At 31.9% G+C, this 111,195-nt stretch overlaps 2 protein-coding genes across 7 annotated transcripts; one reads left to right on the top strand and one right to left on the bottom strand.

Annotated features, from left to right (window-relative positions):
- Positions 1-20,624: 20,624 nt before the first annotated feature.
- LOC139523874 (uncharacterized) lies at positions 20,625-108,858 on the bottom strand. Of its 6 annotated transcripts, none has more exons than XM_071318240.1 (53): positions 108,746-108,858; positions 105,742-105,814; positions 103,711-103,857; positions 102,891-102,985; positions 102,334-102,384; positions 99,254-99,370; positions 98,122-98,177; positions 97,632-97,793; positions 91,884-93,033; positions 91,141-91,203; positions 90,955-91,020; positions 89,276-89,341; positions 88,857-88,920; positions 88,117-88,230; positions 87,166-87,354; positions 86,823-86,954; positions 86,033-86,134; positions 85,571-85,615; positions 84,470-84,661; positions 83,669-83,797; positions 83,051-83,168; positions 76,934-77,079; positions 76,253-76,393; positions 74,772-74,833; positions 74,098-74,179; positions 73,520-73,679; positions 71,171-71,225; positions 70,284-70,341; positions 69,513-69,602; positions 68,200-68,262; positions 67,457-67,518; positions 65,336-65,465; positions 64,658-64,728; positions 63,640-63,759; positions 62,622-62,741; positions 60,466-60,641; positions 59,709-59,794; positions 58,912-59,058; positions 58,073-58,165; positions 57,203-57,267; positions 56,705-56,833; positions 55,719-55,779; positions 55,294-55,361; positions 54,741-54,816; positions 54,146-54,198; positions 49,381-49,500; positions 48,150-48,225; positions 29,425-29,525; positions 23,884-24,021; positions 22,875-22,988; positions 21,871-22,030; positions 21,384-21,477; positions 20,625-20,903 (listed from the first exon to the last, which is right to left on the bottom strand). In XM_071318240.1, exons 2-53 carry the CDS (start codon positions 105,763-105,765, stop codon positions 20,749-20,751), a joined length of 6,354 nt encoding a protein of 2,117 aa, XP_071174341.1. In that variant the 5' UTR covers positions 105,766-105,814; positions 108,746-108,858; the 3' UTR covers positions 20,625-20,748. The 6 variants fall into 6 exon arrangements, with proteins under 6 accessions (XP_071174341.1, XP_071174342.1, XP_071174340.1 ...); XM_071318241.1 differs by having other exon boundaries at positions 105,742-105,809; positions 108,742-108,858; XM_071318239.1 differs by having other exon boundaries at positions 108,742-108,858.
- LOC139522446 (uncharacterized) lies at positions 43,546-44,615 on the top strand. Its single transcript, XM_071315952.1, has 2 exons — positions 43,546-43,793; positions 44,119-44,615. The coding sequence occupies exons 1-2, from the start codon at positions 43,718-43,720 to the stop codon at positions 44,427-44,429; spliced, it is 387 nt and encodes a 128-aa protein (XP_071172053.1). The 5' UTR covers positions 43,546-43,717; the 3' UTR covers positions 44,430-44,615.
- Positions 108,859-111,195: the final 2,337 nt, after the last annotated feature.

A 111,195-nucleotide genomic window follows, 5' to 3' on the forward strand; every position in this document is an offset into this window, starting at 1 on the left:
CATGAACAAAAATGAAAAGATAAAATTGAGAATACATGAGAATGCATATGTCAGGCAAAAAGACAACAACCCGACGAAAATGCAGATAACATCCGAAGGCCACCAATGGGGTTTCAACGCAGCGAGAAAATCCCGCACTCGGAGGTGGTCATCAGCTGGCCCCTAAATAAAATTGTGTACTAGTTCAGTGAAAATGGACGGTCACACATAACTCTAAAAGTAAACATATACAAGTACTAAAATAAAACTAGATACCCTAAGGACCATTTAGTTAAAGTTTGAAGGTATTTGGCCCTTTATAGTTTCAGAGGAGAAGATTTTTTAATAGTTAACCACGACAGACGACGGACGACGACGGACGCAAAGTAAAGGCATAATCTTAGATGGGGCCCTTCGGGCCCCGTTGAGCTTAAAATACACAGACTGACAAAATCAAGCTCATGACTTGAGACAGGCGCAAAAATACGGAGTTGTCAAACCAAGAATTTATTTAAAAGGTGCAACCTATAACAAGCGAATAAGGAATGAATAAGAAACAGGGCAAAGTCGAGCGCTGAAGCGGGTGCATACGCGCTTATAGGGTTATTTCACCTATAAGAACCCATATAGCTAGCACCAGAGACCAGAAAAATCAGAATGATTCTTTTTAAAGGTGCAACATATAACACACGTATTTTAAGCAAACAAGGAAATAATAAGTAACAGAGTATCAGTCGAGCGCTGAAACGATTACGGGATCCCGCTTACATGTTTAACCCCGCCACATTCTGTATGTATGTGTCTGTCCCAAGCCAGGAGCCTGTAATTCAGTAGTTGTCGTTTTTTGATGTGTTACATATTTGTTTTTCTTTCATTTTTGTACATAAATTAGACAGTTAAGCCTCGGTCACACCTTACCGGATGGCACTAACGGACGCCTAACGGATGAAAATAAAAGTTGTCCGTTGACAAAATTGTTATCCGTTGGGAGTCCGTTGATGTACTGACCGAATAAAACGGACGCTTAACGAATGCATAACGGACATGCAACGGATATGCAACGTACGAGAAACGGAAACGTACCGGACAGAACGGATGTCGAACGTACACCCAACGGACGAGTGCCGCATAAAACGGACACCTAACGGAAGCGTATCGGATAAAGCAGATGAACAAGATATACGGAAAAATTAAAGACGACAATACTAATACATGTAAATCGCATAAATATTCAAAATGTTTCTGTGTAACTGGTTTTGGTTTGTTCTTCAAAATGCCGCCAGAGGGCAGTGTCTGGCCTGAATAAGAGCTGCTTGATTGTGAAGACGTGCCTTTACTCTAAGATCGATTATGAATAATAAGAATTCACGAACCTTAAGAAATCTGACATACCAATAATTGGCATTTCTGACGCGAAATTTTCAATTGGCATTTATCCGTTTCAGATCCGTTCACCATCCGTTTTATCCGTTATACGTCCGGTAGGAGTCCGTTTCTCATTCGTTTTACATCCGTTTTATCCGTTTAACGCCCGGTAGAAGTCCGTTGGTGAATTTATCTCCCAGACCTCCAACGGACGTATAACGGACACGTAACGGATACAAAACAATAACGAAACGGACAAGTACCGTACAAAACGGACGGCTAACGGACGTTCACCGGACATTTTATCCGTTGGACGTCCGTTCAAAGTTTTGAACATGCTCAAAATTTTCCACCGGACAGAACGGACGTCGAAGGATAAAACGTACGCTTAACGGACATGCAACGGATATGGACGGACGTCTAACGGATAAGCCTCGGTCACACCTTACCGGATAGCTCGAACGGACGCCTAACGGATAAAAATAAAGTTATCCGTTGACAAAATTTTTATTCGTTGGGAGTCCGTTGGTGTACTAACGGACATGTAACGAATGCCGAACGGACACACAACGAACATTGAACGTACGTGAAACGGATACGTACCGGACAGAACGGACGTCGAACGTACATCCAACGGACGAGTACCGGATAAAACGGACACCTAACGGAAGCGTAACGGACAAAACGGATGAACAAAATATTCTGAAGATTAAAGGCAATAAACCATCTAGAAATTAAAGGCAATAAACCATGAGAAATTTCAAGTGGCATTTGTCCGTTTTACATCCGGTAGGCATCCGTTTTATCCGTTATCCTTCCGTTAATGTCCGTTTCACATCCGTTTTATCCGTTGGGCGTCCGTTAGGCGTCCGGTAGACGTCCGTTGGTGAATTGGTCTACCGGATCTCCAACGGATGCATAACGTACACGTAACGGATACAAAACGGACGAGCACCGTACAAAACGGACGTCTAACGGACGCATAACGGACGTTCAACGGACATTTTATCCGTTGGACGTCCGTTCAAAGTTTTGAACATGCTCAAAATTTTCCACCGGACAGAACGGACGTCAACGGATAAAACGGACGCTTAACGGACGCCTAACGGATATGGACGGACGTCTAACGGATAAGAACGGACGTCTAACGGACATGAACGGATTGAAAAAAAGTTATCCGTTAGGCGTCCGTTCGAGCTATCCGGTAAGGTGTGACCGAGGCTATAAGAACGGACGTCTAACGGACATGAACGGATTGAAAAAAAGTTATCCGTTAGGCGTTCGTTCGAGCTATCCGGTAAGGTGTGACCGAGGCTTTAGTTTTTCTCGTTTAAACTTTTTTACATATGTCATTTCGGGGGCTTTTATAGATGACTATGCGGTATGGCTTTGCTCATTGTTCAAGACCGTACAGTGACCTATAGTTGTTAATTTCTGTGTCATTTGGGCTCTTGGGGAGAGTTGTCTCATTGGCAATTATACCACATCTTCTTTTTTATACATATGCGCTAATAGGGTTATTTCACCTCCAAGAACCTATTGCTACATGTCACACAAGTGACAAGAAAAAAAGTAACCGTTTTTTAAAAGGTGCAACGTTTAACACATGTTACAAGCAAATAAGTAACAGGGAATCAGTCAAGCGCTGAAACGGGTACTTTCGCGCTTAAAGTAATTTCACCTATTATATACAAACAAGAAATTTTACCAGTGATATTAAGAAAGTAAAGCACGTAAATTGTAGACATATAAGGAGTAACAAATAAGAACTAATGAATAGGTAATGAATAAGGAATAAGTAACGAATAGGTAACAAATAAGGAATAAAGAATAAGTGACGAATAGGTATCGAATAAAGAATAAGTTACGAATAAGGAATAAGGAATAGTAACCAACTTGACGACCCTCATTTTGAGTACTATTTTACTTCAAATTCAGCATTTAACATTACATACGTAATTTTTCGAGAGCAATATTAAAAACGTCTAGTGTTTCTTTGTTTGGATTGTAATGGAGCTGATTTGAATTAATATTTTTTTTAGTTTTTTGTCGAGCCTGCGACTTTTGTCGCAGAAAGCTCGACATAGGGATAGTGATCCGGCGGCGGCGGTGGCGGCGGCGGTGTTAGCTCACTTTTTAAAAGCTTTATATTTTAGAAGGTGGGAGACCTGGATGCTTCATACTTTGTATATGGATGCCTCATGTTACGAAGTTTCCGTCAGTCACATGTCCAATGTCCTTGACCTCATTTTCATGGTTCAGTGACTACTTGAAAAAAAGATAAGATTTTTTGTAATGTTAAATTCTCTCTTATTATAAGTAATAGGATAACTATATTTGGTATGTGCGTACCTTGCAAGGTCCTCTTGCCCGTCAGACAGTTTTCACTTGACCTCGACCTCATTTCATGGATCAGTGAACAAGGTTAAGTTTTGGTGGTCAAGTCCATATCTGAGATACTATAAGCAATAGGTCTAGTATATTCGGTGTATGGAAGCACTGTAAGGTGTACATGTCCAACTGGCAGGTGTCATCTGACCTTGACCTCATTTTCATTGTTCAGTGGTTATAGTTAAGTTTTTGTGTTTTGGTCTGTTTTTCTTATACTGTATGCAATAGGTCTTCTATATTTTGTGTATGGGATGGTTGTAAGGTGTACAGGTCTACCTGGCAGGTGTCATATGACCTTGACCTCATTTTCATGGTTCAGTGGTCAAAGTTAAGTTTTTGAGTTTTGGCCTTTTTTTCTAATACTATATGCAATAGGTCAACTATATTTGGTGTATGGAAATATTTCATGATCTACATGTCAGTCGCGCAGGTTTTATTTGACCTTGACCTCATTTTTTACGGTTCATTGCTCAGTGTTAAACTTTTGTGTTTTGGTCTGTTTTTCTTAAACTATAAGCAATAAGTCAATTTTATTTGTTGTATGGAAGAATTGTTAGCTGTACATGCCTACCTGGCATTGTTCATCTGACCTTGACCTCATTTTCATGGTTCAAAGGTCAATGTTTAGTTTTTTTGGTTTATGTTAAGTTTATGTGACAGTTGTCATAAAGCTATCAACATAATATCAATGATTAGTAAAGAAGGCGAGACATTTCAGTGTGTGCACTCTTGTTTTTTATATCAATTATACATAAATTACGTTACTTGAAATCTAATATCCTATTGCATACGCCGGCATATAGAGAGAAAATACACACAATAATCTGGGTCCAAAGCAACTTTGCCGTCAAAAAAAGGAAAATTAACAACAAAGAACAAAAAATCGTCTCTTTTTTGAATAGTAAGAGTTTTTCGTGTGAAACTGGAATATAATAATTCAAGTCTAGCAAAATACAATCATTTCTGTATATTAAAGATTTATTTTCAGCAAGTTCCTATGCGTAAATTTCCGCAGAAAATGCGATTTTTTTTTTTAGTTTAAGCAAAAATATCATCAAGATAACGGTAAGTGTTTTTTAAATTTACTCCAGACGGATCTTTTCTGAGATTGACAATTAACACTCTTATCACAGTTTCAGAAAAAGGCTTTTGTATGAGTTACAGAAAAATAAATCTGCAATCGTGAATTTAACATAACATCAAAATGAAACATGACCGATTAATTACCGAACCACACTGTGATATGATTGGTCTTCCAGGTGAAATAACATTCAAGTTCATTTGATCCAGCCTGTGGTCACTGTTGTATTTGTTTTAACTTCTGCGTTTCGAGACGGGAGCTTTTTGGAGGAATATAAACTCTACCTTTATTTAAAAGCTGGAAATGATCAATTTGACAAAGATAATTGATTGTGTCATTAGTAAGTAATATTCCAAGATCATGGCCGACACTCGGCTAACCGAGAGATTGGTCGGTTAATCTATATTGAGTATGCGGCTATATCGGCGGTTGGTCTGTTAATCGGGTTGGCTAAAGTCTGTTAATCAGGTGTTATCGAGAAAATCATTGAAAGTTCAGCATGTTTCATTGTATAACTTTCTAAATATACTTTCATCATAAAAAGTATTCATGTCTAACAAAACAGTTCAATGTACTGAATTTAGTGGTGTAATTATTATTTTTCTAGCTTCGATGTACGATCTATAAAATGAAAAGGCAGGTTACTCATCACTAAATTTATACACATTTTACACATATAAAATGTACACAAAATGACACATTGGTTAAATTTACTTGCATTCAATATTTTTAACATCGAAAAAAGAAAAAGCATTATGTTTGTTAACCATATTGATATCATTGTGTGAAAAATCTACACGAAAATCTGTATTTTGGTGACATAAATCAATCTTTATTTATAAAACCTGGTCTGTTAATGGGTCGGATGTATAAAACCCGGTCTGTTAATTGGTCTGTTAAGAGTTATGAATGGCAATAAAAGTATAATGTTATTGCTATATTGGGTGTTATCTGATCAAATGAGTAGGCTCAAGACGAGCGGCTAAAATATACGAAAACAACACATGAGCAATGAAACATAACATATAGGGAAACAACACATGAAATTGAAAATTGATAAAAATGGTTTCAAAAAGTGTAATATTAAAGTTATATTAATTTCATCCAAGAATGATCGCATATATCATGTTGATTCTGTTTAGTTGTCATGAATGACTTAAATTTGTCATCTACATTGGTAACCAGTATATAAATCAGAGATAGTAACTAAACACCAGTAAGTAAAATATATTGGGATGACAAAATATGAAAAATAAAGAAAGAATAATGAGTAAGATAAATAAGATGTAGAAAAAAATGACATAACAATTTAAAGAATACAGAAATAAACAATACCCCCAATCCGGACCCTCATGGTATACACAAGAATCTGGATGGAAACGCGGAATAAAGAATAATATATAAGGACAGAAAAGAGTGATACATTGCTAAAACCGAGAGAAAAATAATACTTGTTTAAGAATACAAACATGAAAAACCGATGGCTGTTGAAACAGTAACGGATTGCGATGTACTTATATTGGTGACAAATTCTAGAAGTTTATATGCGGACAACTATGGTGGCAGGTTAATGCCATTTTGCGTTTTAGCGCTTTAGCGTTTTCGCCTTACATATTCTATATAACGAAAATGCGAAAACGCGAAACCGATTTCTCGTTTTCGACTTCGCGTTTTCGCGATTTCGCGTTTTCGCCCTATAGAATATGAAAGGGGAAATCGCGAAAACGCGAAATGGACTTCACCGGCCAACATAGACAACTGTATTTCTCCTCTGCACTTATGTAGAAAGGAACTAAACCGAATAAAATGAATTGAAACTTAAAATAACCAAATGTAGCTGCATTCGCCCCTTTCCGTTTACTTCTTTAGAGTGATTTGTAAACAACATATGATTAAGTAATAGAAGAAAAGAACCAATTGGATGATGCTGACGAATAAGGGTTTAACGTTCAGTGACAAATATCATGCTCATATGTGAACGAGAACACGTTATATGTACCCTGTGTTGTATTAGAAAGACACTTTCAGTCGGAATTGAGAACGTGCTTCTTCGAACAGACACAAAAATTAAGGCTAATTGAAAACGTCAATAAAAAATTCATGCATATTCCAGAGGCCAATCCATATCACGCTATATTGAAGTGACACACCCTTCAATAAAATGCAAAGAAAGTCAAAATAAAAATGCTCTTTCTAGGATACTGGGCACCGTATTGTCATTTTTGTTTACTCAGGAACATCTCATTCTTAAATTTTTCAAGCGGAAAATATAAAGGTAGCAAAATTATTGTCGTGGCTAAATAACTCTTAACTGACACAATTTCAATTGTCCAACCCATTAACAGACTTTATTCCCATAATTTTCACTAAAACGTGGTATTATTCACGTTATTTTACAATTATGAAATATTTACTAATGTCAATTTATTTTTTAGAACCACAGTACTATTTTTTGTCCTTTAAATGATATCTAAATTTGTTTGTTTCGCCTTTTATTAAAAAAATTGCTATGCGTATAAGCATAAATACTACATACTTGCGCGACGCCTTTTAGTTTTACTGAAAACTGCACAGACTAAGAAATGTTTTTACAAGTGCAAAATGTTCTATGATAGATATCATTTTGTCAGACACTTTTCTTTTTTTAATTTGGTTCTTATAACATGCCAAAAATCTGTATATTTAATAGAGTTTGACATTAAATTAAGCGTTTTACTCTTAACAGACGTATAACCAACCCGATTAACAGACCAATCGCCCATATAGCCGCATACTCAATATAGATTAACCGACCAATCTCTCGGTTAGCCGAGTGTCGGCCGTGAAGATAGGATTGCCTTGAAGTTACACCATGACCTTCCCTTTCTGTATTTTGATTCTAATGCAGATGATTTAAGTCCAAAGTGTTCAGTTTCAATAAGAAAACCCTGAGTATATTAGATATTGTTTTTATTTCATGATTTTTTTTTCGAATATAAAAACTGACAAATTCATGTTGACATTGCACAAAATAAAATGATAAATTATAAAAATATCTTGCAATTTAACTTAATCCTTAATGTACAAATAGTCCCCGAACATCCTATTTCCATTACTGATTTCCCCGGTTATAAGTACTGATGCTCCCAAATTTTGAAGCAGAATGCAGTATAGCCTTAAAAAATAAAGATATACCAGGAATATTTGCAGTACATATAATATATATATATAATAGTACGAATGAGGGTTTGGTGAAGAGGGGAAGAGAAAGAAGATGTTGGGTCAATTAAGAATTCAATATATACGAGTGTCCCATTTCAGTGTCAAATGTTACAACCGAATGTTTATATGACTTAGCAATTGGAATGTTCTGGCTTTATAAAATAAAGTTTAGATCTGGAAAGTAAAATTAGTAACTATACTTTGTTTTCCGTCTTATCTAAATTGTAAAATAAATTGCCATTCCCTTAACCATTCGTCCGACTTATTATTTCGTGGTCAATACCTGATTCGATTGGCAGTGTATTAAGACCGAGATGCTGGTCCAAACATCATCAGAAAAAATATCTACTAATAAAACGAGTTAATCAAATATATCATTAGTTTATATGAAATATTCTAGTCTTAGTTTTTACTGATTCTTGAAGGACTTCAGCGGGAAAATGACTAAATACAGATTGTTTATTATCCAACGTTATCAAATAACTTAGAAAAGTCAGACAAAAAACAAAAAATAGAAGTAGATAATTTTTTTTAGACTGAGTAATTATAATTAAACTGCTTAAAAAAACACCAGGTATATACATTTCAATGAGTTGATGAACAGTTTGCCATTTTAGGCGGAATTTTGACAATATTTATAACACGTTTGTTTCTCGTTATTAAATACAGTTAAACTTTCATATTAAAACACTCTCTCCATTGCTCTATACCATCACGACTTGTTACATATATCGGACATAAATCGGAACGTGGATGCTATATCCACCTTTTTTTTAAGATTTCAATAACCATTGCAATAAAACAATTATAGAGAAGATACATTCTTCAAGTGATTTATTAAAAAACTATTGAATTAAAGCATTGATAGAGTTTTTGAATATCATCAACAACGTAATTCAATAATATAGAAAACGTATAATAGATACTGTTTCATGTCTGTGGGCGAAATATGGTAGACGACACTTTTTCCTTTTCTTTTTTAAAAATAAGACAAAATAAATATATGTGCATGTTAGAAGATTACGTTTCTCGTCTTCATTACACATGGTAATTCATCAATCGAATTATCATTTATACAGATTTGTACCTTTATATTGTAGGAGTGGAGTATATACAAGTACCTCTATTTAAATTTAAAACATCGTCATAATTATTTAAAATTGGCCCATGAAATCCAATATATTTTGTCGTATTAAAAGTGTAAAATAAAATAAATAAAACAAAAATTGTTGCATACAATAAAGTGTAATGTGCTACATAGAATTGCTACGTGTTCAACACTAAAATTTTGTGTGTTCGTTTGCCGATTAACAATTCTATAACTTGGGTGGGAGTGATTGGCCAAAACTAGATATATGGGAGGCGTAAACAATCCACACTATTGTTTTAACAGGTTGAGCGATACAATTTGTCAATCAATCACTTACTCATTTAAAATAATAAGTTATTATGTGAATACACTATAAATTAGAATTGATTATGTTATAAAAATAGCGGTTAACCGATAAAAATAGCGATTAACCGATAAAACAGCGGTTAACCGATAAAATTAGCGTTTAATCGACATAAAAGTAGCGGTTAACCGATAAAATTAGCGGTTAACCGACATAATAGTAGCGGTTAACCGATAAAAATAGCGATTAACCGATAATAGTACCGGTTAATCGATAAAAATACCTTTTGAACCAAATGGTACACCATATGTATAGGTATATTATAGTCATTTCCCTGCTGAAAGAACTGTTATTATTTTGAATTGCTATAAAAATGTCCAAACTAGACTGAACAATTTGTTCAGTTTTCTTACCAGTTGAACAATTTGGTTTAATAATGGAAGTATTATATTGACAGGAACTTTAACAAGCGGACTTCAAACCTTTATAGTGCGATGCCGCAAAATCGTTAAGTATCTGTAAATTAACTCGACATGTCTTATGGATGAATGGGTTCCGATCAAATTTTTGGAACCTCATGAATGATCGTAATTACGGAACATACCGAAATAACCGGATATGCACTTAATTGTCAAGGAAAGAATTTACCGACCATGTGAATGACAAATATGTCAGTTTTTACGGGTTTTGCTGCTTAAAAACAAATAAAAAGAAAGGAAACGAAATCCCCAAAAACTGAAGAGTAAAAATACTTACAAGCCATAAACATTTCAGTTTAAGTTGCAATCAATTTTAAAATAGTAAGATTTTTATTCATGAAAGAGCCGTTGTCTAGACACGCGAAACTGTTTTATACATGTTAGGCTTGAAAATCATAAAATTTGCATGTACTTTGCATGTAAACTGAAAGGTTTGTTAAAGAGCTTTGATCCGGAAAAAAATATCAAATATTTTGATTTATTGTTTACTGAAAGTACAATCTTTATGGTAAATATTTCATGCAATTTATCAAGAAACAGAAACATAAATTACTTAGCAAACGGTGTAAGATGTTTCAGAACTGTTAAGCTTTTAAACACATAAATAAATTCTAAATTGGTTTCCATGATAAAAAAAAATAAACTGCTTAGGGCCCATCATGGTGATCATTCTTTAAATGCATCCAGAAATATTAAAAGCCATCTGTAAAAATAAATCTGTCAGATGTCAGATCGAGTAATCTCGGACTAGGTTATGTTTAAGGTTGTTTACAACTTTGGAATTATCATAAAAGGTGTAACAATTCATCTGCATGTCTCGTAACCTGATATTGCTATGTAGAGGTCATCACATGTGTGTAATTATTAACCTCTTTTAGTCTTTAAAACATATTTGATAAATAAGTTAACAACATTTTACGATAGAGAAAACCATTAATATTTGTGTAACACTCGATAAAAGTTTACAATCTTTAACTTAAAATTTGAGATAACTGGCACCATCTGGCTCACTACAAGCGCATCACATTATTTTCTGCAAACACTCTGCTTCAGAATCATGTAATTTTCATAATCGGATATTTCCCGATTTCCAAGTTCCAATGATTAAAACATACTCAACAAAACTAAAAATAAGCTTGCCCTCTTTCCGAATGCAGTTAATTTTCTGATGTCATTCTGTTAAATATGGACCGATTTTTTCGATCTTTTCAGCGTTGTTCTTCATTTATTGAACGGAAACAGGTGTTGTTATTCATGTGGCGATTCACAAATAACCACGGGAGTTTCCGTTTTTATTTACATTGGCAGGTAGAAAAGACAATCGATATCAAATCTCGTGATAAGACCAGCTTCAGGTAAGAGAACAGGCGAAGGCGGCATCACAGATACCCCACAAAGGAGTTATCACGTACTTGACAAACTGAGTCGGAACCTTTTATTTTCTTAAAGAAATCAGTGGGATGGGAATGTGCTAATTTTTCGTTGGACTTCCTGTCAATATAATACTTCCATGGTTTAATAAAACAAATTGCAATTTGGTCAAAATTTTGAATGAGTTGCAATTGCTGGATAGCAACACTTACAGTCAAGTCAACTGTAATATATAATCTATTTCTGTGTAATTTTGTCTCTTGCAGAGAATTGTTTCATTGCTTTCATACCCCATTTTCTTATTTTCATATTAACAGCTATTTTTAACTGATGTTACATTCCATCTAATGATAGTTGGCTGTTTTGATTTTAAAAAAAGACAAAAAACATTCTTCTTTATTTTTATTTTATTCATAAAATAGTTTGAAATGAATAATAATTACACATCATCTGAGATTTAAATAAAATTAAACATTACCAATTTTTCAGCACCAGATGCTCATTTTGACAATAAATGTCTCTTCGATGATGGGCAATATAGGAAAGGTGTACTGACATAAGTAGTCTCTAAACACATTAGCTCCATGGAGCTTTCGTTAGTAGAAGCCATATTAACTATGTGTATCAGTGAGAAAAATGTAAAAGCATAAAAATATAGTATATACCAATACACATAATTAACAGCGCCTGGTGATGTTTGATAGCCTGACCGGTTTCGGTCCATAAAGGACCTTCATCAGAGGCAGAATGGTGGATTAATGTTTGCACCCTATTTATATAGATATGGTAACCGGCGGTTGAGTTAACCAGCGGTTGAGTTAACCGGCGGTTGCGTTAACCGGCGGTTGAGTTGACCGGCGGTTGAGTTAACCGGTGGTTGAGTTAACCAGTGGTTGAGTTAACCGGTGGTTGAGTTAACCGGTGGTTGAGTTAACCGGTGGTTGAGTTAACCGGCGGTTGAGTTAACCGGCGGTTGGGTTAACCGGCGGTTGAGTTAACCGGTGTAAAATCCCAGTGGGATTCCATGGTTACAATTATCTATATTTAGCTAATGTTATTGTTACAGTAAACTTTTTGACATGTTACGGTAAACATTTTTACACTATATGGTAAACATGTGACCTGATGATATAACCATATTTGGGCTTTAGCATTGGATAAAGGGTGTTTTAATAATTTAAGAAGTACATAGTAATCATTTAGTCTTGATCTTTGGCTTATGATCCACCTAAATATCAAGTCTTGGAATAGTATTTCATGGTAGTTATGTGATCTTAATATTTGGCTTATGATACACCTAAATATCAAGTCTTGAAATAGTACTTCCTAGTAGTCATGCAGTCTTGACCTCAGGCTTATGATACACCTGTATATCAAGTCTTGAAATAGTAATTCATGGTAGTCATGCAGTCTTGATCTTTGGCTTATGATACACCTAAATATCAAGTCTAATAATAGTATTTCATGGTAGTCATGCAGTCTTGACGTTTTAGCTTGTGATACACCAAAACATCAAGTCAAAACTATTACCCCCCCCCCCTAACCAAACAAAATTTGGTTTAGGGGGGGGGGGGGTTCTTATTGAGAATGCTTCATTTAAGCCTTTAGTACGCCTTATCGGCTATCAAACATCACCAGGCGCTGTTAATTATGTGTATTGGTATATACTATATTTTTATGCTTTTACATTTTTCTCACTGATACACATAGTTAATATGGCTTCTACTAACGAAAGCTCCATGGAGCTAATGTGTTTAGAGACTACTTATGTCAGTACACCTTTCCTATATTGCCTATTGATTTTTCACTGGCATAGGAGCTCTAAGCGTAAGCCTAGCGATTACCTGAAATTGATGTATATATGTAATACCTACATTACAAACTTAAGGTGTTGCAAACTTTTTAACACTGAGGATTAATATTCATCTACCTTTGATCTTGAAAGGAGTACTAAAGGCTTAAATGAAGCATTCTCAATAAGAACCCCCCCCCCCCCTAAACCAAATTTTGTTTGGTTAGGGGGGGGGGGGGGGTAATAGTTTTGACTTGATGTTTTGGTGTATCACAAGCTAAAACGTCAAGACTGCATGACTACCATGAAATACTATTATTAGACTTGATATTTAGGTGTATCATAAGCCAAAGATCAAGACTGCATGACTACCATGAATTACTATTTCAAGACTTGATATACAGGTGTATCATAAGCCTGAGGTCAAGACTGCATGACTACTAGGAAGTACTATTTCAAGACTTGATATTTAGGTGTATCATAAGCCAAATATTAAGATCACATAACTACCATGAAATACTATTCCAAGACTTGATATTTAGGTGGATCATAAGCCAAAGATCAAGACTAAATGATTACTATGTACTTCTTAAATTATTAAAACACCCTTTATCCAATGCTAAAGCCCAAATATGGTTATATCATCAGGTCACATGTTTACCATATAGTGTAAAAATGTTTACCGTAACATGTCAAAAAGTTTACTGTAACAATAACATTAGCTAAATATAGATAATTGTAACCATGGAATCCCACTGGGATTTTACACCGGTTAACTCAACCGCCGGTTAACTCAACCGCCGGTTAACCCAACCGCCGCCTAACTCAACCGCCGGTTAACTCAACCGCCGGTTAACTCAACCACCGGTTAACTCAACCACCGGTTAACTCAACCGCCGGTCAACTCAACCGCCGGTTAACGCAACCGCCGGTTGACTCAACCGCCGGTTAACTCAACCGCCGGTTAACTCAACCGCCGGTTAACCCAACCGCTGGTTAACTCAACCGCCGGTTACCATATCTATATAAATAGGGTGCAAACATTAATCCACCATTCTGCCTCTGATGAAGGTCCTTTATGGACCGAAACCGGTCAGGCTATCAAACATCACCAGGCGCTGTTAATTATGTGTATTGGTATATACTATATTTTTATGCTTTTACATTTGTCTCTTCGATGATGGTCGAGCCAAAAATATTGAAAATACAAAACTTATTAAAAGAATCAGACTGAGAGCTTATAAAACAAAAAGGAATAAAGATATGTGAGTCTGCATATGGACTTATCTATCATTCAAGAAATTCTGTCTGTCAAATTAACCCTTTTGTTTATTCAAAAAAACAAACTATTAAAGATGCGAGTTAATCCTTTGATGCATAACAATAAATATATTTAGAAAATGTTTGTAAACTATAGAATTGCAATACATTTTTCTGTACACTTTCTATAGTTTTTCTGGGCTGTTGATAACCAGAGATTGTTGATAACAAGTCATAATAAAACTCTTGATTCTGTATTTGAGTTTTGGGAAAGGTTTTTTCTTAACATTCATTCAAGAAATACAAAGATCCTTTCTCCTGAAGGATTTTTAACAAACCAAAAACAAAAGAAGATAAAACTAAATAATCATATTTCTACAAAATAATTGTTTTCACACAATAAAAAAAACTTAAGCTCTCAGTTATGACTTTCCACACAAAAACTAAAAATCAAAATTAATGAAACATAAATTCTGGCAAATATATATAAAATATGACAATTGGCACTGTATGATTTCCTAACAGATTACAAATGGTACAAGTAACCCTGAGATAAAAACTGGTTGATTGACTGATTGCTGCCTTATCATCCAGCTACAAATATTATATGCACATTTAGGATATCAAAAATATTTCAAAATATACTTTGGACAATATCTTTTGATCCTATAAAAACTTCTCAAGTTTGAAAAACTGCCAGTAAGGCTTGACAATGTAATTAATATCTTCAATCACAGATTTTGATGGCGCTGACAATGCGAAAAATATAGGAATGCTATAAAATTGAGAAAAGAAATGAGGATTATGTCAAAGATACAACCTGAAATAAGAGTAAGAAAACATCCACAAGCCACCAATAGGTCTTTAACACAGTAAGAAAAGCCCTAACCCTAAGGCGTGCTTCAGCTGGCCCCTTAAGAAAAATGTGTACTAGTTCAGTGATAGTGAAGGCCGTATTCAACTCCAAAACATATAAATGAACTAAAATCAAAAATCATACAAGACTTACAAAGGCCAGAGGCTCCTGACTTGGAGAGGCGCAAAAATACTGCAGGTTCTCAAACAAAATTATCCCAGCTAGACATAAAATTATAATACCTGGGACCTACATGGCTGCATGTAATTTATCGAGATGACTTGTACATCAGAGCATTTCTAATGAGTATTTCAAGACCAATAATATAAATCATTAACTTTCATAGAAGCCAAGAAAACTCGGTCCAAAGTTTCCATTGAACATTGAGTGTTGTATCAAATTTTAAACCATCGGCTGCAAGGAAGAGGGCTACACAGCAGATGTGAAAAATTGTCTTACTCTCTACCACTCAACATTATCATTATCAGACCAAATATCAAAACATTTCATTTTACAAAAAAAGCCAAAAAAACTTGGACGGAATTGAGCAGTTACTGACCAACTTCTGTGACTCATGAAAAGAATAAAATAAAATATAAATAATTATTATTTAAAAGATTTTACTTTTTTCAAAGAACTTGTAATCTTGATTTTGTGCACTGCTATCACATCAAATGTTTATATAGGCAGAATAAAATTGAGAATGGAAATGGGGAATGTGCCAAAGAGACAACAACCCGATCATAGAAAAAAACAACAGCAGAAGGTCACCAACAGGTCTTCAATGTAGCGAGAAATTCCCACACACGGAGGCGTCCTTCAACTGGCCCCTAAACAAATATATACTAGTTCAGTGATAATGAACGCCATACTAATTTCCAAATTGTACACAAGAAACTAAAATTAAAATAATACAAAACTAACAAAGGCCAGAGGCTCCTGACTTGGGACAGGCGCAAAAATGCGGCGGGGTTAAACATGTTTGTGAGATCTCAACCCTCCCCCTATACCTCTAGCAAATGTAGAAAAGTAAACGCATAACAATACGCACATTAAAATTCAGAAAAATTAAAACAGAAGTTCTGTTTTAATTTTTCAAGTGACTGAAAATCAAAAGTGCTAGTCTTTGCTGCATTTGTTGTAAAAAAAAATTCAAACCTCTATTGACAAGCTGCTTATTTAAACAGAGAATTTTTTACTCCAGTAAGATATACAGTCAGCCGAAAAAATTTGTGTAATATGTGTTATAATGTTGCTATCGGAAAAAATTTGTTTTGAAAAACTTTGAAAACAAATTGAACCATAATGTCAGAGGTGGATATAGATGGTGGGGCTCACCACTTAGTGTTACAAATGGGTGAATATTCTTAATGCGCTTCTAATTGAGGCACTGAAGAGATGTGTGTAAACAAAAAATCTCTGTGTAGTGATATTGGACATGTTTCTGTTTTAAAAAAGTGACTGAACTTATCCATTTCTTTTAATTTGGAAAGTAGAGAACCGTAGAATAAATGTGTAAAAACTATGGAACTATTAGATGTATTCAAAGTATCAAATTTTAAAAGAACTTATTGGCTGAAAAAAGAAATTGACAGGAGGAGCCACATCACAAAAGGATTTAAGGGGTATGCTCATTTATGGAAAAAAGGAATATTAAAAAATAAACCACAGGACTCCAAAAATTAAACCACATATGTGAAAATGTCTTATAACTTTGAAAAAAATTACATGTATGCATATTCATGTTAGATGACTGACTTATGGCACTGACAATGAGTTTATCATTTGTTCATTATTACTATTTAAGAATGTGTCAAACATTTTACAGGTCAATTTGAAAAGGAGATATGTCTTGTCTCAAGAATAACTACTGTCAATATGTACAGAAAGTAGTTTTCTCAGGGACACCTTAAAATCACTCTATAAACATTAAATAAGAGGTGCTTAACTACAAATGGTATGAAATAATTTAATCAATTCTAAACACATTACAAAGTAACAGGATGGTAATTTTATTGATTAACTGATATGTAGTAGAAACATATATACTGATGTGTTGGATGATACATACTAGATCAAATAATCATTAAAAAAATACAAAACTTTATATATTTACATAATGATGAGTATTCTTTTGTTTTGAACACAAGCTGTTAGATCTTAAATGGTACATTCATTTACAAGTTAATGTGTACTTTTTGATACATTCAATCATTCACTTTTACATTTTTAATAGTAATTCTATAATCATTCCCTTTTACATTTCGAATAGTAATTATACAATCACTTTTTGATACATTGAGATAACAATGATAAAATGTCAATGAACTGTACCTGATAAATCATAAAAAGATTGTCAAACTATATAAATCAAGAAGAAGTATAGTAATTGCAGAATATAATTGAAATGTTTTGTATAATGTATAAGACTTTTAATACTGACATTGACATTTCAAAAAAATAAAAGACATCTATTCTAATTCATATGTCTTTCACATGAGAAATGCATCGACTTTTATTTGAATAATTAAGAAGTATGTGAAGCATGTGAATTTAATAAAAAATCAAAGTTTGTTTCACATTTGTATTACATCTCTTTTTATATTGCATAGAATGTCAGACTAATGCCCATGAAATCTGTGTTGCCAAATATTACTTGCAGCACTGTATTCTATATTCTAGCACTATGACCTTTAATCTTTCTACATTCTAATCATTCTTTCAAAAAAAGTGAAGTCTAACACCAATTGTTAATGTATTTTGGTTTCAAAATATTTGCTCTCAGGTTTACCTGATAAAAGTTAATCCAGATACATTGTGAATAGGCAATAAACATATAAATTATAATTTTAATTTTACTTGTTAAAACACCTGGTTTAATTAAATGACAAAATAAAAAGTTTGGCTTTTTCCTGTGTGTTAGACCCAGTTCACACTGGCATTTTTTTTATCGATCTAAATACAACCAGTTAGCCTTCACATAATATTTAATCCTAAGGATCTCTATCGGTTTAATCTGAACCATTGCATTCACACTACAAGTACTGAAGTACTGAACATCAGATGACCACAAGTTCCAGTGGATCACAAGTACTTGCCTCAGAAAAAAATCATATCTCTAACGTAACGGTACCCAAATTGCACCTATTTAGCAAAAGAAGCAGCGGAAATCTTACAAGATTTCCTAGAGACTAAACAATTTGTAATTTTATGATTTAATACTATGCATGTCTTTAAACATAGGTAAATATATTTAGATTTACACAAAACAGTCACAGTATTTATCTACAGATAAAGTGTTTACTGAAAAGGTAAAATGTACGAGAACGACGCCATGTGACGTCATCAAAACGTCATCTTTTTAAAATTGGCAAATACAATATGTTACAAGCATCCATTTTTTTTAAAATGAAAAGGAAGCATGGACTAATATCCAATTGTTCAAAATATTTGAAGAAATTAAACAAAAGCTCTGTTATTCAACTTTTGACGATACGAATTTAAGCATGGGTGTAATTTGGGTACTCCTCATTACGGAATCATGGATAGTTTGGAGGTCGATTCAAACCCAATTTTCTACGACTCAATAGGGATTAAAAATCAAATTGGTGTACCTATATAATAAAGAAGGATACGGCTACAAAATCAACACAGAATGAAAATTATCAGAAAAAATCGTAGGTGAAAAAACTGTCAAAAATAGGTGCAATTTGGGTACAGTCCTGTTATACCTGAAAGTTGTTATGATACATAAATATATTTTTTTCTGAGACAACTTCCTGTGTGAATGATGAATAAATGGCAGGGAATTCAACCTCACCGTAATAACTATTATATTGTAGTGATATATCATTTGTTATTAGTATACTCTGGTTTGTTGTTATATATCATATTAATTTGTATAGCAAGTTATATATATATATAGCAGATCATCTAAATACCTCTACATATAAATTTTCATCCTTTTGCAATTATCCATAAATTTTTATAAGGGGGGCCCACTGATGCCTTAAGAGGGAGCTCTTTCCAGTCATGATTCAGTGATTCCCTATATAATCAACCAAATTTTCCCCACAAAAAGGGGGTCTAGGCCCCCCTAGATCCACCTAGGATTTGCTTGTCATTCTATTCTCGTGATACTCTTTTGTTATAATCGGTTTTTCTTTTTGAAAGGATTTGAGTACCCATTCATATTTTTCCTTTTTTTGTTGCAAAACGTTCTTAGGATATTCTTCTGCATGTGTTAACACAAATTTTGGTGTTCAATGATTTGCTATTGATATATATATTCCTCATGACAAAACATTTTCATATCATTTATCTAACAATTTTCTTTAAAATGATTTTCTTGAATATTTATTGATGAAATTAATATATAACAAGCTATAAGGAATATTATTTTGCACTTGATAATATCCGTATAATTATACAAAATACGTTAGGTTTTCAAAAATGCAAGTCACATTGGTAGAAATGACTACAGCAATAAAACACCAGAATGACTCAAGATAATCTGTTGTAAAAATGCAATTGATCCGACCTAATTATCACTGTGTATTAGTTGTATAAGTATAAATATTTAATCAAATTAATGTTTTGATACACACACTTGCAAAAAAATAAATAATGGCTGAAGTAATTGATTCACTTAGGTTACAGTTTCAAATGTTGATACTGCTGTTCTTATAGTTTTTGTTTATTTTTAGCACTTTCATGTTGTTCATCTATTTTGTAATAAATTATATGTTTGATTTTTCTGCCATATTTGTGCACAAATTATTTTCGATTCAATCATACTAGTTCACATATCAGTTAAATTGGTTCACTTAAGATTGATTCAAAATAAACTACTTCTTTTGGTGTTTAAGTTTAGACTAATTCACAAGATTGATTCAAAGTGTTCACATTGGGCTTAAATCGATCTAAAGTGAACCAATCTTGTATAAATTGATCTAAATGTCCAAGGGTGAACAGGGTCTCTTACTATACTGGAGTTAAACAAAATAAAAATTGTTTCAAAACTATTAATCAACTAGGAAAATAATACACTTCAAATTTCTAGAAAGCCCAAACTAAAGTAAAAAAAACCCAAAAAAAAACCAAAAAAAACAGGGAAAAACAAGAATGTGTCCATAGTACACGGATGCCCCACTCCCACTATCATTTTCTATGTTCAGTGGACCGTGAAATTGGGGTCAAAACTTTAATTTGGAATTAAAATTAGAAAGATCATATCATGGGGAACATGTGTATTAAGTTTCAAGTTGATTGGACTTCAGCTTCATCAAAAACTACCTCGACCAAAAACTTTAACTGGACAGACAAATGGAGGCACAGACCAGAACACATAATGCCCCTCTACTATCGTAGATGGGGCATAAAAATCAAGGATGATCTCCTCCCATTTACTCATTCAAAACCAGAAACACAAACAATAATGCAACCTCGCAAAAAAGTTAAGGATCACTTCCTCAGATAAGAGGTAGACAGATTGTGGTAAAAAAATTGTAGCAGCACATAAGTTTTTCCATCTTGATATATCATGGAGGTAGTAGGAACGATACTGCATAACTCTATCCTCAGTTAAATATATCATATGGACTATATTCTGCTGAAGTTTTATATTTTACTTCCTCGTCTGATACTGATGAGGAATCTTCACTACTGACATCATTTACATTTTTTTCTATAGCTGATGGTTTCTTCAAGTTGCTTGGAAGCTGTTTATTCTTACCTATAAAAGAAATACATATAGTCAAACCTCTATTAACCAGTCAAACGTGGAGAATACCAAAAGTGAGTAAACCTTTGGTCCAACTGGTCACAAAAAGAACTACTGTACATTTAAATAAAGTGCACAGACATTCATTAAATTCAACAGTTTATTTCAATGATTAATATTCAGTTAAATTGTGAATTTTGAAAATGTTCAAGCATATACATTTTTGTTTGCTTGTATGAAATATACTGAGAAATCACATTTTTTTTTTTTTTTCAAGTTTAACCATGTTATCAGTATTGCTTCAATAAAACTGACAATTTCACAACAGTATGAAATCAAAGCAAATCACCAGAAAGTTGGTATGGTCAACAGTATTTCCTTAAACTGCATTATTGGTGGCTGAAAACTATAATAATGGATGACATTAGCACATTATGATGAAATTGGATTTCAATAGTAATTTTGATGCTCACTCGGAATTGCGTTACTTACTTTTAGTTAACATAAATGGTCTTTCATCATCACAAACTTCAGAATCTGATGAACTGTCAACAAATCTTTCAAAATCTACACTTAAATTGGAAGGCTGAAAAATACATTATAAAGTGCAATCAAATGTTTATGAACCAATACCATTTTTTCTAAAATAAATGAAGTAAAAATCCAAAAGTATTATTAACTGTATTATTAACTGTTCCAACAGAACGTTAATGACCCACAGACTGCCTGTTGTAATACAATAAATAACAAGGATTGGTTTATCAATAAAAAAAAAAATGCCTACTTATTCTTTAGTCCAACCAATTTATAACATCAAAATCAAAATGTTCTCATCTTTGATAAGGATGTAATGTTTGCAGCAGAATTGCCAGGAACCAAAAATGAACAAAAATAATTACCTTATGTCTTGAAATACAATCTGTAAATTTAAAAGACAGTGTAAAACACCTTAAATTGCTTGTTACATAATAAAACCAACCTTCTGTTTTTGCCTCAAAAGTCTTGGCCATTGTCCTTTCTCAACTTTCCTTAGAGAAATTCCAACTTCGCTACCTCTGATTTCATATTTACACTTTGACGGATTAACTGCATCATAAAGCTCATAAAAAAAGGAATATAGTTTTCCATCAACTTTTGTCCTAAAAATAAATATTTAACAAATAATGTTGTCATTAATACATCTGTATAAGGATTATTCAAGAAAATTTCCACACATGTCCATTTCAAAAGATATGCATCCCTTGAAACTTAATAAAAATAACAAACTTCAACATGCAAACTATGCCGAAAATCTTATGTTAATGCAATACATTTTCATGTATTTTTAAGTTGCTGAACTTTCTATTGCTATCCAAAAACTTTTATTTAAAAATAAAAATATTTCATTCATTTAAAAAAATACTATGACATTATTACAAGTCTCAAAAATAAAAAAAAGTGCTTTTCTACATTCCTTCTCCCATAATCCTATATATATGTTAGTCAGGAGCCTGTAAATCAGTGGTTGTCGTTCATTGATGTATATTTGTTTTTCTATCATTATTTTGTACATAAATACAGCGATTACTTTTCTTGTTTGAATTGTTTTATATTTTATATTTGTCATTTAGGGCCTTTCATAGCGGACTTTGCAGGATGGGTTTAACTCCTTGTTGAAAGTTGTACAGGGACTTAGATTCTATAGTTTTCAATTTCAAGGTCATTTGGTCTCTTGTGGAGAATTGCAATCATACCACATTTTCTTATTTTTTTAGTATATCACTTCGGGAAGTATGAATACAATATCTACATGATATCTAAACTGATTATTGTATATAACAAATGGTGTATTCCTTATATTTTAATAAGATTTTCTTTTCACCCAAACATTGTAGCATTCAATGATTTTCATTCTCTTAACACAATAATTGATCAATCAAGACTGAGGGTAACTCAAGTATTTTAAGGAATTAAATGGTCTGTGCAAACCCATTTTATACTGACTTGAATTCCAGGGTCCTTGGTTGGAAATCAATATGACATGTGACCACAGCTTTAATCTTCACACTAACAACTACTATAAAGGTATTCTGTACCCAATGCACTGGAGGCTGTGCCCTGTAAGTAACAAATCAAAAGGTTGTACAGCATACAAAACAATATACTGGAAGATTTTCATTACAGAACTGAATGCTTCTTTTTTTGTAAATTCATTGTGGTATAAAAGCGTTGACTAATAATGTGTGCATGGTCAATGCTTTTACAACCCTATAAAATTACTATAAGAAGCATTCAATACTTATAATTACATTATTTCGTTACGATTGAAAAAAATCTATTTTTATCATATATTTCTTTAAATAACCTGTGCACTTTTCTGTGATAGCACGTGTCATCATGGATGTTAAACTTCCTTAAGTTATGAAGGTGAATTTTAGAATGACACACAAGCGTTCTTATCGAATCAATTAACACATTCTTCTTGAAACATACAAGTAATGTAATTATTTGTCAATAGATGAATAATAAGGCATTCACTTTAAAATTTCATGGATGTTATTTCCTGTAACTTTCAATATCTGGAATTACCTTCAATATTGATTATAGAAGTGTCTAAAAAAAATTCATTGAGACTGAAACCAAAATTACAGAGTGGTAAGTAATTCTACAGCTCAAAAGGCTCTGTTTGTGTTTAAATAATATGTCATGGTCTAAATCTTCCTCAGTCTTTACAAAATGTTTTACCTATTCATTTTTGCAAAGAACTACTTTAGCTTTTGAATGATCAGAGCAAAAACTGAATATATAGATAGTATTTTATAATAGCTACCAACTATACAATTGTATTACAGTAGATAAGTAATGCTATAAGGTAATGTCTCGAAAGTTACAGAAATAAAAACTAAAATATTGTTAATATTCTATTCCAAGTCATGAATATTTCAATTTATAATGACAAAAATTTATTTAAAAGAAAAGAAGCAAAATCATAGTGAGAATATTATATACTCACCCCTGTTTGGGACTTTCAATATGCCCTGTTGGTCTGTTTGTTATAGAAGTTGATTGAGGTATTTTCACTACTAAAGCATGGTATAAAGTCTGGCAATGTTTTCTTGTGTCCTCTGAAATGTGGACTGAATTCAAGATCCTTTATAAAGAACACAAAAAAATTATTCCAAATAAAGCATGTTAGAATATAACAATGGTTTATTTAAAAAAATGTTCTACTGACTTAGTATTGATTCTGTCTGATTAAGGCAACATTTTGTTATGATTAAATACAGGTAACTGAAGGCCAAAATCATTTACAGGTACTAAGATATGCTCATCCCTTGAATTTTTACTAGATAATAATCTTGTTCACTTTGGAGATTCCTTATATCGTCAGTTTATCAGAATTCCAATGGGGACTAACTGTGCACCACTTATTGTGGACCTGTTTTTGTATTGCTATGAGTTACAATTTATGACAAAAATCAGCAAAGACCCATCGAAACATCTGATTTACAAAGGAGTAGGTTCAGTAAGACCCCTTTTTGGCCCCAAAATATAGCAGTTTTACAAAATTGTTAAAATGTAAACCTTTAGTTATTTATTGGACAGTAGAATGCTTCTGCTACATAAATATGGGCTGTTTTTGACAATACAATGCACATATATCCGGTACTAGCACCATTAAGTCATGCTAAATTACTGAAATCCTCATAATTCTAGCATTTTAGTTAAATTTTAGACGGTTTTCGTGTAAAATGAAAGTGGCCGCATTCGTGTTCATCCTTAATATTGAAATGTAAGTTGTATTTTATGATAATACATAACATATATAAGGCCAGGATTTTTTAATTTGTTGGTTTACGGATCCGCCGACCCGATTTTTCCGATTTCCAGAATAAAAATAAAATTGATTTTTCATGCTTTTTTATTCCCGCCGACCCTAACAAATGCATTATCCCTGAAAAATAATAAAAAATAAAAAAAAAATTTATGAAATGAAATGCATTAATCACTAACAAAATTGATAACACTTTCTGTTGTGAAAAAATAAAACTTCCAGTTTACGTTTCTAAAAATAGACAAATCAATTATAACTGACCTTGAAATGTCGTTTGCGCAAATAATATTGCGGAACGAAACTTGTGTTTAAAACCGATTACACAATAAGTTCGTTTCCCTTATTTGTCATCAGTCCGTAAGATGCATCATCTCATAGAATTAGACTTGTCCAAATGTGGACAGGGTAAAGGCATCAAGTTGAAGTACTGAATATTAACAAATTATTTGGAATTTTCTTGTTTCATAGATAATAAAATCAAAGTGATGGATATCACTCATGGAAAGATTAGAACAGCAGTTTGAATTATTTCATATTAAGGTATGGTAGGGAAAAATGAACATTAATAAAGCACTATTGCTGAAAGTTGCATTTACAGCAGGTCTCTTTAGAAGGAAACTTGCTTTTCCAGTATGAGGATAAAATGAGCTCAAATTAAATAATATGAGTCTCTAAATTTGCACAATTTTATTTAAACTGCAGTTTATATCTAATCGAAATTATGTTGCCGGTTCTGAACATGTTTCAAAAAAACAAAAAAATGCAAAAATTCTTCTAGCAAATGTTACCAAATATCCTTGTAAGACATAAATTTAGACCAACAGCTAAAAGCTTTAAAGTGCCAACAAAAATAATCTAAAAATGTTGTTTTGGGGCATTTTGTAAGTTGAAACAGAGGTTATATGGCATTGAAAATTAAAAGTTTTAGAGTGCCTTTTGATCAAATTTTAATGTATTTTTCAACACAGGGCATTTTCAATTTTATTTTTCAACGTAAACTAATTAAAAAACTAATGCTATTGAAATGTGGATTATTTCTTGATTGCAAAATATATATTTACTTCTAATAAAAATTCAAATGACTAAAATAGACATAATGATTGATGGGAAATAAACTAATAAACAATGTTTTTTTTTATAATTAAAAGTTTATAAATTTTAAAACTGTTTCAAGCCAATTCCTGATAAAAAAGTGAACTAATCTAAATTGTTGATTAATTACAGATGATTATTGGAAATTTATCAAGTACATTATAGGCCATACTTGAATACCTTTTATATATTCATATTTATATTCATATTTCATTTTTTTAAGATCTTGCTAATCCATTAATCATTTATCTTTCAGATATAATTTACAGAATTACTTTATGTAATGTAGATCAAAAGTAATTGGCAATAAATAAATCTATCATCCTTATAAATATCAAACAAATAATACACACATTTGTGTAATCAATTATGAATTCAAATACTTGTGTATTAAGAATTAGATGCATATTGGAGTGGTCTACAATTATGTAAGACTGATGTAGATAGGTAATGTGGTCAATTTGATTGGCAGTTTAGGAGGTGGGGCATTGTAATTAAAAGTCCACCTTGTCTCTGATTGTTTAGTGATAATGACAGTTGTCAATCATACTAGTTGAATCAATACCCACTTACCTAATCAAAATGTTTTTAAAAAAGCCTGCACATCAACACACATAATGACATACATTCTTGAATGAACTGCTCCAATAATATACCCAGTTTTTTCAGTTTATTTGTGTATTATGTGCACATACATGAGAACTATAGGGAACTATATTTTATTGTGAATGCATTTATTAACAGTAGCTAACCTGTCCTGTTGTTAGGGAGGGTGGTGCCTAAGTAAAGATTTAGAACAAGTTCTAATCTTTCCAAAAATTATCGTCCATTTGGATAAAAAACGGGAACGCGAGACAACAGATTAACCCGATAATCTCGTTTTCCAGTGGACGAGTCTATTAGGTTTTTAACACGTGTGTTGAAACTTATTTTCGTACGACGTTTTTACATTTTTTTCTTTATCAGTTTTCGTGCTTGAAGATCATTATTCACCAAGTTTTCTGGAATTGATAAAGAGCTACGCGAATTTATTTTTCTTGTTTCTGAAATGACGATTTAATTTCGTCTTTGTCCGTGCACCCCCCTTTTTTTACTGTAAATTATTAGACAATGTCATGCGATGTTTATAACAGTTGAGCAATAATATTTCATCGAACTAAAATTTAAGAAATGATGATAAAATAGCATAACAAACATATTGTTAGAAAGGTGAAATATATATTGATTTTGCATATTTTTCTGTCTTCAAAGATGATTTTTTTTCTTTTTTTTTTCCCGACCGACCGACCCGACTTTTTCATGGGGAAAATCCGTAAACCATCAAATTAAAAAACCGTGGCCTAAAGGTTTAGGATGAACACGGATGCGTCCACTTTCATTTTTACCAAAAACCATCTGAAAAGTGACATTTTTCGGCATATTAGGTAGATTTTTCATATTTGAGCTTGAATCCGATCGTTTTTAATGACTAAATCTGTTAAAATCTTTCACATTAACTAATTAATTCAAATAAAATAGAAACTTAAGTGTTTAAAAAGTGGTCAAAATCTTTCGTCAGATGAACCTGAAATTTGAGGCAAAAATCGGTCCTTACCACTCCTTTAATAATACTTTTAGATATTTTGATGATATTTTGGCTCTCAATAATGACGACTTCAGTATGTATACTCAAGAAATTTATCCTGTTGAACTTACTTTAAATAAAGATAATACTAACAATCACCACTGCCCTTTCCTTGTTCTTGATATATATATCACTAATGGAAAGCTTAATACTAAAATTTAATTATTTATGATAAAAGAGATGATTTTTCATTTCCTATCGTTAATTATCCATTTTTAGATGTTGACATTCCCTTGTCACCATCTTGTTTATATATCTCAACTTGTACGATTCGCTCATGTATGTAACAATTTTTTAGATTTTAACGAGAGAAATTTATGCATTACTGAAAAATTATTACACAAGGGTTTTCGATATCACAAACTAGTCAAAACATTTACTAAATTTTATCATCGGTATAAGGACATCATTCGTAAATATAGCTCAACATGCAGACTTCATAATATGTTCAGGTATTTCACATCCAATTTTTTATGGAAATATTCTTTATAAAGCACAAAAATGTCAGTATTCACCTCAAAAACAAACAAAACCTTTAAATAGACTTATTAAGAAGGGATATAATTTCGATACTGTTGTCAGGTCATTAAAGATTGCATATTTTGGTGTTAATATTGATTCACTTATAGGGTCTTTGCATCGGAACATACACATATTTATTCAAAACCAGTTGTTGGCATGACACATGTTATGTTCTTCTCATATATGTTATGATGGTAGGATACTAAACCCCTAACGGGAAGGATTGTGCCTGATATTCATATGATGAAATCATAATCTTTCAATCAGTTTAATTGAAGTCTGGAGCTGGCTTGTCAGTTTACTGCTAGTAGTCTGTTGTTATTTATGTATTTATGTATTATTGTCATTTTGTTTATTTTCTTTGGTTACATCTTCGGACATCAGACTCTGACTTCTCTTGAACTGAATTTTAAATGTGAGTATTGTTATGCGTTTACTTTTCTACATTGGCTAGAGGTATAGGGGAGGATTGAGATCTCATAAACATATTTAACCCTGCTACAATTTTGCGCCTGTCCCAAGTCAGGAGCCTTTGGCCTTTGTAAGTCTTGTATTATTTTAATTTTAGTTTCTTGTGTACAATTTGGAAATTAGTATGGCGTTCATTATCACTAAACTAGTATATATTTGTGTAGGGGCCAGCTGAAGGACGCCCCCGGGTGTGGGAATTTCTCGCTACATTGAAGACCTGTTGGTGACCTTCTGCTGTTGTTTTTTCTATGGTCGGGTTGTTGTCTCTTTGACACACTCCCCATTTTCATTCTCAATTTTTATGCCCCACCTACGATAGTAGAGGGGCATTATGTTTTCTGGTCTGTGCCTTCGTTCGTCTGTCCGTCCGTCTGTGCCTCCGTTCTTCCATCCGCTTCAGGTTAAAGTTTTTGGTCAAGGTAGTTTTTGAAGAAGTTGAAACTAAGTACACTTGTTCCCCATGATATGATCTTTCTAATTTTAATGCCAAAGTTTTGACCTCAATTTCATGGTCCACTGAACATAGAAAATGATAGTGCGAAGTTCAAGTTAAAGTTTTTGGTCAAGGTAGTTTTTGATGAAGTTAAAGTTACATCAAGTTGAAACTTAGTACACATGTTTCCTATGATATGATCTTTCTAATTTTAATTCCAAATAAAAGTTTTGACCCCAATTTCACGGTCAACTGAACATAGAAAATGATAGTGCGAGTGCACTATGGACACATTCTTGTTATCATCTGTTCATATCCATGGATTTCACTAGAATATCATTTAATAAAAATTAAAGAAACAGAATAGCCACTAGAAAGGATATGAAGATTAAAAAGTTTGAAATTTTGCCTGACTGTGCCAATATCTACTAGAGATAGCTGAAAAAGAGAAAAAATCACCTAAGCTGTAGTGTAATCTTGCATATAAAAGTTTCTCTGATCCTTTTACAATTTCTTTTTTTCAAGCAAAATGGCACTTGTTTTCTTCTTTCAAACATAAAATGGCAAATGAATATACCTGGTTAATATGACTGCAACACCGTATTCCAATAAAACTGTTTTGTTTTTCCTGTTGTCATGGCAATAGTTGTCACAAAGCTTTACACCATAGAGTATACACTAAAAATAGAAATTGATATCACAACAATACACATAGAAATGCTAAGGAGATGAGGGTTTGAGACTTAATCAATCTCCAAAGTATCTTTATAACATCAATTTAGCTCTACACCAATTGCATAATAAAGCATAGTTGAATGTGCATTTATATTATATGTAAATTTTTGTTATTATTTTTTTTTAACACAATATGCATGTATTTATTACAAATCTTATAGTTTAATTGTAAAAGAAAAATACAAAAGTTCCAATCTTTCCAGAAAATACTGAATTTTCATTGTACAGGTATTATTTCTTAATTTTGCACCATTTATATATGAATCAGACAATTCTTTTTTTTTAATTCAGTACTTTGCAGAGGTGTATGCTATTTGTGTCTGGGAATTGTCAATCCTTTTTTTAGATGCAGAAAGTCATTATGATATGTAGAGCGTAATTTTATCAATTTGCCAAAATAATGTAATGATACGTCTACAATTTTATGTTTTCTCCTATTTTGCTTCATTGTTAGTGAACAGGATAGTTTTCTGTATTATATCATGATATGCTTGAGTTACAGTATATTGGGCTTGCAATGGGAAAATAACAGGAGTTAGTATTCCTGACCTTAATCTTATTTACATAAGGTTGAGTAAAAAGTAATTGAAATAACATCATTCAGGGATCAAATATGTTCCATAAAGGTTTAAAGGGGGGAATTAAATGAAAATTTTAAAATAAAATAAGTTATATATTTGGATACTTTTTCTTTCTTAAAAAGCATGTCACTTGTGTATAGATAATAATATTTTTTTTTACCAGAGTAGATTATTTTTGTTTTATTTTTAATGTTAATGTTTTGCATTTTAAGGGGAGGATCAGCTCTGAAATAGTGCATTTCCTAAAGGAAATCTACATAGCGTTTTGCTATTTTGTATTTTAGCTGAAAAAAAACATACATTTTCAAATAGCTATCTTCTCATATTTTATTTTACAATTCTATCATTAAGTTTAGCTTCTTACAAAATGTGTCATTTTGTCACAACCTGTAGCTTGAGAAAAAAGCAGTGATCTATCATTTTTATTCTATTTTTGAACATATATCAATATATACATGTACTAAGTTATACAAAGTATGAACAAATACTATCATTTTTAATTTATACTCCCATAACTCTAGCTTAATGGAATTTCGAAATAAAATACTAATTCAGATTTAATTGCATCATAATCTGAAAAGCAATAGCTTAACCATTAACATTATCTTCTAACAAGATGGAGCAAGAGTGTAATAAATCCCAGAAACAAACAAATATATTTTAGTTATTTTATGTTTTCTGACCCTTTACTCACAATGTAAACATTCTCATGTCAACTGGACATACTGAATGAAAGAAATAAGACATCAAAATTGTCAAATGTCACATTTTTGTTATAATTTGCTAGAAGGCTATTTTGGAAAATTGTTAAAAAAAAAAAAAAAAAAAAAAAAAAAATTGAATAGAATTAATAATTGAATTAAATTCAATAAAACATTTAGCCATTTTGTGGAAAAAATATATCTGTAACTATACCTAATAATATTCTTTAATCAATCAAACATAATCAAATAATTACGAATTTTTGTTGTTGTATTAAATTAATACAATTATCAAATATATTAGTTAACATCAATACTTATTACAACAAAGTCTCATACCTGTCAACTGACCCGGATTCTGCGGGTGTGACCCGAGATTTTCACAATTCTGAGGGATCACCCGGATCATCCGCCGGGTCATTGAAATAACCCGGAAATTCCGAAAATGACCCGATTTCACCCGTATTTCTTAGCCTTCAGATTGATTTTCATAAGTAATATTCCTTTGAAATACCGGCAAATTCGTAATTCTTTCATGAACATGCAGTTCATCTAGCTATGTAAACTGTCAAATTAAGTGACCCATTAAGTGCATGGCTTCACTTGACAGCTTTGGTGTCAAACACACTGTTGCCAATTACCTTAGCTTTAGGTCGTAAATAAATTGCCCTGTTGTTTTACAAAGATATTTCAACTAAGAGTTACTTCCCCTTATTTGTCACCATTCAAAATTATTCCTTATATTTACGTTTTATGGGTGAAAAAGATTAAATCATAATAATATAAAATTCAAATACATATTGAAAAATAACTTTTCATTATTTTTATACCTTTATACAATTTAAAAAAAAAAGTTGAAAATTATTGTTTACATTTATACTTCCTTCAACTGTATTACTATATTTTATCATAGTCTAATTTCCTTGTCAATGAGGAGATGAATGTTCATCCATGTAATACCTCTACATGGTATGTTTAAAGGCTAGTAGTCTCATTTTAAAATTACATTTGAAAAATAAATTTTAGATGATGACAAAAAGTCAAGGACATAAGATTGTGATATACAAGTTTATAAAAATCTTTAAAAGTGTAATGAAATAATAATAAATAAGATTTAAAATGACTTAACCAAGTGAACATGCATTGATGTTTTGGTATCTTTGATATACATTATAAGAAAATGTACCATAAATACTGAAATTCAGCTCGAAAAAGTTCGTACGCGTTATGACCTGAGATTTGATTCTTCAATGCAGGTCATGACCTGCATTTTCATCGTCACAGGTTGACAGGTATGAAGTCTAAAAAATTCAATTTAAGTTAAATAAAACATACAATATCAGAGATTAAACATTATAAATAAAAAAACAAATACTGAGAGATTAAATACAAAATATAGAACAAAATGATATCATTCCAAACTATTAAAAATGACCTATACAATTGTATGGACTTAATCATGTTTGATTGTTATCAGGACAACTTCCTGTTGACAAAGGTGTGGATTATGCAACAACTGCTTTGATCTATTGATAAATATTTATGAGAATTAAGTTAATAAATTTGTTTAAAAAAATGATCATAAGTTATTTAAGTTTTGCAGAAACATTCATATCTTTAATTCCTCATAAATGAGATTCAATGAACATACAATTAATAAATATAAGCAAACGTTACAACATAATTACACACAAATTATAAGTATAAGAGCAAAGTATAAGGTAAATACACAAAAGATGATATATAAATAATCTATAAAAGCAATGTTTAAAGTATAACTGCAGTGACACATCATGTATTGACACATCGTGTATTGACACATCTAATAACACTGTCTAAGAGATCGACTATATTCTGCTACACACTGAATAACATGTGCATGACACAGCTTGAGAAATTGAACCGATTCATCTATGCTTGAAAAAATTGTCAGTGGTTTTCGACAGAGTAACATTTGAAACAGGATTTCGTCGTCATACATGTTTAATTCACAGTAAAGCTGCACTGGAAAATTGTCACTTAAAATGTCCCACCAGACTTCTCGCTGTGCATTAGTACTTGGACAATTGCAACAAGCGTGTACATAAACATCTTTAAAATTCCTTGAACATGTATCACATATATTACTTGTTGTATTTGGTATTTCAGTTAGTAATTTAGTGATTAAAAAAGAATTTTTAATCTCATTAAAAGAATTTGAGTGTTTCCAAAATTCTGTAATTGTCACTGACGTATGAATATTCCTGAAACGTGTGAAGCTGTCATCTGAAATAACACGGTTTAACCAATTGTTTAACTGTATACTATCGACTGCGCTATAAACAATAGACTTCCAAATTTGTTTTGTTGGAAATGTTCCATCTTCAATATAGTCAAGAAGGTAACTCATAAGTCCATACTGTTTTAAAATGTCAACGATATCTGGAATAAATCCGTAGTGTTTCCTTTGAGAGTCTATAAAGAAAGTAAACAATCTGGTGAGAAATATTCTCTTAGAAAGAGAGGAAATGTCTAAAGTACACAGTTTTTGTAGGAAAATAAGTTTTCTTTTGTCTATATATCCTGTTATTGGATGAATACCAAGAATACTTTCGCACATATCAGATCGAGTCGACGTTTTCAAGTTGAGAATATGTTTCACTATAAAATGTTGAAACCGGTTTAAAGTAGCTTTATCATAAGATTTCATGTTATTCCACATCTCACACCCGTATAAAACACTGGGTAGTATCACAGTTTTATATAGTTTGAGTAACACACACGGGTTTGTTGCATTTGTCTTTATGCCATTCAACGCAAAGTATGCGTTTCTGCCTTTTCTGCAGGAACTTTCAGTTCTTTGATTTGATTTAAATCGATAGTTTAATTCTATACCTAAGTGTAGATAGTTATTAGCTATCGGAATACGTTCATTACCAATAAACCATGGAAAATTGACATTGATCTCTCTCGTATTCACAGAAAATTGAATGATACATGACTTATTTGCATTGAAGCGAAAACGCCATTTCTTTGAATATTGGTTACACACATTAAGCATACGTTGTAAGGATGCTGGAGATGTGTCAATACATGATATGTCATCTGCAAGAGCAGGTGCACAACAATTGATATTGAAAATACCTGTATTTGGATTAAATTTTTCCAGATCACATATTAAATCATTTATAAATACTAAATACAATAAACCTGAGAGCACACCTCCTTGTCGTACACCTTCTAATACAGGAAAAAAACTTGATTGACATTGATTGACAATAACTGCACTTTTCGTATTATAATGACAGTCATTAATTAATAACCATAGTTTACCATTTACACCAAGTTTAAACAGTTTGTACATTAAACCTATCCTCCATACCGTATCAAAAGCTTTCCTGCTATCAAGGAATGCTACAAAAATTTTACTAAATAATTCAATATTATGAAATATAGTTTCATGTAAATTAAAGGATGCAGTAAGACATCCGAGATATTTCTGAAAGCCTTGCTGCTGAGGGTTCGGAAAGACACTTCCATCAAAGACATATAACAACAATCTTGATTTAATAACATGCTCAAACACTTTGAGAACACATGGAAGTAACGTGATTGGTCGGTAACTGTCCGGCGAGGTCTTCGGTTTATTGTTGCCTTTAAATAATGGAACAAGGAGACCTAGTTTCCATCCATTAGGGATACGACCTTTACTCACAACTAGATTGAATAACGATGTTAAGCATCGGACTAAAGTATGTCCACCATACAACAGATGTTCATGTTGAATTTTGTCATGGCCACTAGCTTTTCTACGCTTCAAGAGTTTAATTATACCATCGACTTCACTTTCTTTGATAATACCACCTGGTAAATACGCGTTTTGTTCATAACAAGATTTTAATATTTTATTGTAATCAAGTTCAATCTGTTGTCTCGTGTCATTATCATACAATTCATCACTGTCCGGCTGGTAGAGTTTCGAAAAGTAGTCCATAAATGCATTAGCGATGCTCTCGGGAGTGTTGCATATATTATCATCTTGGATTATTTCAGGATAAATTTTGGACGAGACAGTTTTATTACGTTTAATAAGTTTCCAAAAAAGACGGATATCGCATTCAGCTGCCTTATTAATGTCATCGTTAGTTTGTTGTATATATTGTTCATACGCAGCCTGTTGTATATTTCGGAATTCATGTTTTGCTCTTTTGTATAACTTATATGAATCATAATGCATACCTCTAGGGCGACCATCAATAACCCAGGCTTTTCGTAATGTTCGTTCCTTCTCGTGGGCAATCTTAACACCAGATGTCCAATACGGTTTAGTAAAAGGATTAAAACTGCACTTGGGGACTGTTTTATCCGCTGCAGCATGTAAAATAGTCACCATATCATTGTATAAAGTATCAATATCTGCATTATCCGAGTCCATTTTCTTTATCAGAATTTGTAACGGTTCGTGTAAAAATTGTTTATACAGTTCGATTTGATCGTCCGTTATTTTATGCCATGCTGGTAGCTTACTAAATGAATTCAATATTTTATGCGGATTATGTTGCAACACTATTTCGGCTAAAATTGGTAAATGATCGGATGTACTACTAACCGAACCCTCGCTAAGTATTTCATAAGACTTAAGCTGCCTATATATACTATCATTCATAAGAATATAATCAATCATTGATGTCTTATTAATAAATGTATAATCTGGCCCTTTATGTTTAATTTTTCCACCTGAAAATAGCAATTGATATCTTTTAACAAATTTTATTAGCTCCGCAGATTTGTACTTGTTTGAACATAATTTATCTTTCTCAAGACAACTGGCATTTAAATCCCCTGCGATTATAACATTGCCATAATTACTATAATGAGTATATAATGCATCTAATATATTAAGTTCAGTTCTATAGTTATCTACAGATTCATCAGATGGTAAATATGCACCAAAAATAAATAATGACCCTTTAGATGGGGTTTTGATCTCAAGACCAACAATTCTTTCTGAGTTCGTATCATGAATTTCATTAATAGAAAATTGAAGTGTGCTCTTATACAGGATGGCAATACCACCTTTGCCATGATATGCGTTATAAAAATTAGGCAAGGAATCAGCTTTACATACACAATTATATCCTTGTTCAATACTTGACAAATAATTTAAGGATCTGGTTTTAAGTTTATGTTCAGAGATAATACAAACATCACAATCAGTACTTCTTAATAAATTACTCAAACATACAGTAGAAGACATAATACCTCTTACATTCCATGCTAAAAGTTTTAGACTAGACATTATAAGAAACAAGGTAACCAAGGTAACAAGGGAAAATAATATTTGACACTGCATTTTGATTGTTTATTATGAGTCTGGTTCATGATGAGCATCATCCGTAAAGCGTTGATTCCATTCACGGTTGCTTAACCATTTTCTACAATACACGCCTTTCGGCCAAAAGTTTTCTGTTTCAACAATTTCCGCACAGTTTTCTGCGATGTTAAGCTTCGCAGATATCCGACGATCATTGTTCCTTGTGCTAAACAAACGTAAGTATGTCACATGTACATTTTTAGTTTCTAAGTAACTTAAAATTCCAGCTCGCGTAGATTTTGAGTCAATTCCTGACAAGTAATACCTAGCCGTTCTATTCTTTGTAACACCCGTAAAAAAGTTTTCATTTGTCGTTTCAACATGGCTAGTGACTCCTTCAAGTCGAACAGGAATTTTATAAGTAATGTTTTCCGTATTTGGTTTTGATATGTCTCTGTTTCCTTCGTTTTGCGTTTCGTGCATCTTGTACGGTAAACCTGTAACATTATCACTATTGTCAGTACCGTTAGAATATCTTTTTTCTATGTTTTGTTTACAAGTTACGGGTGATCGACTTTCTGGTATTTCTGTAGGTGATAACTGACCACTTCTCGTACTAGAGTGTATCTGTATACCGGTAGTATGCGGACTATCTGGGGTTCCCGGTGGGGTTACTTTAGAGGCATAAGATTGTTTTGAATTCCATTTCAACTCGCTAATATTCTTTTGTAGACTTACGCTTAATTTACTATGTCTCTCAAGTTCGGAGTCAAACCGTTTTACATTAGCTGTATACGAATTAAAGTCAAATTCACCAATAGCTTTGGATTGTTGGTTTATTAGCTTGTGGTTTGCGTCATACTGTGTAAATTTACGTTCACAATTGATTAGGTGTTGGTTTAATCGTTCATTCGTGCTCGAAAGTTCTGTTTTTAATTTGTCGTTTTCAGTTTTAATGTTTTTGATAATTCTTTTATTTTCGGTTTCGTTTTTCTCTAATAGAACTACTCTTTCAAGGAGAGTTTGTACAGTTACCCTCATTTCGATGATATTACAATCATGGGTCACAGTTTTACTTTGGTCACTAATTGAATAATGGTCAACTTTTCTGAAAACATCATCAATGCTCGAATCATCACCGTTAAGGAACATATATATTAGGTAGCAGTCTTTTGCATATTTTTGTGTAGAGGAACTTCTATTTGTGCTTTTTCGGGTAAAAAGTTTTCCAGTCGGACACCCCTGGATGGATTTCGCTCTGCTCGCTAAGATAGTACGATACCAAGTTATCGTATTCTCAGAATCATGGGTCAACTGAATGAGTTTTAATACATATGAATCTCTTGGAAGATCAGAGAGTTCTTGGTCTAACAAGGATATAAATTCTTGATTCGGCACAAAATCGGCTATTTGAGAGTTCTGCGTGTCTGAGTACTCGTCAATGGCGTCATTGTTGTTTACATATGAACGACTGGGGGTGTTTATCTCGGTCAAAATTTGGACAATTTGGCTGTTTTGGGGTAAATACTCCCTGAAAGTATCATCGTGAACTTCTTGTAAACCATCGGGCTCATTTTCAATGTTTGTAGTTCCATTTAAATCAGATATTTCACTGTTGAAATCACTAGACGATACAACACGACCATAGACGTCGGCAGCCATCTTTTCGATACTGTACAAAAAAACCTCTAAAGATATCGAAAATTTTGTATTTGCGCCAGACACACATTTTGCCCTCATTAGACTTAATTATCAGTGACGCTCGAATCAAAAAAGTGAAAAGACCAAATAAAGTTTGAAGTTGAGAGCATTGAGGACCAAAAATTCCTTTAAGTTTTGCCAAATACAGCTAAGGTATTCTATTCCTGAGTTAGAAAAGCCTTAACATTTAAAAAATTCTAAGTTTTGCAAACAGTTAATTTATAATTATGACCATATCAATGATACTCCAATGCATTCTGTATACTTAGAGAAACAATAGACTCTTCTGGGTGTTTAGAAAATTAAAACTGAAGAAGCTTAGTTGACTTGCAAGATAAAAGTTCCTTTAAAAATATCAGCAGGTCCTCCCTTCAAACTCCAATCATGTTTTTTTCACTTCAGAGATGGCTCAGATCTGTTGTTAACAAAAAATATTTGATCACATAGATTTATTACAATGTGTACTTGTGTTAAGGTATATATGTTAGCGGCAATAAGTGAAATTAGGCATCAAGCTTAAATCCTAGGCAATAAGCTAACGCCTAGGCAGTAAGTCTATTGCCTAAATGATGTTAGGCATTAGTCTTAAATCCTAGGATTTAAGCTTAAATCCTGAAAAATGTGAGCAGGCATTAAGCTTAATGCCTAAAATGTAAATGCGAGTAAATAAAAGACATTTATTCATTTAAATTAAAATATTTTTGTTACATAATAATATTATGATAACTGTGGCCTGTTTATCGACACTGTCCTAAGATATTCTTAGGACAGAAAATATGATATAGTTAGGATCGACTTACAAAAATTTCTTAGCATTCTGCACATCGAAATCTATCTGAGGATTTCATTTGCTGGGATGTCCTAAGTATTGGCGTAAAAGAAAATAGCAAATGAAACCAGATGCTCCGCAGGGCGAAGCTTTATACGACCGCAGAGGTTGAACCCTGAACGGTTAGGGCAAGTATGGACACAACATTCAAGCTGGATTCAGCTCTAAATTTGGATTGTGATTAAATAGTTGACACAGCATAGGTTTCTGACACAGAATGAATGTGTTCTAATGAACTTAAAATTTTTGTTTCTCTAAGAGCAATTCACTATGCTGTTGAATATTAATCCTCTCAAAAAAATGTTTGAAGAAATTTTCTTTTTTATTTATGAAATTTCAAATGAGAAAAATTGAACCCAATTTTTTTAATCACATCCCCCTTTCCCTTATTCCAAAACTAATCTCAATTAAAATTTCTAATGGAGTTTGCAACAATAACTACTCATTTAAATACATCATAAAATATTAAGATGTAAAAAAACTGCTTGTTATCACTGAATGGTAAAGATTATTTTAATTTATCAGTTGGTAGTAAAAAGTGAATATACATTGTATATTGTATATAACAAAGATTTAAGTTGATTCTGGACAAAGAAAGATAACTCCAATTAAAAAAAAATCTTGCTATTGCACAATATTTTGCAAATAGATATTTCTTGCTTACTATTCTGGACAAAGAAAGATAACTCTAATTAAAAAAAAATTTGATATTTCACAATATTGTGCAATTAGATATTTCTTGCCATTGCGCAATACTGTGCAATTGAAAAGACTTGCTATTACACAATACTTAATATAATAATTTTAGATCCTGATTTGGACCAACTTGAAAACTGGGCCCATAATAAAAAATCTAAGTACATTTTTGGATTCAGCATATCAAAGAACTTCAAGATTTCAATTTTTGTTAAAATCAGACTAAGTTTAATTTTGGACCCTTTGGACTTTAGTGTAGACCAATTTGAAAACAGGACCAAAAATGAAGAATCTACATACACAGTTAGATTTGGAATATCAAAGAACCCCATTTATTCAATTTTGATGAAATCAAACAAAAGTTTAATTTTGGACCCTTTGGGCCCCTTATTATGTTGGGACCAAAACTCCCAAAATCAAACCCAACCTTTCTTTTATGGTCATAAACCTTGTGTTTAAATTTCATAGATTTCTATTTACTTATACTAACGTTATGGTGCGAAAACCAAGAAAAATGCTTATTTGGGTCCCTTTTTGGCCCCTAATTCCTAAACTGTTGGGACCTAAACTCCCAAAATCAATACCAACCTTCCTTTTGTAGTCATTAACATTGTGTTTAAATTTCATTGATTTCTATTTACTTAAACTAATGTTATTGTGCGAAAACCAAGAATAATGCTTATATGGGCCCTTTTTTGGCCCCTAATTCCTAAACTGTTGAGACCAAAACTCCCAAAATCAATCCCAACCGTTCTTTTGTGGTCATAAACCTTGTGTCAAAATTTCATAGATTTCTATTAACTTAAACTAAAGTTATAGTGCGAAAACCAAGAAAATGCTTATTTGGGCCCTTTTTGGCCCCTAATTCCTAAAATGTTGGGACCAAAACTCCCAAAATCAATACCAACCTTCCTTTTGTGGTCATAAACCTTGTGTTAAAATTTCATAGATTTCCATTCACTTTTACTAAAGTTAGAGTGCGAAAACTAAAAGTATTCGGACGCCGGACGACGACGACGACGACGACGACGACGACGACGACGACGACGACGACGACGACGACGACGACGCAGACGCCAACGTGATAGCAATATACGACGAAAATTTTTTCAAAATTTGCGGTCGTATAAAAAATGAAATATTGTATCAAATTCGACCAAAAACATTAATTCACACACCAATTAATTATTAGAAAATAATTACTAGTTTTAAATGAAAGGTTATAAATTTTTTTTATATTATAATTGTAGATCTAAACTCTTTGAAACAAAATATAAGTAAAAAATATAACTACGTTTTATATTAGAATTGAACAAAATAATTGTAAATAGTAAATATTAAATATATAATCGGTAAAATCATGTTGTGCTTTGAGGGACCTGAATTCGAAGCGTCACGGTTTCATACTTAAAAGTTCATAGGAAAATCTCGTGCATCTTCATATAAATACTGAATACTTCAACTATTTTATTTTATTACTGCAAATAACATACGTTTGAGAATGAAAAGAAGAAAAAAAATCAAATTTCACCGATTTTAACAATGCAAAAGTACAGGACCCAGTGTCATCCTAAATATAAAAAGAAGATGTGGCATGATTACCAATATGACAAATTTCCACAAGAGACCAGAAATAAATTAACAAATAAAATATGTTATTTATATTAAAATGCATCAAATAATAATTTAGAAATATAAAAACTGGATAGAAATTTGTGTTAAAAAATCATTTTGTTATCACAAATTGTCGAACTATTAACAAAGACAATTTACTTATCCAATTAAAAAAAAATAGAAAATGGTGTGATAAAAAAAAATCCAATCTTAATTTGGTCTACTTTTGACAAGTTCAAACCAGCTCGACTAATGAAGTGTACAAATTTTCAAATAAATATAATTATAATTATTCTATAGAATCTCCCCCCTTTTTCAATTGGATAAAATTACTTTTTTTTAAGTCTTTTTGATACTTATTTATACCACACAAACACGAAAAAAGTATGAGTTTATTCTGTTTTTTAAAATTACTAAATAAACTTACTAATTTTGAAGATCTGTCAAATGAATGTATATTTATAAATGTAGAATTAGAAATATAAAAAAAAAAACGACTCTTTATCAAGAATAAATCACCCAATATGCATAAATTCCAGAGTTTACTTATTGCCTAAAAATTTCAGGCAATTACTTAATGCCTAGGCGTTAGCTTATTGCCTAGGATTTAAGCTTAATGCCTAATTTTACTTATTGCCGCTAACATATATATCACTAATTACTTCACTTAAGTTATATCTATATTAATAGATATAAGAAGATGAGGTATGAGTGCCAATGAGACAACTCTCCATCCAAGTCACAATTTATAAAAGTTAACCATTATAGGTCAAAGTATGGTCTTCAACACAGAGCCTTGGCTCACACAGAACAGCAAGCTATAAAGGGCTCCAAAAAATTACTAGTGTAAACAAACAGGAAAACCAACGGTCTAATCTATATATAAATAATGATTAAAAAAGTTTGTTTGTTAAAATTGATGTAATGGGTAGATGGCTATAAAGTCTGCATATCTCTTTCATTGAAATGTGGACCACTGCATGTATACCTTACTAGCAACACACTTAACAGGCAAATGAAGCTGGAATTGTTACACAATTTGAAAAAGACAAAAGAAAGACTAGAAATCTTTTTTTTTATTAGTTCTATATTCAAATTATAAGAGCAATTAACAAAAAAAAATTCTGAGAGCTATTTTGTGTTGTTTTAGCATACTGAGAAATCATTTGATTAGACAAACAAATTTTCACTATCTAGACAAATCTTCTTAGAAAACTTACCAAACTGTTAAAAATCATAATTACTAAAATGATTTGCCTTTGGATAATTAAAAACGGAATAAGAATAAAAAAAAGTTTTATCTTGTGTTGGATTATTTTGAATTTAAACTAGACAAACTCCAACCTGAAGTAACTGTATTATAACAAAGTGTATAATTTTATAGCGGACTATGTGGTATGGGCTTTGCTCATCATTGTTTAAAATATAAAAAGTTTTGCATGGAAGCACATGGGTCTATGGCTCACTTTCTTAGTTTTTTCCAGAAATGCTATGCAACTCTTATGCAAGTACTTACTCCAAAAAGTTACAAAGTTCAACTTTCCCCCAAAAGAGCAAATATTAATAAAAATTAAAAAAACAAACTGACCCCAAGCACATCTTCATATAAACCCTTAATGGGACAGACTTTCAGTTATCAATAAGAGAAAAGAACTATCACTTTGGTTATCATTTATGATCATGTGCAACAAAATGTCTGTCATAATATATTCCTATCTATATCAGTGACACCTATTATGAATAGACAAATCTCTCTGTTGGTGGTATTGCAAAACATGAGCTATGAGCAATGCCAGATCTATAAAGGTGTAATAATAATAAGGTGTGTTTGGTGCCATCCTATCAGTTTCCATGTGTCATAACATGACAGTAGATTGTGATTGCAGAAAATTATAGTATTAAAGGAAAAAAATATTGAACAATTATCATTTTTAACTTTCCTAAGTTTTCAGTCCAAGTTCTTTGAACCCATTCATACATGTCCATGTTAACATAAAATATAAAAGAATTTTATTTTGGGTTTTAAAAATTCTATTCCAAAATATAATGGAATTATTTTAGTTAAAAAAAGTTCTAAATATACCACAACTCAAATTTGTTATTCTGTACCCATCAATCAAATTTCAAAAACTATTTCTAATCTAATAAAGTTCTGGACTTTATTCCTTATTTTCAATTTGCCATCTTTTACCATTAACTATGATTGAAAATCCAAAAGTGAAAGATAATAATAAGTGTCATCATTATGTCACTAACTTACATGTGTATGTTAGATATTATCTTGTCTTTTTTTTACAGAATAAAAGTAAATAAAACTAAAGAACTGTTTTTTAAATTAACATCATTTAACTTTTTGATCTTATCTTCAGTATTTCCTGTGTGAAAAGAAATGATCAACTAATGTTTTTCTTTTGATCTGTAGAAATAATTGTATTACAAACAGTTAATCATCTACGCCAGATTTAATCCTTTTTACACCTTTCCTGGTGTGCCCTTTAGGGACAAATGGTCATTGTCTAGTACAAAGGGCTCACAGTGGGGGATTAACAAGAAGGGGGTGGCAGTTTGAATGACAAGCTGTCATAACAGACATGTGTAAAATGACTTGAGTATCAATGCATGTGTGAAGTCTGCTGAGTATAAATTAAAAATCAGGTCTGAGATGGAATCATAAAAGAATAAGATCCCAGATAGACAACAAGTGCTTCTTAGTAAGGAATATGGCTGACCATAATGTACAACTTAAACAACTTTTGAGAATTCAGGAAAAGATTACTACACACCAGAAATTAATAGGTAAATTAATACTTTTAATCAAATTTAATTTCAAAACCAAATCATTAAAGACAATTTGCAAAAATTAAGGACGGATATATAGTTTGTGTTATAGTCCAAATCCATTTTACTTAATAATATTTCATTAAAAAAAGGTCATTTGTTGATTTTCTCAAGCAAATTTAAACACAATAGTCTATTTGGTTTTATTTAAAATTAATGAAAAGCAGAGATGTTGGTGAAAATTCTGCTGAAAATTTTAATGTTATCAAAGTATACAATTTTTAATGGTGAATGAATACATGCTTCAATAATATCTTTACCATTGATAATCTTTATTTTTCAGAAAGCCAAATAAGACAAAGTGACCAAAGACTATTTAGAAGTACAATAGATGAGAATATATCAGTTCAAGTGCAACAACTTACCAGGAAATCTGTTCTGGAGGGAATTGCTAAGATGTTAGTCAAAGTCAAAGAAGCAACAGACAAACAGATAGAATCTCTGGCTCATTGTGATAGAGATACAGACTTCACGCTTGACTCATCGTTGGACAGTACAAACAGTCAATTATATGGGCCATCAATCTTGAATTTGAAAAGTGATAAGTTTGCAGGACCAATTACAGAACTTTTTACACTTCAAAGAAATGTATGACGCAAGCTTAGCCTAAGTTTTAAGACAGTGCTGAAGATTTACTTTGTGCTTTTCATGCTTAGGAGTTATTGAACAATACTGACAGTGCTAACAAATTTAATGGTGCTTTATAAAAACCTTATGTGTCAAATACAGTTTATGTGTCATACAATGCTAAATTGAAGATAAATTCATGAAACTTATAAACTTGTGTTTGTTTTTACTGCTCAAGATCAGATAATTTTAGTTGCCTTGTCAGTCTATATCTAAATGGTAAATGGTTGAATTTAATTTTAAACAACTGGCTTTCTCTAACATGACAAACAGAATTTAAACTGGAAGAAAGTGAAGTAAGTCTGGGAAAATTTGATTTTACATGAAGTTGGTGACTAATTCTTTTTCAGGTTTAAATTTTTGTGGATTCAGGAATAATTATGTTTTTGTGAATACTTCCTACTGTGGACTTTACAAATTAGTCTAAACAATAATGGCTTTAGTATTTGTACAAATAAAACAAATGATCTTTACAATTTATACTATATTAAGGACATAGTCAATACAGAAACAAGGACAGATAAAATCATCCAAATTCAACTCACTGTTTTCACAACATTGCTAGTTATACTTTTGAATTTTAGTCTTAAATATTATGATCTTTTTATTAGTCCTTATTGGTTTTGAATTATCAGTAACCCAAAGAACTCTCAGATCTGACACTTATATATAGTGTTCTTTTAGTTGTTAGGGATGAGGGATTGATAAATACCCTGCCACATCAGGTCTGTGTTTTTGTTTCATGTTTTTCTGCTTTGAATCAATCTGATGAGTTAAGCCTTTTTCAACTGATTTTTATAGTTATTCTTATTGTGCTGTGAACCAGTGTTCCATGTCAGGTGAGGGGTTGCAATCACAATCATGTTTTACCCTGCCACATTCTTTATGTGCTTGTCCCAAGTCAGGAGCCTGTAGTTCAATGGTTGTTGTTGGTTAATGTTTGTCATATTTGTTTTTTGTCAATTGTTTTGTTAAAAATTAGGCATTGAATTGTTTTACATTTTTCACATCAGGCTTTTTATAGCAGACTATATTGTATGGGTTTTTCTCATTGTCAAAGGCTGTATTGTTGCATATAATGTTTATTTATTTGAACTTTTGTGGATAGTTGTCTCATTGACAATCATACCATCTTATTTTGGTAAATACCAAATTGAATTGAATTGAACAATAGTGCATAAATTTACTTTGTGTACAAAAAATAAGAAAAAAAGCTACGATAGACCTTTTCTGTATGGTTTGCCGTTATAAACAGAACTGACCACATGAAATAAAGCTGTTTATTTAATAAGACATTCAAAAAGTCTGAATGGTACAAGACTTTGTAAATTAAGAATTTGATGCTGAAAGTTGAATTAGGTTTTGACCAAAATTTTGCAGAAACATATATTCCAAGCTTTTCATAGACATTCTCTGTTTGACTTGAATATTTTGATATAGGGATGTAAACTAAATGTGAACAATGTTTGACCATGACCTTGCAGACAGGAATTTCAACTTTATTTGCAAGTCACACTTTCTGGAGTTTGGCAACACATAGTACCAATTTCATTTCAATACTTCAAGGCATTAAAAAAGTTCTAACTATAAACAACCAGCACTGACATACATATTAGGACATAGAGCTAAAGTGATTATGAAATTACCCTAATCTTTGTTCCTAAGTGTGTAAAATAGGAAAAACCTCCTACTTTACATGTATTTTTGTACAAATCATCTCTGAAAAACGAGAATGATCTGAAATATAACCCTTCAGTCACAATGATACTGAGAGCATTCAAAACATAAACTTAACTTCAAATGTGCGAGATGTTAGTTAATGATGAGAGTTTATAAGTATGAAATAAAAGAGAAGTTGGGTGAAAAAAGCACAACAATCTTACAGCATGCACTAACTTAAATAAACATAAGGATGTCCTCTGTATGACAAGTATGTGTTTACATGTAATAAGTGGTGTCCTAGTCGTTCTACATTTTTTAACATACAAGTTGTCTTAGTGAAATGGCTAGAATGATTCCACAAAGTCCTAGTCAAGTATTTTGACAAAGTTAAAACAACATCTATACTTAGACATGTTGTTTCCAGCAGCACCTTTTACAGTGTACAAGTTGGTGATAAGGTATGTTTATGGGAACCTTTAGAGGTAAATCAAGTATGGTTGGCAGTGGTCTCGCTAGCCCAAAATAGAAGGGCGCCGCGCCCTGGGTGCCCTCGGCCGCGCCCTGGGTGCCTTCATCAGCGCCCTTCTGCCCTGACGTCTTTTTCCAAAATTATCTTGTGCCGTTTTGGTAAAATTTTGTTTCATCGATTTCTGATCTCCAAGTTAATTACATATATGACACCTGTGTGATTGCTCCCAGGTTAATCATGTCATTACAATCAATTACAATGATAAAGACTTCAAAGGTGTTAATAACTAGGTAATTTAATTAGGACAATGTATCTTTTTGTCATACTTTTGATGAATGTGTCAGCGAGTGTGTTTAGCTTGGGTCGGCATTTTCGATCTCCAAGTCACAATGGAAGAGCGTATATAAATGAAGACTTTCATGACTTTAGAATTGAATTTAAGTCATCAAAATAAAACTATGCCTTTACAGAAATGCCTTCCATCTCAACTTGTTAGCGACAAGCACAGTTTTTAATTAACCCAAACGTGGTGGAAATTGATTTTGGAGTTACTTCCCCTGTTTTAGCTTATTACAAATTTATGCTCTAAAAATATTATCTAGTATCAAAAAAAGGAATAAATTACCAATTGAATATATAATAACATAATAATGTTACCTTAAAGAAATTAACTGTCTTTGAACATATTAAAAAATATATATTGCAATTTCTACTTGATAATTATACTTTTAGCAATCCATGTTCTAAACATTGTTAAATTAGTAATGCTCTCAGTTTCACATCATATCAAGTATTTTAGCTAACATTCCTTATATAGATAAAAAAAAAAAGACACATATTCTTTGATAATGGGTTAGATAAACTGTAAAAACATAATACATTGATGAAAATGTACTATATCATTCATAACTACACAAATAATGAAATAAAGACTATAGTTGAAAAGCATCTTTATTTAAAAAAAACAACATATATATACATACAGTAAAAAAAAAGAGATTCGTTAACTCGTGATACACACAGAAACGTAGACAAAAAAATGAGCAGTGCCTTTTCTTATCATAAAAAGTGCCCTGCCCTCCACTGGCACCCTGCCCCTTTTGATTTCTAGCTAGAGCACTGGTTGGTATGTAGTTGTATAAGAATTTGCATATCTCGTTTTCATGGAGATTATTTAGTTACCCACCTTTTAAGTCATGGTCTATTGACATTGAAACCTTTTGCTTGGTTTACATATATAAGTTTTGCCAGGTCAGTTTAAAGGGAACCATTAGTGGTAGGTCAATGATATATAATATGCAGATGTATTAACATGGGCATATCTTATTTCCATGTAGATCATGTGGGACTTGATTCTGACTTTTTTTGTGAATTTGGATTTTTTTAAATTCAACTAAGATTTTTAAATTATAGACAAAAAGATATGAAACAGATAGTCTACTTTTAAAATAATCAGATGAAGAAAAAGCCTTTTATTAGCCAAGGAGCGTGTGGAAATATTTGCTTGAATTTAATCTGCTTTTGGTAAGAATCGTAGGCTAAGATGTTTGGCTTACCTTTTCAGACTGACTCTTGTCCAACACAGATACAACAGCTCTTATCAGTTTATCCTTCCTCAGCTGATCAGCACTCCTGAAATAGTTTGTGATTTCTATTAGAATAAATGAGGGTAATTTTCAGTGTAAATTATGCATGTCAATTTATTGTCAAAAGATGTACCATTCAACTTCCATTTTACAAAGAGTTATCCAATTCAAAAATCCTTATAGCTAAAGCTAAACTGCCACATTTAAGGTGGCTCAAAGGTATAAATATACCACCCACCACATTTTAAGTACTTTAAAAGAAAACATTCATATTTTAAACAGAGTTGTTATTGATGAAAAAATGTTGAATCATTTGCTTTCGTCTTTATACATTAAGTTTTTCATTGCTTTTTTTTTTTTTTAAAGTTTGACCACGAGATGTGAAGTTCTGGTTATAAAAGATGAAAACTTGGTGAAATTTATTATTACCATAAGGTCAAATTATTATATTGTGTATCACATATATTGATAATGAAGCATATTTTATGTGTGGCTTCAATTTACCTATTTCTATTTTATTACACTCCAAATGAAACAGAATTTTCTCCCCTTTCAAACAAAGTTTTTTATGTTTGTAAAAAAGAGTGAAATGTATTGATCAACTCTTTCATGACCTATATTTTCTATTGGGTACTAAGCTGTACTCTAGCTTGTTCCATAATATTTAGAGCAAAATCTTAACATAAGGAGATTTTTTTTGGTGGTTACAATATTTTAACACCTATTTTTTCATTAAAATAATTCAAAATATCAACAAATAGAAATTTATTGACAGGTTCAAATACCCTCTAGCCACATTAAGTAAAAAGTAAAATCACAAAAATACTGAACTTAGAGGAAGATCAATTGGGAAAGTCCATAATCACATGGCAAAATCAAATAACAAAACGCATCAAATAAAACGCATAAATTTACATCAAATTTACCAACATTCCACCACCCCATTTAACAAATTAGAATTGACCACACAAGTTTGATGTAAAATGATTGCCTTATGCTCAAATTTACCTTGTGGAATAAAAATCACATAAACCTATAATGTAGATCAGAAATAAGAGCCAGACTTTAAAAACAAGTCAAATTTTTGAAAAATATGACTGTTTAGGAAATGTTGGTAGATAGGATTGAAGTTCCAACTTAAACCAATGAATAAGCTCCCTTTCCATTCAATAATGTATATAGTTATCTAAAATATGCTAACCTTTCCATCAGTTTAACCAGGTATTTTAAGGCAGCTTCTTCTACACTGGTCTCACCTATTTTTTCTAGGTGTTTCTGTGCTACTGTACAAACACCAAAATTCTGAGCCCATTCACATATTCTGCAAAATCATATAAATAAAACATTTTGATCAAATCAACTATTAACTGTTAATAGCAAAAGAAGATCACTAGAAGATGTATTAAATGTATCAGTATTTACTGGAACTGATTGAACACTAAACCAACCAACAAATTACTTAATGAAGTGAGTTCTGACTATGTTATTGCTCCCACAACATGTCTGCACACATTTTTTGTCCATCTTTTTCTAGGCAATACTAACAATCCTTTTTTCCCACTTGCCTATCCCTTCATGCTGTTCACAGAAGTTTGGAAAGTATTATGCATCTGGTGTAGTAAAAATAGCACTGTTTATGTTAATGATGGCACTGGTTCGATACCTCTGCTGATAGATTGTTAGTCCATGTGGGTGGTACCAGGGCTTCCAAAAAACATTTGAGCCAGCCAGACATTTTATATCTGATCCCGATTTTAATCCCTTAAGACTAAGTCACAAAAGGCAATTATGGTAATCAGATGGCCATTCCAATGATAATGACATTAGATTAAAAAACGATTTTAAACTTTACTTTGTTTTGGATGTTTGGATGTAAACTGTTAAATTGGCAGTGCATCATTCAAAGTGTGCACATCAGCATGCTCATATCTGCCATAGACTCTTTATTTGTGCAAAATGACATGTCAAAAACTTCTTTTTCATTTTTAAAATCACATTTTTCTAAAACCGGATGTTGACTTGACAATGGAAAACATGGACCATAAAAGGATATGTAAAATCCGTGTACTATGAAGCTCTTTCCATGTTATTTCTTTAACAAAATGCTTGAAATGAACGTTAAGATACAGGTATCAATGATAATTTTAGCATTTTGAAGAAATAAAGGATGCATAATTAAATTTCCCACCTTTGCACACATGCGCACACGTGTTCTAGTTCATTTGATGTAGTTCTGACGATTTTTCATTTAAACTTTTTAAATTTTTTTATCAAATCATGTAGATAAACTAATTTTTATAATTTTAATCTTTTGGACTAAATCAATGAGCTACAAACTTCTGAAATGTAAGAAAATAATTGTGAATAGACCGATCAATTTATACGATGTCCGGTACTGAACATATAGTTTACCTGTCACCTGAACAGGTAGATATCACCTGTCCAACAACTAATTAGCCTTGATTAAAATTAGAAAGTAATGAAGTAGGGGTTGTTTTGATAGTAATTATCATCATCTCACTTTTATGACCGGAAATGTGTAGATGTTAAAGGCAAAAGGTTGGGTCAAAAAGATCGTTAATTATGTTAAAATGACCGAAAAAGCCTTGAAAACTAAAATGTATATGACCGTTTCATGCTTTGCCCAGTCGGACTTTTACTGGACATTTATCAAATGTCCGGAATGTATGACCGTTTTGGAAGCCCTGGGTGGTACCACAATAGCCTAATCTTTGATACTATTATGAAATTTGGAAATCATTTCGATTTAAAATTCGAATATCATTTTAAATTAAAGAATATATGACCCTTATAAAAAGGTCTGATTTGTCCCAATATAAATATTCTTCAGGTACTTTTTGGTTTGATCAGTGCTACCACATTTGTTCAACTTATAGTTTTTCAAATATTTCAGCCTCGAGTATAACTGAATAATATCTGTTGTTCAAATGTCCATCTTGATGCAGTAAAATTAATGTTGTTATTAGGAAAATTTGCCTCCAATTTCTTTAAGAAAGAAAATAATGAATCAATCATAATAACACAATCAAAGTGCTGGATAGCACCTGTGGAAAGTTTGCAACTGTAGATTGTAATATTTCAAATAGATAGTGTGTAGATTGCATGGTTACCTTTTTTTCCTACTTAAAAAAGAAAAAACTTTATCAAGAAATAATTGTAACAGGATGCTGCTACGAAGTCTCCCAAACAAAGCTCTCAAAATTAGTCATTCCCACGGGTCGCCTGACATTAAGCAAAGTCCAATACCAATTGGTCCGGTCTAGTAAAGTGATATTCATGATTTGGGGGTGGGGATCTAGACAGTTTACAAGTTCTCAAACAGGCAGGAGGTAGGGTAAGAGTGGCCCTAGGGGACTAGCATTTTATTTTATCTGATTTGTTTTATTATTCCGTACAAGAATATAATTATGTTGTTTCAGTGTGGGGATTTCAACAGTTTTCAAGTTTTCGAAAAGGGGGTGGATCTTGACTGTTTACAAGTTCTCAAAACAGGATGGGGTGGGGTTACACCGAGGGACTTAATTATATTTCACTTTATTCGTTTTATTGTCCAAAACAAGAATATTTATGATTAGGGTTGGGGATCTCAACCGTTTACAAGTTCTCAAACATGAGGGGTTGGGGATGACTCAGAGGTACTCCCACTATATTTCATTGGTTTTGTTTTGTTGCCCCATAAAATAGAATATATATGGTTTAGGGGTGATCATCTCGACCGTATAAGTTTTCCAAAAAAAGTTGGTTGGGTCACCCCTGTGGACTTCTTCTATATTTCATTTTGATTTATTTTATTTCTCATACAAAAATATATATGGTTTGTGGGTGTGGATCTCAGCCGTTTACAAGTTCTCAAACAACAAGGGGATGGGAGTGACCCCTAGAGACTCGCCTTCTTTTGAATTTGATTTGTTTTATTGTCCAGTACAAGAATATATATGGTTAAGGGGAGGGGATCTTGACCATTTCCAAGTTGTCAAACAACAGGGGGTGGGGCTGACCCAAAGGGACTCCCACTTTATTTCATTGAATTTGTTTTGTTGCCCTATACAAAAATAGATATGGTTTAGGGGTGGGGATCTCGACCATTTACAAGTTCTCAGACATAAGGGGGTGGGGCTGACCCAAAGGAACTCCCACTTTATTTCATTTGATTTGTTTTATTGCCCTATACAAAAATATATATGGTTTAGGGGTGGGGATCTCAACCGTTTACAAGTTCTCAGACATGAGGGGGTGAGGCTGACCCAAAGGGACTCCCACTTTATTTCATTGAATTTGTTTTGTTGCCCTATACAAAAATAGATATGGTTTAGGGGTGGGGATATCGACCGTTTACAAGTTCTCAGACATAAGGGGGTGGGGCTGACCCAAAGGGACTCCCACTTTATTTCATTGAATTTGTTTTGTTGCCCTATACAAAAATATATATGGTTTAGGGGTGGGGATCTCGACCGTTTACAAGTTCTCAGACATGAGGGGGTGGGGCTGACCCAAAGGGACACCAACTTTATTTCATTTGATTTGTTTTGTTGCCCTATACAAAAATATATATGGTTTAGGGGTGGGGATCTCGACCGTTTACAAGTTCTCAGACATGAGAGGGTGGGGCTGACCCAAAAGGACTCCCACTTTATTTCATTGAATTTGTTTTGTTGCCCTATACAAAAATATATATGGTTTAGGGGTGGGGATCTAGACAGTTTCTAAGTTCCCAGACATGAGGGGTTGGGGCTGACCCAAAGGGACACCCACTTTATTTCATTTGATTTGTTTTGTTGCCACATACAAAAATACATATGGTTTATGGGTGGGGTGACTGACCCCTCTGGAGTTCCTCTATATTTCATTTGATTTATTTCATTGTCCCATACAATAATATATATGGTATATTGGTTGAAGTCTCAACTGTTAATAAGTTCTCAAAAAACCAGGGGGTGAGAGTGACCCCAGGGGACTCGCCTTTTATTTCATCTGATTTGTTTTATTGTAACATATAAAGAACATATAATGTTTAGGAGTGGGGATCTGACTGTTTTTAAGTATTCAAACATGAGGGGTTAGGTGGGGTGACACCATGGACTCAACCTAAATTTAATTAATTTGATTTGTTTTATGGTCCTGTGATCATTACTGAAAACCATGTGTGTCTGTCACTTACTGTTTTCTTCAAGTTTATAATTTATTATTGTTATTGAAAATTAAAAAAAAAAGGTTCTTTAGTAAATTCCTCCCTCCTGTTGGCCCCTCAAAATACAACTAAATAGATAGCAATTAGTATAATTACGATTTTTGTTATAGTCCGATTTCTTATGCCGAATATGTAAAAGGCCGAGTTTATTATAGTCCGAGTTTGTTGTGTGCCGAGATCAGATGAGATACCATGATACTTCCGATACTCTCGGGCTTTTACATATTGAATAGAAATTTGTAAAAATCGTAGTATAAAGCGACGAAAAATGTTCATTCATGAAATATTTTAAACACGCTATTAATTTTCTCTTCAACCGGAGGAAGGTAGGAAACCTTTGAAACCGGGATTGTAGTACTCCCGTTTGGAGGCACACATATATGGATCTGACGCATGTCTGAAGAATACCGATAAAATCATAACGTAGAAACTGCTGTTACGTGTGTGTATTGATTTTACTTTCCGCGTAGCGCAGATCCGCGAAGTAGTTTTTGTTCGTCTTTCAAATGAAGTTGAATTATTTGATTTATCGATGAAAATTCAGTGCATTTTTTATTCAAGCTGTATGCTATTAAACTAGAAGAGCTCAAAATTTCAAAAGCATCTTTCTATTATTAGTTTTCAAACACCAGTACTACATTATCTAGAAGTAGGACACACTTCCTAAAGTAAGTTAGGCTGTCTCTTTTCCGGTTAGGCCGATGCCTTAAGAAAGTAATCTTGTTTTCTGTTTTTCAAAATTGTAAACTTAACATACTTGCTTGATAAAACACAGAGTGATGATAAAGCTGTATAGATTTCAACAAGAGTCTGAAATAAAATAATTAGAAATGATAATTATGAGGCGATATGAAGAAGTGTTTTTCCACTCATTACTGAAGACTGGCTTAGTTGTTCGTTTGTTTTTACTCTAAAGACCTTAGATATTGTTACAAGTATATCTAATATATATAATTTCCTTTCATATGAGAAGAAAAGGATATCAAATTAATACATGTATTAAAAGAAGCTGAATCCTTTTTCAAATGTGAATAACTGCTAATGGTACATAACATTTAACCTATTTATGCAGGAGTACACCTTTTGGAAAATATCATAAGGATTATTGTTTTAATTGTGAAGTTGTATATTCTCTTATCTTTTAAAAGAAGAAAAATACACCAACTATTTGAAATGTTTCTATCTCCAAATACGAAGTTTGCTGCCCAAATTATTAAGTCAAAATAGGTACAGCTCTGATATCCTGTCTGACTACAAACATCCACTTCCCTTTTCATCACATATGTATCAAACAAAGTGTTATAGGAGAGGTATTCATTCTTCATATGCTAATCACTTATAAGCATACTTACAGAGATCCTTTCTGCAACGTCCAGAAACTGGCACAATATTTCTATAGTACGCTTGTTATTAAACACAGATAAGAAGCTGAAAATAATCAAAGACCCTATTTCAAACAAATGGTTTTTTTTCTTTTGAATGCCCTACTTCAAACATATATTTAAGTTTTCAAATTGTTGTTACAAACTTGTCAAAAACAATGTTTATTCACATCAACAGTTTTGTTAATACAATACATATATACTCATATTCACATAACTAAAATCCTGCAATATAATTTAAAATTTCTTTTCCAAAGCTTTAACAACAAAAAATTTGTTTGATCCTAAAATCTTTTTTTTTCTTTCAGAAATTGCTGTACATATATCCAGTACACTAAAAGTTCATAGTAAATTGATCAATTGAGAGAAATTGATCACAAGTCTAAAGGTTTCAAATGTAAATTTTCACATAACAGTTGAATACTTCACTTTTGAAATTCATCTATCTACATGTTAAAGTTTTTCAACTTTGAAGATAATTTGACTCTAAAGGAGACTTTCATTTATCACATTGAGGACTAACCTGTTACTGATTTCTAAGAACTTGTCTATAGATATTATTGCTTGTTCTTGTATATCTGGTCTACAGTTCTGTAAAAACAATATAGTTTCACTCACTTGTGAGAAGAATTTCAAATAGAATTGATGTAAAGTTTACTTTCAAATTCCTCTGAAATATTTAGAATATAATATATAATCACAATTTTCTTTCTAAACTTTTAATTCTAAATTACTCTCTGCAAAGTAAATATTTCTCTAAAGATTTTCAGGTATCTATATCATGATAGTTGTAGACTGGGTGCACATGGAGATAAAATTTTATACTTAAAAACTGAAAAAACAGAACTCTTCTTTCTTAATTACCAATTGTATATCCCTACCACATTAACATACTTTTAAGCTCTCCCTTTCTCTCTGACAAAAGAGCAATAAAAGTGATATAAATACCTGTTCCAGACATTTGATTATCCCTATACCACACTCTTGCTCAATGATTTCTTGTTGTAACCTGTAAAGCAAATTATTTAATTCAATGTCGACCACTGGTGTACTTATATCTTTCAACACCTGCTACTTATAAAAAATACTTCCAGGAGTATTATAAACAAGTACATTTCATAAAAAAAACTAATTGAATCTACTAAATTAGACATTTAAGTGTTTAAAAAGTGTCCAAAATCTTTCATCAGATGAACCTGAAGGTTTGGCCCTTACCGCACCTACTCTTTTTAAAGACTAGAATACTGAGCAAATATCTGTAAAATAAATATATATCACAATAATTTATGTAATACAAATGTACAGTAGATATCTTTATGGATAATGGTTAAACTTTTTTGATGTCAACTTTGTACATGAAATTCCAGACAACCATAATATTCATGGGTTAAATCATCGACAGACCTTTATATATACTTTTTATACGCCCGACGGGACGTTTTATGGTATACCGTTGTCCGGTCATCCATCCTTACGTTGTCCACACTTGGACAATTACTAAAAAACGCTTAAAAAAAGGGGGATTTTCCAGTTTTTTCTGACAATAACTCAAAAATGCTTCAATCAACTTTAATAAAACTTTGGTGAATTTTTAATATCTATTGAGGTATGCTCCCTTTCGATTTTTATAAATTTCAGATTTCACATTTCCGTGTCATGAATTTTCATACTTAAACAAGAACGTGTCCATAGTACATGGATGCCCCACTCACACTATCATTTTCTATGTTTATTGGACCTTGAAATTGGAGTAAAAACTCTAATTTGGCATTAAAAGTAGAAAGATCATATCATAGGGAACATGTATAATAATTTTCAGGTTGATTGGACATCAACTTCACAATTGGGATTTAGTGTAAAATAAAATAAATAACAGTGAGAAAATTAATACCTATAATCTTGCTTCTTCAGCCATGATGTATAATTCAAATTACCTTTGACTGGCTCTTGCTGAAGAGAATAAACTTTCTAAGATCCACTGATGTGATGGAGGGTCTGAGATTCTTCCTATCATCTTAATGATGGATGCCAATGCCTTGTAACCTATCAAATCTAATGGAGAACTAAAATAGAACAATTGTTTATATATAGATTTAACAGCAATAGCACAACAATTTCTCCCTCATGTTTATTCAACTGTTGAGAGAAAAGAAATGTGGAGGTTCAACCTTGAACAAAGCATGAAACAGACAACCATAATTGTCCTAGATCTTTTAGTGATAATAAAAATAATAATAGAGACATAAAAGTATAATTTATTTTAAGGAATTAATGCTTGCAGTTTAACTTCATCATTTTGTATCTTATACTATCTTTTTTTTTTTAAATCATCCTAAAACTAATTAGTTCCACATGTGGTTTGAATATCAAAATTTCAAGAACTCATACACATAAAATAGAATTAATATTAAGTTGGAAAGATAACTGCCTACCTTTGTAGATTTTGTCCAACAATATTAAAGATATCCTTTGGTGCTTTCTTCGCTCTTTCTGTGATCTAAAATGAATATTTTAAAAATTAGATATTTGTTTAACTTGAATGAAGTTAAGCTTGTCCTCTACAAAATCAACTTACTGTGGACCTATATACATCTACCATTATGCATGTTATATCTTTCTCCTTTTATCATTTAGTTGGTTAGAATAAATAAGAATAAATTTAATATCTTTTAATCTAGTTTAATATCAAATCGAAACAATTTACAGCATAATTCTATTTTTTTTTTAACTTTCACAAACGATGAGGAAAAGATATTAGTAAAACTGTTCAGAGATATTTTTAGTCCACCTAAACACAAGAATGTGTCCCTAGTACATGGATGCCCCATCCACACTATCATTCTCTATGTTCAGTGGACCGTGAAGATGGGGGACAATCCCTAATTTGGCATTGAAATTAGAAAGATCATATCATAAGGAACATGTGTACTATGTTTCAAGTTGATTGGACTTAAACTTCATCAACCTCGACCAAAAACTTCAACCTGAAGCAGGATGAAGGGACCAACTAACGGGCAAACAATGAACGAATGGACAAATGAACGGACGGATGGATGAACAGACGCACAGACCAGAAAACATAATGCCCATAAATGGGGCATAAAAACATTTGTTCTATCAGAATAAAAATAATTCATTCACGTCATATCTATATGCTGGTTTTCTCTCATGCTTGATGAAACAATGCTAGCCATCTTACTACAACTCATATTACAACGAACACATAACCTAACATGAAAGAATGATATATTAAACAAAACTTGTAAGTATTATACATGTAAAGATAAGTTCCCTCTACTCACCTTTTCCCAGTATATGATGCCACAGAGATCTGGTATTTTCTGTGCTGTAGATTTGTATATTTTTCTGCCCATCTGAGGAAAAGGACACAGCTCCTGTTCAAATACAAATATTAAGAAAATATAATATCCCACAGGGACTAGGACCATAATGTAAACTAACTATTTGTCATAGTCAGTGCTTAGTGAAGATGAGGTATCATATTTTTTGTAGTTCTTTGTTTATTACTTATTAGCTTGTTGTTTTTGTAATATCAAGTGGATTTTTTTACTTAGTCTTAGGGATTAAAATCGGGATCAGATATAAAATGTCCGGCTGGCTCAAAAAAATTTTGGAAGCCCTAGGTGAAATGCCTTCTTCTGTTGTGAAAATGATGAATAAAATGGTGTTTCATTTGGTGTCATTGTGTACAAATAAATAACTTAATAATGAATAACAATCCTATCAAGTACCAGAGCTTTCTAACAGTGTCAGAGGTCTTGCTTTCACAGTTTCATTGAGGTACAAAAGTTTAAAAAAGTAAGTCCCTAAACTCCAATAGGAATGGTCAAATCAAAATTCACAGTGAACTATATATGGTTAAAACAAGTCTGCCAAGTATGAGAGTTTTCTGTCAAACAAATGCATTCATAGGTGCCAATGTTACAATTCTATAAAAATATTGTTAAAATTCAATGCTTTATCAAATCTCAAATGATTACAACAGAAAAACTTCATTCAGACCTCAAGTTGTAATTAATGTTGTTAATAGGATTCTGTTTCAGCTAAGGAAAGTAATTGTTCATCTTGTGACTATCTTGCAAACAATAGGAGAGGAATGCAGCTGTCCCCTTAACCTTACCTGGAGTGGTGAATTAGGTTTTGGTGATGCCAGGCTGGACCAGACAAGTTCCTGACACAAGTTTACATCATCTGATGTGTCTGTGTCATACAGTACTACCTCATACTTAAATAATCCAGAATACACTGCTGGAGACTTCGATACAACCTGAAATGATGACATAGTATGACTTTAGATAAATGCGGGGAAAAAAGCAATGAGACAGCAATGCAACAGCACAAACATCAAATAGTTTTTCAACCATAGGAAGATGATAAGGTTGAATCAGTTTTGCAGTTTAAAAAATCTGTCAAATGACATCTGAAGCAAAGGTTATATTGCATAAAACTTGCTTTTCATGCTATACTCATCATATTACTTGTCAAGTCAATCTTTTTTAACCAAAAAAAATAATATTTTTTTTGTTCAAAGAATGAGTATTTCATCAGAAATCAGAAAGAAAAAAATCATTTCACCAAATTATTAACAAACAATCAGTACAGCTCAACAGTAGATAGATTTGGGAATTGGTATAAAAAAAAAAAAAAATAACAGCACAAGAATGTGATGAACTTTTAAAGAAATTTTTACCTTCAAGTTTCATACCAATATACCAGTATCCCTGTTACTATCATTAAGCAAGTATCTATTCATTCACATGTTTGTATATGCATTTTTGTTGTAATTACTATCAACTTGAAAAAAGATTAATTTAGTATCCGTAACCAAGAACAAAAAAATAACCAAAAGCAAACATTTTAATTCAACTGGTCCCACTAACAATTACTTTATCATACTACAAGAGAATACTGACTTACACTAGCCATAACCCGTTTCTTGTCATCATTAACCATATGTGTCAAGTCCCAGAACAGGTCACCACTTTCATCGTCCCAATCATCACCTGAAGTCAAAGGCAACTTTTTTAGGTTATTTAAATCTTATGAATGAAAATTCTGTCATAAATGAAATAAAACATAGAAAAAACTGGCTCCGTCTTTAAAGGCTTTGCTCATTGTTGGAGGCCCTACGGTGACCTATAGTTGTTAATGTCTGTGTCATTTTGGTCTCTTGTGGACAGTTGTCTCATTGGCAATCATACCACATCTTCTTTTTTATATTATTAATTTAACATGATCAGAAAAATGTCATATATCCTTGTGAGATGTTAAAAACATGTTTATATTACAAGGCAGTTTATAATTTTAAAGTATCAAGGACTTTCTGATATTATTCTTATATTTCACTTTAAGGCTTATAATTGAGTGCATTTAAGAGTTTGACTGAAGCTTGCCTCGGGTATCCTGAAAACTGGGCACACTAATGCATTGGTTATATCTGTTAGACACATATGATTTCCATGCATTTTTTATCATGTAATTTAATCCAGTTAGGCCAAGTATGCTTAATTTCAACAAATATTTTTTTAAGCTCAACAACCCTCTTTATTTGTATTGAACGTATGAGTTCGATTAGGAGACACAGTTTTTCTGAAATTATTTCCCTTCACATTCATAATAAACCAAATCATTTATGATTTTTTTCACCCATTAAAATCTATGAATAATAAAGTACCTCTGGGTTGAACATGAGCTAATTCACATTCAATAGCTTGGAAAGGAACCATCATGAAATCGTGTGGGAGTTGGAAGAGATCTTCTCTGGTTACAGTCCTCTTATCTCCATAGTCTCCATAAAATACCTCTACACTACCTTCCTCCTGTCCACAAATCACCTTTACTCTATACCATCTGTAAATATACAGGTCAAATATACTGTACAAACAGTCAAAACAAAATACATCTACACTACCTTCCTCCTGTCCACAAATTACCCTTACTCTATACCATCTGTAAATATACAGGTCAAATATACTGGACAATCAGTCAAAATAAAATAACAGGATGAAACCAAATAAAATTTGTAAGACTACAAAAGAACTTGTTCAGTCTCTAAATAATATAGGCATAAATTAATTAAAGTCCATGTTTTGGTTTTAAAAAATGGATTTTTTTACCCTTGTCAATAAGTGGATACCCCTACCAGACATAGTTTTACTCACAAATTAGTGAGTTTCAATGGTAGTTTAATCTTTTAACTGTTTTACCCTCATTTGACAATTAAGTTATTAAGAGTTTGAAAGAAAGTTATGTCACCTGGTAGTACACAGATCTGTGAACCTTAAACAATTCAATATTTCCGAATCTAAAGGACTATGGGTAAATTCATTGCTTGCCAGAATTTTTTTTTAAATAAATTGAATCTCAAATGTTTCAGACATATTTCATGTATCTCTAGTGTTTTAAGTATATTTATTTCACAAATCTCCCATGTTAAGACATATTTCTTCAATCACATTGGTTTTATGCAAGCTTTTGAAATAAAAAAAAAATGTCATTTCCTTATATCAAATGATGCTTATGCTTTGTAAAATACAACAGCTATTTCTGCATACTTTATCGAAAGCATTGAAAAACAGACGAAAAAAGCAATAAATTTTTATTTCATGGTTGTAGAATAAAAATGCAATTATTTTTTTTTTAAATTTCAGCAAGTTTTTTTCGAGTTCAAATTTTTAATATGAAGCACCTCAAAACAAAATATGCCTGGTAATCACTTTTACGCTCCAATAAAATTATAAAAAAAAGCATTAAATTCTTTGAAAAGTGTTTATAAAATCATTTTCACAATGTATAAGCTTTATATGGTATTTGAAATGTGAACAGTCATTCCTGTAAGTCAACATACTTGCACTTTCAGTGTTGTACAAAGTATTGGTGTTGTAAGTTTTGTGTACATCCATATTGTGAATTTGTATGCAGTGTTAAGCCACAACCAACTACATCATTTTCCTAACATTTGCACGTTTACAATACTATCATTATAACACTTGGTATCAATCCAAGTCTGCTCTCAAATATTTTTTTTTTGAGTGAACTCAAGTGCTTAGGTAAGCATCTCCTGCTACCCAACACATGTTCTTTTTAGACCACAGCATATTCCTTTTGCTTCTACAGAAATGGTTTATTTTCAACACAACTTTTGCATTATATGGTTGATTTATTAGTATATTATATGAAGATTTAGTTCTCAAATATACATTGATGAAAGATAACTGTTCTGTATTTTAGAGTTTAAAATTATATTTATTCATGGCAAAAATTGATAATTTCATATCAGGGCAATAAAAGGGGGAGATAATCCAAGTTTCTTTTTATACATTTTCATCCAATGTCATATGGTTAACCTTATTTCAAGTAGTAATTTCATTTACCAGTATTTAAAGATATGGCTGGTTTAACCATAACAAAATTAAGGAGCTGAGCAAGGGGAAAGTTTTGAGCTGTTTTTAAAATTGAGATTATTCATAATTTAAGGGAATAAGCCAGGTGCAACCCATGTGAATCTGACCCTGCAGGTCATAAAGCTAAATGTCAGTAGCAGATCCCCAGATCCAAAGCTTTGAAATCTGCAATCAATATATAGGCCGGGCTTAATTGTTAATGTAAAAAATTGTAAATGAAAAATATAGTCTATCTATTTAATTTCAAAATTTTGTTCTAAATACCCAGTACTGTATTTGGTCATACACAAATTATTGATATCTTAAAACAGACTGAACCTAAATATTAATGCCTCAGTCGCCAAAGATGGAATTAAGGATCACTATTCGCTTTTGTGAAATAGATGTCACAGACTCGACAATAAAATGAATACAACTATAAACCAACCTGTCATCATCTGGAAACTTGGCTGCACATATAGCCTCATTTAAATCCTCTTCTGTGAAGGGCATATTTTCGTCACACCTGTCCATTGTGTTATTGAGACAGTCCATCATTTTTTCCAGTCTTTAAAGAAATACAATCAAAATTAAATCATGGAGCAATGGTATAAATTAAAAGGGAATAACTTGCAGGTAAATCTGTTTAACATGTCTCCCTTTCAGCAAAAGCATGCTAGAAGTTATTCTGGTTTAACAACAGCATTTTAGTACTGGAGACTTTTTGTCATTACATATGAGAATAAATATGGTAAATTGGTCAAGATTTCAACTGCTTTCAATATATTGATCAGTGGAATAATGAAATGTACATAAAATAATGTGGGACAAATCCATATATGACAACATTCAATTCAAACTCAATAGTTTGGTATAATGGATAATAAAAAAAAACATTTAACGACTCAATATTGGGATACACAACCTAAATTAGTTTGCAAACTTGTAAAGTTAAAAAAAATCTGTTTAAATGTTTTTCTCTTTAGTCCAGAAAATTAGTATATATTTTTTGAAGAATTCTATACCAATAGGTGCATAACTTCAACACATATACGTGCAAATTAGGTACCCACTTTTTTCTGCCCAATCCCAAACCCAAAACCATCATACTGTCAGCTGGTTTTGGACTTTATCCAACCCATTCATAAACACAAAAAGAAGCAAAACAACAATGAACAATGCAGTACAAAAGAATGCTCAGTTCAAACAGAATGTCCTGATATGAAATCATGTTGCTCTACCTTGGAAAATATTGTATTTCATACATCAAAACCATTAATATTACAGGAACACAACTTATTATGCAATGTCTAGAATATAACAAAATTTCCATAATTGCATCAAACATTTAGGTTGCAAATTGATTTTAGTCCAAAAAAATACAAGATGCATCAAGAGATACCAAAAAACTGGATATTTTTCATTAGGCATATCATTCATAGTATTTCAAGTTTTACAAAACTTACTGTTTACAAGATTCTTTCCTCTGTACAAAGAACAGGTTGGGCAACTCCACTGCAGATACATACACTTCATGGAACTCAGAATTCTCTGGCAGTAAATCTACTGATAATGTCTCTTCAGATCTGCAGAAAAATACTCCCAATGAATAGGTTTTATAAGACAACAATATGGCCCCTATTCTATCTACGATCTCAAATTAGGATTGTATTGCTATTATCACTATGTATCATAGATAAAACAATAACTAGATAACAAATGAATCATTTTTTTAAATTCATATATCAATGCTATTTTATTGGCATCAAAATCAGCAACAAATTAAATAAATACTACAGGAAATATTTTTTTTGTTGATACAAAAAGTGCATGTGTTTATAAAAAAAAAATCTTTTTCACATCATGATTGTTATAACAAATAATCCAGAAAGTTCTCTTGTCCTTCTTATATGACAACGTACGATAGTGAATCCTGTAAGAAGGGATACTTTGTTTTATTATCTTATCTGTAAGTAAATTCCAAGTTATTCCTCCCCAAGCATGCCTACAATTTACAATGTAAGTTTCAGCAACACAGGCAAATGCAAAAAAATGCAAAATGATTGTATAGTGTCTGAAATTAACCCCAAAGTGACATAATTTTGTTATATAAAATTATATTTTGACTATAGATCACTTGACAACTGGCATAAGAATAATAGCTTCCAAACTTATCACAGTATTATTCAAATCTTCTGTATTTTGCATAAAACTATCATGATAATGGAACTTAAGGAATTTGCTGGCAAATGCTGACAAAATGTACATGTACACAGAAAGCTTTCAGCTGTCCCACTATATATTATTTGATATTTTTAGATTATTGTTCTTTTATTTTTTTACTTTTCAATATTTATATTGTCATTCAAGAACCTAATAATTAAATTACATATGACCCAATATAATGATTTCTGTATAATGAAATTGTTATTAGAATAATATTTTTGTATGCATTTGAATACAATTGACTTATTCCCATCTTACTTGTGCAATTCCTTATTGATATCTGGAATTTTTATCTTTCCTTTACAAAGTTCATACAGGTTTTGTAGATGCTGAAAAAATAAAGATGAAATTTTATGTAAAGGTTTCAAAAGGAATCCATTCATTGTTTATATTTTTCAAACTTTACTCTGTGTCCTCTGCTAAGTTCTAACAATCATTCTAACAAAGAACCATGAGAGTACATGAAGGTCAAAAAAATAATTGTAAAATAAACATTTGGCAAAATTAATTTATAAAAATACTCTATAATTACAAATCAGAATTTTTCAAAATTGAAAGACATTTTACAATAACCAATCCTAACAATACCATAAAGTAAATGAATTCAAGGAATTTCAGGAACTTTTATCCTAACAATTCAAATATTAAATACCTAGTTCATGAAATTTTATCAAAGCATTCTCTTGCTTGAGTATAATGTGAATAGACAGACAAAGTAAACCTTCAAAAGCAATGTAATGTAAACTAATGTGTTTTTCTGTATACCTTTGTCCAACTTAGGTGATACCAGAATAAATAAATATATATATATATAAAAGCCTGGTTTAAAAACCAAATTATGATCATTGAACCCTGAATTGTCAATCATAACATTCTTGGGTAATCAGAGATGAATTTCAAATCTGCAACTTAAAAAATAAAGTAAAATAGACAAACCTTAGGGTTATCAACAGCAAAACCATTCTTCAGTAGTTCAGAACGTACATACATTTTATGCACTTTTGTTCCAACTGCTGTTAATTCAATCTCCTCAACCAAAGGATCAAGCCAAAGGGTGTTCTCCATGCTATGAGATAATAAAAAGAGGATTTATTAATATAAATTAGAACATCTTTATTTTATGTATACAAAGAACTATGTATCAATGTTTATAAGTCTGCAATGTGGACCATTCTTTTAACATTCTGCAATATCCACCACAAAAACAAAAATATTACAATAATACTGTAAATGTCTGTACAAAGTCAGGAGCCTGTAATTTAGTTGTTGACATTTGTTGCTGTATATCATACTTGATTTTTGTTTGTTATTTTGTACATAAATTAGTCTCATGGTTGTTTAAATTGAGTAGTTTTACATTTTGTCATGTCAGGGCTTATTTTAGCTTATTCCGTAAGACCATATAGTATCCTATAGTTGATTATTTTTTCATCATTTGTTATCTGGTTGATAGTTATTTCATTGGCAATCATACCAATCTCATTATTTTACATTCAATCCGTAGTACATTTGTTATTACATGTTGAAAGAGTAACAAAATTGCTACACTGTACACAAGCAGACGATTTATGCAGGTTTTTCAGAGTTTGTTATTTGTTAAAACTGATAATTGAAATCAGTTCTTAGTGGTGGGAATTATGGGACATTGATTATTTTTTGGCATATTGTAATACAACTCCTCTGAGACCAATAGACAGAGAGCTCACATACTTGATAGGACCAAGGAGGTTATATTAGAAGGAGAGAGGACGAAAGACGATAATTACACATAAAATGTTACCGACTTTTCTGTAAGTGGGTGTTAATTAGTTGAGATCGACTCTGTCACAGCGGGAGATTTTGTCCTAATAACATACCCGAGTAAGAACGGAAGCACCCGAGGTGTCATAAACTGACCGGATATACAATTATTGAAATGTTAATCAGATTTTTTGTGATTTTTTGTGATATTTTTTATTAAGTAATTAAAAATTAAAATTTTATGTTAAAAGTAAACTTATTACCAATAGAAATAAAACGAATATCCGTCTCATTGCCGTCAATGTTAATATCAACAGTCATAACAGAAAGTCACTTTTACGATGTTCCCGATAAATTTCTCTATGTTTCAATTGCAAATATTCCTTCCGGTCGTTACCGGTCACCGTAACTAAAGTACTTTGCATATTCGTATATTTTCTATGATTAGTACCTACCAACTCTCATAAGCAGGAATTGACAGGTGAAGCGAAAATCTTTGTTTAAAGCAATGTAGTGTTGAATAAAAATCGCTCACTAACTTTCCTTTAAACCCTCATAACTTTGTCATTTCTTTATCTTTTTTCACCGTAGACAGACGGTTGATTTTGAAATTGCACGTCAAATCATTTTCCAAATCAAAACACCTATGCACTGCACTGTAACTAAAAATACACCTGAACTTTAATGACCCAGTCACTGATAACAATCACGTGACATATGCGATTTATCTAATAGCCGGAACTACTCGCGGTAACAGCCCGGTACATCAGAGGGCCATGTCAAGTGGGTGATAAACATGTCGGTTTCTTTATATTTTTATCATTTTTCTCTGATGGAACTGCTATCCTGGGGATGCTAATTTTGTATCAAGCAGAGTGTTCACTCTCCTTCTAATATAACCTCCTTGATAGGACTATTTGCCATCAGGTGCAGTAGACCATATCATCCTGTCATTTTGATTTGACCATTTTTATGGGAGTTATTAGACTTAAATTTTATTTTGACTATCATATCACTTTGGCACATTTTGTGACATACAATTTAATTCTTAATTTATTCGTTGGGACCTTAGAATGATGAATGTCAAGGTCAGTCCTTATTTGGTCTAATGGTTTCAAGGATTCAGAATTTTTTGTTATAAAAGAACACCATATTTGTCACTTGTCCTTTTATATTGCCTTTAGCCAAAGATTCCTTTCCTTGAAATTATCTCTACCTGCAGAGTTTCACATTTTGTATTCAAATCTTTTGCCTAAAAACAATTCTACAGATACCACAGCTTTATTTTCATCATTGTTTGTATTTCATTCTACTTACCTCAAAACAATTCTGCCATCTAATTCTTTGTGTTCTATAAGCTGATGAATGAACATACTGGCCTAGAAATATAGTATGCACAAATTTACATCATTTACTGAAATAGTTTACTAACAATAACATGTCTTTCTTGCATATTTATGTAGCATAACAAGTTAAATAATTGACTTTTATTGAAGAAATCTCCCTCATGATTATTATAAATTTGCTGCAAGGCAAGAAATAAATACTTGTAGTTTAAAGTAATATCCAGGGTTGCGTTTTTGTGATAAACAGGAATGACATATTTTAATCAAAGTCAACTAAAACGTGTTTAATGAACTGTCAGAAATAAATCATTTGAAAGTTTTGTCTGGATATTATTTCATAGAAGACATTTTTTCAAATCTTTTAACATATCAGGTGAATTGATCGCTATCTAGCTGACACTTCCTCATTTTTTTATTCTACAGATGACCTAATTATGTTTTATTCTTACTAACAAAACCCATTAAATCAATTAAACAATTTGTCATATACATGTAATAAGGTAAACAAACAATAATTGCAATGTAATGATAAAAGCAGGTACTATTCTAAAGGACATTTCAGTCAGTAAAACCATATTAATTAAATTAATCCTGCTTGCTTCCTGCTCAATGGCATATATTTCATGCATTCTACAGATGTTCAATAATACCACAAATGATTAAAAAAAATCACCCCAAAAAAATATTCATTGTTCAAAGAGAAGAAATTCTTACCCTTGGTGTCCAATCTTCATCACTATCTATAGGTTTAATTCTGCATATGAATACATCAACAGCCTGAGAAGATAAAATATCATAATTAAAATTTGTGTGTCAGCAACAAGATTAACCAGAATATGTCAAGTTGCTATCATTTATTTCAATAGACTGATGGTGTGTTTTCTGTGTTAAAGATCGTACTTTGAACTATAGGGGTTTACTTTTCCAAATTGTGACTTGGATAGAAAGTTGTCTCATTGGCACATCTTCTTATATCTATGACATTAATAATGTTTTCATCTACAGCTAATTTATTTGTTAAAAGTAGGGATGTCAAAGAGTTCTCCAGTATTGCTCGATAGTACCAAGTATCGATTACCAAAATGATACTCGACTAATCGGTCTTTTGTGAGAATGTTTTTGCTTTCTTAAGTTTATAAACAAAAAAATATTTTTATTGAGACTGCCTTCCGGGAAATTATCATTCATTAATCAAAATTAATAAAATTTAATTTATTATTAGAATGTTTGCGTTTAACTGTCATTTAAAATTCCGCAAAATGGTACATATAGGATTTATGAATATGAGTACTTTTCCAAGGCTTACGTTTTTAGCTAATCTTATTCACTCTCCCATCTCTGTATCGTCAGAGCATATGTTTTCATCAGCATGACTGTTAGTTACCAAACAAATTGAGAAATCGCTACGTTCCAGAAAAAGTTAAAAAGATAATATTTTCAAAAAAGAACAAATTTGTTACACCCTGTATGGACCCTCAGAAAAATGATTAATATAAAGTAAGTTCTAATCATCACCCTCTGTTGATTATTAAATGTGTTTTTCTACGGTTCTCATATACTGTTGATTGAGTAATAATTGTTCTTTATTTCATTAATTACTTGATTAAAGTATTACCAGTTTACATAATTAGAACATGTAGAGAATGAGCATACAATTCCTTGGTCAATGGACTATTATCTAGTCCTAGGTAATAATGTTGAGGGTTTTACTATCATTAGACAACGAGCCACAATACATGAACATAAAAGAGCATAATTTTGTGTTTCCATTTTGTAATTTATTTACCGAGCCAGTACTCGAGTATCTCTTGGTAAATCCAACGAGTAATCGATTAGTAAATCTTCACCGAGTTAACATCCCTAGTTAAAAGCTTCAAACAGAATCTGAATGAATTTAATTGTTTGCTTGAAAAATATACCAGCATGTGGTTAGCCCATGATAAAAGTAATACTTCAATTAATGACTTAGGCTTCGAAATTTCGAGAATTTTTTTTTATATTAATCTCTTGAAAAGATTCTACAATACCTGAAATGATATATTTTTCAGTTTCTGAGGTAAGTCAAACAATTTTTTTGCTTCTACTTTCTGTTCAGTTCCATCATCTACAAACTTCACCTAAAACAAAATCAAAGTTGATAGCTATTCAAAGCAGTTTTCTACAGCATATTTACAAATATTTGCAATGTTTTAACTGTTGCAAAAATATTACAGTATTAGTAGCATGGCATTTACTAGAACTCAGTGTTAATTCATACAAGTATGCTTGCAACATGTTCTGAAATCATATTAAACAATCTGCAATTGTTGTTTCTTTCTCATGCATCGTATATATACAAGCTGCCCAAATAATTTCTGAATTCACAGTATATGGCTTTCTTGTATTTCATTGATGACAGTAACTATTATTATCAAACTAAAATAAAGTTCCTAACATCTACATCATTTTGGTCTCTAGTGGATAGTTGTCTCTTTAGCAATCATATCATTTCTTCTTATTTTTGTATTTTTGTTTCACATTTACATATATTTTCAAGAAGGTACAAATTTCTATTACAAGAAATCTGTCTCGATGATTGTTGAGTACTCTGAAACAAGAGGAAACATGAAAAAAGCCCACATTCAAATGACAGCCCATAGGTAAATTATACTGAAATAAGCCTGCCTCAATATCTGAAATTAATTTTGTTCTTTAGTTTAGCAGAATTGATTCATATTGAACTTTTTGTGGCCCTAATGAAAAAATTAAGTGAAATGAAACCAATACCAATACACAAACAACAGTACAAACTATCTTACAGTCGCCATTATTCCTCCATCATTAGAGTTCAAATTACCAAGGTCTGTAATCTTCACTCTGTATAAGATAATCAACAAAACATTACATCATTGTTCACTCAGGCTCACAGAATAAAACAATTTTTATTCCAAATTTAGCTGGTTTGATTTGAACTATTAAATACTTCCATTTTAAATTTTAAAATGTTAGAGCTTGATGAAAGCAGCAAATGACTGTATCTCCCTATCAATTTTGAAATTGGAAACAGCTGTTCTGTATCTGAGTTTTTTATTACAAAATTGAGTAATAAATAACTCAATAAATATATCCATTATATATATAATTTCATACTTCAAGTACTGAGTCAAGTTTTAGGACTGAGTCTAAAATCAAAATCTTAAAAATTATTAAATTCATTAAAGTATGCTGAGTTGGAAAATTGACATAGGCCATCCTTTTGTTTGATAATAATTGATGGAACAGCATCCCCAAAATAAACCACTATCATTAACATATTTAATCAGAAATTGTTTAAACAAGGAAATAACCCCATAGCATTAACAAAGAGTCTGTTGTGAAGATTATTTTACTTTCAACTGAAAGCTTATATGCTAATGCAACAGCCAATCAATCATGAAAGCTCAATCATAAGTTCTTATTCTGAACTTGAGCTTCATAGTTAGATGTTGACACAGAATACTGGTGAAAATGTAACTAAAAATAGTAGCACCCACTTGGATTCAATGTATTATGACAAAAAATTAACCACTTCAAGAAGTGACCCTTACAAATTACCATTAAACAATTTCAAAAGCAATGGCCGACAGACATTTTTGTCCAAAACAATTGTGAAATATAACTTTACTTGAAGAAAAATGAAAGAGCTTCTACATTTAAATTGTCATACCTGTGAAATATTTCGCTAAATTCATATGCACAAACATCACCAATACACATATTTGCTGCAAATAGAAAATGTATACTTTTATAAGTACATATGTATGAGACACAATAAGTGCATAACAGTCACTTTGTCAGCATTTTAGACTGTTCTATTCTTTCTGATGAATTTGAAACCAGTGAGATTAATTATCTTAATAAAGAAATAAGTTTCAAGACAAAAATAGAAAACAACCAGGTGCTCCGCAGGGCACAGCTTTATACGACCGCAGAGGTCGAACCCTGAACAGTTGGGGCAAGTATGGACAAAACATTCAAGCGTGATACAGCTCTGAATTTGGATTGTGATCAAATTTTTGACATTACATGTTTTTTTTTTACACAAAACAAATGTCAAGATTTTACAAATCAATTAAAGACTTCTTCTTCAAACTTTTTAAATCTAAAATTAAATAGTTGATCATGACACAGCATAGGTTTCTGACACAGAATGAATGTGGTTTAATGAACTTAAAAGTTTTTTTTTGCCTTTGAGCAATTCACTATGCTGTTGAATATTAATCCTCTCAAAAAAATGTTTGAAGAAATTTTCTTTTTATTTATGAAATCTGAAATGAGAAAAATTTAACCCCCCCCCCCCCCCCTTTTTTTCACATCCCCGTTTCCCTTTTTCCAAAACTGATATCAATTCAAATTTCTAATGGAGTTTGCAACAATAACTACTCTTTTAAATACATCATAAAATATTAAAATGTAAAATAAAGTGCTTGTTATCACTGAATGGTAAAGATTGGTTGGTAGTAAAAGTGAATATACATTGTTTATTGTATAAAACAATAAAAAAAACTTCATCAGCAACATTTTATATTGGCAAATTTCCAATGAAGTTATTTACATAAAGTTATTGGCAAATAAAAATAGAAAATGACATCATAGTCATGTCTGGCAACTGTCCAACATACATTATCTAAAAACATTTTAGATAAGATAAGGAAAAAAAGCTTCATCAGCAACATTTTATATTGGCAAATTTCCAATGAAGTTATTTACATAAAGTTATTGGCAAATAAAAATAGAAAATGACATTATAGTCATGTCTGGCAAATTTCCAACATATATTATCAACTACTATTCTATACAAAGAAAGATAACTCCAATTGAAAATTAATTGCTATTGCACAATATTGTGCAATTAGATATTTCTTGCTATTGTGCAATACTGTGCAATTGAAAATTTCTTGCTATTGCACAATACTTGATATGGAATCCTGATTTGGACCAACTTGAAAACTGGGCCCATAATCAAAAATCAAAGTACATATTTAGATAAAGCATATCAAATAAGCCCAAGAATTTCATTTTTGTTAAAATCAAACTTAGTTTAATTTTGGACCCTTTGGACCTTAATGTAGACCAATTTGAAAACTGGACCAAAAATTAAGAATCTACATACACAGTTAGATTTGGCATATCAAAGAACCCATTTATTCAATTTTTGATGAAATCAAACAAAGTTTAATTTTGGACCCCCATTTGGACCAACTTGAAAACTAGGCCAATAATTAAAAATCTAAGTACATTTTTAAATTCAACATATCAAAGAACCCCAAGGATTCCATTTTTGTGAAAATCAAACTAAGTTTAATTTTGAACCGTTTGGACCTTAATGTAGACCAATTTGAAAACGGGACCAAAAATTAAGAATCTACATACATAGTTAGATTCGGCATATCAAAGAACCCCAATTATTCAATTTTTGATGAAATCACACAAAGTTCAATTTTGGACCCTTTGGGCCCCTTATTCCTAAACTGTTAGGACCAAAACTCCCAAAATCAATCCCAACCTTCCTTTTGTGGTCATAAACCTTGTGTTTAAATTTCATAGATTTCTATTTACTTATACTAAAGTTATTGTGCGAAAACCAAGAATAATGCTTATTTTGGCCCTTTTTTGGCCCTTATTTCCTAAACTGTTGGAACCAAAACTCCCAAAATCAATCCCAACCTTCCTTTTGTGGTCGTAAACCTTGTGTCAAAATTTCATAGATTTCTATTCACTTAAACTAAAGTTATAGTGCGAAAACCAAGAAAATGCTTATTTGGGCCCTTTTTAGCCCCTAATTCCTAAAATGTTGGGACCAAAACTCCCAAAATCAATCCCAACCTTCCTTTTGTGGTCATAAACCTTGTCTTAAAATTTCATTGATTTCTATTCACTTTTACTAAAGTTAGAGTGCGAAAACTAAAAGTATTCGGACGACGACGACGACGACGCAGACGACGACGCCAACGTGATAGCAATATACGACCAAAAAATTAAAATTTTTGCGGTCGTATAAAAATTAGAAACATACTGTGTCGTTGTCTGTTCATGTGATCTCCAAAGAAAGACTGCATCTGGAAGAGGAGGTTAGTATAATCACATCTTAAATCTGTAACTGTTCCATCTGGAGCCTTGTGTTCCTGGATTATTCCATGGAAATGACTGGCATCTACTATATTTGTCATTCTTATCTGCAACAGAATTAAAAATATATAACTAAATTCCAATTCATTTATAAAGACTTTCATTTTAATAAGTATAAGAATGATTTCTCCAATTTTTCATATTTCCTCAAGATTTATTTTGTTATCATTCTGGCATATTTTTAGATTATGTATTAAAATTGTTTGCCAAGCTACCTCTATATCTCAAAAGTTTTACAAAACTTACATCTTATATATACTTGTGTGAAATTCTTGTTCTTTCATACTAAGAAATTTTTAATAAAGTTCTAAATTCATTTCTTTCCAAATATTTCAAATGGAAAATCATAATCTAAAGAGCCTATGTTTGATCACCTAATTTTATGTGCATCTTTGATAATGGCAACACTCCTTAAAGGTTTCTTTTAAAATATAATTAGGATAAGCTAAACTTCCAAAACCCTACCTTAACATATCCACAAGTTAATTTACTTCTTCCATCAATATCTGGTACAATCAAATGTCTATCCTTACACACATCTTCATGTCTGTAATTAAATACATTATCAATTATAAATTATTTTCAATATGAAAATAAATGTATAAGTAATGATTTCTAGTATATCAGGTTGTCAAAACCAAATAAATAAACATTGAAATACTTTTTAAAATTTCAAAAAATTCATAGGTCATTTTTCACTGTTGTATTGGTAGAAAGATTGATGTGTAGTGTGTTTATCATTATACTTTATATCAAAATGACAGATTTTAATTAATTGACAATTAATTTTACTTGCTTAAAATAATTATGCAATTTGAGAGTTTGGATAGATTGATGTTGGTTCTATGTCCAGTGGCAAATATTTCATTCATATTTAGAATGATTAGGGTAATAGATGAAGGTTATCATATAAAATTTGGACTACCAGTGAAAAGGGGGCCATTTCTAATTAGGGAAGAAATAAAACAATGCAACATGCCACCAACAGATTATCAGAGTTGTTTTAAACCTGCAGCAGTAAAATTGTTTGTTTAGTAGTTTTTAAGGTAAAATGATTTGGTCATTTTACTATTTTGTATTATTAAAAGTAACATATCATATCTACAGCACACAGTATAAATCCTGTGTCATTTACAAACCTGCATCTTCCAAAAGCTTTCAAGTAATGACAAAGCCTCTTTTCTTTGTCTAGATTAAGTGCCTGGAAAACAAGATCATTATTTTTATATTTCTCAAAATCATGCATAACTTATAATATAACAGAGGAATTTTTTTCATAGTCATTTTTATTTCTTCCAGATCTACAGATATTAATATCATTTTATGTCCATAAGGTGCGATGTTTGAAGGCTCTGTATATATAATGTTGAAGGAATTGATTCAACAAAACACATACTTTCTTTTTCCTGCTTACTTTCCCAGCAATCTCACCACTATAAGCCATAATTGCAGTTTTAAATACAACTTGACCAAACTTAAAGTCATATGAACCTCAAATCAAAAACTAAAGAACCTGTGTCGCTCACCTTGGTCTATTTGCATATTAAACAAATTACACAGATGGATTCATGACAAAATTGTGTTTTGGTGATGGTGATGTATTTGTAGATCTTAATTTACTGAACATTCTTGCTACTTACAGTTTTCTATATCTATAATAAACTTGGCCCTTTCGTTACAGAGGAAAATATTTTGTAAAAATTTACAAAATGAAAAATTTACAAAATTAATGAAAAGTGTTAAACATTGACTATAAAGGGCAATAACTCCTTAAGGGGTCAACTGACCATTTTGGTCATGTTTACTTATTTGTAGATCTTACTTTGCTGAACATTATTGCTGATTACAGTTTATCTCTATCTATAATAATATTCAAGATAATAACAAAAAACGGCAAAATTTCCTTAAAATTACCAATTCAGGGGCAGCAACCCAACAACCGGTTGTCCAATACATCTGAAAATTTCAGGGTAGGTAGATCTTGACTTGATAAACAATTTAAACAATGTCAGATTTGCTCTAAATGCTTTGGTTTCAGAGATATAAGCCAAAATCTACATTTTACCCCTATGTTCTATTTTTAGCCATGGTGGCCATCGTGGTTGGTTGGACTGGTCACTGGACACATTCTTTAAACTAGATACCCCCATGATGATTGTGGCTAAGTTTGGTTAAATTTGTCCCAGTAGTTTCAGAGGAGAAGATTTTTGTAAAACAACGACCGACAACAGACGACGTACGATGGACACCAAGTGGTGATCGCAATACACATGGATCTGTCATTGAAATAAACTATTATTTGATTGTACATGTTATACACAGGCTCAATATCCATGCTTCTTTGTTGATTGTTTACTATAAGGTGACAATTTGTAAACTACGGCTTCAAAACATGACAAATAATTAGTGGCCATATTTTCACATCATAAAAGACTGAGAGGAAAAAAAATTGACTATTATATGATATTGTTGGGTAAAAAATGATAAAATCATGCACAGAAGACTAAGTATATGATATATACATCCATTGGTTCAAGACTTGGATAACCATTTTTTTTCACCAGTCACTCGTTTCATATGACTTTGATAAATTGGCAAGTTTGATTTTCAAACATAATACCTGATTCCTGCCTGCTAACATCTGTCTCAGCTGCTCGGGAAGCTTGACCTTTGACCTTATCAACAGCTTAGATATGGTGTCAACAGTTTCTGTAGATTCTTCAGTAATCAGTATGTATGATGTTGGTATAACACTTTGTTCCTGCAAAACAATGATCAAAATATTGTGAGCAAGCTGTTGCTGTCCAATTGATATATAACCGTTTTGATCTTGTAAAAGCATGATTACTTTTAGTGCAGAAAGTTGAAAGTTCAATCCCTGGTTAGTAAAACCAAATATCTTTTAATTTGTAAAGGGACATAACTTGAAAATGGTGAAAGTAATACCATCTAAACCTGAATTTGATCTGTGTTTCGATGGTAATAAACTACTAGCTTTCAGTAACTGTTAGTAATCTTATTTTGCTGCCTTGTGTCTATTGTTTTCATGCTTATCATGTTTGTACCTTGTACCAATCTTTTGAGTTTAGCTCCATTGCAAGTGATTTTATTTTTTTTCTTATGTGTTGATGTACCACCACTGTCCAAGGTTAGGTGAGAATTGATTGCTCACAAACATGTCTATCCCACCACATTCAACATGTGCCTGTCCAAAGTCAGGAGCCTGTAATTCAGTGGTTGTTGTTGGTTCATGTCTGTCAAATTTGTTTTTATGTAAATTATTTATTGATAAAAAAATCACCTCATCTTTGGTCAAGAAATTCCAGTAATGTCTTGACATACATGACATTCTATTTCCAAACTTGGTCTTTGAATCTGGCAGATCATAGTGGATGATGGTGGTGGCATTATTGATATAAAGATGTGGTATACTGCCATCAGTGGCAACTGGAAACATAAATTAGGTTAATTATTCAACATGTTTCACATTTTCATGTTTTCAAAATACAAAAAAGTAAAACTAGAAGGAAGCAGCATTAGCCAAAGATGTTTATTAAATACATGACATGCAGTATCTCGTTAAAAATATAGTTTAATCATTAAAAAAATAAATAATATGAAAACTCATATTGAAACTGGAGTATTTTTAGCTGGCCTTCTTAACTTTACCATGATAAAAACATGTAATTGTGACAATTGAAATCCCTTGACTCTAACATGAACAAGCAAGAAATTGTGAAAGACAAGCAATTTTAAATGATGTTGTTCATAGTATACCTAAGCATATTTTGAGAAATTGAAATACATGTACAATTCTATGCTCAGAGGGTTTTTAAATGTTAAATTATCGTCAAAAATGAAGTGATTGCCCAGCAGATCTGAAATTTCACTTACATAGTTATATCCTCCATTAATATATCAAGACCAAATATCAACTCTTTCCTTTATATATAAGCTGATAAATGTGTGACCAAAACATGGTTTAACATTAACTTTAAAAATATAGTGACCTGGATATTCTACTTGTCCCAATGAGAAATCCACTTAGGGCTATTCCAGTAAAATTTACCTAGGAGGGGCGGAACACCGACGATATTATTTTCCATAGGTGGGGGGTTATCAACATAATTGTATTCTGGAGGGTGGTGGTCCCGATTTAAATTCATTTCTGTTGGTGGGGGGTTTCTGAATGATAGGTTAAACATATTGTTCCCCCTGTTATGAAGGAAGATTCTCCTGAAAAGGTCATCCGACTGCAAATAAAGTTGGCAGACCACTAATTTTAAGCGTCCGTTTGTGTTCTTGTCAAACCAGTGATCGGGAAGGACGTGCCCCCTGCGCCTATAGCGCATATTGACAAGAAATGGCGCATACAGTGACAAATGTAAGCGCCCACGTGGCGCACGATACTTTTCACTTCGTTTCGAAACGTTTAGATATCGTCAAATGAATTTCCGATCGTGTTCCATGCCGCCATGTGTGTGTACACAACTGTGTAATGTTCCTCCAATAATAGGAGCACCTATATATTTTTGGGACGTCTTGGATGTTTACCTATGATAATAGAACCATGCGATTTCACGTCTCGGGTGTTTTCCTATTGAAATAATAAAACCATGCGGTCTAACTGATAACCCGAAAAACGTAATTAACCATCATGATATATATTTTTTTTATAAACAACTTTAAATTTGTTAAATTTGGCTAGTACAGACGAGATTTAGCCCTTATAATAATCTCATTTAGTTTAGCTTGCTATTATTTCGATTGAAGAACCCCAAAGACTTTTTAGGAATATAGTTTTTGTCTCCATAAAAGACGCTTAACTGTCCTTGTCATTTTTTGGTCTTTGGCTCATTTTGACATTTTGTAAACATGACTTCTTCAGCGATTTGTTGTTTTGTTCTATGAATTAATGGTACTCTATACTGTTATTCTTGTCACCGTGATGAAGATATAATGATACAAGAAGTGCAGAGGAATGTGCCTGAAATGTCCTCTGATACGGAACGTCTGGAATAAGTATGGTATCGACGAAGACCCAAATTTAATGTAAAAAAAACAACATGAACATGAACAAGGCAACAGTACCAGTTTAAACATTGTAAATAAAGGTTAACTTTAATATTGTTGGAAGAAGTTATTGTATATTCATTGAAATTGAAATGGCAGAATTTGCTGTACTTAAATCTCTTTCCTTGCAAAGAATATGTCCTTAATAAGGTGGACTGGCCAATTCTTTGCAATTTTTGTCCCAAATATTTTTTTTATTGCATACAGTTTATAACAACTTCAAGTACCCTCTCCCTTGTATATACCGTCTCCCCACAAAAAAATATGTGTGGGTGACATCCAAACTATGCGGTCCATAAAAAAATATTTATATTTGGCACAGACAATTAGATTTTTATTGCTCATGTTGCGTGGGTGGTATTGAAGGAAAAAAATGGCCTAATTTTTGCGGAAAATATGGCCTTGTTACACAGGAGAGTATATTATCTTCCTCAACATTTGCCTATTGAAAAAAAAAAATGTATATAAGAAATACATTTTTACAAAAAATAAAAAAAGAATTACATTGTGCCTACTAAAAATATTTTATGGCTCAAACTAAACTCTGAAACATCAAATGGTTGGTGCCAACCAGTTTCCCCACCTGAAGAATATGTCGTACCTGAAAATGTTATTGACAGTTTTAAAAATAAAATGGGCCATAATTAAAATCGCACCCCCCTTTTTCGGTCACTGTGAGCTATTGCCATCATGTTGCATCTGTCGTCTGCTGCTCCATAATATTGTTACATGTTTCATTTTATATTTTAATAGCAACATAGCTAGTATAAAAAAGAAGATGTGGTATGATTGCCATTGAGACCAGAGGCGGATTTAGGGGGGGGGGGGGCCAGGGCCCCCCTTTTTGGATGCACTGAAATAGATAAACCAACAAATTTTACATTTATTTGACAGGATGCAACATTTTTGTATACTTTAAAAAACTAGCTAACTTTTATTTTTTTTCTCTAGGTAGGGGGTCTTGGAAGAAAATACATGTTCTAGGTGGGGGTGTATTTTTTTAATCTTTTCCATAGGTGGGGGGTCAAAAAATAAGTGGCGTTCCACCCCCCCTGGATAATTTTTACTGGAATAGCCCTTATACAAATTTCGCAACTGCAATTATTAATAAAACTATATCGTCCTGTTCAGTGTTTCATTTCTCTGAAATATGTGAACCAATTAACTGCCACAAGCTACCATGTCAATAAGGAGACTGGGATTGATACTGACTTAGTTTTGATATGCTTAATACAGACTATGAACATCTTTTCTATTTGACACTAAAAACTCTCCCAATAAGTAATGACTGAATATAAGACAGCTCATTAAATTTTTGGGTTTTTTTTTGTTTGATTTCCTAATTTTACATTTTTTTAGATTAAAAACTCAATCACATTACGATGATCTCAGGTAAACCTTTTATTTTATTTAGTCTCTCACTCTTTAAAGGGAAAATTCACGATTTTTTACTTATGGTTTAAATATGTTCATTATGACATAATATATATATTCACAAAGTTTTATCGCTATATGTGCAGTAATAAAGGAGAAATTCAATAATTAATGAAAAAATATCAACTACTTCCTGTAGGTCGTGACGTTTTCTCCTGATTTTTGCATGCCGGGATTTAAAATACAATCATTAAAAGTCTTGGTTTTTAATCATATTTTAACGTAATCGTAAGCGCGCCGATGACTTATGCTTTATCTAATAACCATCCGATAATAAGAAGATAAAACGCACAGACGTTCAATTGTACTCATTCGTGAGATAAATTATCTATGTTAAACGTATATATTCGAATTATGTTTGTAGACAACACAAAAAGTTATAAATTTATTTTTAATAATGCATTTTCGGACTGATAAGGTGAACAAATTAAAGTACAATAATCTGTAAAGACAATATGTTGGTGTACTCATGATTATTGACCTTTTACTATCTCTGCTATGACTAGGTTTATACGATGTGTGTATTCACGGTTCTGTGGCAATACTCGTAGATGGCTTGTTGAAAGGTAACTTGTTATTTGCACTTCGGTATTTAACCACGCCTCTAGGGCACACCTTGCCAGGTGTTACTGTCTATTCGGATCAGTGGGAGCATTTAATACACACATTACAAATACATATTCAAGTTGGTGACAAATAAAAATTGGTCGCCGTGGAATTATTTAATTATATTTGGTGCTATTATTTATTTGAATTCAAATAAGTTGATTTACTAAGAAATACACAATTTTCGGATAAAGACGGGAAACTTAATTCATATGTCAGAATGAAATGATATACAAGTCTTGTCCTTGATTTATGTCTCATAAAAAAGGGGGACTTAGAAATTAGAAATAGCTTTACTAAATCATTTTTATTTGTCTTTATTGGGCGAAAAAATGTACGAGAACACTTACATTTAGACTTTTGAAAGCCATGTATTAATTAATATATGAAACTATCTGAAGATAACTCTACCGAAGCGGAATATAATATGTACGAATAAAGAAAAAATACTTTTGTATTGGAATGGAATCGAAAAATTACGAATAGATATTCTTTTCAAGTGTGAAAAACGTCAACCAAATTTATTCATAATCGGGAACGTCCTTATTAAAATCTGAGACTACTATAATAATCGTCGTCTCCCAACGTATATATATACTTAAATAACTATTTGACCAACGATGTTTAAAATTAAAAGACAACGAATTTAATGTTATCATTCCCTATTTTTGAATGTTATTATAAGTCTGTTCAACTTGCAAGAATACCCCTAAAGCGGACAAATATCCGACAAGCAGTTTATTCTTTAAATTGCTGTCATTGAATATCAAGAAAGAAAATAAATCCCGAAATTGATACTCAATAGTTTTCCTAGAAAATATTCACATCCCTTGGGGATTATTAGTGTACGTCCAGTTGCATATATTTTACATGAATGTTGGAACAATTGTGATGATGACAAATTTCGTCCTTTATTCGAGAACAATCTAATTGATATATAAATCTGTGAGTTTACTATGTTCTTAACTTCGATGAACCAAAGCAAGTTATAAATTGACCTGTATTTAAATCAAATTGTTTCTTTTTTTTCTTCTTCTTCTTTTGGTATACAATAGTCTATCGAATTCGTTGATTACATACTGTTGGCATACGTGGACTAGTCTATAATAATTTACAAAACTTTTACCACAATTTACACAAAATGTATGTTTCTTTCTTATGTTCAATGTATACATGTATACATATTTTAAATTGCGCTACTGACTATAGTTCCGTAACTTTCTACCCAGGCGTATGTATACACGAATCGTCGACAAGTGCGCACATTTTTTTAAATCAATAATTCTGGTATGTTCCAATCTGTCCTAAACTATTGACAATGAGTGTATATTACATTTTCCCAAATTAACCCTTGGAAAAATATGTAAATAGATTTGTATTTCTTCAATTTTTTTTTTTTGTATTAATTTTTTTTTATAGATAATATTCTTTACACCAGAAATGTTATTTATAAACAAGCGTATGAGTTCAGTAATGACAAGTATAAATATCACTTTCGGACACGCAAGACAAAAATGTATATTATACATGCACCTGATAGTTCAAAATGGAAAGTTATAAGTAACGGTCGTGTACACTGATCAATACCTACAGAAGTGAAACGATGCATGAACTTGCAAGCCAGCCGGACAGGAAATCGATTGAATACCTGGACGTGTCACCTTACACCCCTTCCAATACCTTTGGGAGTAATACCTTTAGCCATGCTGGTGATCAGATGAGGGAAGATCCGAATTTATTTAAATAAAGTTTATTACTTGAAAGAATTATGAACGAATTATATTTTCGAAAACAATTTCCACGGAACACTTATTTATGATTTGAACTTTGACTTTTTAACTAATTACAATATTATCAGTTTAAAAATAACAGACTATATGGTTATTTAAAAATATAAGACCATTTTCCGTATCAAGTTATTCAGTCAGATAAAACAACCGTACGATTGACAAGATATCGACACGCAATTACGACTACATCGTTTACTGTAGTTTTGTTCCTTTGTGGTTTATAGACATATCGGGATTTTTCATCGGAGAAGGTGACAAGATGGCGGAGAGCAGAGAACTGATACTCAAAATTTAAAATCGATGGTGATCTCTTATTTAGCGGAATAAAACTTTAATATCTATAAATTTGAGCATTTTTATACAGAATGGACATAATATCAATTTTTGATTTTTTTGCGAAGTTTCCCTTTAATAGTATTCCTAAAATAACTAGGTGGACATATAAATGACAACTATCTACTCATAAAATATATTTTAAGACACACAATAAATTATGGATAACGATAAAGTCTTACCCAAAATAATTGGCTCCTCCCCTTCATCACAATACCAACTCGAGCTCTTCTCTTCAATGTCAAATTTGTCCATACTATCATGAGCAAGCATAGCACAGAGGGAACGAGACTGTAAAAGCTAAAGTGAAACAAAACAACATAATGTGTTTATAACTGTAATTTGGTCAGATAAACTCATTATATATTGCATAGTACATTTATCTGTTTGCATAGCAAGAAACAGATTTTATGTACTGAAAGTACATGAGCTATCTTGTTGTAGTTAAAATTGGATGATATGATTTTATTGCTATTTACAATAAATAAGTATTTCCATACATAATAAGTTTTGCTAAACCTGCAGCTTGAAAAAAACGATATGATTTTCTTTTTATTTACAAAAAATAAATGGTAATAAATTAATTGTATGGATATAACTAATGTGCTAAATAAACCTGATAATCAAATGTTCATAACAGTTTCACACTCAAAATATTCGAAAACAATGGTTCATAAAACTGAATGATGAGATCAGTTGAAGAAACAAATAATTTAAAAAAATAAAACCACAAACTAAATACACTATTGCAGAAACACATTTTTTTTCGCGACCCTAATTTTGTATCTGATTATACAAACCTTGTATACATTACATGCCAAGTTGACCTTTGAGGCAAATATAATGAGTTTACAGTTTTCTTTAAGAATATCATCCAGTATATCAAGGAACTTGTTGGGTTTCTGCATATGGTGACACACCACAGGTATCTGTAAAATTAGATCAAATCTATAATCCTCTTTAAAAACAATCCAAAAACTCAGGCATTTCCTTGTCATATTCATCATCTATTTTTCATATGCCGAACTTGAGAGTCAAATAGTTTAATTTTGACTTTTCAAAGTAATTTTAAGAGTTCAAGTTTGTCTGAAATTTCAACCTACAAGTGTTCTGTATTAATCGAATCATTCACATTTAGCTCAAAAGTAACAAATATGCTAAATATCATACATGAGATAAAACTAACTATTAAAAAGAACAAGCAATATTTTACTAAAACAGTTCATGTTGGATTGAACGATAATTTGGGTAATACATGTAACACTTTACTTAAATTATTTATGGAACATCAGCATGAAATGGTTAAAACAATGTGTTGATTTAATAATAATTATGTGTTGTTCTATAGCCATGAGTTTATCTGCAAGGTATAAGGTGTCATAAAATCTTGTATTGTCTCACAAGCAAAAAATCATTGCTGATTGTGTCCTTTTTTCTTTAAGCTGCTGTTTGTGAAAACTACACAAATCAACTTCTTCAGACAATCATATAGAGTCATTTCTGAACAAGTGTGAATCTTTCCAACACTTTTATGTAATTTTGTAATAATAAATTTCACTGCATATTAACTCAACTTACACAACATTCAAAACAATCTTTACCTGTCGCACTTTTCCATACAACGAAGCTTCATATCTGGAAGTAATAGCAATTTTAGGTTCACACATATATGAACTGATAAAACTCTGGACTTTGGACTCCCACTGAGTACCAAATAACATCAGCTGCTGGGGAGCAGTTCGGTCATCTTGTTTTCTTAGCTCATCACTGTAAGTTTTTACAATGAATCTCACCTGAAAAAGGAATTTTACAATCATATGTATTTGTTAATTTTCAAAAGGAACAGTGAAAGTTATTTGAATTTACCTTTTAAAAAAAGGCCTATTTTTCAATACATGTACAATAATCTTGATAATTTTTTGGCATTATTATGACCATAACTGCCAACTTTTGAAAATTCCAATGCATGAGATAATTTTCAAAGGTACAATTTTTGTTGGCGTTTCTATGCACTGTAGTCCATAAATACAGATGTGGTCAAAATCATGAAGCTTGCGCCTTTTTGCTTTTATCTCTGCAACATCAAAGTGACTACTAAAGTCTGTTGTGTATACATACTTTTGATCAATTTATCTCAAGGGTACCTACTGTGTAAAATAAATTTTGTAATTTCTACCATAATTTACACATCAGTAGACTAAACATGCTTGCCATTCTTTCCCTTTCCTAGTTTTTCTGCTTTATATTATTATTTTGACCATGAAAATGACTGACAAAGTACAATATTATAAAACAACATTAAAGTCAACAAAACCTGTAAATTACCACAGAGTAATGGTTTATTCAGGAAAACATGTTTCACCAACAAGTAGGGTGTCTTCATTGGTTCTGAAGACAACAGGCTTTATGGCAACAGATGTTGACTTGCATGGACAATTACATTGCAGTTATTGACAGGAATTGTTGACTCTAAATACCTTTCAGAATCGACCTAATAATTACCGTACCACAGGATTTCTACTTCAGGTATCGGTTCATCATATAAATTTTTAAGTACAACATAGAAAGAAGATTTGCCTTCAGTTAATTGCAAGTGAAAGTTAAACTGTAAAAAAAATATTGAAATTCTGCAACTTCCCCTGGTTTATGTGACATCTTATATTATCAATTTTGTTGACGAGATATTTACTAATCTTACACACCTCCTCTGTAAAATTATTTAGGGTCACCTCTGCATCATCAACTACCTGCAAGAGAAAAGTGTTGAAGATATATTTATTATATATATTAATTGAATTATGTAGTTAAAAAAACACACTCAATACCTATATCTAAATTAAACTAGTGTAAAGAACATAAAGGTAACACATACTTGGAAAGTTAACTAAAGAACTAATATTTAAAAAAAGGCAACTTGAAAAAACATTCAAAACAACATTTTCATCACATAATTCATCACCAACAACAAATAAGTGTTTCTGTGACAACACTGTTTGATTGTATTCCAATAATTATTATCATTTTTTTTCTAAATTGACACTGTCATCTGTTTCATAAACACTATCTTCACATAGTGTCAACTTTTTGAACCTTTTAACGAAGTTATTCCTATGATAAAATATTATGGTCATAGGATAAACTAAACAAATACAAATTTAACTTACCAAATGACACAATCTGTTGAGATGAACATAATTTAGTTCTAATACACGTTTCAGGCTGGGTGGAGTACACAATAAGATTTCACAACCATTTATCAAAGGACACTACAATACATGATAAGAGAACATATGTTGTGAGTTAAATTTAAACATGCAAATCAAAAATCCAATTACAGATTAGTGTGTCATGAAGCTTCAAAGCACAAAGTCACATGGTAGAAATTGATTTAAAAAACATATCCTACAGCACAAACTCTTAATTTTTATCACTAACCATCAAAGTTCAGGTGCCTTATTTCTTGTTTTGTGTTTTCATTTGACATACATTACATCTATTTTATATGCTCTCAATATCAGGTGACAAAATTGTTATACAACTTCTTAATTCATTCCCAATCAAGTTTGAAATAATGGTCATGATGACTTACAATTGACAAAAGATTATTTAAAAGATGATTACAAAATTAAATGGTTACATTTTTCTCTTAGTTTCTGAAATATGAATCTACATATGCAACAACTAACAAAGTACTCTCTCTAGACTCTGTTTACATGAAATATAAAATTAACATATACACATGGATGACCTTGGTAAATTATATGTACTGGACAATTTTCTTTTCAATAAACACTATCATGTACTGTTAAAGCACAGCTTACATACAATTGTTATTGAAAAATTCAAACTTGCTGTTCAATAGTGTCTGTTAAGTGACATATATCTCATCAATGAAGAGAGCAAGATACATCTTCAATGCCAATGAGTTAATTACTTATTCCTATTTTAACTAACCATTTTTAGATCTTCTCCAGAGCCATACAGTTCAATGATACGTATCTTTTTTTCTCCTTGTAACAAACCATGAGTAACACATAACAAGTGTCGTATTTTCTTCCAAGATGGCACCAATACTACAGCAAATGGCTGAAAATATATATGAGTACACAAAGTTAACTCATTAAACTGTATAGTGGAAACTTTGATAAAAACTAATCTAAACATTTAATCAAATAATATACAATAAATACTTATTTAACTTTAGTTTTAATAATTTAAAGAAAAACAAGAATCTACGTGCTGCTTTTTTTGATACAATGATTACATTTGAAATCGTCTTAAATTTACATTTACTTACCCCTGGTCCTTTAGGCAGAGTAGCATACCTCCCAGTGTTAAGTATCTGGGAGATGATAGGAATTAAGTAGCCGAGGGTTTTCCCAGAATCAGGGGGAGACAATCCAACAAAGTTCATTCCACGCAGAATACATTTCCAAGCATAAGCCTGTATAAGTCTTGGTGCAGGAAAATCTAATTGACGTAATGCCTTTAAGATAGAAAATATTTTTTATGAATGTTTTTCTCTTATTATTAACACTAATTTTAAAATAAAAGACAGAGCTTTCTCATTCAAAGAACAGACATTCTAAAAATAACAATATAAAGCATATGATGATTTAGAAGTATAATTTTTTAATGAAAGTAAGCTTTAAATCATTGTTTACAGATATATACATAATTATGTAATGTAAAATTAACGATTTACTATGTTCAGACCTAGAAGAAACTTCCAGGCTGATGTTAAGTACTCCCCCCTTTTTTTCCCTGAAAGGCAGTTCTATTTTAACAGCTTTCTGTATTTCAGTTTACGTGTTAAACGTGAGTGCACACACTAAAATGTCTCGCCTGCTTTACTTATCATGATTGACTTTTTTCAGTTGAAAGCATGTTGAATGAGGGTTTAACTACAAATTTCACATAAACTTAGCATTATCAATGACACATGTAAATGAGGTTAAGGTCATATGAACCCTGTACAGTTAGTGACATATTGTAGATCCCTTTCGCTGTAAAAAAAGGCACATAATGTGAGATGTAGGGACTATAAATCCAAAACAATGTCACAGTAAATTCTCTGTCTTCTGTAACTTATTTTATAGACTATAGCACTAAAGTATGCCCAACCACACCTCTGAGTACTACATAATATATTTGGAACTGATTATTAAAAAGTTATTTAGTTGAAACAAAGAGAAACTTTTTCAAATTTTTACTGTTCTTATGTTTGCATTTAATATGAAGCAGTTACCTCTCTCATTAACTTGCCAATAGGTGCATCTTTGAGATCAGTGATAGGATTAATTCTATCAGCACTATGGACAAGCACCTGGTCTAAGTTATCCATTCTAACAGGTTCTATTCCCTGAAAAGGTACCAAGGCAAAATATAGAAAACATGTTCCTTAACTATTTTTTTTAATAATTTTAAGTAAGATTTTTTTGTAATGAATTGATACAACATATCCTTTCTTTCCTATAAATAACAGTAAAAAAATCAATTTCTAAAGCATCACATTTTTGTATTTCTTATATTTACAGTTCTTATATAGATATAGGCAGATGTGGTATGAGTGCCAATAAGACAACTCTCCATCCAAGTAACAATTTATAAAAGTAAACCATCATAGGTCAAGGTTATAGTTCATTCATTACAGAAGCATGAAGTTTACAATTTTTCATCACAAAAAAAATCGATGTAAAGTTACACAGCATGTAAACAACAATTTTATAACTTAATAAACTATTATTACATTATCTGAGAGTAATATTTTAATTACAGTTTAGATTTTCCCTTCAATCAAGGTATTGTTAACTTGACCTTAAGATGTTAACTTCTATGTCATTTTTGTCCCTGATGGTCAGTTGTCTCAGTTGTAATCAAACCACATTTCTTATTATCATATAACAGAAACTTAACATAAAAAGCATTGCAAACATGACAATTCATTAATATAAAACCCAGACTGTATGAACCTTTAAATCAACTTACCATAAGAGAAACTCCTCCTAGTATTCCTGTTGTGTTACAGCTGGGTTTCAATATACTTAAAAGTCTGTAAATATATCAGTGTTTTTATTGATTTCAAATAAAAGCATGTACTTTTTAAAAATCTTTCTAGTTTTACTTTCATATTTACCAGGAAGTAAAAAAAAGGCTATTTTTAATTCTACACCAAAGTTAAAAATAATGTTTATCTAAAGTCAATATCATATCATTTTGATTTTCTAATTATGTGATGGTCCAGAATTCTTCAAAACTATTCTTACTAACAATTTCTGTGTTTGTATGATGTAATATTTTAATAGGTTTATTATTACTGAAACATGCACTGCATGAACAAACTTCAAATCCAGCAAAAGAGAAAGAAAATACTAAAAAAATAAAAATAATTGATAAACAAATCTTACTGATGTCCTTGCTGTTTACTGATCATGTCAGCTCTTCTCTTTTCTTCTTCTGTCATATTTCTCAAACTAAAATATAAATGTTCTTACAAATCTTTCCAACTCTTTCCAACTCAGTATATTGTATCTATCAAATGTAATTGTCACATATACAAATTTTGGAAATTAATCAACAGTATAGGCATGGTTTTTTGTTATTTACCTTTTACTTAAGAAAAATATGAAGTATTGTTTTTCTATCAAAGATTAATATGATTGTAACTCCAATAAAAATCAAACTTGTTTTGAAAATATTGAAATACGCATTTTTACTTTTTTTGTGAATAAATAATTCCTGATGTATTTAATCTATCAGTAATACTTTCTATATTATGTTAACATTACATTTATTTTCCTTCCATTATAGATACATGTAATGGAAGTTTGATGTTTTTTACTTTCTAAAATTTGAAGTAAATCTATAATGCAGCTTGAGAATTTAAGAAGAGAATAAAAACTATTCAACATTTATTGAGCATACACCTTCATGACAACTTCATTTATATTGAAAAGTATCAAATTTAACAGCTATTAAAGTTTAAATGATGACTCTATTAAAGTAATGAAAAAGTAATATTCAAATTTATAAATGTACTTTATTTGGCCTTTTTAACTTTTTGGGATTCGAGCGTCACTGATGAGTCTGTAGACGAAAGGCTCGTCTGGCATATATACAAAATTCAATCCTGGTATCTATGATGATGTTGATATCAAATAAAATTGAGAATGGAAATGGGGAATGTGTCAAAAAGACAACAACCCGACCAAATAAAAAACAACAGCAGAGGGTCACCAACAGGTCTTCAATGTAGCGAGAAAATCCCGCACCCGGAGGCGTCCTTCAGCTGGCCCCTAAACAAATATATACTAGTCCAGTAATAATGAACGCCATACTAATTTCCAAATTGTACACAAGAAACTAAAATTAAAATAAGACAAGACTAACAAAGGCCAGAGGCTCCTGACTTGGGACAGGCGCAAAAATGCGGCGGGGTTAAACATGTTTGTGAGATCTCAACCCTCCCCCTATACCTCTAACCAATGTAGAAAAGTAAACGCATAACAATACGCACATTAAAATTCAGTTCAAGAGAAGTCCGAGTCTGATGTAAGAAGATGTAACCAAAGAAAATAAACAAAATGACAATAATACATATTAATAACAACAGACTACTAGCAGTTAACTGACATGCCAGCTCCAAACTTCAATTAAACTGACTGAAAGATTATGATTTCATCATATGAACATCAGGCACAATCCTTCCCGTTAGGGGTTTAGTATCATACCATCATAACATATATGAGAAGAACATAACCCGTGTCATGCCAACAACTGTTTTTAGAATAAATGTGTTTAGTTCCGATCAAAATCTATTTCCATAGGGAAATAAGTCTCATTTACGCTTGAATGTAAAAATAATAGATACCAATGCTTATTTTCACAATCACAATCATGCAATCAAGCCATGGGTTAAAATTATTTACTTTGGCACTTGGCTGGTACACAATTTCCTGTGAACATGGTGTAATGACATAAGTCTAGTTTTAATCTAATTTTCAATTTGTTGTTTTACCATTCAATTTAACTTATTGCCAGTAATTGATAAAATAAATGATCATTTCAATGACTTATTCTATCCTACCTGGGGGATTTCTTTTTGGATGGACTAATCTCTGCTCCTGATGAACTGGCAACATCATCACTAAATCTGAAACATGACACAAAAAAATACAAGACTCATACAGATTTTAAAGTTTGATATGTTCTTTTTGACATAGTTATTATGATTAACAGTCATTTGACAGTCCTTAGCATATTGGAAAGTTACCTTACAGATGACTTTTCTTTCTTTGGAGATGCATAAAGATCCATGTCAGACATTTCTTCTTTTCTAAAATGCATTTTACAAGCTTTAATTATATTAATTATAAAAACTGCCATTTAGAAACAGCAAGAACAAAGCGTTGGATTGCAAAATGTTCTAATATTGAAGTGTAAGTGACCTGCTTAAATCCTCATAACATTGTACTATTGAATGGTAGGAAGTATCTGAAAAACCAATTTCTTATAGAGAAAGGGCATGTCTTTCTTAGTAGAAATAAATAGATAATGTATCTTTGGGCCACAGATGCCCCCGCTTGTAAATAATACCAGTCAACGTCCATATACAGATACAAGATTTACATAGTTGTGACCATTTTCTTTATCATTATAAGCAAAAATGCATAACATATGGTCATGGCAAACTAAAGTTAGAGAATGCAAAGGACAGGTTTCTAAATGTTTCCATCTATAAAGGTGCATAACTCAAGAACAGTAAAAATGACATCATCCAGTTTTAAACTTGATCTGTGTCTTGTGGTAATAAGAATTGTGTATCAGTTTTATAAGAATTGGTCGTAGCAAACTAATGTAAGAGAATGGAAACAAAAAAATCATAATTTTTTATGTTTATAAAGGGGCATAACTCATGAATGGTATATAAGTGAAGCCATCCAATTTCTGACTTGATCTGAAAAATGTTAAATATGAAGCATTTGACCATATATATAAATATCTCACAAAGTTTACCTCATTTCCTGTTTTGTGTCTTGATTGCCACTTCCTGTAAAAGCTAATTGTTGGTTCACTTTTAGAATTGATGAAATGTTTTTAGAATGATCTGTGTCACTACCTGATGACAAACCTATTCTACTAAGAGCAGCTTTAGGTAAGCGACCCCTGGTCAAGGGAACATTTGTGTCTTTCCTCAGTAGAGTGTTAAGTCCACTGTTTTGATTTGACAGAGCTGCACTTGAGTCAGATTCTGAATCATCAAACTGTCCTGGGACACCTCTGTACACTTTTTGTCTAGCTCCACCACTGTCCAATGAACTGGACAATACAGGATTATCTCTTAGTTTATTAAAAAGGGATGTATTAATTTGAGGACTAGTTGAGCTTTTATGATCAGAATCAATATCAGAGGTAGAACTTGGAGATGATGGTGGCAAACGAAAATTCTTAGCTAATCTTAGAATATCTAATTGTCCTCTACCCCTGCCTGTAGGTGTCAATGCTGAAGATACTGGAGGTGCACTTCCTCTACTCAAGGTCATTGGTGAAGGTGATCTTCTACTTGAGGTCATAGGTGAAGGTGACCTCTCTTTACAAAGGTTTAAAGGTGAACTAGCCCTTCCTCTTCCTAAAGTTATAGCTGTAGGAGATAAACTTCTCCCTCGTGATAACGGTTCTGTGTCACTGTATGAATTATACACTTGTAAATTATTTCTATTTATATTCCTCACATCACTCATGCCTGTGTCTGAAACATTTCCTGACAATGATAAACATGGTTTTGTAATAAATCTGGAGTTTTCATTTTTTCTCTGAGATCTAGTATCTTCACTTGTTAAGGAATCCTTATCACTAATATAAATCTGTTTATAGTCAGCAGCATCTTCAGATCTTCTTTCCCGTCTTTTTGTGGGGGACATTTTCATTTTTGGAGGTTTTCCTATAAGAGTTGAACTTGAACTACTCCCCTTATAGTTTGTATCAGATAAATATTCTTGACCTGTAAATTGTTTCAGTGCTATAATATCGTCAGTATCAGAATGTAATGGTGAAGGTGTATGATGCCTTCCAAATATTTCACTGTCACTGAAACTTGCGTTCTGTTCTTCAGCCAAAAGGGTCTGCAAGAATTTGGTATTTCTGGTCATTGTCGTTTTTGATTGATCTAAAAATGATAAATCAAACATTTTTACCATCATTTCATCATTATGAAAATGCTGATCATATTACAGTATCCAAACCATACAGCATCTGATGGATATAGCTATGACAATTCTAAAAGTATGATTATTATGATATAATACATAATCTAAAACATTTTATCATATTCTGACCATACATTAAAGGATGATTTCACATGGTAATAATGTATATCGTCTTTAGAATGGCTAAAAGAAAAATTCAAATATAAAAAAAATATCTAACTTATTACCAGACTTATCAGTTGATACCAATTTCAGTCTTTGTTTTGAACCAGCCTGATATCATACCCATGCATGATCTCCTTCACTCAAGCAAGAAGTTTTCTTACCACAAGCTAAGAGGTGATGTAAGAAGGTGAATAGTGTACACTGTAGACAGCAAACAAGTGTGTATAAATATTAAATAGTCATTATATACAGTCCTACTAAAAAGCGCACAGGAAAAGAAAAAATGCCCGGGGAAGGAAAAACTGCGCCCGGGAGAATAAAATAATGTTTTTTCATTTTTCATTGTGATATCGTTTTTAAAAAACATGTCTTTTGATGTCTTACATTTTATAAATCCAGCATAAACTGTGAATCATTATTATCGAAATAGCATTCATATATTATTGTTTAAATTGAAACATTCATACTTGTTTTTGTGCCTTATTACAAATGTCTATTATCTGAATTTGCAAAATACATATCTAAAATTAAAAAAATCAATGTGCATAACTACTTTCATCGACACAAAGTTGTCTCATGCCAATACAATACCTATATATTTTCCCCAGGCGACTTTTCTTTTCCCTAGGCACTAATTTTTCTTCCCCAGGAGCTTTTTTCTTATCCTGTGTGCTTTTTCTTCACCTGGGCGCATTTAAGTAGGACCCATTATATAAGACCAATATAGTGACACAACCACTTTTTATACATGCAATATTTAATGATCCCTTTTTTATATAACTGTTCTACTTTTACCTTGTTAATGATTTTTCAGATTAATGGCTATTAAGAAGGTATTTTGTGATGTTTTTTAAATAAATATAAACATTCTCATTAAAGTACTTTATATCTGATATTTCACTTGAAATTTCTGACAACTGTCAATACCAACAACATTTGAAAGCTCCTGTTATTTACTACACAATTATGGTTATAAATGTAAAGGAATATAAGTTATGACTTAAACCCTTAAGGGAATACGATACAGTAGCAGGGGCAGATAATAACTTTTTCAAAACTGTTCGTGTTGTTTTCGCGACGTTGGTAACCAGAACGTTGTAATTTTGCGATGTTTCTAATAAGAATGTTAACATTTCGCGACGTCGCTTTAAAAGAAGTCATATTTCGCGGAATATTCACTGACGTCATTAATTTCAGTTGCGCGAATTTCAAAAAAGTACCTGCTAAAAAAGTGGCCATTTCTAAAAGACGGAGAAATCCGCCGAAAAGCAGTGAGATTAAAGGAAATACTTGAGATAACAAAAATAAATCAAATACAATTTTGCATAACGAAATTGAAGAAATAGTGATAGACACAGAAAAGAGTATTGACAGTATAACATGGAAAGACGGAAGAAGAATTGTGGAGCTTTTTAGTCTGGTACTGAATAACTGTCAAAACTGCACAGCCCAGCGGAATCTGCTCAACGTAGAGAAAGAAAAATTGCAAGGAATTGGGGTCTATCTTACTATTCGTTGCTTAAACTGTTACATGCTGAAAAACATTTTACCAATAACACAATTCGGAACAAAACGACCTGCAATAGCTAATTATGAGTATTGGTAGCTGCTTAACGTCCAGCGGCAAATATTTAATTGCACATTTATGACATCCAAATGTTATTTCAATGAAACTTAAAGAAATGAGAAAACGTATGAACCCGTGATTAATGAGAAAAAATTAACAAAATCTATATCGCGTAGGGTGGCCGAATCGGGTCTGGTGTCTGGTGTTGAAATCCACACACAAAAGTCATTACTACGGCGTGTTGTACAGCTGTGCAATATTTTTCATGACGAGAACAGTTATTTTCATTTATTGATAATGAATTCGAAGTAAATAATACTATCTTGAATTGAAAAACATCAGAATCAAAATAGTTAAGTTTGTGTCTTTTTTTTCTTTTTTTGTTAAGCATTTGGCAGCCTCCAAATTTTACGGAGAATTGTCATTGTAAGACCAAATTTATCAGACTATCAATGAAATAACAAAACCAACTTCAAGTGCGAGACCCTCATTGGTGGACAAGGTCGTATAACACCCCTATTCGTAAATAAAATAATAATAAATAAAGAGAGTGTCTCATCCTGTTCTGGACTTGAAATTGGTACAGAAAAAAAAAATTGCCGATTTTAATTGATATTTTAAAAACATATAATATTGTATGTGTATGTAGAAAAACTGTCAATAAAAGTCCGTTAAAAAGATTTCAAAAAAATATATTGGTGTTTTTGGTTTGAATTTAAGCAAAATATTACCAATAGATGCAGAATTGTCACACGTTAGTTTGTTTAATTGGTTGTATTCTTTTTGTATATGAAACTGGATGTAATAGACCAAAACAAGAAAATGCCCGTACACATGCTGTTAAAAGGGCTTGTAATTAAATGGTGTCTTTTGGTATTGTTCATCATATTTGTATTTAATTTGTTCATTGTTTTGTACTTAAATCAGGCCGTAAGTTTCCCGTTTGAGTTGTTTTGCATTTGTCATGTAGGGGCCGCTTTCATAGCTTACTATGCGGTATGGGTTTTACTCATTGTTGAAGGCCGTCCGATGTCCTATAGTCGTTAAGCCATTTGGTCTCTGATTGAGATTTGCCTCATTGGTAATCATACCACGTCTTCTTATTTGTATTAGCATGTCCCTATTGTACTTCAATGTATTGAGAGATAAAAATTGAAGTATCGGCAAATGTACACTAATCATTGCAGACAGACAGATCAGAAAGTGTACACACGTTAAAACTCGTCGTATAGTTAGACGATCGGACAGACGAACAAAGTATTTTCAATATAGCTCTACTTCTAGACAAACAAGTACGCCAGTATTCATACGTATACGCCGTAAAAAAGGTTATGTAACTTATCTATTGATAAAGACATCGTTCAATATTATTCTCTTATACCGGCTGCTGTACTTCCTATGAAATATTATATTACAACTTCATTTTCGGTCGATTGGGGCAATAATGGCATGAGTTAAATTGCACGAAACAGCTCTTATTATAAAACAAGAAGTACTGCTTATAATTTAAATTTGAAAGATGATTATCTTTTGAATGTAAAAAAAAATCAAAGTACGTCGGGACCTTTTAAAGTTGACGATACGGTATCGGTTATACTGTTGTCAATTTATGGTATCGCCTCACTTAATTTATAGTTGGTTCACATTTTGTCATGTCAATAATGTTGTCTATCCTCTTACAGTACATGAAGCAATTTAGAACTAATGTCTGACGGAGATGCACCTTTATACTTCTATCAGATTTTCTTTTTTGCCGAACATCTGACAAAGCAATCTGCTAGAATCCTTTTTTATAGTCTTTTTTTTTTTTATCATGAAAAGGTTCCTGTCCAAATTTCGTTTCGTAAATGTTTAACACAAATGTTTTTCCATTTTATGATTAACCATCTTATAAACTTTTATGATAAGTATCAACGCTTTGAAAAACACCGGCACATACTTGACAGCGAACTCGTGTATGGCGGGAATGATTACACGACGTTGTTGCGATTAAAACTTAATTTAACGTAATTTAGCGCCATACTGACAGACGTTGTAAAAAATTAAGGTATATGGCTTTTATTGAAAAAACAAGCACATGGACCCCATTTTTTTTCTTTTGCAATCAATCAAGTACTGTTTCAAGAACACTCCGCCAAAATTTCAGGAAAAAATCAACGATCAAATTTTTTCTGCACTTCCAAAAAAGACGCAAAAATATGGTCAATTTCTTTATTTCGGATATAGCAATCTTAATCCGGAACATGATGATTTGATTTAACCTTAAACTTGTTTCAGCATGTTGATGCCATAGATCAAGGGAATATTTTACAAAAAACCCGGTTAAGTTATGACTTTTCGTTCAAAAGTATTGTTACTTTCTTTAAAAGTCATAATTTATGAAATTTCAGGGATTTTCTTCCAAATATGCAAATTTCGAACCAAATTATCTCAAAAAGTAAGTCATGAAGGTATTTTTTTCTTTGCATATTTGAAAAGTACACATTAAAATTAACCTTCTATCAAAATTTTAAGAAAAAATCAACGAGGGATCTCTACTGTATCGTATGCCCTTAAGGAGTTGAGGGGGAAAAAATCCCCTTCCATTTTTCCCTGTTTCAAAATTTTTTTTATACATTATTTTTATTTATACTCATATCAAACATCCTTTTTTTTTTTAATTATCATCGATAAAGCCCAAATTTACCACCATCCAATCTAAAAAGGGAGCTGCTCTAATTTCTTATGATTTGTGTCACTTTAAAGGACTATAATGTGGTTGACAAAAATTGGTTACTTATATATATTTACTAATTCTAAGATATCCCTTTTTAATCATAACCTTACCTGGAGCTACCTGACCATCCGTTTCATCAGGGACTGCATATCTTTTTGCAACTAGAAAATCATTGAAATTATAAGTTTCCCCGCCTTTATTGAGGTATAAGATGATATGCATCATTCCCATGTTGTCTGTGTATAATACCTTAGCACTAGCTGAGACTGATCCTGTCAAATAATATAGATTTTACAAACATGAATTAAGAAGTTAGAACAGAAATATGCTATTGTGTTAGAACAATCTAATTTTTAAAATTGTACATGGTACTCACAAAGGGCTCTTTCAAACTAGAGGCTCTGAAGAGCCTGTGTTGCTCACCTAGGTCTATATGCATCTTCAAAACTGTAGACTACTGATTACAGTTTCTCTGTCTTATTTATTTTTTTCCAAACAAAATAAAACTTTGGATGAGATAATGGTTACCTATATCATTGGTTTAGAAGTTTTTAATTTCTTTAGTTTAGACAAGAGACATAATTTAAAATTTAAACTTACTTTTTACACATGCTTCCATACATGTAGTTGCAGAGTCATCCCACTTTAAACATGATCTAAAAAAAATGTTTTAACATATCAATAGTATAATCAAATGCAATCATTTAAAATAAAATGTATATTTCTCATCAAAATCCTGCCTATTTACAACTGATATATGTTCCTGAACAGGAAGTTTTTATTAGAAAGATTCCCAATTACTTTTCCTAGATTTCCTCATTATACTTAAAATTGTACAACTGGTATTAAACAAAAGTCACTTTTATAAAAATAACATAAAGAATTGATGTCCATGTATTAAATCTTTATCGAATACTGGCTCTTGGCCATTTAGACTGATATACAACAGATTAGGCAAATGCTTTAAATCATTGTTATCTTTCCGATCAGATAAGCACTTGGCAATCTAGGATCAAGGCGGGACAAAAAATTGCTTGATATTGTGCATTTTTTTCATTCATCATTCAGTCAAAAATAAATGCTGAAACTGTCCATGGGACACAAATGATGCTCCAGCTTGAATATCATATAAAGACATAACTGAAAAACGGTTAAAGTGACACTACCCAAATGTGTATTTTTTCTCAATTTTGTGGTGTAAGTATTGTGTACAAGTTTCATAACATTTTGTTGAGGCAAACTTAAGATGTAAAGAAGCATAACTCTAGAACAGAAAAAGTGACACCACCAAAATTCAACTTGATCTGCATTTTGTGGAAATTAACATTGTGTATAAGTTTTATAACATTTGGTTGAGGCTAACTGAAGTTAGAGAACGGAAATGAAAAATTCAGCACTTTTTTTCAATTTTAAAGGCCATAACTTTAGAACAGTTAAAGTGACACCACCAAAATTCAAATCTAATCTGTGTTTTGTGGTAATAAGCATTTAGTATAAGTACTGTTACATTTGTTTGAGGCAAACTCAAGTTAGAAAACAGAAACCAACTTTGGGACATAAAAATGGACAGGGGGACAAGGGGAAAACTTAATGCCCCATCCACGACAGTAGGGGCATACAAATAAACAATCAGGCAGATTAAAAAAAACTATCTCAGTAGGGGAAATTAAAAATCATTTTCAGTGGCCTTACCACAGAAAGAGGTATATATATATATATATATCAATCTTACTTTTCTGCCACTGACAGATCTTCCTGAATTGCCAGTGTCAAGGCCTTCACACCAAACACAGAGCACTCTTTGATCTGGAAAGGCAGCTTTAGGAACCTTTCTAATGACTTGCGTATCCTGAAATAGTAAATTCAGAACAACACTCTCACAATGATACTGTTTCTTCTTCAGATATTTAACAGAAAAATTAAGAAATATTTGCAATGTTAATATAAATGTGAAAAATAAATATGAAATCTGGCATTTCAAATTACATTTTAAAAACATTCTACAATGTAAACAAATCTACTTAAAAGTTACAAATTTGTCAGTTATTTTTAGAATTACACTAAAATACACACATTAAATTTTAAATTAAGCATAAAATAATTCAAACTGATATATAAATAAGGAGAGGTGGTATGATTGACAACTATTCACCAAAGTTCAACTGAACCAACTTTTATACATTGTTATATATATTGGTTGGTCAAAAGATCTGAAACCTTATCACAAGGTAATAGCAAATTAGAGAATTATTTCAACCTCAAGACTGACTTTGTAAAGGAGGCCTATTTATCAATTAAAGATTTTAGTATAAGAAGAGCTATATGTAAAATGAGAATAAGTGCTCATGATCTTAAAATTGAGAAAGATAGATATAATAAAAAATACATAGAGAGAACTCAACGTCTATGTCATCATTGCTTATCACATGGATCAAATTCTATTGAAGATGAGACCCATTTTACAGTAAATTGTCCATTATATGATGAACAGAGGAAATTATTATATGATAAAGCTACAACTTTTTGTACTAATTTTAAAGAACTACCTAATGATAAGAAATATTTCTGGCTGTTCACAAATGAGCATTTACCAACTCTCATGTGCCTAGGAAATTACATTATTAAAGGGTTAGAAATAAGATCCAGATGTAAACAAAATATATGAAGTAATTTAGTATTTTATTGTTATAAGATTTAATATAATAGTTATATAAAACACATGTTGTGTTAGGCTCTGATCCTGTTCATAACGTTAAAGTATGTATTAGTTTTCTGTTTTGCTTTTTCCAATCATATTGTGTTGTAAAATGATGCCCTTTATGGGTTCTTGATTAGATTAATAAAATTCTTATCTTATCTTATCTTCTTATACACATTCTTTTTCAGTAGATTTGTTATTACTTAGAAATGTCTTTCAAATGCAACAACAGTTACGACACAAGATGTACTATTCTTTATATATTATGAAGTAATTCTTATTCAAACACAGAATTACAGTGATTATACTGTGGGTGATTGAGAGGCAGTTTAACATACGTTAAGTGTTAACGCTATTTTAAACACCGTTTTCATTTATCAATTGCTAAAGTAACTATATCTTTTATTAACATTGATCGATTATTATGTAATAAGTTTTCATATTGAGTTGAAATTACACAATTAAAGGAAATAGACGTTGTTTACTGCCTGTCCATACATTGAGTTTACCAATCAGTCACACATACATTGTACTACTTACCATCTGACACTTATAGACTCAGTTTCTCCACCTTTACCAATCAGTCACACATACATTGTACTACTTACCATCTGACACTTATAGACTCAGTTTCTCCACCTTTACCAATCAGTCACACATACATTGTACTACTTACCATCTGACACTTATAGACTCAGTTTCTCCACCTTTATCAACAAAGTCACACATACATTGTACTACTTACCATCTGACACTTATAGACTCAGTTTCTCCACCTTTATCAACAAAGTCACACATACATTGTACTACTTACCATCTGACACTTATAGACTCAGTTTCTCCACCTTTATCAACAAAGTCACACATACATTGTACTACTTACCATCTGACACTTATAGACTCAGTTTCTCCACCTTTATCAATCAGTCACACATACATTGTACTACTTACCATCTGACACTTATAGACTCAGTTTCTCCACCTTTATCAACAAAGTCACACATACATTGTACTACTTACCATCTGACACTTATAGACTCAGTTTCTCCACCTTTATCAATCAGTCACACATACATTGTACTACTTACCATCTGACACTTATAGACTCAGTTTCTCCACCTTTATCAATCAGTCACACATACATTGTACTACTTACCATCTGACACTTATAGACTCAGTTTCTCCACCTTTACCAATCAGTCACACATACATTGTACTACTTACCATCTGACACTTATAGACTCAGTTTCTCCACCTTTATCAACAAAGTCACACATACATTGTACTACTTACCATCTGACACTTATAGACTCAGTTTCTCCACCTTTATCAACAAAGTCACACATACATTGTACTACTTACCATCTGACACTTATAGACTCAGTTTCTCCACCTTTATCAACAAAGTCACACATACATTGTACTACTTACCATCTGACACTTATAGACTCAGTTTCTCCACCTTTATCAATCAGTCACACATACATTGTACTACTTACCATCTGACACTTATAGACTCAGTTTCTCCACCTTTACCAATCAGTCACACATACATTGTACTACTTACCATCTGACACTTATAGACTCAGTTTCTCCACCTTTACCAATCAGTCACACATACATTGTACTACTTACCATCTGACACTTATAGACTCAGTTTCTCCACCTTTATCAATCAGTCACACATACATTGTACTACTTACCATCTGACACTTATAGACTCAGTTTCTCCACCTTTATCAATCAGTCACACATACATTGTACTACTTACCATCTGACACTTATAGACTCAGTTTCTCCACCTTTATCAATCAGTCACACATACATTGTACTACTTACCATCTGACACTTATAGACTCAGTTTCTCCACCTTTATCAATCAGTCACACATACATTGTACTACTTACCATCTGACACTTATAGACTCAGTTTCTCCACCTTTATCAACAAAGTAACACATACATTGTACTACTTACCATCTGACACTTATAGACTCAGTTTCTCTACCTTTATCAACAAAGTAACACATACATTGTACTACTTACCATCTGACACTTATAGACTCAGTTTCTCTACCTTTATCAACAAAGTAACACATACATTGTACTACTTACCATCTGACACTTATAGACTCAGTTTCTCCACCTTTATCAACAAAGTAACAACTGAAAGAGATAAAATGTCTATAACAATTGAACATATAATTGAAATTCTACAGCTAGACAAAATATGCAAACATCCTCTAAAGGTATTAATCAATTAAGTATTGTTTATCTAGAAAGGTAAATTTCCTTCTAAAACTTTTAAACAAATGAGGAGGTCTGTTTTGACCTGGAAATTCCTCCTGGAATTTCAAAACTTTCATTTACAGTGGAATGGAAAATAAATTTCATACTATTCTACTCTAGGGAGGTTCCTAAATAACAAACTGCTACAAAAAGCAGTAACAGCTAAGTCTGTGTATTGGTAAAGAAAACCTGAAAAACCACTCATTTTAAACATTTAAAAGGCAAGCACACAACTTCATTTCCTGAAGAATCTATGCAAATATGGTTGAATTATATGTGAAGCAGTTTCAATAAGTTAAGGATCAACAAGTCTGTGACCATGACTCTATTGCTAGACCCTATTAAGCCTTGCAAATAAACAAGCATTATCATTATTTCCTCACCAAGCTTCCTGTCCATATTTTCTGGCAAAAACACCCTCATTCCTTACTCTGTACCACTGTCTGTCCCTTTGTCTGAAAGCTATACAAATTTCACCCTGAAAGTAGGAAAATGTTGTAAGAAAAAATTGCTAGCATGTATATATCTATTCTACATCATTCTTTATTTTTCTACTACTGACATTTCCTGAAAACCATCAAATTGTCATGCATACTTTATTTCACATAAAGTCTGATTTAGTCATTTTTGGCAATTATCTAGCAACAATTCAAATTCCTGTTATTTTTCTACTGAAGAAAGTCATAAAAATTAGTTGATCAGTATCTTAAAATAAAAACAGAATGCATCTAAGGACACTAATCTTATTATTGCCTGTAAGCTTTGAATTTTTTATAGAATATGGTGATCTCTCAGTGGTGGATCCAGAACTTTTCCTAAGGGGGGCACGCTGACTGACCTAAAAGGGGGCCCACTCCAGTCATACTTCAAGGATTGCCTATATATTCAACCAAATTTTTCCAACGAAAGAGGGGGCCCCCCTGGATCCACCTATGTCTCTAGAATGGTAAATGGCTTAATGCCCAAATTTGATCTCAGTCTGCTTGTTGTAGTGCTTAGCATCAACTATGAGTTTCATGAAATTTGGATGTACAAACTTAATTAAAATCTTTCCAAGTTATAAAGGGGCATAACTCTAGAACAGTTAATAACAGAAACCCTGCCAAATAATGTATGCAAGTTGCAGTATTAAACATTGTGTATGAGTGTTACAAATTAGGATGAGGCAAACTTATTCCTGTTTATTTTCAGAAAAGTGCTTACTTTTGATGGTATGTATTGCTGTTGGACAGTCTGTTCCTGGTTATAGACTTGATTTAAATCTTCTTGCAATTGTAGAAAATGTTGATGTTCAAAAGATGCTGTTTCACTATCTATTTCTCTACAGAAGAAGTGACCTGGGCTGTTTATCTGTAATAAATTGTATAAATTGTAATAAAATTGGATACAGCTCTGAATTTGGATTGTGAATAAATAGTTGACACAGCATAGGTTTCTGACACAGAATGAATGTGGTTTAATGAACTTAAAAATTTGTTTTTGCTTTTGAGCAATTCACTATGCTGTTGAATATTAATCCCCTCCAAAAAATGATTGAAGAAATTTTCTATTTAATTTCTAAAATCTGAAATGAGAGAAAAAAACATAGACTACTACCAAAACCCCTTTTCAAAAATATGCGATACTGAAAATAGCAGTGCCCTTATTCATCGCCGGCATTGACCAGTACAGCACATCTTGTCCCTCTTCGGAAAAGTAGGTCACATCTTCCTTAAAACCACCGGAATTGGTCAATTTTTGAAGTAAAATACTGTAAACCAACTTATTTTCACGACTTTTGCGAGTAAAAAAAATCCCAAATATAATTATCTCGAATATGTCAAACTATGTTGATTATTTCTTAATCAACTATATCAAGTAAATTTGAGTTAAATAATGAAAAAATAAAGTAAATATACCGGTATTTAAAAAATTATTATTCAGACATTATTTCCTATTCATAAATAAAGCTTCTACTAAATGCAAAGATTTATAAAATTCTAAAACAAATTGAAAAAGACATTGATATCTAAATACATTGAAATATGTTAACTGCAAAAAAATATTTTTTAAGCCATTTCCTCATTATGCTCTGTATAAGGCCTAAATTAAAATATTGTTTGTTTGCCCTTTTCCGACCCTATGTTTTGAAACAGGGTAGGTAGGTAGGTAAAATATTTTATTTTTTTCCCCAAAAAAATAACTTGGCTCGGTATATTATTTGTCATGGGTAGGCAGGTAGGTAAAATATTTTATTTTATAGATACAAAATCTGCATAATGTCATTTTTTTCTGTTTTGTTTTTGCAAATAAGTTTTCCGCTGGGACTATTAGTTTTGAAAAAAAAATATATAAGAGATAACTCTGTACTGGTAAGATAATGTCCGGGCAGACATATATTACTAGTAGAAAAAGTCCCTAGAGTGTTACAAATTTCGTGTGTGCCTTTTTTTCCAATAAAAATGCTATAAGACTTAAAACTCAATTGTCACGTATTTTGCATCACATTTATAAATGATCTGTATGGAAAACTTGGCGATTTTACTGCCAGATATTCTCCACTTTACAGGGTTTTGTCACTTTTGGTTCATGTCAGATATAAATAATTTAGCGGCATCGTTAACATAATCATTCTGATATGCGGATCACAAAAGGCCATTCCTACATAGAATACAACGTCCGTTTACAAATTAGTTTGTACACACGTTAATACTTTTGTATCAAACGAACTTTTTTGTACATGAACCCTGCTCTTTAAGTTTAAAGGTACAGAGTAATGTACTTCATATCATGATTTCAGAAAGCGTTCAACATCGATTTCAAACAAATGCTTTGAAACTTCAAATGCAAGTGTTCATGTCAAACGCTCAGGTGATACCAAACGGACTGGACCTTATACGTAAAGATAAAACCCGAGGATTCCGGTAAAAAAGTTTTGAGCGGGAAATACAAATATAAGATTTTTGGTAGGAACGAAAAAATAAAATAAAATAAAATCTTGCTGGTAAATACAAATAAAAGATTTTCAGGCGGAACGAATTGATAGGGTCGGTCGGTAAAGGGCAAACAAACAATATTTTAATTTAAGCCTAATGGTTTTTTATTCATCATAAAAAAGTGTCTGTCCAAGTTTCTCAAAATTCTTGAAGGTTTGAAAAAGTTACGTTAGTTTGAGCGGAATTTAAATGACTGATTAAGATATGCACTACAGGTAGAAATGGTTGAACAAGTAAACTTATGATTGTGTTAATTTACCTCTAGTATCTGGATAGAGATCATCTTCTTTGCAATATGATTCTAAGCATCTATGACATCATTCATATCTAAACTAAAAAGATGGTATCATTAAAACTAACAGGAATTAAAAGTTTTACTACTAATTGTTACAAAGATATACTCAATTTCATCAGAAGAAGACCTACTGAAACCTTCTAATGCACACATCCAGTAAAATTAATTTTTTGGTTGTTTTTTTCAAACTTAAATATGATTTAAAAAAAAACACAATGGTTAAAGAGATTTCTAACCAAGGTATGTGTTGTCCAAGTCATAACAGTATGCTGACTCTAGAGGTGGGGAAGTGTGAAATGATTGCTTCTCTTGATTAGTATATACTAGGGCAGGCAACCTGTAAGAGGTTGGGCTAGGCAAGTAGAACTTTACATCAGCTGGTTGGAGAACAGACTTCAAGCACAAAGGTCACAGGTTTGAGTCCTAGAAAAACAATGTGATTTTCCAATGAGAATCAATACTATTACAGACATACATTGTAATTTACAGAATAATTTTAAGTATTGTTGATCAAAAGTTACAAGTAAATATTTAACTTTGGTACACTGAAAAATTTAGTTATTGTATGATGCTACTAGAAGTTCCAAGTCCCTTCACTGATAAGGTGTATTACTATAAGTATCATCATGTATTGTATTTCCACCTACAATGTACTAACATATTTCTCAGAATTTTCCTTTTATATGTTTGAACATATACAAAATGTACATGCCTAATATTTTGCAAGTCACTAGTATACTTGTGCATAAAATAATTGTATCTGTCAGAAATACATGAAATATATTTCGATATTAAATAACTTTTTTTTAATTTGAGTTCACTACATCAATGGGTCCTTTGTTGAAAAAAATAGCATCTTATGTTTTCGACCTATACAATGTCGGAAATGACATGTTGTACATCTGGAATCGGTTATAATTTGATGCCAATGTTTATTTCAAATTATTTAATTAAAGTGTTAGAGGCGATCAAACTTATGACCTAATGAACTAAATGGTTATATATATTCAACTTTTAAGATATAAAATATTATTTTGATGTCTTTATTTGACTGGTTGTACACATTTCACATGAGGCATTTTGGAAGCCTTGTATGATCTTGTATACAGTCATGTTTTTGTTCTATACTTTAGTTAATGCATTGTGAAGTGAGTTTGGTGAGTATTGTTTGTAATTTCCACTGACAGACTGTTGTTTTTGTAAATTAAAATAAATCTATATTATATTTTTTCAACAAAGAGTTGTACTCAAGGATCATGCCCATTTCCGTTTTTAAAAAAACTTTTAGTATAACAACTAGTCATGTGATTTAATGACCTGAATAAAAACTTAAGTGTAAAAAGACCTCTGGCATATTTCTATAATATTTGGTAATATTCGAAGTGTGTTCCAATGTCTTGGCAGTCAAAGGGTTAATAACACCATAGGAATCAGAAGTTCTATCATTTATTATTTACAGAATTTTATTGATAGACTTCCGATTCGTGGGATTCCTGTCGCTTCTCTAAGAGAAGCTCTATTATGGTCGACTTTATTATTTACAGAATTTTATTGATAGAACTTCCGTCCGATTCCTGTGATAACACTATATTATTTATGTTCCAGACCGTATGAGTATTTCGACCGTACGCGTATGGTCCGGACCGTATACGTATACTCGTACGGTCCAACCATACGCGTACGGTCGGACCGTATGAGTATACGCGTACGGTCCAGCTGACCATACATGTTTTGGGATCATATGGGTTAAATTCAAACAAATATTTATCAAAATCCTTATTATTAGTTATACAAATTGTTATTATTACAATAAGATGGATAAAGTGAATAAGCGAACAATTGAAATTGAATATTTGTTTGATTTTATATCCGTGAATCATTTTGTGTTACTTTGGCCCAAGGTGACACTTGCTTCCACAAGGAACGTCATATATTTTTTTACATTTTTATGCATGTTCCTTTGCATATGCATTTTTTTGTAAAGTTCCTAAATATTCTTCAATTTTAATGTGCGTATTGTTATGCGTTTACTTTACTACATTGGTTAGAGGTATAGGGGGCGGGTTGAGATCTCACAAACATGTTTAACCCCGCCGCATTTTTGCGCCTGTCCCAAGTCAGGAGCCTCTGGCCTTTGTTAGTCTTGTATTATTTTAATTTTAGTTTCTTGTGTACAATTTGGAAATTAGTATGGCGTTCATTATCACTGGACTAGTATATATTTGTTTAGGGGCCAGCTGAAGGACGCCTCCGGGTGCGGGAATTTCTCGCTACATTGAAGACCTGTTGGTGACCCTCTGCTGTTGTTTTTTATTTGGGCGGGTTGTTGTCTCTTTGACACATTCCCCATTTCCATTCTCAATTTTATTCAACAATTGTCCTCCCACATTTATGTTTACTTCCGAGAATTTCAATGAGCATACTTGGCTGAAATTCATGAATTACTGACATGCTTAATACAGGAGATTAACAGATTAAATAAGCGTGATTTTTTTTAAATTTAAAATATTAAGTTTTTATTTCAATTACTATAATTGAAATTTTTATATTAATTTGAGATAGAAGTTATTTTGATACTTCTTATATATACATTTGTATGTAATAAACCTGACCAACTTCTTAATATTTGTCAGACCGTACGCGTACGGTCCGACCGTATGCGTATTTTGAAAAAGTACGCATACGGTCCAGACCGTACGCGTACGGTCCAAATACTCATACGGTCTGGAACATTTACACTGTGGGCTCTTGTTTCATGCCATTGTAAATTTCCCTTCTTCGTTCTTTAGTATACAGGAGAGGGTCTTTACAATCCCCCGAAACAGCCAGGTGCTTTGTAACTTTATGCCTTGGAAATAATATTAATGAAAATATGACTATAAATTATATGCTTGAAGTTTTAAAAAAGGCAAATACAAAAGCATCTTAACATGCTTTGAGGAACGAGAGGATTGCAAAACTTACATACGTAACTCTTTGAATCTTCTTTGCAAGGTTCAACATTAAACTTTTATTTAAAGTTGAATTTGTTTTTCCATACATGTGCCACTTATCATCTGCAGCATCCAGGGGAACTAATCCGAGGAAATTGAAATTACAATTAGGACAGCTCGACCCAAAGACATTTCGGACTATGACAAGTCGGCCACCAAATACATCGCCGTGTACTACTTTTCCCAAAATAGTTGATGAGTTTTAAAGTTACGTATCCATCTCGTCCTGTGTGGTGGAAATAGTTGGTGTCTTATCGCTGATGGGTTTTTCATATCACGGTCCGTTTTATAATGGCTACGGTTACATGGAAATGTAACAATAATAAATTATTATTGTTACATTGGAGACTAAATGCCGGAATGCATGGTTGGGTAAGGACCTGTTTAATTACGAATGTAACAATAATTATTGAGGCTACGGTTACATTGCGTTATTGTTACATGAAAAAAAGCAATGTACGATGGGACTAGTAATATGTACTAAATAATAAAAGTTAAGGACATTTATTACATACATTTATAACATACAATTTATTTACTGTAATTTTTTATTTACAATGACAATTTCTACAAATCCAGTAAGTTGTTTTTAAAGTCCGACACATTTTTGATGAACGAAATTACGTCCTCCACGGATACGTGTACATACAGAATTTCTTAGTATTTAAGTTACAGTTAGCAAACTTTGCTTTTGATTTTCAATTTGCGTCAAGTTATAAAGCTGTATGAAATGTATGTCTTGATATTGTTTCAGTTTCATTTAAAACGCATCCCAAGTTTTATTTTTTTTTCACCATAAACAAAATTGGTCCAAAGTATAATGACAGTAATAAGAGTAGGTGTGCAGTTAAATACCTTAAAAAAAAAAGTGAAACCATTGAACTATATTTTTCGCCTTTGACAGTCACACTCCTAATCTTGAGTAGTACCTTAACAGTGGCGGATCCAGGGGGGGGTTCCGGGGGTGCGCACCCCCCCTTTATTTTTGCCGATCAATGCATTTGTATCGGGACATATGTTTTGCACCCCTTGCACCCCCCCCCCTTTGCCCTGGGTTAGCACCCCCCTTTCGAAAATTCCTGCATCCGCCCCTGCTTAAGAACATCAAAACCATTAATACGTAGTAAAACTATTCAAGTTGTACACCATTTGTTGAATAATAATATTTTATTATTTATCAGTATTAAAGTACAAGTATTGTTTAGTACATAATTATGAAAGAATTAAGCAATACAACTATAGAAGATTTAAGTTTGATCAATCTAGCGTACATTGCTGTTTTTCATGTAACAATATTAATAACGTAATGTAACCGTAGCCTCAGTAATTATTGTTACATTTGTAATTAATCGGTTCCTCACCCAACTTTGCATTCCGGCAATTAGTCTCCAATGTAACAATATTATTTTTATTATTGTTACATTTCATGTAACCGTAGTCAGTGCCTTTTATAATTGGCACTGCCTGGCTATTGTTACATTGATATGTAGCCTCAACAATAAAAAAAAAAGTTATTGTTATATTGGGGACTGATTGCTGGAATGCAGGGCTGAATAATTACAAATGTAACAATAATATTTGTGTCTGCGGTTACATTGTGTTATTGTTGCGTTCATGCACTTCAATGTATGCTGGGACTAACTACGTTTTGAATAAAACTAAAGAACCTATACTAGTATTTAAATTGTAATACAATTTGCATCCAATTTTTTTTATTTACAAATGATAACAAATTTTCAACATGAAAAAAAATTGGTCTTATAGCATAAGCAAAAAAACTGACTACAGCGGAATTACATCACTAAAGCAGAAAGGGGAACTTGTAACAGACACAAAACAGAAATCTGATGAACTCAACAGGCAGTTTCAATCAGTTTTCTCAGAACCAAACAAAAACACTGCTATCGTGAATTTGAAAACAATCAGTACATGCAAGGATTTGTATAGTAAGAACCTTCTTACTATACAAATCCTTGGTACATGCAACAGAAAACAGCTTACCCTGCCTTGCAAAACATCAATATGTAACCATCCAAGGTATCTCCAAAATACCTTTTAATTTAAATCCATCAAAATCAAGTGGACCAGACAAACATAAGCCACGTCTCCCTCCTGGGGGAGTTAGCACGCAAAAATACAAGGAAAATGGCTTTTCATCCTGACAAGTGTAATGTTATGTCCATCAGGCGAAATAAAATAAATTCGCATACAATTCACTGTACTCATTATACATTCAATCAGACCTATAACGACATAGTCACATAAACACCACCTGTAACAAGACAAACAGTTCACTAGATTTTCTCAGAAAAAAATCATATAACTTCAATTCCACCTAAGTAAAGGAACAGCCAGCATATAAATCTCTAGTCAGACTATCACTAGAATATGCCTGTTCAGTCTGGGATCATTACTTTACTGAGGA

The sequence above is a fragment of the Mytilus edulis genome, chromosome 5, assembly GCF_963676685.1.
Source record: "Mytilus edulis chromosome 5, xbMytEdul2.2, whole genome shotgun sequence".
In the NCBI taxonomy this organism is placed as follows: Eukaryota; Metazoa; Mollusca; class Bivalvia; order Mytilida; family Mytilidae; genus Mytilus; species Mytilus edulis.

Bases quoted from the DNA above. Each gene is read 5' to 3' on its own strand.
- LOC139522446 (XM_071315952.1), top strand. From the start codon at position 43,718: ATGGCTGACCATAATGTACAACTTAAACAACTTTTGAGAATTCAGGAA. The intron at 43,794-44,118 runs GTAAATTAATAC...TTTATTTTTCAG, and splicing joins TACACACCAGAAATTAATAG to AAAGCCAAATAAGACAAAGT.
- LOC139523874 (XM_071318240.1), bottom strand. From the start codon at position 105,765: ATGATCTCTATCCAGATACTAGAG. The intron at 93,034-97,631 runs GTAAGGTTATGA...TATCATTTTTAG, and splicing joins GGATGGTCAGGTAGCTCCAG to ATCAATCAAAAACGACAATG. The intron at 22,989-23,883 runs GTGAGTATATAA...TGTTACTTACAG, and splicing joins ATTGAAAGTCCCAAACAGGG to GGCACAGCCTCCAGTGCATT.